This window comes from Oreochromis aureus, linkage group 7 (genome assembly GCF_013358895.1).
Source record: "Oreochromis aureus strain Israel breed Guangdong linkage group 7, ZZ_aureus, whole genome shotgun sequence".
Taxonomy (NCBI): Eukaryota; Metazoa; Chordata; class Actinopteri; order Cichliformes; family Cichlidae; genus Oreochromis; species Oreochromis aureus.
In genome coordinates, this window is record NC_052948.1 from 46,613,436 (window position 1) to 46,749,937 (window position 136,502).

The 136,502-nt window shown below is 41.3% G+C and overlaps 5 protein-coding genes and 2 long non-coding RNA genes across 14 annotated transcripts; 3 read left to right on the forward strand and 4 right to left on the reverse strand.

The window, feature by feature from the left end:
* Positions 1-6,468: 6,468 nt before the first annotated feature.
* Positions 6,469-18,024, reverse strand: fam78ab (family with sequence similarity 78 member Ab). Of its 2 annotated transcripts, XM_031754487.2 has the most exons (3): positions 17,486-18,024; positions 16,362-16,665; positions 6,469-10,903 (listed from the first exon to the last, which is right to left on the reverse strand). In XM_031754487.2, exons 2-3 carry the CDS (start codon positions 16,622-16,624, stop codon positions 10,378-10,380), a joined length of 789 nt encoding a protein of 262 aa, XP_031610347.1. In that variant the 5' UTR covers positions 16,625-16,665; positions 17,486-18,024; the 3' UTR covers positions 6,469-10,377. The 2 variants fall into 2 exon arrangements, with proteins under 2 accessions (XP_031610347.1, XP_031610346.1); XM_031754486.2 differs by lacking the exon at positions 17,486-18,024 and having other exon boundaries at positions 16,362-17,479.
* Positions 18,025-18,533: 509 nt separating this feature from the next.
* LOC116331716 (inactive phospholipid phosphatase 7) lies at positions 18,534-27,768 on the forward strand. Of its 2 annotated transcripts, XM_039615149.1 has the most exons (3): positions 18,534-18,889; positions 19,069-19,813; positions 25,905-27,768. In XM_039615149.1, exons 2-3 carry the CDS (start codon positions 19,339-19,341, stop codon positions 26,291-26,293), a joined length of 864 nt encoding a protein of 287 aa, XP_039471083.1. In that variant the 5' UTR covers positions 18,534-18,889; positions 19,069-19,338; the 3' UTR covers positions 26,294-27,768. The 2 variants fall into 2 exon arrangements, with proteins under 2 accessions (XP_039471083.1, XP_031610345.1); XM_031754485.2 differs by lacking the exon at positions 18,534-18,889 and having other exon boundaries at positions 18,902-19,813.
* On the reverse strand, positions 21,883-31,068 carry LOC120441172. The gene is made up of 3 exons (XR_005613846.1): positions 30,943-31,068; positions 28,502-28,643; positions 21,883-22,310 (listed from the first exon to the last, which is right to left on the reverse strand). It is a non-coding gene; the product is annotated as an uncharacterized LOC120441172 (long non-coding RNA).
* Positions 31,069-35,449: 4,381 nt separating this feature from the next.
* On the forward strand, positions 35,450-61,435 carry prrc2b (proline-rich coiled-coil 2B). 5 transcript variants are annotated; one of them, XM_031754447.2, is made up of 31 exons: positions 35,450-35,617; positions 40,065-40,242; positions 40,351-40,528; positions 40,880-40,982; positions 41,316-41,379; positions 41,548-41,691; positions 42,286-42,599; positions 42,739-42,863; positions 42,967-43,130; positions 44,149-44,236; positions 44,329-44,497; positions 45,182-45,521; positions 45,617-45,807; positions 46,504-46,687; positions 46,851-47,058; positions 47,359-49,401; positions 49,593-49,759; positions 52,488-52,603; positions 54,280-54,421; positions 54,996-55,072; positions 55,233-55,505; positions 55,643-55,744; positions 55,905-56,097; positions 56,187-56,284; positions 56,421-56,548; positions 56,706-56,946; positions 57,106-57,273; positions 57,425-57,504; positions 57,715-57,796; positions 58,526-58,735; positions 58,977-61,435. In XM_031754447.2, the coding sequence occupies exons 2-31, from the start codon at positions 40,128-40,130 to the stop codon at positions 59,142-59,144; spliced, it is 6,675 nt and encodes a 2,224-aa protein (XP_031610307.1). In that variant the 5' UTR covers positions 35,450-35,617; positions 40,065-40,127; the 3' UTR covers positions 59,145-61,435. The 5 variants fall into 5 exon arrangements, with proteins under 5 accessions (XP_031610307.1, XP_031610310.1, XP_031610309.1 ...); XM_031754450.2 differs by having other exon boundaries at positions 49,596-49,759; XM_031754449.2 differs by having other exon boundaries at positions 46,854-47,058.
* Positions 60,424-63,025, reverse strand: LOC120441235. The gene is made up of 2 exons (XR_005613904.1): positions 62,889-63,025; positions 60,424-62,452 (listed from the first exon to the last, which is right to left on the reverse strand). It is a non-coding gene; the product is annotated as an uncharacterized LOC120441235 (long non-coding RNA).
* A 3,213-nt stretch (positions 63,026-66,238) lies between these two features.
* On the forward strand, positions 66,239-69,527 carry edf1 (endothelial differentiation-related factor 1). Its single transcript, XM_031754561.2, has 5 exons — positions 66,239-66,463; positions 67,479-67,530; positions 67,673-67,833; positions 68,748-68,841; positions 68,939-69,527. The coding sequence occupies exons 1-5, from the start codon at positions 66,386-66,388 to the stop codon at positions 68,995-68,997; spliced, it is 444 nt and encodes a 147-aa protein (XP_031610421.1). The 5' UTR covers positions 66,239-66,385; the 3' UTR covers positions 68,998-69,527.
* Positions 69,528-74,779: 5,252 nt separating this feature from the next.
* LOC116331746 (inactive tyrosine-protein kinase PRAG1) lies at positions 74,780-96,254 on the reverse strand. Of its 2 annotated transcripts, none has more exons than XM_031754525.2 (6): positions 96,166-96,254; positions 90,196-90,534; positions 88,394-90,114; positions 81,330-81,475; positions 79,455-80,218; positions 74,780-77,276 (listed from the first exon to the last, which is right to left on the reverse strand). In XM_031754525.2, the coding sequence occupies exons 2-6, from the start codon at positions 90,457-90,459 to the stop codon at positions 76,131-76,133; spliced, it is 4,041 nt and encodes a 1,346-aa protein (XP_031610385.1). In that variant the 5' UTR covers positions 90,460-90,534; positions 96,166-96,254; the 3' UTR covers positions 74,780-76,130. The 2 variants fall into 2 exon arrangements, with proteins under 2 accessions (XP_031610385.1, XP_031610386.1); XM_031754526.2 differs by lacking the exon at positions 96,166-96,254 and adding an exon at positions 93,608-93,834.
* Between the last annotated feature and the right edge of the window lie 40,248 nt (positions 96,255-136,502).

The window sequence follows — 136,502 nt, forward strand, 5'->3', positions numbered from 1 at the left end:
AAAGCTCTTGTTCGGATGTCTTTTTGCTCTGTTTTCTGTCTCAAGGATCTCACACGGCCTCAGTAATGTTAGTGTCCGGGCTCTGGGGAGACCAATCAATGTCTAATAGTGCTCCACCGTGTGTTTTTCGATACAGCTATGCTGTTACTGCATTGACGGTGTGTTTAGGATCACTGCCATGTCTGACTGGCAATGGTGCTATGAAAATTATGCCGCTGTTTTCCACATGGTCCTGCATGGTCGATCAAAACCTGTACACTTTTCACATAATTTGTTCAGTTTTGACAATAGTCCACTAGCTAAAATTCAACCCCAAACAACACATGTTTCGCTGACAATTTAAACCAGAAGTTGCATATTTGGATTCATCGCTCCATATGATCTGCTGCCACTGATTTTCATTCCAGTTCTTGTGTGACTTGGGATTCCTCTGCCCTTTCATCCTGTTTCATTTCCCTAAGGACGGCTTCTTGGCAGCCCCCTTTACACTGCTGATGAGACTTCATTGTTGATGGCTCAACTGAAGAGCCAGATGCATTTCTCAAGTCCTGTGTCGGGTCTTTGCCTGTCCAAATGTGTTACATCTGGCATTTTTCAAATGAAGAATGGGACCAAATCATGTGTTTTTTTGCAACAGGCTGCTAGTAACAGAATGCCTAAAGATAAAATTTAAAATTGTGTCTTTGCTATCCAATGTGCAAAGAAAAACTTTGAAAGCCCTTTTCGCCTTTTGTATTTGTCACAATGTTAATGAGATTCACTTCTGTAAATACTATAATAAACTGTACAAGTGCTATATATTATTATATAAATTATTGTTTCTGTTATTAAATAATGCATTATTAATTTACTGGTTATAAATGAGCAATCCTATAATAAGACCTCTCCAGACTGAGAGCCATTCCTCTGAGCGGTTCAATCAGTTGACCATTTATCTTGTGGAGCATCGTCTATTTATTAACTGCAAATTTTAAATTAATTTAAAAATGAATGTTTCATCAGTTGAATTTTTCATTAGAACATTTTAATGCGATTATTACAAGGTAGAAGAAAACCCAGGCCACTCACAATGTGCTGTCGTTTATAGTTGTTTATGTCACCTGCCTACTGGCGGTTCCAGGCCTTCTGTGAGGTCAATGAAGTTGTGCTACCGTGAGGAGAAAAATTATGACATCAAAGCGGAGTGAGTCTCGTGTTTTATTGTGATCTTAAGGTTTTAATATTCACAGAAGTTAATGATGGACATGTCTGATGAGGTGTTTAGTAGTTGAAGGATCTGGATGCATTCCCTGCTTGAGTTTACTACAACATGTTGGAGGTGTGGGGTCTGTCACATGCTGTAATTACACAGTAGACAGTTAAAGCGTGCCCTGTACTTATGTATCCCTGCCCCAGTTTATTTTTTTGCGATGTTCAGCGCTCAAAGAGCATCATTAATCTAAATGGAAAATTCCACAATGGTGTATGCTAAGCAGTAATTGTCCTCATTCAAGGCTCAGCTGGACAGCCCAGATGTACATGTTTATAAATCAATCTCTTACATAATTGTAGGGGTTGCAGTGTGTTTGTCAGGGCTAAAGCTTAGCAGTGATTTATCTGCTTTGTTGCAGCATTTTGTTTTTAAATAGATGTTACGTAATATTTTCTGGATGGTTCATGCAGGCACTGAAAAGTCTTCAAAAGTACGAGATTAAGCTTCCTCCATAAGGGTCAGCTATATGCTTTAATGTTGCTAGTAGCAGCTAGCAGACCCCGCATCTTAAAGTGATAGATTAAAAATGAGCCAATATTAATTGATGCTCACAAACACGGCTTAGATTTCTTGGCATATCTAAGCCGTGTCTCAGCTCCTCGCCCTGGAGCTTTTTTAAATATTAGGTATATCTCCAACCGTTGCCCTTTGTTGTGTAAAGCCGTAGCTTTGTGAAAAAATTCCCAAGTAACATATAAAGCCTAATAATACTGGAATCAGGCATTTTTTAATTGTGAAAGATAACAGGTTGCTAAACCCACTGTCCCACAAATAACAGTCCCACAGTTAAAAATGCTGTGGGAAATCCTTCATGTCCCCAGTGTTTGAAAACCATTTCTATATCCCATTCACAGATTACGCTAGGTTGTAGCTCAGGCCATCCACTAACTGAAAGGTAGGTTGTTCAATTCCTGCTCCAGTGCCTTTTGGGCAAGAAACTGAACCCAAAGTTGCTCTTTGATGTTTTTATTTGTGTGTGAATGTTAAAAAGAAAGCACTTAGGTGTAGGAAAAAAATTGCTTTGTGTGAATGGGACATGTTTGAGTGTTCCAGTAGAGTAGAAAAGCATTTGGTGTGTCCAAACTATGAGAATCAAGATGGTACAGTTGATATAAATATGTACACCAAGCTAGGACTGGGTTTGAGCCTCTTTTGCCCTCAGAACTGCTATAATTCTCTGTGCCACAGATTCAACAAGGTGCTGGAAGCGTTTGTCAAAGATTTTGGTTCATTTTAAGACGACAACATCACACAGTCGCTGCATATCAATGATGTGAAGCTTTCATTTCACCTCATCCCAGAGGTGCTCTATTGGATGTGGCGATGATGCTCTTGTGCATACCTTGGTTTTAATAAAGCGTTATTTGAGTTATTGTTACCTTTCTATCTGCTCAAAGCAGTCTGGCCTTTCTGCTCTGACCTCTGGCATCAACAAGGCATTTTCATCAAGAGTACTTCCATGTGTTTGTGCAGGAATGTCTCACTAAATCAGCAGTTTCGCAAATACTCAGATCAGCCCAGCCCAGCTCATCAACCATACCACATTCAGAGTCATTTTAATCACCTTTCTTCTCCATTCTGATAGTCAGTTTGAAAATCGTCAGGTCGACTTGACAATGTCTCCATACTTAAACGCTGGCATCGTGGCACTATTAATAGAAATGTCTGGTTCCAAAGATAAAGTGATGCAGTGATTATTTGGTATTACAAATAGGGACAGGTGGATACTGCAGCACCCTCACAGAGACTCTGAGCCGTGTAAATATAGCTGTGAATGTGCAGTTCAGGAATGCGACTGGGATAGCATTGACAGTCGAGGCTCAAACTGACTCAAGTAACTGAACACACACAGAGGCTGCTGGACAAAACCCTTTTTTTACACATGGCCTTCCACAAATCACTCTGGCATCTCTTCAGTCTCAGACCGCATGTAAGATTTTGTTTTGTAAATGGACACATTTTGTTATTTTAAAGCTGGACAGTCAGTGTCCTCCATTGTAGAGATGGTTCTCTGAGATATGGGGTCACAAGCGATGAACAGAAAATTAAAAGAACCCAACAAAGGGCTGTGAGACGTCCTGTGAGACTCGTGGTGGAGGTGAGGAGGGGAAAAATCCATACTGTTCAGCATATGTGTCCTCTTGCATACAAATTACTTGACCAGACTGATACGTTTTGTCCTCATGAGATAGAAAAATAATTCCACAGCCAGAATTTAAGTTGATTATCTCTCTGTTAATTGTTTCATTCGCTTTAAAGACGTAATCCTTTTGGAAAAGAATTTGGGTTATGCATATATACCTCCAGTTTGGATGACAGAACACATAAATGGATAAGGGTGAAGATAATTTGTCTTATTGCCACAAAAAAAGAAAAGAAAGAAACCAGTGGTAACTTTTACCTGCATAGTTTACGCAGCTAAAAGCCCCACTTGTAAGAGCACTTGTGTGAACTCTGTTATTGCACTGCATAACACTCATTCTATCCTTGGGCATTATAGTTTATTCCAAGTCAATCTCTCATGCTGCAAAATCCTCACATGCACCAAATATGCATTAATAAGGAACTGAAAGTAGTCCCCAACCAGTGCACTTTTTTTCTCCTTTTTAAATAACATCTTTAAAAAAAATGGTTCCTAGCTGTTCAAGGAAATTATTGAGGACTTATACAAATGCGACTATTTGACAGTGACCCATTTTTAAAGATTTGAGTGACGCAGACAGGAGAAAAGTAAAAAAAAAAAGAATTAAGAGATGGGATTGACTGACAAAAAGAAAAACACAGAATATTCCCAGCTTAATATTTTATAACTGAAAATATTAAAAACATGAGTTTATTCATTCATTTTGTATCTCAGATTTCTAAATCCATGTACCGCTGTGGTCTCCAAATCCAAACAGTGTGCATCGGAGAGCTTTTGAGCTGCAATGGGAATATATACATAGACACACAATGGTGCAAATTTGCCCCTAAACACCATTCATCGGAAAATATTCCTATCTTTTTATGGAGTTTTGGAGTCTTTGCAAAATTCTACTTTTTAAGCTACAATTGTGTGCATACAAAAAGTAAGAAATCTGCACACAGATTTTTCTATATGATACATAGAGCAATTTGTAGAAAGAGCTCTCAACTCTGCAGGCTGAGAACAAAGTCCCCTGCTAGAGGTTAAAAAAGAAAAAGCATGGGCTTCATGCACTAAACAACAGTAAAATACAAAATGGCTTGAGAGAATTTAGTACACACTCAATTATTTACAATGCAGTTTGTGATTTGGAAAATTCAGCATATTAATATGGATGATTCTGTGTACACAAAGTATCCGTGAGGTAGTTAAGAACATTCTCGACCCACTTTTTTTCCCCCTCTAAAGATCAATATATGTGTGGAAAAAAGCGTACACGGGTTTTTGTGTGTATTTGTGTGTGTCTGTACATCTGGCCCAGGTGTTCAGTAGCTTCAGCTCTACTGACTGCAAAGAAACTACAGTGTTTGCTGCTTTCTTAAATCAAATTCAAGTGAAAATTATATACTACCTGAACACATGAGTCCATGCCATATTTTACTCCATTCTTGGCCTTTATCTTTTTAAATCCCTTCTTGTCCCTTTTTTAATGTCCCATATTTATTTTGCTTTACTGCCATCAGCAAAATGTGACATAATTGCATACATAGAGTAGTAATATCCATACCAGTGTTACAAGAATCTACTGTGCACGCTGCTGTGTATGCGAAGCCTGGGGGATTTTGTTCGTATGCATGCAGGCTTTCAAGATTTTTTCAGTTCAGCTCTTAAATTCTGCCTGTCTTTGTTCTGGTTCAGAGCATGCTTGGTCCTTTGATTTGTACACATTGAAAGAAAACACCATCCATCATAGAGAAAAACACCCCGAAGTGACACGTATATGGATGAATGTATGATAAAATGCTATGTGTAACTGCTGGGCAACAAAGAACCATCAGCTCTACTAATAAAATCAATACATTTATCAGCGGAAATAATCAGCTTCTTTCTTCTTTCATGGTAAAAAGTACAAGAAACTACACCCTCTTTGAAGTCTAAGGTTTTTACATTTGAGGACTTAATAAGAATAATCCCAGCAGGTCTTATGATGATGGAAATGCAACCTGAGATGAACTACAAAACTTATGTGTCATTACTTATTTAACAAAAAAATAAATCCTGCAGAAGCATTGGGTTACTACTTTCATAGTAGGGGGCAGGTGCTGCAAATCAAATGCACTTGATTAACTGAACCAGTGTATGCATCTCTATAAAAGCAGAAGTTTGGGAACTTTGGAGTATTCAGGAGTTTGTTAACACAATGCCAGGGAGGAAAAACATCAGCAATGATCTTGAAGAAATAGTTATTGGTGCCCATCAATCTTGGAAGGGTTATAAGACCATTTCCAACTAGTTCGACTTCCATCATTCTATAGTGAGGAAGATTATTCACAAGTGGAAAATATTCAAGACACCAAATTTCCTAAGAGATACAATTCAGGCGCTACAGGCCTCAGTTAGCATGTTAAATGTTAAAGTTCATGACAGGACTATTAGAAAAAGACTGAATATGTTTTGTTTTTTTTGTTTGGAAGGGTTACCAGGAAGATTATTCTTCCCCCCCCCCAAAAAAAAAAGCTTACAGCTTAGGTTTGCAAAGTTGCATCAAATAAGTTACAAGACTTCTGGAACATCGGCCTCATTTGTTCAGAGGACAATGTGGAAATGTCTTCTCATAATCCACAGCACCATGTTTGACGCAAAAACAAACCCAGCATTTCATCACAAAAAAGCACGGTGGTGGAGGGGTGATGATTTGGGCACCTTGCAGTCATTGAGTTGACCATAAACTCCATAAACCAAAGTATTCTAGACTCAAATGTGAGGCCATCTGTCTGACAGCTAAAGCTTGGCTAAATTACAGCAGAACAAGAATTCTGAACCACAAATAAAAAAAGAAGTCTCAACCTGATTGAAATCCTTAAGAACTTTGTATAAACTGACGATGTGTGATGTGTGTTGTTCATCTCAGGTTGTATTTACCTTATCGTAAGACCAGGTAGGGACCATATAATCCTTTATTAATTCCTGATATATCAAACCTTGTACTCGACAGAAAGTGGCCTTTCGTTTTACCATGACTGTATAGGATTCAACATCTGTGGGTAATGAATAGCACGTGCAAATTTAAAAAAAAAAGCCAGACTGTGCATAATATTTCTACATTTTATTAGGCATGAAAAAGATCTCTTTATATTATATATATATATTTTTTCTGAGGGTTTGTTTCCCCAGTGTTGTGCATTTTCACAGTTTTAAATATTTTACCAGAACTGACCCATTTTCAAGTATTGGTGTAAAAGTCAAAGCGGAACAGAAAAGAACCCCAAAAAACACATTCGGCTTGAACTATTTCAGTGCTGTATTTCCAGAAAACAAACCAAAAAGAAAGGAGGGACACACTTAGTTGCTCCTATTATCTTTTGGGCTACAAGTGGGGGTTACATTTAAAACAACGACTTATAATCGCTGACACGAGGAGAACAGCACGATGGAGCAGCACCTGTGGAATACTAACTTTCGTGGGGTAAAAGTAAAAGCTGGAAAATGAAGGCAGGTGGTCCTGAGTGTGAACTCAATTTGAATTTAGTTCACTAGATAACTAAATAAGGAAATGAAACAAAGCTAGCAGCCCTCACAGGAACTGTAAAGGGTGTGGGTTTAGGAGAGGAAACACTCACTTGGCACAGCCCTACTAGCATGGCTAGATTCGTAGTGTTTCTCTGGAAATACAAGCATGCATTCAATAAAAAACAACCAAAGAAACAGGTCTGTCACTAAGTGCCAAGAGGTTTTTGAGTTCACATGTCTCTAAAAACAATGCATAGTTTTGGCTTTGTCCAATTTTGGCACCTTTGTTTTTTCACCATTTGTACAGCAAAAGTACAACATTGTGTGGTTTTGTTTTTCTGTGGCTTAGTCAAGGAAGCACATACAGCATTTTTGACGTTTCCGCGCAAACACAAAACACACATTTTCATCTACACAAAGCTCAAAAGATTGAGACACACACAGAGAAGACAATTGGCGCCCTTTGCCTTCAGTATTACATAAATGCTGTTGATAGCTGGCAGGCACCCACTCGGTGAGCTCGGTACTTTAATTCTCTCTGATCTTAATACAATACAATTACAATACAATGTTTACATGCTGGGAAGCACTTCCTGTTTTCTAGTAAACAGGCGTGCTGCTGAATATGGCTTGTGCATGTGTTCAGACGGTCCACGTGCCGGGCTGATAAATGAGTTCTCACTGCCAATGTGACACTGCTGTGACAAACAGATACCAAGCCAGGCCGGTCCCTTCGCCTCGGGGTGATTTTGTGTGTTTGTGAGGGCGAGCTCATTTTATGACAAGGACACAACCTTCCCTGCCCTCTGCTTATATGTGTGTGAGTGAGATGGGTGAATAGAGAGAGAAAGACAGAGGGAGGGTCATGACTCAACAACAGCATAAGCACATGAGTGAAACTCCTCATCTTGCCTAAATCCTCCCAGCGGGATTTAAAGCGCACACACTGAAAGTCAGTGACTGCGTGTCAGCACTTAATTACATTACACGTAGTCCAACTTGAGTACGATCCACGGTGTCCATCGGTCATCGCGTGGCTTTCCGCGGAGCAGACGGGCCGCTTATTGCCCGAGAGAGGTCGCTGGGTTCGCAGCATGAGCGGCATCGCCTTCACTACAAGCCACAAGCTGAAGCAACTTGACATCCAAGTTCTCTGAAAATGCCAGCGTTATTTTTAAGCTGCTGCGAAGATCTAAGTTGGATCCGATTTGTTGTCACCTTCACATTCAGCATCCACCGCCCCCACTCCCCTCCACCCAGCCGCCTGCTCTTTGCTCGGGGTAAACGCAGATGTTACCCGTCACATTAATTAAACTCCGCTCCTATGTGGAACAGATCGTGATTATTTACATTTGTGTTTGCCTGCTTTCTCACGTGAAAGCGGCTGATGTGCCGGACCAAGTCTGGTGGTATACACCGTATGATGCTTGGACTCTGAAACAGCAGCAGCAGCCTAGTGACCTTTGTGAAATGCACGAGCAGATCAGACTTGAATGCAGATTATTTCTTTAGTTGGTGCTGAACACACAGAGACTGTGGAGGGGGCGGAAGGAAATTGCAAGATGCTTCGAAGAACTGGAAGTAAAAAACTGTCTACACAACCCATATTTTTTGGGGGGATACCCTTGATAAGGAAATGACCCCCGTCCCCCTCCTCCCTTATTGCCAAATTCAGCCTCTTTCTTCACGCTTTTGCAAGCAGTTTCAGTTCGCCACCAAAGCCCGTCTCAAAGATTAGCACTTAAATACGCATCGTTTCATCGACCGTCGATCTTTAGCTGACCAGAGCCACTTCCTTATATGTGTGGGGGGGGGGGGTTCGTGCGCCAGCGGTGAAATAAAAAAAAGACGGGCCCCACATTTCTGCAGCGAGAGGTAAGGAGAAGTGGGTCATCTATATGCCAACTGAGCATCAAACTCGCATGCCTCCTGCTCTGCTTTTGCAGCCTCGACAGCAGATTGGAAAAAAAAAAAAAAAAAAAAAAGAGGCAGAGAGGAAGTGAACAAGTGAGCGAGTGGGAGGAGGAGCACTGGTGTAGATAAAGATTAGAAGTGATTCAGGGAGAGCACGGGGGGAAAAAACAAACAGAAAAGTCTGTTAACATAGAAGACAAATGATTGGATTAAATTAGATGGAAGGCAAATTAATGGCAGCAGCAATAAAAACGCGATACCCATGAGATGACAAAAAGATTGCAGGAGAAAAAAATAAAAGACAGACTGCTGTTTTCATCGACCACTTATTAAAAGTTATTTCCCTTCTTATTTATAACAGATATTGATTGCTCAATGTGAGCAATGTGATAAGGAGGAGGCGAGACAGGATGGGTGGAAAAAAAAGATTTGAGAAGGGAAGGAAGTAAAAGGGGCCCTGAGATGGTGTAATATCGAGAAAAGAGAACTTGTTTTCTGCTACTGAGCTAAAATAGTAAAGGTCTGAGTAAAATAAGTGAAATGAGGTCAGCTGTGGAGTTTTTTATGCTCAAGTTGTTATTGCATGTTTATTTTGTGTTTATGTGTGTGTGCTGAGGGCTGCTGATGAGACTCGCCTCTCTGTATGTCCATCTGCACAGAGCATCTCCCCTGTTGCATAAAGCACTTGAAACACAGCTCAGCTAGTTAGCTCAGTTGTGTAACTGTCTGCGCATAATGCCAGTTGCATTTGTTAAGACAATAGATTCAGCAGGTAAATGAAACCCACAAGCCAAGATCTGAGACCCGAGTTTTTCCTCTGTGCTGTGGTTCCTGTCCTAAACCCACACGTGCCAGCGCCAACAGTCTGGAAGGAACGGGCATGAGTTTACCACATACTGCATTGCACTTTGTTTAAGGCTAAGAAGTTCGCAGTGGAAAGCAATGTCAATGTAAGGCAGCATGGATTGAATGTCTTGCATGGTTTTTTTTTTTTTTCTTTAAAAAGTACTAAAATCTAGCATGTCACCCAATGCAATTTGTCACGTAGAGAACACAGCAATAACATCAAATACAATTAAATACGCTTGTCTTCCAGCCCATAAATTAAAAAAAACAAACAAACACAACTGATGCTCGTTCATGACCTCTGTGCATATCCACTTGCACACGCACGGTCATGGAAATACTTGAATCCGCCCTGGACTCCCAAACCCTACGTCGGTTGGCTCAAACAATTATACAGTACTGTAAAAAAACCCAAAATGCTCTCTTTCGTTTTTGCAGTTTAGCACAGTGAGACCCGACCAAGTCTGAAGGTAGAATAGTTGCATTTTCTCCGGTTTCAAAAGTGCCTTTAGAAAGTTTTCAAGCCCGTACCTCAAAGCAACAGCTGGTCTTTTGTTTTGTTTTCTGAGAGCTGGTTTCATTTTCAAACATGAGAGAATATAGAGACAGAAAAAAAGAAGAGTTAAAGCAGTGAGAGCTGGTGAGGAGCAGGAGTAAAAGAAAGAAACCAAAGAAGATGATACTGTTAAGGTATCCAAGGCCAGTCAGTGAAAGTCAGAGGGAACACAGGTCAGTATTTAGGTGGGATGACCACCACAGGGTCACCAGTCTTTGGCCGCCACATCAGCACCTGGGCGTCGTTGGCATTGGGCTTGACCATGGCGTTAGGGGGGATGGGCTCATTCTTTCCCAGAATCTGTGGCTGTTCCTGGGCCACGGGCTCTTTCAGAACGGCCCTTTGACCCAGCGGCTTCTCCGGGTCCACTTTTATGTCAAGCCGCATCCTCCAGCGGATCGTCTGCAGGACCAGCGTCTCTGAGGTGGCCTGATTGATGGCCACGAGCCAAGTCGTGAAGCTCTGGTCGCGGAAGATGCTGCTGAGCTGAGGCACGTTGCTGTCGCTGACGGGCACTCCCCAGGTCACGCTGGGGTAAAAATTGTCATTCATACTGACAACGAATTTGCTGTCCTTCTTGGTGGGGCCTATGACGGTGCAGGTTTCAGTAGTGTTTCCGTACCACGGGTAGTTGACGCCGTCTGAGTCGCTGATGGCCTGGATCTTGCCGTCACGCAGATCAGGGAGTTCCCAACTTGACCTGGAAGTTAAAAGGAGGCACAGATGAGGATTCACAGACACTGATCCTTTATTTAAAATCATTTGTTTTTGAAGGGAAAACTGGATGTAAGCACATGTAAAATGTTATGTAATAATGCTTAACAGGGTATGAAAGACGCAGCACAGTAATCTGACCTTTTACCTTAGGTCATTTGACCCCTTTAAAACACTGATAAAAATGATGAAGAACAGTAAATACACAATAAATGGAACCACAAGTGTGGCCTCCTCCTCAGTTGGTAGATTTTTCTGTCTATCTACCAAACGCAGGACAGGAGCAACAAATTGGATCAAAGTCTCACAGCTAGATGCTTCCAGCAGTAACGTCCCGCTGAGCTGGAACCCAATACAGTGATGAAATATTTTGACATGCACAGCGGGCGACACCGAACGACTTAAGTGACCCTGCACCTCTGCTCTGTCCACCTATCGATTTTCCGCCCGCAGCAGGAAAAAGATTACCTTTCGTTCAAAGAAACCGAGGCTCAGCAGAACAGAGATAACAGTGCGATCACCAGCCCACATGACTTACTAGCCTGCTACGCCTGGCCTCACATTGTGATTTATGAATTCACCCAGGGGGGTTGGTGAGATTAGCATGTCAGGCATGCTAATAGCAGGCCCGTGTGTGTCTGTGTGCAAATGTGCATTTCTGTTCTGAAGGATCCCTTCATCCTCTAATTCGATGCCTCCCAAACATTTTGCAGCAACTCTCCATTTTGTCATGAACTCACACATTTCCTCAATTCAAATTATTTGAGACCTTCTGTTGAAAATTCTTCCAATTCATCATTTATGACTGCATGATTTACGGTAAACCTCAAGCTTGTGTTTCATTGAGTGTAAAAAAAGCACATGTATCAGAGGAGGATTAACCTAGAACTGCGGGCTCATCTACACGCTGAGGAACTTTGATCACGCCTGGGGAAAGCACTGCAGAGATAGGGCTCACTTCCTGTTTGCGCCTTCACTGCCTGCTTTGTCACAAGCAAATGGTCTCCCATAGGTCGAGTTTGTGACACAACCGCAGACACGCTAAAATGATTCACCCACTTCTTTTTTTCTTCGTTCTTTTTTACACCGTGACTTGTGAGCATGTCAGTTTCTGTATAATGTTACGTGTGCAAGATGATAGATACAAATATCTGAATTATGATCTATATTTGGAAAGCAGAAGAGTTTTAACACGTAACTCTGAGTTACCGTGAATAAAGACAGACTCTGTTTCCCAGACATAGATTGAGATGAGTGTTAGACTAAAAACTTAGTTTCAAAGGAGAAGCTCACTGGATTTAAACGTTCGGTCTAGCCTTAGGCCTAATCCATGTCTGAGAAAATGGCTAAAAAGGTGTAAATGGCTAAAAGTATTACAGAAATACTGAATGTGTGGTGGGTGATAGGCAATAAAAAAAATGTTTAAAGAAATGGATCAGTGGAAAATTGAGCAACTTGACCAAGATACTGAGTTTAACTGTATGACAAATTCTTTGCAAAAACCCCCACTTTGAGTATGCAGTAAATGACATCTGGTTTATTCACTTCTAATGAATGAATTGTGTGGTGTTGCAGAGGAGGTAGTTTAGCGCATGTGGCAAGGCTTGAAAAAAACAAAACTGTAAACCGCTGCTGTCATGAAGATAGTTGTAATTCCCTGTCACCTAGAATTCTTCCGGTCTTAAGCCTCGTACGCTGCATGTCAAAACCGAAAGCTGCCGACCAAAATGTGTTCTAAATAAGAATCTATTTAAAACTATTTACTATTTATATGAAAAGTTAAAGCTTTATGGCAAAAGAAAGGATTTTAAATAAGCTTTTTGAGGATTTGTCCGTGCACTGAAAAGGTCTCATCACAACTGCGAACAAAAGCAAGCAGTGAAATTGCTTATTTCCTGTTTTTGCACCTTTGCTCCCACACTCGTTTGCATGTTGCGGGCAAATAGTTTGGAAAGCAGTCTGTTTGATTTTTTAAAAAAGAAAGAAAGAAATTATAAAGACGCCCAGGAAATGCTTATTTTTTCCCCTCCCCCACGGAGACTGAAGACTAGGAACAAAAGTAAAGACAACAGGGTGTCAGAGCAATCAACGAGATAATTGCATCATCATTGAGCGTCACCGTTTTCTGTGAAAATAAATGTTCCTCCCATGACTGTTTTGTTCCATATGCAAAAGGGATACAATTTCTTTCAAGACATAGCTATAACAAATTGGATTTTTGTTGTTTTCTTTGTGCATGTCTGTTATGTTTTTTTCTAAATACACACAAACTGTTCAAACTCGATAAACTGCGCCTCGTTAAAAGCCCATGGGTGCACGGGGGAGAAGAAGTCATGGATGCAAACAGAATCCCGAGCACATCATCCAAAGCCGGCAGAGAAATCAGCAGCATTACCATCCTCGGCTGTTCTGTCCAATTACAGTACACTGAAGTTTTATTAGCATCAAAGGAGCTACTTAGTATGAGAGTCTCAGCAGCGGTAGCAGACTCATCTCTTACAACCTAAGTGTGCCTTTAAAAATGTACATAAGGAATAGGCAGCCTTTTCTTTCATTGTTTGTCTTTGCAGGAAAGAAATGCTTAGCGTTCCTAACACTGGACAGTGATTTAAAGTCGATGTTTGAACGCATGAGATTCAAGGATTTTCCCTCTGTAAACACTGCTGTACATCTGGGTGTGCACATTCTAACACCCCTATATACAGCACAGTGCTATATATACACATATACCATATCTGTTACAGTCATGTAGGGTAATTCAAGTCAAGAGTGCATTTACTATACACTCACTGGCCACTTCATCAGGTACACCAGTTCAACTGACCATTAACGCAAATATCTAATCAGTTAACCACACAGAAGCAACTCTGTGTTTTTAGTAGACATGGTCAACACAATCTGCTAAAGTTCAAAGTGAGCAACAGAAAGGGGAAGAAAAGTGATTTAAGCGACTTTGAAGACTTTGAACATGGCATGGTTGTTGGTGCCAGATAGGCTGGTCTGAGGATTTATTGATAATGGTGTGAGGGAAAAAAAGGAAAAAGCAGTGAGTGAACGTGTCTCTTTGATTCCAGAGTTTGGAAGAATAGCCAGACGGCTCTGAGCTGAGGAAGGCCATAGTAACTGAAATAACCACTTGACACAATCATGGTTTGCAGAAGAGCATCTCTTAATGCACAACAGGTTGAACATGGACAGCGACCACACCAGGTGCCGTTCCTGTTAGCTTCTAACTGAGGCTCACCAAAACTGGACAATAGAAGATTGGAGAAACATTGCGTGAACTGATGAGCCTCGATTTCTTTGCAACATTTGGGTGGGAGGGTCAGAATTGGAATCCAATCCAATCCTGAAGGCAAAATGTGTCCAAGCTGGTACTAGCATAGTAGAACTAATGAAATGATTGTGAGTGTACGCTTATGTGGTTTCTGAGAAGACTAAGAAATGTGGTAAGTGGAATATATATATATATATATATAGTCATGATATCAGACGTTCATTACCAGTAATGTCAAAAACAAAATTTACCAAAATGATATTATCTCAACAGCTATGGAAAATGTGAGAAAACCATAAGGCCATCAGCGTCATTTATTTTGTTTTCTGTCTGTTTCGGGCATGTGGAGTTGGGGACAGCGAGCTTGTTAGTGACTGTTTTTGTCTTTTCGTGGTGGGAGGTGACAAACGCAGGGGTACAATACCACCACTTATATGCTGCGTAACAAGATAGTTACAGGCGCTGGATTAAATGATCATAGATGTATTCGCATGTCATCTATGTTTCAAACTACCACAGCCATTCTCATTACTGGTATATTGCGAAAAACTTCTTTTTCAAGTTCAGCATTTTTAAATGCATGCATGTTTTTGAATGTGGGTTTTCTTCTCAGCATGTATTTTTATACCATTATCTAAAAAAAGAACTTGACAAAAGATGGAAAGTGTAAAATCTAGCCAGATAAAAGGGCCAATAAGACCCGGTGAGACTGAGTTTCAGAAAGTAATTGGGCTCTGTCCCTCTCTCTGTGTCACACAAGCACACACAGGCCCGTACTGGGGTGTGGGGTGTCCGGGAGGGGACTCTAATCTTAGTCGTGCAGCACCCAAACATCCTCTGCTGCAGTGTCTACAGATAAAGCACACAGATCGACTTGCGTTTGCCTATCACATGATACAAGACAAACCCTACGTATGTAAACACTCGTTCTGAGAAATAAAGGAAATTAAAGAGCGAGCGAGACCTTTTTATAGTCCCTGGGTGAGATGAGCACAGTTAAAAGCAGCATTTGTTCATGTTTGCTTTATTAATAACAACTGATGAAAAAATAACTCCACTCCACTCCAAGGAGGGGGCATCAGAAAGGTCACAGCAACTATTATTTCTCATCACAGTGTCCCACACTCATACATGTGTAAGCTCTTGAAGGCGTTTGCAGCCCATGTGTTGTGGGGACAGTCGAGCTATCGATTATTAAAACACACTCACAGCCACTCACAGTTATCTTTTAAGTTCTTTAAAACTGATGCTAATATGTGACGTTCTGCTTGCATGACGCACACTTGTGCCCTTGCTCAACTGGGAGAACCACATGCAACCATGGGCTAGTTTCACTACTGTGAAATATTACCTCTAAGGAGTAATTTTAACATTATTTGCAATATAAAACCGAAACTGAGATATTTTTACCATTTAAACCATAAATTACACAGGAATTAAGGTTCTGGCTCTGTTGGGTGGCTGGCACTGACTCTTTCTGCTACTCGTCTTTGCCCGTACTTAAAGAACTCAAGCTCATTTGCTTATGTTAAACTGGTTAAACCTTTTACCTAGACGTCCTTTCAGTAACTGTTCCTGGCAGATTTTTTGATCCAATTAAAGTCTTCCTACGTGGAATCTTCACATTTTCAAGATGTAAGCACTCCCAAAAAGTTGTGTTATAACAGTGTCAGCTTCCAGCCTCTTAATTTTTTAATTCTCTTTGTCACATCTGCAAGCTAAATAGTTTCAAGTTCTGAGCTTTTGCTCAGACAAAAATAAGACAACTGTGAAGCTGTGATTGTTTCCCCGTGTTGGGGTCATTTCGTACATTAGAAACCACATTTAGTTCCCTAACATTTGTGAGCATTAGATACTTTCTTTGTGGTTTGTTGTGGATTAAATTAATAGAATGGCAAAATAATCTGAATAGTTTTTTGGAAACCAAGCTCACAGTTGGCTAACTGGAATAAAATTAATTTAATTAAAAATAGAAGAGCCAATATTGACCAAAAGTGTCTACAGCAAAAATGTCTCAAACTCAAATGGCTTATTTATTCATCAGCTGGAACTCTAAAATGATGTCAGAGGTGATTTTTTTTTTTCATATTTGAATCTCATCCACGTGTTCAACGCGCTGTCATCCCTTACACCTGACCAAGCAACAACAAGATCCGAGGATACTCACATTCCTTTGTCCCCATACGTGTTAAAGAACTCCATGTGGTTGCAGGCTTGGATCCAGCCGATGGTCCACGTCTCCTTAGCTGCTACTGGTGGCACCAGTATTCGGGCGTTCGCTCGAAAGTGAGGCGTCCGGTAGCGCAAGACCACGCCGGATGTCTCGTCGATGCTGGTGGGATTGGAGTCGATGGTAGCGTTCAGCTCCAGGATGACGATGCTGTCTCGGAAACTCTTGGGCTTACATCTGATACTCTGGATGCAGCCCATTGCATTAAATAGCAACACAGTCCACAAGAACGTCCAGCAGTCTGGAGGAGAGGAAAGACGCATGGAAACAAGCAAGACAGTCACCACAGTTGGCTCCACATCATGTTTCCCCAACAGAGAGAAGAAAAAATAGTTTATCAGCACAAAGAAAGTATTTATATGAAGCAGTGTTTCTCACGAGAAGCCATGCATTCTTTTTCTTTTATCCAATACTACAAAAGAAGTCAGGCCTAGAAAATCTTCGCAACAGAGCGCATGCTTCCCGGTGCGTGAACGCAACTCCACCAAAATCGGCTCTGGCACCAGAAATGTTCTTATCCGAGCACAGATGTTTTCATGCTGCCAAAGTTACAAGACACTGCCACACAAAGTTCTGGCCTTTGGGCAAAGTGGGTCCATTTGGAAAGGTTCGTGTCATTTATGAGCTAAATAATTAACACACACGCAAAAAAAAAAAAAAAAAAAAACCCAAAAAACTACTTGTGTTACAGCTTGGCATCAGATTCTCCTTTGCGTGTGCACTCAAAAGATATAACCCTGTGACTGCGTCCAGCTGGTGACGAGAATCCTAATCACAAATATTGGAGGTGTTCGAGAGTGGACGCCCACAGTTTAAAATGCCTCTAGTGTAACGCGGAGCAGCCGAAAGTCCGTTTAACAAAAGCGTAAAATGTTCCACCAAACTTAAAATATCGGCTTCAGTTTCTCATAAGGAAAAGTGTACCATTGAACGCTACATCTGCGGAACAGAGGTTCTCGCAGTGCAATTACGAACTGAGGTCTGTTTCTTTCTTTCCCGTTTTTAAAGCCGACATAGCAACATGCAAAAAAAAAAGAAAAAAGAAGAAAAAAAAAGTCTACCTATAAAACAATTCACTGGAAAGTCTCCAGTGAATTGTTTGGGGCGAAATCCTGGAGAAATTCAGCGTAAACGGCGGCTCGCACAGTTCTCCGGTCACAGAGGTAATTCCGTTATCTCCTTCCACAGCCGATCCCGTTATTTATTTCTTCGCCCCCTTCTCTCCCTCTTTCCTTCCAACTGCAAACAATTTCAGCGTCCCGTTAACAGAGGTAGCATTTCTCCGAGCGCTGACAGTCTGGTCGAGTTTGAGACTGAGCACCGCAACATCCAAAAGGACGGCGCCGGGTCAACTTTTGCGACCATTCCACGGGATCAGGTGTCAAACTGAATAAAAAAAAATAAAATAATATATAGATACAAAATATGTATAATGCAGCTCTGATGGGAGAAATTCCAACTGTTACATAGTTCGACCGAGCGGACAGCTGCAGTGCTCCGAGAGATGGGATGCAGTTCAGCCTAAATTCCTGCACAAGCTGTCATTTCTCCGCGCTCGTCCCATCTCTGCCTCGGCAGGTTCACCCCGACACGCATTGGTCTATCTGAGCTGCCTGGGAAGCAGCTTTTAGTAGTCTTCTTGACGACACTTCCGCTCCGCGAGTGTTGCAAGCATGCTGGGAAATGGAGGCTAAAGGGTCCTCATTTTGAGAAGGTTATAATTATAACTGATAACTTATAATTAGTAAGTGATTTTTGAGAGCCTAACCGAGCCCCCAAAGGTAACTTAAAACGCGTGTCCGCTCTCTTTGGATGGTATTGAAAATTTGGACACAGACAAATGAAATCATCTTTGTGGGGGTTTTGGAGAAGTCTTTCCACTGACTAATCAATGGATCGCAGTCAGCTTTAGATAAATTATAAATGATTGATAAATTTTGATTTATTTATGTATTTTGCTGTTGTGTGGCAGTAGCAGCCAACAAATAGTCTGATCGGTTCGATAAATACTGTAAAAATGTAGGTTGTGTGTTCATCGCTTTGTCTTTTTGTTTTGTTTTGGTTTGGTTTTTTTTTATCATTTCTGAACATTTGAAATTGTTTCCGTGGTCCTCCATAAGCCCTGCCCCCTGTCTTTGTGTGTAATAAAGCCGAATGCGGGGTTTCTGTGCGTCCTGGCGCTGTCTGTTTAAGCACCTTGGAGAACTCCGCTGTCCGCACTGGAGCGCAGCGCCGAGGCTGAATCGGGAATCGTGCGTAAGCTACGTCAAATCCGCCAGGAACAAGCAAACGCTGCACTGCCTGCGCTGCGCTGCCTTGTCTTTTCCCTTTTCTTGTCGACGGTTTGGTGATTGTCAACTTTCCTCTGATTTTGCGCGAATCGCTATATACGTGAACGTCTCTGTATATCGGAGAGGATTTAGAGAGATGTGCGCGCCCCCGTGTTCCCCCTTCTTCTTCGCTCGGTAAGATGACAACGCCGTGTCTTTCGTAGTCTCTTTACACAGTATTTTTCTTTCTTTTTTTGTTTTAAATTTGCACTGAGCTTGTTTTCCACCAAAAGCACGCGCAGTGAGGCACCTGTTCGTGGTGTATCGGTGCGTAACGAAATGCTCATGTTGTAATTTTTATCTCCGTGCTTTAGATCGTGTTTCTCTGGATTGTACGGAGCAGATGCTATTCAATACACTCTTCCTCCCCGCATGGCATAAACACCACGGACAACGTGCATTCCAGCGTGTCTAAATATATCTATTAAGGCCACAGTAGGTGGGGGAGGAGTGGTGTAGGCAGGGGAGGGGAGGGGGGTTTATCCTGGGACATTTCACTGTCTCGCACCACTTGCATTATCTTCTGGAGATTGGCAATCGGTTATTATAGCCACAGAAGAAAACTTGGCCCCAACACCCCCAGTATGCCCTCCAGTGTGAGATCCAGGGCGCGGGAGAGAAACAGCGTCCTGAGCAGACCTGAGTTTATGTCCCTCAACCATCAGCCCCTCTGTAGCGGCGGGGGCCCCACTGAGAGCCGAGGCAGCTCAAGGCGACTGGGTCAAATCAAGCACCAAACAAGCCAGCAGAGTGAAGAACCTACCGACAGAGGCAGCAGGGACAGAAGAGAGTCCACCAAAATGCCAGAGGAAGACTGCATGCAGCTGAACCCTTCCTTCAAAGGAATAGCAATGAACTCCCTGCTTGCCATTGACATCTGCCTGTCCAAGCGCATGGGGGTGTGCGCCTACACGTCGTCCTCCTGGGGAGGCTGCCGCTCCATGGTTGCCCTGTTGGCTCTCACGGGGCATGGCATCACGTGGATCATTGGCACTATCGTGTGTCTCACACGGAGTAATACCCTGGCTGGACAGGAGGTCCTAGTCAACCTGCTGCTGGGTAAATGCCGCACCACACTCACCAACCTCTGTCGTTCAGTACCCAAAATGCACCACGCAGCCATACCTGGCACCCACAGTGACACAGTGTCTTTGCTGCTTCTGTCCTTCTCACACTTGAAACCAGCCAGCTGTGCCAAAAATGAGCTTGGCAAATGAGTTTCAGTGTATTCGGCCTCCCAGTGCAGGGGTTTATTGACAAACAAGTGTGGGTGACATTTTCTGAAGACACATTTCACAAGTGTTTATAGACCGTATCTCATGTGCTTAATATTACTTGAACTGCTGCTTTTATAGTAGAGCACTGACAATATCAACATTTGATACCTTGTCAATAAGCAACAGAGAGGAAAACCTGCAAATTCAGAAAGGAAAAGACAAAATATCACCTAGGCTCATTTTTTTTTAGTGAAGTCACAACTGCGTATTGAGGTTCCTATGCAGGCAATGTAACCTTTTCATCATTTTCTCATCTAGCAAATCTTCAGTTTTCCGGATTGGATTTAACTTAACAGTATATTCAAATCAAACTGGTAACACAGCACAGTCTAATACAGTCAAAGCAGTCAATCAGTCAAGCAAAAGTTGCCTTTTGCAGTACGTTTCTGTCAAATTGCATCACTGAGTGATTCTTCAGAATCTTCTGAACCGTCTTTATTAAAACATATGAATCTGAAATCTGTGGGCAAGATTCTTTCCACTGCACGTTTTCTGGTTTCTATTTGTAGTCTGTTTGTAGTTCGAGTAGACTAATCAACTGACCAACCACGTCTGAGGTGCCTCTGATTGCATATAGAGATAAACTGTGCATGGCAAGAGCAAAAGAGAGACCTCATCTGCTGAAACTCAACCTGGAAACTGCCTTTCTTTGATCTGTCTGCATTCGTTGGAACAGGAAGTAGACAGGAAGTTCTTATTGTACCAAAAGCCCGGACAAATTGACCCATGCCCCCAAAGGCAAAATCAGCAGACATACATAACAATAACAACTTTTTATGTATAGCACTTTTTAAAACAAACAGTGACAAAGTGCTTCACAATTCGGATAAAAACACTTAAAAAAGTCTAAATAGTTACACATGTAGACACAGAGTCAACCCCACAGGCTTTCATTCATTCCTACATACACACATGTTAGCAGAACAGAAGGTCACAGATAATGGGCAGAAGATTAAAGATCTGCAGTTAAGAAGGGCAGTAACTGCTGAACTTAGAGGCTTTGAGGGCTGTGATTTAAAGGGCAAAGGAATTAGATGATTAAGTCCGGAAGTAGAAATTTGATGAAAATGAGACGGTTTGCTTCTGTGCCTTTATAATTACAGGGATTGGTAAAAATGGCAGCATCAGTGAAATATGAGGTCGGTGAAATACTATGACTGGGTCTTTTTGTTTTAAAATGTGATCTTGGTTTATTAAAACGGATAATGGGCATTGAGTACGACTGAACATAAGGCATTCGAGGAGCTGGTGACAGCGCTATGAACACAGGAGGGCAATCCGGCGTACTCAGTTGGAGAGGCCTGAAAGGGGAGCTGCTAAATAAAACACAACTAATCATTACCAGACTAGCTGCTGTCGTGCCAAAAAGTGATTTCTGCTGTTTCTGTGTGTTTTTCATGTATAATATTGTTGTTTATAATGGCAAATAGGCTGTAGTAAACAAGATTAAGAAAGAGGTTATATAAAAAATTAAAAAACTGTCTGTTTTGAAAGCGTCTTTATGACTCTGACATGACATTATAATCTATCCAGTCCTTTTTGGCTAATTAGAAAATCTTTATGGAACTATTATCTTATATTTGTTGTCATTTCTGCTGCCGTCTTGGCTGGATCACTCTTGAAAGGGACATTTCTATCGCCAGTGACACTTTTAACCCGGATAAATGCAGGAGAGAAAAAAAGTCACTTTGCCAAAAACTGATTTCAGCTTCTGCCTTGTGACAGGAATTTGCTCTGTGGCCCAAAATAACTTCATATGTTAGACAGATTATATACCAACAAGTCATTTACAACAGTTTAAATACTTTTTTCTTTTTTTTCTCTTTTTTTTGCCAAATAGGGGAAATCAGTTTTTGGCACGACAGATTGAGGCTGTGTGTTCTTACGCAAGAGAAGTGCATAGTCCTTACTTTGTGCCCGGAGAGGAGAATGCTGTAACTGTAGCATCCTACGCCAGGATGAGGTCCGTTTATTTGGCTTCATGGTGGGGTGGCCGGCCGCTCTGGTGTCATCAGCCACCAGTGGTGGGAAAGCTGCAGTGTTTGCAGGCATTGTTTCTGGGTCCACACCCGCTTGGCCATCCACATGGAGTAAGTTGTCATCAGGCATTGCTGTGTAGCAGCTGGAGAGGTTCAGGCTGGGTGGAGAAACAGCACCACTCTGATCCCTCAGGCAACTATGGACCATCACTTCAGCCCGGGACGACTGATGGGTAGGTGTCGAGCAGGAGGAGGGCCGAGGACCGGTGACAGTGTCCCACAGCGCAGCGTCCTGGCCGGCTGCATTGAGTGAAACAGACTTTTTAGTTTGACCATGCGTCACATCTATGACGCTGGACAACAGTGAGTCTTTCATATTAAGTTCTTTCAATTCGAGACCCTTCAAATATCCTCTTTTGAAGTTTTTATTTGTGTTCATGAGCAGTTTATCAACGTTTCCAATCAGGGCCGCCATGGTACAGTGGAACAGTATGTACAAACAATGCAAAGGCCCAGATTCCTAAGAATGGGTTCACACGTTGCTATTACAAGTCCTGTTACTGACTCAGTACTGGGTTATTGTTTCCATTAGTAACTACATAAAGCAGTACTACAGCACATTTAATATTATCCTGCAGCAAAATTTTGATCTCACTACATCAGTTTAGAATTTTCTGAAAGTCTGGGGGACCTGTGTGTTTGCTTGTTCATGTGCAGGCACGCACACATAAACACAGTCCCAAACACAGATTAAAGACCAAACAGAAATACAAATCTTGTGTGGCTGTAGCTGCATTGAGCTCTGAGTGGGAGCTATTAAATCTCTGGATTTGGGACACTGTTGAATTGTGTTTGGGACTTTTTGTTTTTTGCCCTAAGTGCTTGCTCAATATTTGTTGGTTCCAGGATCATTTCTGGTCTATTGAAGTCTGTCGGGAGAAAATATCCCAACATGGTCAACAGTGGGCAGAGGAATTAATGTTAAATACTCGCTGAAAGTATGTTTTGTTTTTATCTATCGGGGAAACTAATCAGCCATGACTGGTCTGTCGGGATTAGTTTGATTCAGCCCACTGTTGCAAACACGTGGTGCTGCACAGTGTAGAAATGTTTCTCCTTTAGTTTTTTGAAAAGTTGTTTTACTGGCACGCAACCTGGGACCTTCTCAAAGACTATTACACATGTCAGAGACGCCAAAAAGCGTGTCTTAGCTGTGGAGGGGATTTTCCTATTTTCATCAGGTGTGGTTTATGTGTGTGTGTGTGTGTGTGTGGCTTTGTTTCTCCTTTTAAAGTACTCAAGTTTATTTCATGTTACATTATCATCTATATGGTTCTGTTAAGCATGCAGGTAAGATTGCAACATTATCTTCAACATCCATTTCACCGCTATTACAAGGATGAATGAGAGAGAGTCCGGTGTGCTCTGAATGACCATCTCTCTGTGCTGAGGCGGAGGCCTGTGTGCAGGGTGACAGTAACAAACAGACAGGATTAGGTCATGCTCACCCAGCTGCTGTCTCTAATTAATTTTTCATCATGCTTGATGGAACAGATAGCTCAGTATTTAGCTTTATGTTTCAAGGGGCTTACCTGTGTAGCCCTCCTTCCCTTCTTTTTGTCTTTTGAGAAGCAATAAATTAATGGTGTTTTTTAATGTTAATCACATATAGACAAAGCATTTGTGAAGTGTCTCAGTGTTGCGGCGCAGGGGATGTCTGTTTGAGATGAACATATGAGATATCGCTGGTTTTCACAACGGAAATTTCAACAATTTTTCCACTTTTAGCTGTTTAGGTGGATTCCCCAAGGTTCTCAGTTTGATTACCAGCTCGACCTTCACTATATGTCACCCTCCTGCTCTTTTGTTCTTGTATTTTGTGTCTTTCTCCCATTGTACTTTCCAATAAAGGCAAAAATGGCACAAAAAACGTTGTGCCTCCATGCCGCTCCCTCCAATACAAAAAAACCCGTATATAAATACATGTAACCTCCCTTGTTGAAAAGTAAATGTGAACAATAGCAAACATAGCCTTGAGAAAAATGGCTTGCTGTGGTCATTACTGTGTTTTACATCTATGTAGAGTATATACAGCAGGACTATAAGTGCATGTGAGCTGACTAACCACAGTGTGTATGTTAGAATACGCAGCAGACTGACTACTCCTTCTGTTTCTCAGCAGCGTGTAGCAGCCTGACCTACTGTCTGCTCACGCCTGCTACATTTCCTAGAATCGGAGTTTCCACCCTCAAACGGCAAATCTGAGTTCATCACCTCAAATCTTAGATGACGTACTTCTGAAAACTAACCACAATGCTGACCGCAGCTTTGCAGACAATCTTTCACGGCAGGAGCACGGAGAAAACCTTAGTTTGTCTGCAGTAACAGCAAACCTTAGAGAACCTCAGTCGCACCGAGACTTGTGCTTACTGCCGATACGATGCGTCACTGTTTGGCTGCAAGCACCGTCCCCGTCTGCTGAGATGGCACAATGGGGCCGTGCAGCAAAGACCCCGAATGTCCTTCCATTGCACCTCTACTCAATATCAGTTGGCATCTTATGCCTCTTTTTATTTGAACTATAACAAAATTTTACCTCCCAGTTGGTGATATTTCCAACTTGTAGGCCTTTGAGGTACTTTTTTTTCTCTATAACCAACACTAAGCGTCAGTATTGTGGGATATATTATTGCTTCACTAACAAAATGATGACACCAATTTGATGTCAGTCACATAGAATCAAGCATTGGTACCGTGGATGTTTTAGTGTGGCTGCTTATGAAAGGTCTTTTTATCTGCGTTTTGATTCCAGGCTCATCTTCGATCTGTCAAATGATTTTCTGTCATATTTTAACACTCATTGTTGGTTTTCTGTGTAAGAGCTGGGAATCATCACACTGATCAAACATCTTTAGAGTCTCATCAGTGGATGAGGCAGCAGACGAGGTCCTAGCAACTGGAATTCCCCCTTCTAAAGTTTAGAAAATTCAGTAAAAGGGACCTGTTATCTTACGCCAAAACAAATCTGTAACAAGCCCAAAAAGCAATGAAGCCACAAATTGCAAATAGACCGTGTGAGACCCTGTAGGGCTTGTAACTGGGAAAAAATTCACTGCATGAGTGTAAAATTTAAACAGACTAAATTCACTGTGCAAAACAATTCGGCTGATCCTGAGACAACTTTTTCAGATTTAGTTGATTTTACATGCATCGACACATTGTATCGCCTTTAAAGACCTGAGATTGATATTGAAAGAACGGTCCCTTTAGGATAGCAAGTATTAGAGCAGTATAGCTAATACCTCAGACACTTGACAGTTATTTAGCGCAGGCTTAGTTTAGTGAGTGTGAAGATGGCTTTAAATGGCTTTATAGATGGTCAGAGTAGAAATATTTTTGGGGAGTGCTGTGGAGTTATAAAAGGCGTCTCCGAATGTCTGGTATGTGGAGCAAATGTTACTCACTGGTTAATACTAGTCACCGAAATATCTACTTACACATTTACTGCAGTTTACAGCTGTTTTATGTGAAGACTACCAAATGGACCAGTAGTTTTATAAAAATGATTACTGAGTTGATTTCCATTTGATTTTACTTTTATTTGAAGATTTTTAAAGCTATATCCATCCTCATTAATCATCTCACACCTTAGAGATATCCAGTTAGGGGAGACAAAGTAAAACCACTCACAGTGGTTGTTTTTCCGCAAAATGATCACTTTTACCTTAAAATCAATGTACATATCACCAGTAACACCTTTATACTTCTTTAAATATGGTTTCAAATGAGGACTTTTACTTGTACCATAATGCAAGTCAGGTACTCCTTTAACCATTTCCTTTGACTTTCACTGCATATTCATACTAACTGTCTGCTTTCTTTATTTCATGATAGCCCTCATCCTTGACGTGATGACCGTGGCTGGAGTCCAGAGATTGGTGAAACGGAGAGGACCCTGGGAGATGACGCCGAGCTTCCTGGACTGCGTCGCCATGGACGTGTACTCTTTCCCCGCTGCCCACGCCAGCCGAGCCGCCATGGTCTCCAAGTTCTTGCTGTCCCACTTGGTGCTGGCTGTGCCGCTTCGCATCCTGTTGGTGCTGTGGGCCTTCCTAGTGGGCATGTCCCGGGTGCTCTTGGGCAAGCACCACCTAACAGATATGGTGTGCGGCTTTGCGCTTGGCATGCTCCATTTTAGCCTGATGGAGACGGTGTGGCTCTCGTCAAACACCTGTCAGACTCTTATTTCCATAAGCACGCTGAGCTGGAGCCCCTTTTTCTGAGCTTTTTACTAGCACACATGGCTTGTTTGGTACTTTAACCTTGCAATATCAAACACACAGACGGGTGACAAATTAAAGGAAACACCTGCTGCCAAAACAGCCTTAATGCACCTCGGCTTTGTTTCAACAAGCCTTGCATTCTTCTGTTCATGATGAAGGCTCAAGTCTTTGGGTTTTTCCTTTAAATTGTCACCTATGCGTTGGTTAAAGTTGCAAAGCAGGTTTTCGTTGCAGGCTGCGAGCAGGAACCCACTAATATTCGGATCCAGATGCTGACTTGCATGCAATTCCTAAACCAGGAAGCTCGCAAGACCTTCATAATGCTTTACAAGTTCTAGTATGACACTGCTTCATAGTTTTAACGAAACACTAACAGCCACAAGCAAAATAAAATATCTGCAGACTGGCTACAGGTTTTCTTAAAAGTGTACATGAAGGAAAAATGGTTTGGATTTTTTCAAAAGACTTTAATTCATATTCATTTATTATTTAACTTCTATCAAGGACACCAAACTCCATGCGATCTCATTTTTTCTCTCTTTTATTTTAGGAGTTAAACACAGAAACCACAGTTGAACACTGAAATTTAGAGTTAGACTGTATTGTTGGATGTAACATTCAAGTATATATGAAAGTAAGGCAGTTTGGATAGTCTACATTGTTTATAAGTGGCATGACTGTTAAATTTGTGTATTTCTTTTGCTGATATGTTTATCATATTTGAAGATTTTTTTTTTAATTACGCTGTTTATGTACAATTATCACCCAGAATTTTTTTTTTCATACCCTTTCAAGTATAATTTCTCTCAATGTGCCATTTGTCATTTAATGAGTTGAAATCATTTTTAAAGCTAATATTTCTCCACAGCGCTTTCATTAAAGGTCTTTAATGATTCATTAAAATCTCTACATCAGCTGATCATAAACTGTTTATGTCAGTGAAACTGATTCTATGCCTCACTAAAAACAAGTGCATGTGTGTGAGAACATATGCATACGAAGCAGAAGCAAACATTGGTTTGAAATATCAGCTGTGGACATGTTATGCCTTTTTTTATGGCTTAGAATGAACTCTGTTGTCATTTCATTGGTTTAGTATGATTAAACAGTTTAGTGTACGCGAGTATGTGCTGTACAGGGATCTGTATATGATGTTTTTACTGTTGTTCTATCTCAATAAAATGAAACGGACCGTTAGGAAAATGCAAATGTGTTTTATTTAGTTTTGGTAAGAGGATGCCACTAGCTGTCCGAATTTGTTGTTTTCATGTATATGTGCCTGTGGGTGTTTGGGATTGCTGCTCCATTCTGTCTGTGATTAAAGATTTGGGCAGATCTGTCACAAACAGAATGTGGGAAAATTACAATTAATAGGATAAATGCTGTTTTCTGTTTACCAGTAGCTTATTTGTCTGCTCTTAAGACAACCTTCCAGAAAAAGTAGTTTTAATTACTTCAGACTTCACAAGGATTGTAAAATGCCTCACAGCTCAAGAAAATTAAGTTATGGATTTCCATAGGGATGTCATACAGAGAGGGCTATTCATTTAGAAAGCCATTAAGGGCAAATATTTTGGTGGGATTTTATGGTGTCCTGCCTTATTTAACTGTGATCTTTACAACATTTCTTTCCAGATGGGGTGGAGAATTGGTGATATTTGTACGGCTTTCCACAGATGCTGACTGGTTGACAAACGGGCTAGCATAAAAAATAATAATAATAATAAAGTTAAATTTAGAAATACAGTATGAAACATATATATATATATAGTGGGTGCAGTGGACATGTTTCACTCTTTTTCAACCTCAGCTCTTTACATGTTATAACTTTACTCTTCTCTGTGAGTTGCTGATGGATCAACAACAGCAAAAGCATGAACAGCCCGCAAACCAGTTATACCAGTCAATTTTGCACACTGCCTCCATCCACAACAGATGAGATGGAGATTGTCAAGATGACCTGCTGACATTAAAACTGAGCATTAGAATTTAAGTGATTTTAAACATGACGTAGTTGTTGGTGCCAGTCAGGCTGGTTAGAGCATTTCAGTTAATCTACAAGGATTTTCCTACACAGCCACCTCTCTGGTTTACAGAGGATGGCTTGAAAAAGAGAAGATATCCAGTTAGTGCCAGTTCAGGGCAGAGGAGAATGGTCAGACTGCTTCGAGCTGATAGGAAGGCAAAATGACTCAAATGGCCACTCACCACAGAAGAGCATCTTGGAACGCACAACACGCCAAACCCTGAGGCAGCTGGGGTACACTTGCAGTAGACCACACCGGCTGCCACTCCGGTCAGCTTAGAAGAGAAAGTGGCACACAGGCTCACGAAACCAGACAGTAGGAGGCTGGAAAAACAAAACAAAAACAAAACAAACTTCCTTGATTGGTTGAGTCTTGAGTTCTGCTGATGACGCACCACGTCACAAAGCTCAAGCTTCTCAAACCGGTTTCTTGAACATGACAGTGAGTTCACTGTACTCCGATGGCCTCCACACTCGCCAATCCAATAGAGCACCTTTGTAATCTGGTGGGACAAGAGATTCACATCAAGGATGTGCAGCCAACAAATCTGGAGCAAGTGTGTGACACTGTCATGTCAATATGGAGTGTAACTCCGAGAACTGTTTTCCAGGGGGTGGCTGATGAGTGTGCATAACATGGGCACTGCAGCCTCCCATCAACCTAAAATTACTTGATGAAAAAGAGATTTCATTTTTAAATTAATTTTTCCTGTATTATTACAATTATAGATTAAAATGCTCTGGCTGTATGGCAGGCCACAGTCTGCCTTTAAATATTAATGAAGTATTTAACAGTATAATAAACTCAATCATGCAAAGCCATAAAATGATATTGCATGACTGAATATGCAACATAAATTAATATTCTAATTTACACAAATTAAATGGGACCAAAAATAGACAGGAATATCCAAGGTTACGCTTACTCGACAGAGTTTTTATCCAGAAAGCAAACTTTAATGTGCCAATTCAGACTACTGTTAATACTTCATACCCTTATAGCTCTCCTGTCACACTGTTCTTACCTCAGAGGATTTTTATAGGAAACAGCACCAATGCGATGGAGTGCGCTGTGAAACTAAAAGCAGGAACGGAAACTGATTTAAAAATCAATCAGATTCTCACCTTAATATTTTTGGAACTGAGGATCTATTGTGAAACTACATGTGCTATTTGAATATTTAACGGACAGTTTAAGACAGTAAGTGTTGTGCAGAAGACACAGAAATAGTCTCTTGGACATATATGTTGATCATAGGTAAAATGCTGTCATGCTTCAGTGTGTAACTGTGAATGTGATACACTGAAGGATCAGCATGGGAATTAAAAACAACTGCGGTGCGATAGGCCATAAAAATAATACTGCAAGGCAATATAAAGAAGCTATGGGGTCATTTGCAGCTTTATGCAGCTTTAATAAAAAGTAACAGGTTAGACAGGTGCTCCCTCTAGAGGAATCTTCTTGACTACACTCCAGGACACCATGTCCAAATACACAGTGGGCTGCGGTGGAATATAGTCCAACCTTTTCCTAATCACCTTTCTTTGACTGTGATGGGAAAGGTCAGGAGAAACGATTTAAAGGGCTTAGGAAAAGAGAACTGTGGTGCTCAGAGAATCTGACTTTGCTGAACACGACTGTGCAGACAGATGGACTACAAAAAGTGCATCTCAGATTTGATCCCAGGAGTTTTACCACATTGTGCCATGCAAGGACAACCTGGTGAAGGTGTACTTATTATCTTTGTGGCTTGTACCCCACACACCTATCCTGAACCCTAATGCTATGTTAGCTTTTTATGTATTCATAATATTAATTCACACACTCGGGCTTGCATTTTTATAGGTTTACTGCTCACTCATAGCTTTATCTAGCTCACATCTGCACATATTGCCACCTCTGAGCCATCAGTTAACCTAACATGCATGTCTCTGGACTGCAGGAGGAGAACAGAGCATGCAGAGGAAACCTGCCCCATAAAAAGGGCTCCTAACTGAAGGTTTGGAGGGAGATTTTCAGATACGAAAATGGGCCAAATACCAAAGTCTGCTTTATACCATATTTTAAATTTGAATTCAGTTTTATAGATTTATGTTTGATATGGATCTCATTCGAATTTCTGAGTTTCAGAAACTGCCTTCTGCTGGAAGAATCCAAGAACTCGTCAATGAATATCCGCGATCCATGATTATAAGAACCAGCTTCTTGGCAGCAGTTCAAATAGCAACTCCAAAAATTCAAATGATCCCAGAAAGAGTCAGAGATTTGTGCATCTCTCCATCCGCTCATATGGCATAACAAAGTTATGGTGTGATGACAGAGACCTAATATTGTGCATGTGGAATGAGTTCCCTCAACGGTTTGAATTAAAGTACTGCATTATCAAGCAGGACAGCCCAGTGATGATCATGCACTACTGATCCAGTGGCCTCAAAGGAATTTTTATTTCCTTTGGTGATTCAAAAGGATTTTTGTCTGTGCTCATCTCCCACAATACAGAGGCGCATATCCTTTAACACTCTTAAAGAATCTCTCTTAAGTTTTTTTTGTACATTAGGATTCCCATCTTCATCAGTGTGCACAGCATGATTCAACTGATTGCTCGATCCTCGCTGTTCTCACCTGTGTTCACCAAACCCAGCATATCTAAAACAGTCTTTAAGAACCGATCCTTTTAAGAGCGTTGCACGTTTGTTGAAAGCTCTTCATCATTTCCGAGGTTGGTGACTGGTGGATCAGATATATCACTGCGGTTGTGGCATCCAAACAAACCAACATCCTGCAAATATAAATTAGAGGGACACCATAAACTCATCACCCACATCATATACAGTTGCACTGATCAAACTTCAGTGATTTCATTCTGCAGTTTGAATTTACTTTTCTGGTCTAAGGGTGACTGGATCTGGGTCCGGTGTCTGTTACTACTCAAACAATGAGTTATTCCTGTCTAAGAAGAAGACAAAGATCCCATAATAAGCACCTGTGTGTGCACTCTGTTGCAGTATTTTTAAGCAAGTTGCCTCCATTTGATAAAATGGCGTGATCACCATGTGGGATATCTTAACACCATGCAGTTCAGCATCCCTCCAGCATCCTGCGTTTCTGAAGCACAATTTCTCAGCAAGGGGAAGTGGAACTTTAACAATGGAAAAGAGCTCAATCACCAGATTGTTTGTTTCAGGAAACAAGTGACTGCTTGACTGTTTGACAATTGTTTTTGACTTTTACTTATTAAATGACATTTGCTATTATGGATGTGCCTGAACCCGGAGTACTTATCACATTCAACAAAAGGAAATATTGTTATCTGGGATGGTGAAAGCACGGAGGTTCTGCATTATATATCCGAATCCATGATAAACTCCTGAGCATGGCAGGAAAAAAGGAGGAGGAGATACGGGTAATCTGCCCGCTGAAAATGTCAGAAAAATATCTCCATGCATGTCTGAGACGGGGTCAGCCCTGATACTATAAGTTAGTGTTGACAGAGCCATCGGATGGCTACATCTCTGGCCAGTCAGTGTGGCCGTGCAAAGGGATGGGGCATATATTGGGGCTTGTGTGTGAATGTCAGACTGTGGACAAACGTAGGTTGCTGTGTGGGCTTTTTTTGGAGGAGGCCAACGGGAGCACAATGATACCCAATTCCCACCCCAGGAAAATGCTGATGAAGAGGAAAAAGACCAAAAAAAAAGGCAAAGAGGAGGCAAAAGTCTCTCAAACTTTAGTTTCCAGCAGCACCCCAATCATCAATACCAGACTTTACAGAGGTCTTCGAGAGAATAAGTGAGAAATTACATATGAACACAATGCTAATATTGAAAGTCATCATGTTAAAATGTTGAATATGAGAATTTGTTATGTTCTGAGTTTGGGATTACGCTGTGCAAGGAACATACGTCAGACTATCACGACTTCCACGGCATTCCGGAGGACATAATAAGAACTCCAGGGTCTCCGTGGTTGGTTCTTCCCAGCGGCAAGCCAAAGAGGAAACGTAAACAGAGGAGGCAAAAGCGTGGCTGCAGGGCGGGCCCGCTAGCACGGCTAAAGAAACAACCATTTAAGCCACCGCTTCTGAGTATCTCCTCTCCGACGTAGTCAGCGAGTGTGTACGGGACAGCAGCATCCTACTACTCACAGACTTGACTGCAGCCATCAATTCCGGACTCGGCTATTGAGTTAGCAAGCCGCACGGTCCACCATCACGACAGGAACGGCCACTCCGGTAAGAACCAAGGAGGGGGTTTATACATCTACATCAATGACAGCTGGTGCAAAAACACAAAGGCTGTAGACAGCCACTTTCCCCGGATTTGGAATATTTTACTGTGAAATGCAGACCATTCTACATACTTCGCGAGTTTACTGTCGTCATGGTAACGGCCATGTATGTACCACCAGATGCTAACGCTAACTCGGCCATGGAGGAGCTGCACAAGGCAATAAGCAGTCAGCAGCAGAACTCCCATCCCGACGCAGTGCACATTATAGCTGGGGACTTCAACCATTCTGACTTTAGGTCAGTATTCCCCAGATTTGAACACCATGTTAAATGTGCAACAAGGGGGTAAAACACACTGGATAAAGCCTACGGCAACATCCAAAAAGGCTACAGAGCAACCCCTCTACCACATCTAGGTTTGTCAGACCACATGTCCATGCTGCTGGGAGTTCAGAACTAATCAACTACAAACCTGGCAATACCACATTGACTGAGGGCAACGTGGTGCTTGCGGAGGAGCTGAACCACTTCTTTGCACGCTTTGAGGTGAAGGGACTAGAGGCAGCAGCAGCGAAAACATCAGACGGCAGCAACAGCCCAAGCCTCATGGTGCAGGAATATGACATGAGGCGCACACTGAGGGCAGTGAACCCCAGGAAGGCCGTCGGTCCAGATGGGGTGACCGGAAGGTTTCCAAAAGAATGTGCAGACCAGCAGGCTGGGGTCTTCACTAAAACCTTCAAGGCTTCACTGTCCCAGTCCTGCATCCTGCCATGCCTAAAGTCGGCCACAATTGTCCCACAGCTAAAGCCTACCAACATTTGCAGCCTCAACAACTACTGTCCAGTTGCTCTAACACCCGTTATAATGAAGTGCTTCGAGAAACTGGTCCGACGTCACATCATGTCCTACCTGCCACCCACACTCCACCCGCTCCAGTTTGCATACAGAGCTAACAGATCAACTGAAGATGCCATTGCTACAACGCTCCACACCACCATCTCTCACCCAGAACAACCGGAGCGTTACGCCAGGCTGCTCTTTGTTGACTTTTGCTCTGCTTTTAATACAATACTCCTGGACAGACTAAAAGTAAAACTGCTGGATATCGGACTTCCTTCTACCACCTGCCGCTGGACCAGAGACTTCCTCTCAGACCGTGTACAGAGAGTTAGAGCGGGGCCTTCTCTTTCCTCAGCCCTCAGCCTTAACACCGGCTCTCCACAAGCCTGTGTACTAAGTCCCCTACTGTGCACTCTGTACACACATGACTGTGTTAGTTCCCACCCAGACAATGCAGTCATTAAGTCCGCAGATCTTCTCTGGGGGAGACGAGACGGCATACAGAGCTGAGGTTAAGAGGCTGTCAGATTTATGTGTAGACAACAACCTGGACCTCAGTATCACCAAGACTAAAGAGCTGGTAGTCGACTTCAGAAGAAGGAAGTCTGAGCTGCAGCCTGTCAGCATCATTGGGGAGTGTGTGGAAAGGGTGTCCATTTTCAAGTTCTTGGGTGTGCACATAGACATGGAGCTCAAACGCCTCAGCGGTTTTAAAGAAGGCCCAACAGTGTCTCCATTTTCTGAGAATCCTCAGAAAAATGTACCTGAAGAAGGAGCTGCTGATCGTCTTCTACTGCTGCTCCATTGAATTCTACCTCCCTGGACTTTTTTTTTCCGGGGGTAACAACAATAACAATAATAATATTGATAACATGGTGCAATAATAACAATGTGCAATAAACATACACTTATTCTTCTTTTTGTTACTTAAGCTAATTTACTGTGTTGTGTTGTGTTGTGTTGTACGTAGTGCCGACGTGGGACAGTTGTCAATTTCATTGTACTGTTGTACTATGTATGACTGTGCAATGACAATAAAGATCTTATCTCTCTTATGTTTTTGACAATGCACGCTTAATAACATGTTTGTCAAATATTTGGCCTTCCTTAGTAGGCTTTCAGGTCTGTGATTTATTTCACTTTGAAGTTAATCTGGCCTGTAATCAGCATTTTAAAGAAAGGTCTCTTAGTGTTTCCATCAAGGACTATTCATTTAAGCAGCCAAAATTGCTTTAATGCTGCTGGCTGTTTCATTTTTTAAAGAACTGTGAGAATAATAAAAAACAGAGCTTGTAACGAGCCAGACTGCAGAAGGCAGCTCAAGGATGAACTTCAAATGATGATTCAAGACAATGGAATTTTTTCAAAAGCCTCTGTATCCGAAAACATAAACTTTTCTCTGTTCATAAACGTGCACACAGTGTACTCTTTGACATCCCTGTGGTAAAACACGTTGGTATTTGTGTAACAAAAGTTCTGAAAGAAGTTGATTAATGTAAAGAGAGATTTCATATTTTGGTTAAAGGAATAGAAGAAGATCACATGGATGTAGTGAAACAGGACATGCTGAGGGTTGGTGTGACAGAAAAGAATGCTAGGGTGAAGTGGAGCAGTGATCCAGAAAAGAAGTTCTGTATTTCTTCAGTGCATAAAGAGGAGTACATGCGTTTTTGAAATCACCTAGAGGAACCATTTGCCTGCTGTTACACTCAATTTTTGATGAATCAATGCCTCCATCATAAAATTACAGGTGTGAGTCCAATTATAACATCTCCTATTTGTCTTGTTATTATTTTGTATTTTAAATATCAGTCAGTTTAACCGCTTTCACTGTAAAATATCTATGCAAAAATCAATTTCATACTTGAAAAAAACTGCTGTGCTTTGTTCTATCGTGTGTAGGGGTCAATCAAAAAGGGCTTTTGCGGGTTAAGGGCCTAGAAATATCAAGGGAAGGGTTTGTGTGATTTCTGAAATCAAACGACAGGGGGCGATGTCGTGCTGGTTACGTCGCTCTGTGACGTAGGACGTAGTGAGCCGAGCCGATCCAGCCTCCACTCTGCCCTGTTCATTCTCAGGCCGGGTAGGACCCCAGCAACAACATTGCAATCGGTTAAACCTAAAGAAGATTTGGCTGTACAATCGCAAGCCATCCTTTGAGTAGACAACATTTTGTGGAAATTTCTCACCGTCACTGATCAGAAGACACTCCAAGTTGTTGAATCGGTGAGTTATACGTGCAGATAGCTCCGTGGGAGCTCCCGGTTCGCTCGTCTTCTCCGCTGCCCAGTTTTATTGTTGCTTTGTTCCTGGCAGCAGCCATTTTTAATCGTCTTGTCCTACATTCCCATCGCTGTATTCAGGCCGTTCAAAAAGCCAAGCGGGATTGGGAAAAAAATAAGCACAGGTCAGAGTATTTTATAGAGAATTTCCACAGAAAAGCCTGTATATCCCCAGTAATAAAAGCACCACTGTAGAAGCACTGAAAAAACACCGGTTGTAATTTGTCATCCTCCACTGGAAGTTCTACGGGATTGCTGTTTCGCTAATTTTCCAACAAGCTGGCAGTGTCAAGGCTGTTAGCTGAGGCTAAGTTAGAGCAGTTGTTATGGAAAAAAGAAAACAGAAAAGCAGCAGTTCACATTTTTTGTGTGTGTCTTCGTCGTTTAACTGTGAAGTTAGATGACTCTACAGGACCCTCACTACGACCATTTGCTATATACATAACCATATTGGTTTAGCCAGCACTTAGCATATTTTGTCGCCGAGTAGTAGCCGCTACATCTTAGATCTTTGTTAACGTTTGTGTGACTTTCTTGCAATTTAACATACAGTAAATTGATAAGTGTGTTAAACAGACCAGATACGATCGATTTGTAGTCTAAACGATGGCATTAGGCTTTGACTTTCTTGTTTTTGTGCAGCATTCGCTGATGTCAGTTTTGTGCTGGAGAGCTTAGCATGTATGCTAGCATAAAAAAAGTGAGAACTGTAACTCGGGTGAAACTAAGATTTTAACTCCAAATTTTTGTTTTACGATTACATAATGCCCACTTTTATTGCTTGTGGTGTTTTCTTTGGGGTTTCTGGTGGATGTAGCCTTTTGAAATTCACAAAAGTCAAGGCGGAGCTAGCGTTAGCCGTCAAGGCGTTAGCTTACACATCTCAATGTATTTTTAAAATTGGTTGAGTTTGGAGAGGTTGGTAGATTTTATGTTTTTTTTTTGGTGCGAGCGACCATAACCGAGTGTATTGCATAACTAAATTTAGCTTGATAAACATATTTATGGCTACAAGTCTGTGTCAAACGCCTATGCGGAGCTTTTAACCGAGCGGCCTCCACTGTGCTATGGATTGACGGGTGTTAGCTTCAAATGATATTTACTATTATTTAGATTTGCAAATACGATAATCCACTAATGGTTGAAACCTTAATTTCATTCACACATGAAAATACTCCTAGTATATACTAGTGCTCGTGTCCTATTACAAATCTATCAAGATGTATTTTGTTTTGATACTGTGTTATTCAAGACACTGAAAAATCTGCTCATGTAGCCATCATGAAAAAAGACGCTTCAACAAGCACAACAACAATAATTTTAACACTGGAAAAAAATTACATGAAACTGTTTAAATGAAGACAAAGGAGACATTTGTAACTGTGTTACAAGGTTGTGTATTGCTTAATCACACTGAAAAAGTAAATCACCATAATACTATTTGTTTACGTGTGTGGTTGAGTAGCCATATCTAGTTTTGTTGATGCTATGGCTTCTGTCAGCTTAACTTGATGTTTCTCACTAAAGTATCCTGTAAATTCAAATAGTTTCTGCAAACCTCCATCATTTGTTCAGAATAGTTCAACACTGAATAAAGAATAGATGGAAATGGAGTTTGAACTAGCCAGGAAAGAGAAGGAATTCTTGGCATTGCAACATTGTGACATTTGCTTCCTGTCAATATGGACATGCTTGAGTTTGATTTGAATGTAACATGTCAGATTATTTTTCTCAGGTTGTGTTGCATAAAACATTTTTTCTGTTACCCAAAGAGATATTTAGCAATACCGGCAATTATAATTAGGTTTCAAGACAACTGCTACTGAGATATTGGGACACAGTGCCACATGTATTTTTATATATTGAAAAAATTTTAAAAGCCAAGATGTTGCATACCAAAAGCAAGGTTCCTGGCTGTAATAATCACACTGGCTTACTGTTTTCAGTGTAAACTATTTCCTATTAATCATCAAAGTCCATCCATTTTCCTAGCTGCTGGTCCATTTCAGGGTTGTGGGGATAGTGGTTGAGCCCATCCCAGCTGTCACTGAGTGAAAGACCTGATACACTCTGTACAGTTTGCCGGTTTAACATCAGGCTAACACATTAAAGACAGATAACCATTCTTCGTGCTTACATTTAAACCTGCAGCCATCATTCATGTCAGGACCTTAAAGTGGCAATGGTAGGCCTAAGTGCATAAAAGAAAAAAAAAACAACATAGGGATGTGCTTAGTAATTGGTGTCAGGTTGGATTTTTTTTTTTTTCCCCACTCAGTGTTTCTTGAAATTGTAGGAGAAAACTGGCCTTAACATAGGATGACATTGTTATTGATAATTTCTTGAAAGTTGGTGGCATTGTTTGGTTTTAGCACTAGATATTGACCTGGACATAATATCAGATATTCATTTAGTCTGCATTTCTTTCTTTCTTTTTCTTTTTCTTTTCTTTTTTTTTTTTTTTAAGCTCAAATATTGTGAGAGTAATTGATGTTTTTAAAGTTTGTAGTGTTTTGTATCACATGGTTAGTCCGGCCTTAATCTTTTGTTGGCTGATGTTTACCTGCAGAGGTTATTTGAAGACTGCATAAAGATGTTCTATGCATGCGTACTAAAACATAAGGTCTGTATGCCTTGATAGTGTTAATTTTTGTGTTTTTGGGGGGGTGGGGGGTTACATGTCTTTTAAACCATATCCTCAATACATTTTCCTGCTATAGACGAGAGAAATGGCAATTTAAAAAATGTGCAGAAATTCACCAGGAAAAGAATGTTTAAAATCATGTGAAACAACACGTTGAGTTACAAAGCAGATTTGGATTGCTTCAGAAGAAATTTAGTATATCACGGTAAAAACTACACACATGGATTTCTTGTATTACCTTGTTTCATGATTCATATAGAAGCTTCTTTCAGCAGTTCCCTTATTCACAAGGGGTCATCACAGCAGATGGATCCACATATGCAGCTACTACCCAGGGATTTGTCTTCTCCTGGTCTTTCAGAATAGATGGCTGTATTGTGGTTCAAGTTTATGTGATAAACCACTTGAATAATGTTGACTTGAGATAATATCTTAAGAAAATGATCCCAATAGGACAGTTGTGCAAGTATTTCCTGTCACCCAAAGACTTGGTCTTTGTAACACATGTGGTGTCTGAAGGGAGCATCTTTAAATTTGACAGTACAATATATTGGATTGAAATTTGCAGTGAACAACTTGTTTCCATGGATTTTAGAACCTATCTACTGCATCCCTTCTGAGGTGCAGTTAAATTTATTTGTACAACTATTTCAGTAAATAACTGTTGTTGTCCCTGCCTCAGAGACATTGCTGACAATGTTCAGAGGTCAGACAGAGGGGAAAAACAAAACTCATGTCGAAGTGAATGTCCACGATAGATGGTAATGTACAGGGGATATTTGCGTCAAAGAAAGAATAGCAGTAGTGGTTTCAAAATCATTTTATTTAGATAAAAATTTAAGCTACACAAAATGTATTTTTATGTGGTTAATTATACCTTTGGAGAAGTATTGCCATAAAGGCAAATACATAAACGTACTAATCTGTGTTGAGTCTAGCTGGAAAGTATAAAATTACTTCTAACACTTAAATAAATGAATTGCCATTTGTAGCCGTTTCATGTTGGTTAACACCGTTCACCATATGGGTATTATGGAATACTTTCATGGCCTCATTATTTATTGATATTGAAAACACAATTCACACCAAAATGTGTTGGTCTTTTGGTTCTTGGTAGGTTTTAGGTTATGAAACTGCTATATATGTGGTAAAGAGATGCATTAAAATAAAATCCTGACCCCTGGCACCCACACTGAGGGACTCTGGTGACCTTGTTTCATTATGATGTCGGAGGCATTTTTGCTGCAATGGTTTGGGTTTCTTCTTCCCTCAGTGTGAATGGTCAGTGTAATTCAGTGGAAGTGTTGATGAAACATTTCTGTAGGGAGCCGTGGACCCATCCAGAGAGGATGTGATATCACTAAAGTGTTTCGATCATATGCTGTCAGCTTAATGGCTGTTTTGGTTTCACACTTTGCTTACATGCCCTATTGACTTACTTGGAGTGTATTAACTGATATTAATATATAATATTTATATTATATTAACTTGTATATTGTTTACTCATGTGTATTATTCCTGTTAACATTTATCTTTTTTATTTACATGGGTATTTTGTAAACCAGTATTACATGTAGAATATCTCAGTTACAGTATGCTGTGTTTTATAGTTTTTGGTTTGGTCTGTATTGACAGATTAACACTGAATATTTACAAAGATGGTGAATTAACATTGTTTATTCTTGAGGTTTGGTTTTTCCTTGGGTGACTTCTGTACTAAGGTGGATATTTCATTTCCTCTTTTTAGAATCAGAAGGCACTGGGAAGAGGCGCAAAGAAAAATTTCCATACTAGATGACATTACATCGCAATGTCCGATCGTTTGGGGCAAATAACCAAGTCCAAGGATGGGAAAAGCAAGTATTCCTCACTCAGCCTATTTGATAAGTACAAGGGAAAATCAATAGAAACTCAGAAAAACACAGGTAAGGCTCATTTTGTTTCTCTTGTACTTTTTCCTTCATCTGTTACCTAGTTTAAGCCCCTTTACTAATGTTGGTCCTACTTCTTTATCTACATGTTTTGTCTCCCAGTAGTTCCGCGACATGGCTTGCAGAGTCTTGGTAAAGTGGCCACAGCCCGGCGTATGCCCCCACCAGCTCATCTGCCGAGCTTGAAGTCTGAAAACAAAGGAAACGATCCCAACGTGATTATAGTGCCCAAAGACGGTACAGGATGGGCGAACAAGCAGGAACAACCCGATCAAAAGAAGTAAGGCGTGTTTTATAGACCCGCTCTCTCTGATTTAAAAAAAAAAAATAAAAAAAAATATGTCAGTCAAGTAAATTAATTATGCTATAATATTTTTATATTTTCACGTAGTATCATTGCACTGGGAGTCAGACACCCTTTTTAGTTGATTACAGTGGCTGAAATGGAAATGTCCTTCCTGAAGTATCAACATTGACATTAAACTCCCATATTTTTCAGGGTTCAGTGTCAGGATAAAATAAGTTAAAGCTTTGATCTTGATAGAAGTCAGCTGTTCACCAGGAAGAAAGAGAAGCAGTTTAGAGGCTTTTGAGGGTTAATTTCTCACAGTTGTCTTTTTATTTTTCGTAGTTCTGTTGCATCAACACCACAGCTGCCGGAGTTGCAGCCGCCGCTGGCTTTGCAGAAATCTGTCTCCAATCTTCAGAAGTCCTCACCGGTAGCCAACCAGGAGGTGTGTATGAGTATACATATGCTTATAAATCTGCTTCAGTCATATATTTCTTGCAGATTTTCGTTAACACATTGATTGTGTTTAAATGTTTTGGGTTATTTGCTAATTGAGAGCTACTCATATACAAATGAGTGTCTAGTAGATATTCTAATGAAGACTAATAATGGCAGAAAAGCAAAGAATTATACCTTCTTTATGGAGGAAAGCTCACATTCCCAAGTTGAACAAGAGAGGTTGTTAATATTTAGGATAATTTCTCATTTGTGCCTCGAAGGTAGAGAAACTTCCATTAGGTCTGTGGGGATGGTGACTTTGGTTTCTTAATTTTCACAGAACACAAACACAAGTGGACCAAAGCAATGGGCCCAGCTAAATGGAAAGGCAGTAGAGCAAGATGGTGAGTCATTCATTAATTCAGAATAAAGTCTGTTTAAAATGAAATGTCACGCAGTTGGTGTTCAGTATGCTGTTCAGATTTCAAACCCCAGTTGAGAAAATGGCTTTCTGTTTGCTCAGCTCAGACAAGCATCTCTCTTAATGCCGTGTCTTTCAATATCTACATCAGGTTCAAGGGCCTCAAACCGACTTCAGCCCTTCTCTCACGAGGAATTTCCCACACTGAAGGCAGCTGGAGAACAGGACAGGGCTGGCAAGGAAAGAAGCGGCTTCGATCCGTCGTATGGGCCCGGACCAAGCCTCCGCCCCCAGAGTAAGTTCTGTTCTGTGCTTCACCTTCTTTAGTAATTGGTAGTCTCACAGATAAGATTTGCCTCCTGGAAGGCAAAGTATTAAACTGGGAGACATTACTTTATTTAAGAAATGAAGGAAAGAGGGCAGTTTTTTCAGAGTTCCTATAACCTGCATTACATGCTACTTGATGTAATTTACTTTCATAGTTTGCAAGCAAGCTGTCTTTCAGAGCAGAAATTTGACAACTTTCTTACTAACTACTACTGGCTCACACCACCCACCCTCACATTTGGCCATGATCTGTCCATGCAGGCTGGGAACTCGATAAAATATTTCTGATTTAAAAAAAAAAAAAAAAAAAAAAAAAAGTATTAACCAACTCTTTCACTTGTAATTAGTTCTTGAAATTACCACATTGAGTTGAGATGAAACAACATGGTCAGTGGATGTGTTTTTAAATTATAGTCATTGCTTGTTTTCAATTAAAGTTGTTACCTATTGCTATTTGACATTCAGTGCAGTTCCTAATTCCACGGGGATTTTGACATTTTATCAGTTTAGGTTGGTCCGGTCCTCTAATTTCCCCCCCCCCCTTTTCTTTTTTTACTTCTAGATGTGACAAGCTGGAGGGAAGGTGGTGGCAGGAACCTTCAGCCCTCATCCCTGACCCTTAGCCTGCCAGCAGATCCTGAGGGTAAGGCCACTGCCCTGGCTGAGACTGGCACCCCTCCAGCCTCGTCTCACCCCTCCTCCGCCACAGTCACCACCTCATCTAGTACGGTGACGGCTCCGTCACCAGGCCCTGACCCCAAGGAGCCTTCCCTGCGACCTGCCCAGCCTGTCCGCAGAACAGCCGTCCCTACTGCATTGCAGTACCAGCTTCATCACACTTCAACTGCTGTCTACCATGACATGTTGCCTGCCTTTGTAAGTACTGTATGACTCATAACATTACAGGTCATTGTGGAAGAAAACAACATGGCCTGCTTTTAGATACAATCTAAAACAGAGTGTTTGGCTTTTGCATGCCTGATATGATCGTCCTGTGTGGTGCTGCTGTTTTCAGATGTGCTCTAAAGAGACACGTGAAGCTACGGGTACAGACCATGTTCCCACCACCGTAGCAGCCCCCGCCCGTTTTGACAGCAAACCTACTTTTAGGCAGAGCTATGCCAAACCTGAGCTTGTAAAGTAAGTTCATTTTAAATATCCAAGTAGTTATCCATTTTTCAGCAGTTTGACATAGAGATCTGGGATACCTAGCAGTTGTTAATTTGCCACAATCTCATTGCAGTGGTGACGTAAGGAGAGAAAATCGCTTTGTCCGCGCTGCACCTCGACTTTCTTCGCAGCCTATCCGTAGACCTACTGACAGACCACTTCGCCCAGCCATTATTAATCCAGAGGATTTGAAGGATCTGGATGAGCTTGACAATGACTGTGAAGATGGATGGGCTGGTCAGTATATCTTAGACATGTTTAATGGTCCTTGACACTTTCTCACTGTGAGTTTCTTCTATAGCTTGTGAATATCTTTCACCATTATATTTTTATGTGTGGAATGCTGTATTTATCACTTTCTAGTATTCATTGTTGGGGCCTTTCGTGGTTGGCCATAGACTTATACATGATCAGTCTGTTAATTTGTCTTACAGAAGGTGATGAGTATTTCCCATCATTTTTGACCATTTTAACAAAAAAATAAATTTCACGGTAGATTTCACTGTGACTGCAAGCTTTAAATTGCAGTCACAGGGATCTTTTTCCTTTGGGAGAGGGTCACAATCTCATTAGTGGCCATTAAAATTTCTTATATGGAGGAAAAACCCTGGGGATGCATGATATGTCTGTGGCTTATAAGTAAGAAAAAAAATGTTAATGTTACTTTATTAAATGTGTAATGTGATCAAGAGATTCCAGTTAAAGGCTTGGAGTGGTGCTTTCTCTTTATCTTGTCATATCCTCAATGGTGCAGCATGTGTACTTTAGGGTAATGCTAATCTTCCTCACACAACACTGCGAACGGTCATGTGTATATTTCTCAAAGCAAAGCCACAGAGGACACAGTCAGATGGGCTTTGTATGTACTATGAAAACCAAATACCAGCCCGGTAGAATTTGGCAATTGCTGATGAGATCCAGTTCCAGCTGTGGATTTTTAATAACAGTTTTCTGGTTGACTGTTGTTAAATAAATGGGATGTCGGCCTACCTGTTTAGAGCAAATCAAGTGACTTATTCACCACAGTCTGACAGATAAATGGGGGAAAAAAGAGTTGCTTTAAACTGTGATTCAAAAGAACAGGGTGACTGTTCTTCACAATACAAATAGAAGAAGAAAGAAGAAGAAACTGTTTGTCTGCTCAACCTCACAGCTAGCGTTACTTCACTCTATAAATACAGCCAGGACAGTATAGTTTAGACCTCACCCTGATTCACCACTGTGACTGACTGTTTTGTTTTCCCCCTGCCCACAGGACTTCATGAGGAGGTTGATTATAGTGAGAAGCTCAAATTTAGTGATGATGAAGAAGAACACTCTTCCAGTGACAAAAACAAGATCTGGTGAGAGCACGTCCCTAAAGGCTGCTTATTACTCTAAACACTCCAATTTTGTCTTTATTTAAAAATGTGTCTGGCTTTATTTTTCTTTATAGGGCTGAATGGGAGAGGGAGAGAGAGAACCAGCGGGACTGCCATTCCTCCCTTAGCTCGGGGGAGGCATCTTACCCACAAGAGGGTCCAGAAGAGAGTTACTCTTACCAGCATCACCACCACGAGCCTCCCAGGAAGACCAACGGCAAATATCTCTCCACAGACACCCAGGTAGCTATGCACAGGGCAGTGTTTTTCCATTTCAGCCCTCCTCTTTTGAGATTACTTACCTAAGATCAAATTATTATGATGATCACTGTTAAAACACACCGTTTTCTTTAATTCCTTTGTGACTGTGGAACGTTATAGAGACACCACTATAGAGCATATGAATAGCTGTCTGCCTTTACATACCCTGAAGTGAGTCTGTCATTGTGAATTAGGAGATATGACCTTGCGGTAACCATAGTGATATGTCTAAGCACTTTTCACTTGCCAAGTCCTTTTGGTGTTTGTTAGTTGCAATTCATTGTAGAAAATCTGTCAAACCACCCATCTAAAATAAACTAAAGGTACCACAATATTAAAATATGTCTTACAATAAAAACAAAGCTTTTATTTGTTCCCAGGGTGACTGGTTATTTTAGCAAGAGCTACTATAGGATATGCAATTTAAGAAACAGGACAAGTGTCCTGTGACATATGGGTAACAGCGAGTTGCTAGTCCTTTTTTTTTCCCCCCAAAATAAATTTAGAGTGAAATAAAATCTAACGGACCTCCTTACTTTAACAAAAGAAAAAAGAAAAAAAAAGTTTAATATTAATTTATTATATTATATTATTATTTAATTTATTGGCCTGGACTAGTAAGGGATAATCTTCATCACTCAAGTTCCTCCCTTTTAACTCCTTTAGGTCCAACAGAGAAACCAAGGAGACCCACCTGCTGACCAGGATGATCACCAGCGGCAGTCTCAGGTACCAGCTAGGGCCAAGTATGTGTCGCCTGAGCTGTCTGAGGCTGTTGAGAGAGCCCGAAGGCGGCGGGAGGAGGAAGAGAGGCGTGCTCGTGAGGAACGTCTAGCAGCATGCGCTGAAAAGCTCAAAAAACTGGATGAAAAGTTTGGGAAGACTGAAAGGCAGACATCAAGGACAGATGACAGCCAGAAGGAGGTAGAGGGAAAAGAAGTTCCACTGTCCCCAAGTCGGGAACAGAGTCGAGGCCACCATGATAACTGGCACTACAGCACAAAAGGTAAAAAAGAGTGCTCAGTCCTTTTTATTTTATATAAAATAGTGTTAAAAATGCACAAATGTAACTATTCAAGTGTGTTTTATCACGATGTGCAGATGGAAGTGAGTGTCCCTCGGACAATTCCCCTGGCCATAGTTACCGTGAAGAGTCTGGCTTCTCTACCTACCGTGGCAGTGAAGAAGATGGCCCAGAGCCCTCCTCACCATCAGGAGACTACAGTGGGCGTCAGCCATCCAAACCAGTGCCACCCCGCTTTCAAAAGCAACCACAACACCACCAGCAGCAGGTGAGCACCAGCTGATGCCAATAGCTTCAACTCCAAATTAAGGAGAACTCTGGTTTCATTGCACTGTTCTTAATAATATGGCCCATGGTCATGTTAACATTGCACTGTCCACCTTGGTTGTAGAGATTTAGGAAATGAGGAGCTGCACTAAAACATCTATAAATAATGTAACAAATGTGCGACAGTAGCCTTTGGTGTATATTCGGGTGAAAACCATAAACTCCCTGCAGCTTTACAGAGGCACAGATTAGCCATCTGGAACTTCTAGTGTTACCGCATTCGGGATCTCTTAGAGACGGCTTGCTTGCTGACCTTATTATGCTGCATTAGGCCGCTAATACACCTGGTCAGCCCAGGCAAGTACATCTTGTGTGTTGGAACTGGTCACCTTCATAAAGAACAGCCACTTTGATATTGACCATGATGGGGTTGTGCTAGAGAAGTGAAACTAGGATAGTTAGAACGTTAGGTCTTAATTTCTTGAGAAGAGAACCTTCAGCATCTTGGTTCATTCTAAAATATATGAGAATAAATGTACTTTAATTTTTTTATTATGAATGCTAAATGGTGAACAATATCCTGCTGACTTTGTTAGCTTAGCCTGGAAATGTCTTCAATTAGTTTGTCTCATTTTACACAGAACAGACGGTGTCCATTTTGCCCATTTATTGAATGTCTATTGTGTGGATTTTAAAGGAACAAATGTTCAAGATGCAGCATTGGCAGCAGTCAAGTCACCCTAATCCATCAGGGTCAAGCCACACTCAGCGGGGCTACTACCCTCCACATGTCCTCGGTTTTGATCCGCGCTGGATGATGATGCCACCTTTCATGGATCCCCGCATGACCCAGGGACGGTCTCCTGTTGACTACTACCCTGGTAATTACTATATCTGTATATACTTAAATGTATTAAATTTAAACAAATAACAGGTGGTTTGGCCAGACACATTTGTTTCGGTATAGACAGACTATACAGTCGATAATGGAAGGACAGACACACCTGAAATCATGTTTAACATATGTGATTGATTGATTTTCAGCAGGAATGGTAAAACCTATGATGCACCAAGATCACTTGAACAGTCCCGGTTCTGATGAGGGATGCCATCCAAACTTGCCTCAGGAGAGACGAGCGCCTTCCACTGAGCCTTACCCAGTGTGGAATCAAGATGGCTATCCCTTGCGTAGCTTTACTCCACCTTACCAGAGACAGCGTGAAAGCTCGGAAAGCGGACATCCTGATGACAGGTAAGTTTATTGCGTTAGAATTCTGCAGTCCTTAAATTAAGGCATAAGGCCCTCTTGTGTTTTAATCTGTAAAACTGAGCACTTTAATAATTCCTTTAAGTCTTCTGAATTGCGTGATTACTGAATTAAAGGATATGCTGACATTATTTTTAAGTATATAGAGAGGATTTTCTTATCAACACTGTAAAGTGCATTTTTTTAAATGGGATCTATGTTGTTAAGGGCAAGAGGCTCTGTTAATGGGCCTCTGTCTGTTTTTGTCATTCCTAATCTTTTTTTTATGTCTCCTCGTATCCACAGAGGTGATATGGCCTCTTCCCAACAGGACTCCTATGAAGAGAGGGCCAGTGATTGTTTGTCCCACACTCAAGATGATCTTCCCCATCACAGTTATCAGAGCCGAGGTTCAGACAGAGAACAACATGACCAAGGCTTGCTCACCACGGCTCAGAACCTCTCTCAGAATTATTCAGATGGTGAATACCCAAAGCAAGAGTCGAGAGACAAGCATCTGAAAGATGGCCTTGAATCCCACGACGAGGCCTTAGATGGCTCCACAGACAACTGGAAAAGAGATGGTAGCCAGAAACAAGACGGAGGGGTTAACAGTGCCCAAAACCAGTGGTCTGAAGCCAGTTCCAGTTCAAGTAGTGTCAACCAGCCATCTGAGGCTAGTGGACGCACCTTGACACGCAGAACCGGGCCCATCAAGAAACCAGTTCTTAAGGCCCTCAAAGTGGAAGACAAGGAGAATGAAAAGCCTAAACCTGAGCCTGAGGAGAAGCCTGTCCCCTACCGCCTGGAGAAAGAAGTCCTTACTAACGTTTATGACTTGAAGAAAGACAACCAGCCTGCCAACAATAGGCGTTCTGCATCACCTGTGGTTGAAAAACAACCTGAAGAGAGGCAGCGCCAGTCTCCAGCTCCGTGTAAAATTGACAGACCTCTGAGCATCCACAGCGATGACTCTCCCAAGGAGAACACTTGGAGCAGTGCTAAGAGTCAGTCACTTAGAGATAGTCAGGAGAACCGAGAACCCCAGGCACCACGGCGCAATAACTGGATCTTCATTGATGAAGAACAGGCCTTTGGTACAGTGAGGGGCACGGGTAGAGGCCGCAGTCGAGGCTTCCGGGAATTTAACTCCAGAGGTGGAACCCGTGGTGGCCGCGGTGGAGATAATCTCAGAGGTGTTTATAACAACAATAACAACAGCAGTGGCAGCAGCACTCAGCGAGCAGGCAGAGGTCGAGCACCACCCAGGGATCTAATCAAGGTGGAGGAGTTTCAGAGGGGCAAACCCCGTAGGCGAAATGTCAGTGAAACATTGAGTGAAGCCTCAGAGTATGAGGAACTTCCCAAGAGGCGTCGCCAGAAAGGATCTGAAAATGGAGAAGGCTATACAGAGTCTGGGGATGTCCGTAAAGCTGATAGAGACTCTTGGAGATCCAACAAGGTGTACACAGATGATCAGACTGCCCCAGATTCCAGAGAAAAGACCAAGGTCACCAGAGGCTTTGGAAATCGGGTGCTGCCTCCACGACTGAACACCACTGGTAGTTACAGTCGAAGCTTTGGAGGATCTAGAGATATTTCTACATGGAGGGGCCGTGGGCCTCAATTTAGCGGCAGCAGTAGTGGCTCGATGCAAGAAAATGGTTATGGTCCTGGAGCAGAGACTGCTTACTCCCGCAGACCCCCAGTTGAGCGTGACGCTCTCAAGTACACTCCTAAATTTACTGGCTCCTTCATGGAAAATGGAACAGAGGAGCGTGAAGGAGAATACTACTTTGACAGTGAGAACCCTGACAGACAGATTTTAAGGAGAAGGCGTCCTCCACGTCAAGACAAGCCTCCGCGCTTCCGTCGTCTACGACAAGAGCGCGAACCTGGCTCAAATCAGTGGACAAGTGATGAGTACATAAACGGAGACTTTGCAAATCCCTGGCCAGGTCGCTCTAAAAGCACTGGCGATGATAACTGGCCCAGTGGCCACTACTCTGGACGCTCTAGCCAGCATGGCCAGACAGAGGAATGGGAGACGGGTTCAGACAACAGCGACTTTGGTGACTGGAGAGAGAAACGGAGTGGAAGTGGAGGCATTGCTACACAGGGCCATGGCGATATGCCCTCAGACTCTGGCCAGGAGCCAGGCTCCAGTGAGAAGAGGGAGCTTTCCAAGAGAAGCTTCTCTAGTCAGAGACCATTGGTGGAACGGCAGAACAGGAAAGGAGAACCATCACTGCTGGACGCAAGCAAGATGGTGCGTGCACCTGATAATCCCCCCACCTCCTCATCGAACAGGAGTGACAGCTGGCAGAACGGAGGCACTTCTTGTAAAAGGTGAGGTGAATAACTTACTGACCAGTCGGCTGTTATAGCTGCTTAGAAACCAACAACATTGTCCTTTGTTATTTGTATGATGATGACTATAATTTTGATTACAAGGACACCATTTTCAGTTACTCAATTTGGTTTATTTTGAAAACACACACACACACAATTTAAGCACTTTTTCTATGCCCTGTTTACAGCAGGAGTCCAGATGAGTCAGGCTCTGTATACAGCATAGAGCAGCTGCCAGAAGAGAGGGAGCCCATTGAGCCCACTGGGAAGAAATTAGACAAGGAGCTGAAGCCAGGACCTGTCAAAACAGACATCGCTGAACCGCTGTCCCCATATGAGCTCAGCAGCTACCCAAGTGAGTCCAACTTTCTTTCACATCTTTATGGAACCAATAGGAAATGCACTCCGATGGAAATTAAGTGTTGGCAATGGTGTATTTTTAGTGTTAAAAATACTGTAAAAATGTGTATTTGCTTTCATTCATTCCTCTAATCCCCTTGAATCTTGTTTGTGTTATGTGATTTTGTTTTTCTTAACATGTGTGGAATCAGACAAACTTGTTTAAAAATTAAGTTGCACAGCTGCAGAACAGCAACTCCTGTGTTCTGCAAGGTGAAGTTCATGTCTGTTAATATAGATTGAGAACTAAACACTCAGATAATGTGTTAGAGGTGTGAGGCCTACAAATAGTACTCTGTGCTCTTGTCCCGACAAGCTGAAAAGCCAGTAAATAACTTTTTATGGCAGTGTCCCTACAGCAGTAGGACAATCCTGTTAGCACGCAACCCAGCTAACGTGGCTAACATGATAATTAACTTTGATGTCATGCCCACAGGCCAAAGCTATGTGGAAAATTTAATGCTGAGGGATAACCATGGGTGGTGGAAACAGATTTGCAAGCAATAAAGAAGTTCTGGTGTGGGCTACTTTTTTTTTTGTCTCACTTCAGTGCAAGCTAAACCCAGCTGGCTTGCTGTTTGCAGTTGAAGTCTGTTCTTTTCTCTCTCACTCTGTGTGTTCACATATACTATATTTTATATACAAATTTCTACCCCTCAGCCGTAAAAGGCGCCATTACCATGCTGGTGTAGGCGGTGATGACACAAGTTTCTGAAAGCGATAACTTGAGAACAAGGAAACACAGGATTTTAAAATAGAGATTGACAGACCACGTGACTTTCGCGCATTGCTTTGTTGGTACCCGTGGCAACAAAATCAAAACACTGCATCAAGCGCTAGTATTTCCAGCACCGGTAATCATTAATTCTGCTGTTTTAATCCCTACTTGCATTTTATTTGCCCCAAAAACAGTTATGTACAAAACGACGGAGAACACGGCAGGTCCGTACAAAGACAGACTTGACGAAAAGGCAAAAAAAAAAAAAGGACGAGGAAAAAATCAAAGGAGTGAAAGGGTTAGACCCATACAAGCATACAGAGTGGAGTAAGGACATTAGCGTGCTGCCCAACTTTCATCAGGGACATATTTATTATTATATGGTCCTAAGTGTGAGTGCATACACTCACAAGATGTTTATTAACTTCAGATCCCTGCAACAAGCCCAGGTCCAGTTTACTTTGGTGATTTGGACTATTCCATTTCACAGCTCTTGTTACATTTTTTTCCTTTGCGTTGGCCTGTACAGGAGATAATCTACTTGTCGTTTCAGGTTGTAGTATTACACAACATTTTCAGATCTAATAGAAATAAAATGAGTGTTTCGTAATTCATTCAATTTATTGTCTTTATTTATAACTGGCATTATTGTTTCATTCTATTATAGAATCTTACAAGAAAGAGGCAAAATTGTATTCCATTATGCTTTATTAGCTGCTTCGGTAAGAAACAAATCAACGATGCAAAAAAAAAATAATAAAAAATTGCAAAACAGCATACTGGAAAACAGTTATTCATCACTTGATTGCTTCAATACAACCCTTGGGCACATATATGCGGGACGTTTCGTGGCTGTTTTGATATTGCTCTCTCTCAACCGATCAAATCTCGCTGTGGTAGCAGCTTTTAAACTCAGTATGACCCAGGTTGACAGAGGGTGCCCAGTCTGGATCGCATTCCAGCATTTTGTAAGCTGGTTTTCCTACAAAACACAACAAACATTAGCCCGCAAAGCCACAGTGAACAAAGCAGCATAGCGCAACGAATTCAATTCAAATCAATATAAGACTTATTTGTAACCTACATCAACAATTATGTTATGGTAAATTACGTAATAACTACAACAGAAGACTTACCTTTGTGGAAATGGTTGAAGCAGACTAACATGTGAGCTGGAGTGTTCTGAAACGTTATATTTGGTCTTCGAATGGCTGCAATCCAGGCCATCCGTCGGCTCTTTGTTACTTCGGAAACATGGCTTGAACAATTTCTCTTCCACGACGTGATCCGATAAAAACCGATCTCTTTACCCGTCGGCTTCCCGTGGCTGTCATGCGACTGGCTATTGCAGTTAATAATACAACAGCTTCTTGCCATTTTTTGTTTCTTTTTATCGCTGTGTGACTGTTTTCATGTGAAAGCCTGCGTGCGCTAGTACCGCTTGCCACTCGTTCCCAGAATCCTTTGCAGTTTTACCCCGGAATGACGTCACATTTTCAATCTCTATTGATACCATAGGTGTGTCTCATAAAACAAAAAAAGCTTGAGTGACCTTGAACTCAAGGTCAGAGGTCAGATCTTCTGAAAATCACCTAGGAATTTCAAATTTTATACCATAGATGTATCTGATAGGAGGCTGAAGTGTAGCTTTGTAAGGCCGCCAGTATTTTTCCTTTCGTGTTTTCAGACAACAGAATAACTATGATTTTTTTTTTTTTTTTTTCTAGGTGCAGTGAGAATACCATTAATTTATTTTGAAATAGTAAAATTAATTGAAAGGTCTCATATTTTAAGGTTTAAACTGTTGGGAGAAAGTCTTTAGCGGCTGTACATTTTACATTAGATAATTTAATTCAGGGTAAAATGTATTAATGGAGCATTTTACACAGGTACAGATACAATTCAGCACTGAAGCTTTTACTTGAGCACTCATGATTTTTCCTCTGACAAATACTTTGTTTTGTAGTTGAAGGAGACGCAGGGGGACCAGTTTCAAATCCAGATGGATACCAGGATGCCTTGTCAAAAAAGCAAAGACGTCCACAGGAAGATGACAGGAGGCGGAAAGAACAAGGGGCAGCTGTAAGTTTAACATACACCAAATTCTAAATACTCAAGAAATATTATTAGTTTGTTTTGTTTGTTTGTTTGTTTGTTTTTTAGTAAAAATGTCCCTCCTAAAATGTGTTTAATTCAGAAAGTCGTTGTTATGACACTGTTGGCCCAATATGTGAACTGCAGTCAACTGTCCTATTGCTCCCTTTATGAGTCCTGCAATGGTTGGTTGTTAATGCTCTTTAGTCCTCAGTCACCAATCAGTGAGCAGTTGGCAGATGTTTTCAGGAAAGTCACTGTCTACTATGCAAAGTACTGCTGACCATGGCAATCTCCTTGTGAATTCACAAGGAGGTTTTTGGGCAGGCTGATTTTTTTGCCACATATTTTACCTGGCAGCAGCCAGTTAAGCTACTTCACACCCCACTGAGAAATATACCTTTTTCCCCAGGTGACTGGTCGCCAAGGGTTAGCTGACCGATGTGATATTATCTACCTAGAATGGTATAATACAGTCTTGACGGGGTTTACATGAGCAAATCAGTTCAGCAATTCAACTAAACCCTTGCTTGTAAATTGGCACGCCTCCCGCTTTCAAACAACTTTGCCAAAAAATGCTACAAACTAATCGTCACATTCATGCATTGTTGGAGTTGGAGCAAGCTGGCAAGCTTACTTAATTGTTAAGTGATACAGCAATGACCTTTTGATAATACTGTTCGAGTCCAAGCTCCTTCTGCATTGGCAAAGCCTCTTGTCTTTCCAGCTTGCTGCAGCATGCTCGTTTGTTTCTCTACAAGATGTGAATCCTGAAAAGTGATTCAGTTGTCATTCTACACATATACAGCTTATTTTTTCCATTACTATTAGATTAGTAATGGAAGTATATTAGATATATGAGTTTAAAAACTGAGTGTGTGCACTCTGTCCTCTCTGAGAAAGGATGACTCGCAGATGGGCCAAGGAGAATTATGGGATAGCGATTAACCCCTCTATCATGACCTTATAGTAGTTGACTTAAATCACATAGCAACTTCGTGTTTAACGTTGTTGTGAACAGTTTTATTAAGATGCTCTGTTGGCTGCTATGCTGTCAGTTTTTGTTGCGTCTTTTCTTCCATATAATTGTCTCTGACTGACTGACTGCTGAACATGTGCTAAAATTTTAAAGTAATTCAACCCTTACTTTAACATGTCCAAACAAAACAAACAGGCACAAATACATGGCATTGCTACTCTTTTTGGATTACACAGTAGATACCTAGTTCAATAAGTGCTGGCTGTGATGCCTGGACTCTGATCTCTGGGAAGGTGGCTGCACTGATCCCTTAATTACACTTTAAAGAATTAACTCATTACATCAGACATTGGCATGTGAAGAAGCGAGGGAATGTGTAATTTTTTATTTATTTTTTTTTATCCCTCAAGTGTAAAAAAATGATGGCATAGGAATTTCACATATGTACCATTTACCAAAACTCTGGGACAAGTTAAAATCTCAGCAATGACTCAAGGAAGTGATCTAGGATTTTCACATTTATAACTCAGGTGCATGTACAAGGAAGCTGAGGGGGGTAGCACTGGAGGCCGGCAGTATTTTCTAGGATATATCACATTATATTTACACAAAAGTGTTCATTGCATTTAGTTGCTTGCCATTTTTACACAGCCAACCTTGAAGCTTTTTCTTTTAACCATCTTAGGTACCAGTGAAAAACAGGACAGTCACTTCCAAGATGCCACCACGCTTTGCCAAAAAGCAGGGAAGCATGAGCATTGAACAACCCGAGGAAGGAATTTCTTCTAACAATCTGGGAACTGAAATCTGGGAGACCAACAGCTCAGGTATTGTTATTTATTTAATTTTTGGTCAATGCTTCATTGAGATATGCATTTTGTTATATTAAACATAAACCTTTAGCCTCGACACACTGACAGCACATACAGTCAGCCCCATGAGTTTTTGGGCAATTACATTTTTTGAAAGGTTACCTTTGTTCACCATCACAGTGAACTTAAACAATGAAGGCATGCTTTAATAAGTGCAGACTTCTATATTTAATTTTAGGGCTTTAACAAACGTTTTGCACCAACTTAAAGTAATTTTACTCTCCCTTTTCCAGGGACTCAAAATTAACTGAAATTAACTGACGAGTCCTTTCATAGCTTGTGGTGAAGCCTGGGCACTCGTTACTCCATGAGAAATTAATCATTTAATCTAACCTACATATAGAACAAGAGCATTGTAGTATTATTCCCAGTATTTATGGCAATCTATGGCTTTCAGTAAAGTCCATAAAGAACAGATGTTGTAATATGAATATGCATAATATGAAAGCTTGAGTTTTTTGTGAACATTTTGGTTTTCAAATGATCGCATTCTTCATTAATAATGGTGAGGTTTGTGTATCTGTTTAAGCTCTTTCAGTGCAGTCTTCAGGGGGAGATTCATGGACCAAACAGGTGTCTTACACTGGGAGTGAGCCCAACTCTGAGGTAGTGTGATGCAGCTGCTACTAAACTGCATGTTTTGTGGGGGTTTTTTGTTTGTTTTTGTTTTAAATCTCATTTTAACTTTTTTTCACATTTTCAGTGTTGTTCTAGTATTACTTTGAAAAACATAGATAGACTTGTAACATTGCATGTTTTGGGACAGGACTCTGATGCCGGCCCAGAACAAAACAAAGAGCAGCACAAACCAGGGCCCATCGGAAATGAACGCTCCCTGAAGCACCGGAAGGGCTCAGAAGGTGTCGATAGGCTGGAAGGTGGCCCTATCACACCAGTCAATGGTGTGGACCTCCATGTGGACACTGTGCTGCCTGTCCCACCCATTGAGTTTGGTGTCAGTGCCAAAGATTCAGATTTCAGCCTGCCGCCGGGTTCTACCCCAGTACCCGTGTCCAATCCTGTGAACAAGCTTCAGGACGTAAGTGACTTACTGTACTTTATAGAAATTAATGAAACGAGCTGTAATACATCTGAAACCATTAATGGAATAGTGTCCTATTTGAAAATAAGAAAGTTGATTTGTAAGTATTTATAATCTTCTTTGTCCTCAAACAGACGGCTTTGAATCAGAGTATCCCCATTCTGCGCTCCAACCACCTGCAGCCTGGCATCAACCTCAACCCCATCTCCTTTCCCTCTGCTGATCTCACCCTCAAGGTATTTAAATCACAATCCAATGTCAGATAGTTTTTGTTTTTTTAGATGTATAACTTAGAAAGAATGGTACTCCTGTTGATTTGTGGTGCTTCTAGTAGGAAACATTAGAAAAACTCTGATTTGAAATGTGCAGCTCAGTTAAATGTTTGTGTCTCTGCAGATGGAGTCAGCACGCAAGGCGTGGGAGAACTCCCAGTCTCTTCCTGAGCAGGGCTCTCCTGGTGGCAGCGCTTCAGGTGCTCAGCCTCCCTGCAGTGCCGGCTCATCCACTGGTGTCAGTTACAGCTCGTTTGGAGGCGTTTCCATGCCACCAATGCCCGTTGCATCGGTAGCACCTTCCATGTCCATGCAAGGTAAAACTACATTTTGTTTCTTGAGTTTGATGAAGGATTTATCTTAGAGGAGGAAATGAAAGTTTGTTTGGGTTTTGCCCCTGATGCAGGTAGTCATATTCCCCCGCTGTATCTGGATGGTCACGTCTTTCCAAGCCAGCCACGCCTCGTACCACCCACCATGACCCAGCAGCAGACTTACCAACAGGTAAACACACACACACACACACACACACACACACACACACACACACACACACACACACACACACACACACACAAACAAACAGGCTTGCTTGTGTACCAGCAAATCGTCATGATGCTGCATGTGCTCACTCATTCAGGCGGCTGCAGCCCAGCAGATTCCCATTTCTTTACACACGTCTCTTCAGGCTCAGGCTCAGTTGGGGCTTCGGGGAGGTCTGCCTGTTTCTCAGTCCCAAGAGATGTTCAGCTCCATTCCCCCCTTCAGGTACTGCTTGCTTAAAGAATTTCCATATTGCTTCACTTCATTTATTTAGAAAGCAGATAAAATCTTTTTGAGAGGTTTTTAAAAAAAAAAAAAAAAAAAAAAACTTTTTCCTTTTGCTCATTGTGTCGCTCTTCTTTTCTTTTCCTTCCTTTTTCAGGTCCCAGGTTTACATGCACCCCAACTTGTCACAGCCCAGCCCCATGGTACTGTCAGGTGGAGCCCCTCTCAAGGGCCCATACTCAGCTTTCCCTGGCATGCAACCATCAGACATGGTTAAACCCCAGTCAGGCTCACACTACCAGCCTATGAATGGCAGCCAGCAGCTAGTCTATGATAGCCAGATGAACCAAGGGCCTGGCATGGGCTCTTCACAGTTAATGGACTCTCAGCTCATTCAGGTTTGTGGGCTGATGCTGCTCAGGACTAAAATATTCATTTTGACGTATAAGAGGATTTTAAAATTGTACATAGTGTTTGTTTTAGCCTAACAAATATAAGCCGTCATATAAATGGCATTATATATTAAATGCTTAAAATCAATTCTTCATTCTCACCAGGTCACTATGCCCCTGCCTGGCTCTCAGCTGCGTTATGGTTCAGCTCAACAACACCTCATCCTCCCGCAGTCCATCCAGTTGCAGCAGGGACAGAACTTGTCAGTGGGAGCCCCACGCCGAATGCTACCACCAGGGTCGCAGGCAGCTGTCATGACTGGCAGCAGAGAGGTGAGCCTTACTGGCTTCATGTTACTCAACTTTCCATCCATCAGATATCTCACCACTGGTGTGCCATTTTTACCTGTTACACCGCTGACCAATACTGAAATTCCACTACAGTTGTCTGACAGTGTACCTCTGTGTGTCTCTCCACTCTCAGGGCTCACAGATGGAAATGAAAGGTTTTCAGTTCTCTGAGAAGCCCAATCATTCCCCAGGCATATCTGGAGGTTCTTACAGGTCAGTGGAAATAATTTGAGGAAGGTAGTAGAAGTTAGTTATGTAGATCTTTTTATCACTCCAAATGTACTCCACTGTGAAACAGTGCACATTTGGCAAATTCATTTGTAATATTATTATTATTATTATTATTATTATTATTATTATTATTATTATTATTATTATTATTATTATTATTATTTATTTATTTATTTATTTTTTTTATATCAGACCTGGCTCTGCTAGCCCCAGCGGGAAGCCCTCTGGTCCTGGGGGACCTGTAGGCCCTCTGCCTACACATTTTGCTCAGCAGGTATGGATTTTTCACCTTAAAATACTACCATTTATTTTTTTTTAATATGACCACTGTTTTAAAAGTGGGACGCACTATACATGATTAGTTAAATGCACCATTATGCAATTAGAATATAGTATACTGTAAAAAAACCCTTTCCATTACCTTGGTTTCTGCTCATACAGAGTACTAAGTACTAGTAAGCTCTACACTTTACTTTAAAGAAGAGATGGGGAATCATTCTTGTATTTACATACGGTATCAATTTCAAAGTCATAGGAGTTTGAAATTCATACCGTATGTATATTTACTAGGAGGCTGAGGGGTAGCACTGGCAGCCCCCGGTATTTTATGTCTAAGCCAGCATCAGGCTTGGATTTGAACGTTATTCAAGAAAACTGTCACAGGTAAATACAAAAACAAGAATATGCACTTACTCACTTGGGGTTTATTATTTTAAATAAATAACAGCAGGACCAAGATTTTTTTTTTTTTTTTAAAAAGGTATTTGTTACTGGTCTCATTTCTGCTCAGTGTGAGTCTTTGATGCTGCCGTTGATACTGCTGCCAATATCATATCCTAATATAGGATCGCTACATCCCTTAACCTGAACATCAGTATTTGGAATCTAAAAGTCAAGTCTAAAAATGTGTTAAGGAATTCAGCACTTGCTAATTATTTGCATCTCATTTATTTCCCAACCCTTCACCTGCTTTTCCTCCTGTTGTTTCCTCTGTGACCAACAGGTCCCTCCTGCTCAGGGCAGCATGGTGATGCACATGCGGCCCCCCACCACAGGCCCCTTCCCCAACCCTATTCAGAGACCTGTTATGCAGGTCAATAAGCCCGTCATCATCCGTTCCCCCCCTTACCCCAATCCTGGCCGTGACCCTCCCCACCCCACCCCTCCTTCAGCTTCTGAGCCCCCGGTCAAAGGGCCAGAGGATGGCATGAAGGTGAGCCACCCACTGTAAATATAGGTAATTTAATTTAATCCATTTTATTTTTCTCTTATTTTGAAATGCTTTTCATGTTCACTGTTGTGTGATTTGACTTAAAAATGTAACATTTTTTTGTGTAATTCATTTTCAGTAATGTGAGACTTTTATGGTGCTACATAAAACACTTGTTGGTGCATATATGTAAGACTTACCAGGCACTACTGTTGCTTTAATAAGTCCTGTCTTTTTTGTACAGAATAAAACAATAAGAGATGTACGCAAGGCAGTGGGAGAGGGCAAAACACCGTCCGGGGGCATGACCAGCAAACTCCAGGAGCCCCTACCTTCCACAGGCCAAGCCAAACCAGCACGCACTGGAGCCATCAAACCCCAGGCTGTCAAAGTAGAAGAGGGCAAGGCGTAATAATGGACCTTAAAATCCTCATCACCACCAAGCCTGCCAACACAAAGCTCATTGACCAGTGTCAGCCTTTTTAAAACCCACCTTACCCCCAAGGCTCCAAGGCCCGGGGCCTGCAGGCAGACAACATAATGAATTGCCCCCTCTTGAACTTTCAGAACTGGACACTGTTATTTCACATCACGTATAGAGATATATAAATATATATAAATATATGCATAAACACAGTCTTTTAAACAGATCTCTTCAAGGTCCTCTTTAATTTATTATTAGTCACTTTTAAGGGGATATTGGTAAGGAGAAAAGACATTTTGTTTTTGTGTGTGCGTTTTCTCTGAAGTGGGGGAAGAGGAAAATGGCCAGCTCACATGGTTCATTTTCCATACCGTTTTGCCAAACTGTAATTACTCCCTGTTTATGGACTGCATCCCTTAAAGACCCGACAGAAACTTCATACAACTGAGAAACAAAGTCTGTTAACTTTTTTTTTTTTTTTTTTTTTTTTAAAGCAAATTTGAAATGCAGTGGGGCACTTTTTGTTTTTCTTTGGTATTTTTTCTGGTAAATAAAGTCACAACCCAGACATCCATACTAATGCTAAAAGACTTATTTCATTAACCCAGGAAAAAAATAAAACACAATTGTTGGACATCATGCATGTCAAACATAGCAGAAGTCAAGTGGATCACCTCAGAAATGCGTCTTTTTTGGGCTACTTAACCCAACACATGAACTGCGTAAAAACTGCTTAGATTCTTAGAAACTCTTTTTTTTTTTTTTCCTTTAAACTGTTCTTTGCTTTTAGATTCTGTTGATCACTCTGTATGTAAATTGAAAGGAGAAAAAAAAAGAGATGGACGTTTTACCAAAATTATGTTGCTTCCATGGGAACTTCACTGGCATCGACGGCGTGTGCATGTGATGTGTTGAATGTGTGTAAACTTGCAGGACATCTACCTAGAAGCTAGCAACATTTCACAAAGACTGTACCTTGACTCGGCATTTATTATGCTGACGTGTGCTCTGTGTGCGGGGGTGTGTGTGTGGATTTTGATTGACCACGCTGAAAACATTTGTGGGCTCATTGTGAAGTTTTGGAGGGCTGAGAGGTGGGCATTCAGTTGCTGTAAAAGGACCCTCAGACAGCCGATTGAAATGTTTGCTTTCTTATCGCTTTGCTTGGGCCGTAATGAAATCAAACTGTGTTAATGAACATGTGATGTAAGCGATTTTTCTTTTTTCCTTCTTTAACATCCATTAGTGTTTTTTTTTTTTTTTTTTCTTTTTCTTTAGGGCTCCTGAAAGACTTTCATATTGTTCAGATCCCATTTCAAAATTAGTGAGGGGAGTTATTGAAAAAAAAAAAAATCTCATCACTATTTGATAATTCAAAATCTGGTTTCTGAGGTGGCACTAGCAATAAATGCAGCCTAACTATAATCACAATCAGGGTCCAATTAATTTTTTTCCTCCGTTAGAAGCTTATTATCACGAACGAGGAGCGTTTGCTTGTTAAACTCAAATCCACCCAGTGTTTTTTTTTTTTTGTTTTTTTTTGTGCAAGCACAGCAGTTCCAGCAGACTACGAAGGACTTTAAAAAAACAAAAAACAAAAAAAGTGTGTTCTGTTTGAAAATGTGAAGCTGATGGAATCATTTATTTTTGTTCGTCTTCTGTTTTTGTAACGGGCGCTCACTTTGAAACTCACGACGCCCCTGCCATAACTGTTACTACTTACTATAATGCTCCATGACACTACAAATGTTTATCTTTACGACAGTGTTTCACTGCTATATGTGTATACGCATACTTAACTGTACAGTTGAGCCTTGTGAGCAAAGGGAGGCTTAAACTTACATTTCATTTTAGATATTGTGGCACTATAAAGGATTCGATGTTAAAAAAAAAAAAAAGAAAAAAAAAAGGTCACCGTGTTCTCAGAACGGACTGCTTTCACCTGTTAGGTTTATCGGGCTTGGAGTGTGGGGTTTTTTTTTTGTTTTGTTTTTGTTTTTTTTTGGCCTCTTACCCCTTTCTGGGAAGGATCTTGGCGCTTCTCATCATTGTACCTGCACCGCAATGTTGCCCATTTTGAGGTTTTTTTGGGTTTTTTTTTACTTTTAAGATGCATATTTCAGTTTTTTCACAGAGGACCAGTGCTTTCTACAGCTGATCCAGCATTCTATTTATCCTCTCTGACCTTTATCCTTTCAGGTATTTGGTCATTACTCTCCCTTGTTAAAGAAAAAGAGCTTATTGAGAGAAAATAAATAAAGCAGTTGTGATTTCTTAAATGCACTGTTGTTTCTGTACTCTCACTCTCGTACCTCAGATTCTTCTGATGACAGCAATTATCGGGATGAATAGTTTGCAGTTTGTTGAATCTGCGGTGTCCTTGAAGGTTAACTGTGTACTAAATATGTGAGCTTCAAAGGAAAGTTTCAAAAAAGGCTTTTTAAAAGTTATGTTATTTTTGTCAAACAGAAAGCTCTGGGGTCAAAATCGGCCTGCTTAAGACGATCTGGCCCACTGAAAAATGTGAAGGGGAACATGGATTTTGTGCTTCTCAGTGTATTTTCATAGGTTTTACAGCTTTTCCTCCATGCCATTCATGCTATCCTAAGGTAATGAAGTAATAGATGAACATTAAATTAAGAGAATATGAGAACTTTTTGGCTCAACAGTTTAAAAAAATAAAATAAACAAAAACCTTATTTTAGTATTGTAGGACAGCCTGGCCAATAAGCTACCATCATTTTTCAGTAGGAAATTTTATTTATTACATAAATATATTTATTACATATTTATTTCTTACAGTTTAAGCCCTGAGAGTCATTCTGACAGATTTCTATCTTTGTTACAGTAACATTTCTTTATCATGTAGAAAAAATGAGACGTACTGTTGGAATTATACTTGGGTTTTTTGGGGGTTTTTTTTAATACAATGATATCTTAAGGATTTAATGTGTGGTTAAACTTCTTTGTGCTGACAGAAAATAGAATTCAATTTGGTCTGGCCCACTTAAGATCAACTTTGACATACCCCATGAAATCCATGCAGGAAATACACTTATCAGACACCAGAAAAGCAAGGCTGGGTTGGACTCAGCCTTGCTTTCGCCCTCAGATTAAACTTTTTTTTTTTTTTTTTTTTTTTTTGTTGTTGTGCATGAATTCAACAAGTTGCTGGAAACATTCCCCAGAGATTTTGGTTCCATTTGTTGACTGCACATCAGGATGCGAAACTCCTGTTCCAGCACATCCCAAAGGTGCTCTGGTGGACTGAGATTGGCTGTGGATTCATTCCAAAACTGTGGACATAAAGGGATGGATATAGTACGCAACAATAGATAGGTAGGCTGTGGCATCTAAATAATGGTTATTGATTTACTTTGTATGATCAGCAAGCACTCAGATTAGAAATTCTAGTAAACTCCCCAAGGCCCACAAAATAAATGTAAGGGTCACGAAAACTGAGGAGGCACAAAAAGAAAGCTCCACGTATTTTTCTGCCTTTTTTTCCCCTTTACTCTCAAAAAAACCCTCTACTCTCTTCAGATTTGTTTACACCCACTCTATTATTCGGTCAGCAGTGGACACACAATGCAGGTTTTTGTGTCTTGGGGGCAACGCCTTCGCTGCTTTATTTCTTTTGTGCCGTACATTGTTTTACTGTCATCACAAAGTTATCTTTAGTTAACGTCCACATGTATTAATAACTTCCGTAGTAACACAGCAACAACGCACCTGTGTAGTTCAGGCACAGTGACGTCACTCGGGTCAGAGATTCCGGAGATTTTTGCGGCGTAAAAAAAACCAAAGGAGGCGAGCCTGGACGAAGAAAGTTTCTCCTTCCTGCGTGACTGCGGAGCGGGAGTTTGCATACCTCACCGCGCAACTTTCCACGAAGCTTTTCGAGTGTTTCTTAGTGAGCTAGCTAAGGTAACTTTTCTTTCTTCTTCTTCTTCTTCTTCACTGTCTGAGGACAGAAAGATGCACCATCTTCTTCTTCGACGTTTGTCTTCCTGTGCTGCACGCGTGACGATAACGATAAACAGCGAAAAAGTACCGCCTCGCTCTGAAATTGTCTGAAAACTTACATTTAAAAAAAATTATTTAATTAGTTAATTTTCTTTTTTCAGCATTTTCTACTACAAACAGAATCCAAGCAGGGGAACAATGGCTCTTGGCTAAAAGCTGGTTGTTTTTCATCAATACTGCCTGTTCACACAGACGATCCTCGTTAATAGGACTTTTTTAATATTTAATATTCGTGAGAACCCTTTAGCAGTTCACAGAAGGGTTGCTTAAAATGCAAAAAAAGAGAAGAAAAATCCATATCGCTCCTTAACAGAAAATACGGCAGCCATCTTTGCCGCATAAAGTTAACTCTTCAATAAAAAATAGAACATTTATGTTCGTATTATTATATTGTCATTTTTAATTAATAGATGACGGTCGACTGTTTTTGATTGCTAAGTTGATTTGCACTCACATATTTAGCTTGCATTTGAAGACAACGCAATGTTATTTATGCTGTTAATATTCAGATGGTCTAGTTGTTTGTTGTAGTGTGTCTTAACTGTGTCTTAACTAATTCAGAATAAACAAAAATAAGGAATAATTAACACATTTCTGTGCCTGTTAAAAACAAAGGAAAATCCTACATTGTTGTTCATTTTTAGCCTTCTACCATAAATAAAGAGCTGGCAAAAAAAAAAAAAAAAAAAAAAAAAAAAAAAAAAAAGCTGTTTGCTAGAGTTTTGTTAGTTAACACTGAAGATAGACAAGGTCAGTCTGAGGTGTTTGCTCCACACACCTGAGAACTGCCAGCTCTTGGTTCATCATTTTTTAATCTTTGCAAGGAGACGCAAGATCGGAAGTTTTGTTTTTTCTGTGTTCATAATTCTGTTAATTTCGACAAGCTTTCCAGTACTACTGGCTGAGATGGAGCTCCAAACCATGAAACAGCCTGCACTGTGTTTTAAAGGTGGCTTTAGACACTCACGGTCTTACATTTTTCCTGACCTCCTATATATTGATGATTATTTGGATTCATCACTCAGTCAGACTTTTTCCCACAGACTTTCAGTCCAGTTCTTGTTTAGTTTTAATTTACCCCTGTTTCCCTTCCTTAAAAATGTCTTCTTGACAGCCACTCTTCCACTGAGACCATTATGTGTGTTTATTTGAATTTAGATCAACAGGAAACTAGATGTGTTCCTTTGCATCACAGGAGGCCACTCTGCGTGGAATGAGAACTGTGTCGCCCACTGGTGGTTTGTTCATAAACATCAGTTTCTCAGATTTCAACCCCAGAAATACAGAAAATGTTAAAAACCTGCCCAGTAAACAAAACAAACAAAAACAGTGTATTCAAAAAGATTAAAACAAATATCAAAAACAAAATGTAAAAACCTCAATTAACATATGGAACAAATGACATTAGGTATAAAATGCTCTCGGTTGATGCCAATACATTCCTATAGGGTGGTACTATAAGCCGATACATCTTTGCATAACAGGTCTGTTTCTCTGATCCAGGATGACCACCAAAAGTGCTGTCAGGCCCGATGAAGGCCTGATGATGATGCAGGAGCTTGATGACCGCCTGAAAGAGCAGATTGACAAACTGGAGCATGTTCGTCTCGCTGCTGTTGAACTGAAGGATAACTTGTCTGGGGTACTTTCATTAAAATGTTTATCTATCATATAAACAATTGTTTAATAAAATTGTATTATAAAGAAACTTTTCTGTTTTTTTGTTTGTTTGTTTGTTTGTTTGTTTTAAATTCAGAGCAACAGTGATCTAAGCCAGTCTATCAGTGACCATTTGGAGTGGCTGAATCACCTGTCTGAGCGAGTTGAAACTCTTCACATGAACACAACTGTTTTTATTCAGGTGGGAACGGGATGGGTTGTCTGAGGGGATGTAATAAAATGTCTATCTTTTTGTTATAACTGTGATTTTCTGGCATTATCAGTCAAAAAACTCACTTCAGCAATGAAGGCAGGACTCCTTTTCACTTTTAAAAAAATGATGGCAGTAGGGTTCACTTGGGCACTTGTAGGAAGACCTGAAAGTAAACGACAAAAACTGTGACAACAAGATTTAGGAACAGTTGCAATGATTGTTAGGGGAGTTTACTCATGAATTGGAAAATAACCGTGAAAATTCTTTGTATGTTTTCCAGATGAATCCAAAACCTCGTGCATGGGCAGGAAAACAGAGTTCCAAATATGGGTACCGCTGGGGTCGTCTCCACCAAGCAGATGATGCTCTGTCAGAGTTTGGCTGGTCCCCCATTCGCACACGACGTGGCAGCGATGCGGCCTCTGAAATGTCCTGTAATTGGTGACCGTGTAACCAGCTCCATATGTCAGCTGAGGTTTCAAAATAACATGACTGTTTCACATTTTGTTATAGCTACAGTTTTCATGGATTTAATACTTTTCTGTGGTTTTGTTCTGCTGTGTACTATGTTACTGAACACCCTGTATTGTTATTAAAACCATGGCTTTTTAATTTTGGTTACCTTTGGGTAAGATTCTCTCTTCTCAGCTCTGTCTTTTAGCAACTTGAACATTTTTACATAGTTAAACTCTCTAAACATTTTTGATATATTGCAAAGTAGGAAATTTGTTACTTTATTAAGTTTATAAGTTATGTTTCAAAAACTGTAAATAGTGCGATGACTTCACTCTTGTTTCGGCTGCTCTCTTTAGGGATCATCTACTTCCATCTCAAACATCCTATGTCATTCCACAACTTACCATAACTTGTCTCCTTATTATTCACTCTTGTATTCTGTCTTCTACTGACTTTAATTCTTTATGGAAATCTTGTTCTCAATGATTCACATGTTTGATTCGGCAAAGATTTTATTTATCCGGGCTTTGAGACCGGCAATAGGGGTACACTGGCTTGTGTGGTGACTTCACACAAATCTCGTAACAACAATATAGGGGCACTTCGGTTTGTGTCCGTGTCTGATGCAAGGTGCTCTTTAACCGTGAAATCACCGCACGCTTTGGCCAGCAGAGGTCGCTGCTGACAGGCTACCATTATGTCATTGTTAACCACACTGTTGTGAATAAAGTTTTGGCAGAACGCGTGGTCGATAATTCTGGAAGGTGCGCCTGGTTAGTTAAAGTAGAAACACCTTTCCCTGAAGGAAACTCAGCCAAACTTATTTTTGTATATATATTCAACGTTACGGGTATTGCGTGAACAACCGACAAACATGGCAGAAAGCGACTGGGACACCGTAACTGTCTTGAGGAAGAAGGGGCCGACTGCTGCCCAGGCCAAATCCAAGCAGGTTAGTGCGAACGCTTTATTCCGTTTGTGCTTCCGTACTTTTGCTGGCTAACAACATTTTCGGATAGCTACCTTACTGAGTGAATTAATCGTGTGAATTAATGTGTTGGTAAAAGCTCTTTGTGCACGTGGTCGTTAGTTGAAGCGCTAAGAACCATCGCACATCCTTCTGGTTTACTTCAATAACAACAGATATGGACGCCCGTTTCCGTTAATGTTAGCTAGCAAGATGAACCGCCTCCAGATGAACGGTCGTGTGTGTTTTTTAACTAAGCAAGTGCTAGCTATCTTCGGAGGAGGCTAGCTAGCTAACCCTTCCTGCACTAACTTGAAGCACATTTTTCTTTATACCACAGTTAGTAGCATATGGTACCTTCAACAAAACAAACTTTACACGGATAATGGTCACACTAATCCTGGGGTAGCCTCTATAATATCAGTAGTGGATGGTCAGGACAAAGGCTACTCCTCACACTCACTTTGGTGTTTATTTATACGAATGGTGTGAATGCTCATCAGCAGGCACGTAGCGAACGTCTTTAAATGCCACAAGTATAGTTTAACTGTAACTTAAAGTAATACTTTAAAAAAATCATGACACCATTTTGACATTATGCTGCTGCTGCTGCTGCTGTTGTTGTTGTTGTTTTAAACGTGTATTGAAAGGAGGGTTCAAGATGTCATTTTGGGCTCATATGGGTTGGCTGTGGTGTTATAAATCCTTAGGACAACTTTCTTAAAAGAGTGGACTTCATTGTCACATCTCTGTGTGTGTGAACGCTTATTCCAGCTTGAGAAATCTGAAATATTGTTTGTATTCAGGTTCAGTTTGTGTGCTAAGGTGAACTGTCTTAAATTCAGTCAATATGCTTTGATAAACAGATTGCTTACTTATTAACCAAATGGCATAAGGCTAAAGAGTGTGTGTCAAGAGCTGGGTCATAATGCAATCTGCTGCAATGTTATGACTTGTACTTGTCCTATATTTTTTTTCTGTTTTGTTTTGTTTTTTCCAGGCAATCACATCTGCTCAGAGACGTGGGGAGGAAGTTCAAACATCCAAGAAATGTAAATTTGCAATAGTTGGTTTTACACTATAAGAACTAAGTCCACTTACTCACCTGTGTTATGATTACTACAGTCTTTGCATGCCCGGCATCTTTCGCATTGCCTAGTGAAGCTTTGATTTTATCCACGGCTTGTCATGCAGGGGCTGCAGGGCAGAACAAACAGCACCTTGTGACAAAAAATACAGCCAAACTGGACAGGGAGACAGAGGAGCTGCACCATGATAGGGTTCCACTGGAGGTGGGCAAGGTCATTCAACAAGGCAGACAGGAAAAAGGCCTGACCCAGAAAGATCTGGCCACTGTGAGTAAACAAATGTATTATGCTTGTATAAACAGTGCACAGACTGCTGGAAAATGTGCCATGTCTGGTTTTATAAAGCATCTCAGAAAGCAGTCTACACATATCGAAAATAAAAGTAGTAGTTGGTAAGATAAAGCAAAAACCAAGTCAGTGACGAATAGTTTGAACGTTGTTGTGATATCAATATGATCCATGTTTTTAACATGATCACAGTCATGGGCAAAGGTTTCAGCAGTTTCACACAGTTTTTACATGTTTCTGGGGTATAGTGAAGAACAATGATAAGCATTTCAGAAGTTTCACAGAGTTTTATTGTCAAATAATAAATAATATAATTTATGCAAAGAGGTGTGCTTCAAGGCCAAATCCTGACTGATAGCTCTCCGTTCCCATCTTATCAGGGCTCAAAGTCGAGTAAAGTTTGTAGGCTTCACTTGCTTTTTAAAGGATTGACCATGTTAAGAGTGTTATCAACTTCTTCATGCAATCCCAGAGCAATTTGGGGGTGATGTGTGTATGATCGTGCACTGTTCAACAAGGCAAACATGATAGCTTAGCCAAGTGGGGAATCTATGGTGAGTTTTTTTTCCTCACTGTAATCCTAGAAACTTAAAAAAGGAAAGTAAAGTTGTTGAAAAATATCAAAACTTTAGCCACGATTGTACTTTGGCTGTTGGTTACATTTAAGTATTTGCTAGCAAAGTGATTTTCCAGTGCAAACCTTACAGTCGGTGTTTATTATAACCCTGCAGTTATGTGAAATGTGCTACCCACACTTACTAAAAAAAAAAAAAAAAAAAAAAAAAAAAGAACAATACAGCTATTCAGTAGAGCTACAGGAGTACCTTCTTTCTGGCTTTTTGGCTGTATGGTTTCCCACAAGTTCTAAATTATGTATTGCACACTTTTCTCAGAAAATTAATGAGAAGCCTCAAGTCATTGCTGACTATGAGTGTGGGAGAGCCATTCCTAACAACCAGGTCATGGGGAAAATAGAGAGAGCAATCGGTAAGTGTGTTACTTTTAATTTTTCTGAAAACAAAATGTTGAAGTTTGTTATTATTATTAGTATGACCCACGTATTTTTACCTTCTACCATGAACAGGACTGAAGCTGCGTGGGAAGGATATTGGCCAACCCCTGGAGCCAAAAACCAAAAAATGAACACAAAGCCTCGAAATCAGCCCTCCCCAACCCCTCCTGTTATCTGTAACGGAATCCTGAATCCCCCTCCCACCTCTTAGAACCTTTAAAAACTTTCCTTTCCTTTCCCCCCCCATCCGATCCTCTTTCTGGGCTGATCCCACCGGTGTCCTGTCATAGGACCTGGTGCTTCACTGCAATGCAGGCTGCATACTAACAAATCATCTGAAACACTCTCCAACACCACAAAAAAATGAATGATTGAATGCTTTTTAAAGCATCACAAAAAATGTTCAGTGAAGTTCTTTCACCTACGTCTGCTTGGGCTTTGACACGATAAAAGTCAGATTTTTCTTTTCTTTTTTTTAAAAAGGTGAATTATTTTTCATCTTCAGACTAATGTTAATTCTGAGCATGATGTTAAACCAGAAGTGCTTGATTGCATCTTTTCACTCTCTTCAGACAGTGGGTGGATGTCATTACAATGTTGAAATGTTTTAATGCTGTGCGTTGTTTTGATCTATAAATAAAGTTTGGCAGTTCATGAATTATCCTTTGTGTGACTTTAAAGCTAGTGTGGCACAGAATGTCTTAACAAAACCAGTGAGATGTATATAGATACAGATAATATATAGTCTTTTAAAAACTACGTTTATCCCAGTAACACTTCAGTAACTACTTCAGGTGAATTTTGGCAGCTATCTTTGAAATGTCCCAGGGCACTTATTTGGAAAGTTTTGTACACATAATTTCCAAGTTAAACTTTAGGTTCAGTGGGCATGAAGACACAAAAAACATGTAAGGAATCACCAGCCAAATCTTTGAAAAATACAAAAGCTTTAAACAGGGTTCGTACGGGTGCTTGAAATCCTTGAAAATGCTTGAATTCTAATGTCGTCTTTTCAAGGTTTGAAAAGTGCTTGAATTTCAGATGTGGTGCTTAAAAGTGCTTGAAAATGTAACTGTATTTCATTCACAATAAATAGCTATCTGATTGAATTGTTTTCTTATCAGATAGAGAAATAAAATGAGTTGCAAAAAGCAAAAGCAAAATTTCCCCGCCTGGGCTGCCTTGCGTCTGTTTCAATATGTGACCCCGCCCCTCCCTCGGACAGTCGGGGATGAGTGCGCTAACATACCTGTAGGTTGCTGTTTTAATGAGTGTTTGATGGAAAACAACAATGGCGGAGTTTGCGTTCTCCAGTCGCATGATAGGTGAGTGCTAGTAAATAATTTTCCAGTACACATATGTTACACATGCTATTTTTTTAAATTTTGGTTATTATTTTGCTAGCTATCAAACTCGCTGGAGAAATGATTGAAATGCACTGAGTGTGATGCAGTATGGCAGCGCTATTACGGAATATGCTGTGAACTTAGCTAACATTACTTAGCAGTAATATGAGTTAATTTACTCAAGTGAAAGCTTTAAACATTAGCCCGATACATAACTAGCTAACTTAAGGCTTTCTGATTAACCCTCTGGGGTCGACAGACCCAGAGTCTCCATTTCAACTTGGGTCGAACGTGCAGACTTCAAGCTATATACCAGTTTTTAAATTGTGTTGATAGGTCACGTAAAACCCATGGTTTTTTTGGGGGGGGGGGGTTCTGAATAAAACAGTGGCGTTTACTCCGGGAAGAAACGGTAAAAACGGCGTTTTCTAAGGAGAGCGCTAGCAAACACGCTTTGCTTGTGAGTGAAAAATGAAAAAACACTCTTTCCCTATTGGTGGAAAAATGTACCATGTCGACCAATCAAAAAATGATACGGCAACATGTGGTATTTGGTTGTTGGGAAGAGAGGGAAGTGAGTGAGCGAAAAAGAGAGAGAGAGTTTTGATAGTGAGAGATTTGTGATGTTTATCATGTTTGGAGTCTCAAGTTAGTGCGTTGTCTTGTGTAGTTAGTGTGTAGTGTAGTCGTTTTGTTTTGTGTGTCAGTTCTACTAGTGAACGTCACAGTTGCTGCAACTGTGTGCTGGAAAAGCTTAAAAAGGGACCTTGAAAGTGCTTAAAAAGTGCTTGAATTTGACCCTGAAAAAAGCGTACGAACCCTGTTTAAAAGTCTGGCGCCTTTGTAATGGGTATCTGCCAAAGATTTCCATTCAGGATCCTTGGAGTGTTGTATTTTCGTCATGCTATACCTCTGTCACAAGGCACTCCATACTCCAAGAGTTGGTGTTTGCTCTAGAGCTAGTGTTTGTATTCTTCAAACATATCCTCCTGAGATGAAGCCTAAACTGTATTTCCTCTGTAGTAGACAAAAAAGTGAAACTGAAAGATACTTTAGTTTTACTCGGATCTCAGGTGGTTAAAATTATTTTCTTGGAAAATAGTATAGCATTGAATACAAATGTAATGAGAGAATTCAGCCACTAGATGTCAGAATACTGCAAAAAATTCATAGATTTTTGCACTTTGAAGTCTGTAAAAGCAAGTTACACAAGAAACTGAGTGTATGAAGGATGAATGGGGGGGCAGATGCCCGTATATTTCAGTGTTTACGGCTGCTGATAAAGTGCAGGTGCATAACTGTAAAATGTTTCAAACACTTTTTCAGAGAAATGTTTTTTGTTTTTGTTTTCTTTTAGTTTTAAAAAGTCATCCTAAAATTGAGATGGCACCTTCTAACTTCCAAAGACTGACCTTGATGAAGCAGCAATTTGCATTTCTTCATAGTGCTCCCCTTTTCACAATAGCTTACTGATTTAAGGAATATTCTTTATTGCCATAAAGGCTGCCTTATGTTCTTATTAATGATTCATATAATTGTTGCAGAGCAGCAAGGGCATAATGGAAGAGGAAGTGCAAGTGGGACAGAACACGTTCAAGGGTGAAGGACCGAGGAGCTCGTCAGTGTGAGAACTTAAAGTGGGGAAGGACGAATATTACTCCGGCTTCCTATTTAGCTCCAACAGCAGGCTGCAAGTCCTCCAACTGCTCCGCAGGAAACACCTGAAGGAAGCTGCAGCTGTGTGCATCACTCGTTTGGGATAGATGGGAATGCTGGGTGACACGAAGTGTTGCTGATATCATTGTGATTAATTAAAGACCAATGCCATGTCAGTGACTGTTACTATTTATTTCAGTTTTATTTATATAGCGCCAAACCACAACAGCAGTCACCTCAAGGTGCTGACTATTTCCGGTTAAAGACCCTAGAATAGTACAGAGATTAGAATTACTACTATATATTAGATACTGAATGGGCCTTTTTCATAGCAAGTATTTTCACTCGTAATGTTAATAATAACAATTCTGTTCAATTAAAGTTGTAAATGATACATGTTAATAATATATATACCTTTATTATTTTTCTTTCTTTGTGGTATGTCAGATGTGTCCTGTGAAAAAGCCCTGTGGGCCTGTTGACTTGAGGCTGATTCTTGGCTATAGGGAAATGGAACTAACTAAGGCCATGCTAGCTGTGCCCCACATTTCCACTGAGCTGCATGTAGCAATCCTCCTCAGTGTTAAAAGAGCATTTTTTTAATGGGCAGCTTCATACAGTGGGATATAACACTGTGAATGGGTTTTCTGTCTTTCTTAAGGTATAAAGACCAGAAAGAGCCAATAAAGTCTCCATAACCAGATTTTAGTTTGAACTTTTAGTCAAAGCCACAAGAAAACAATGATTCTAGAGTTAAATGAGCAATAACTGGTTAGCATTTTGGGGTTTTTTAAAAGTCAATTAAATACTCATATAAATCATTTCCCCCCTGACTATAGCTAGATCTTTACTTTAATCATATTGTAGCTGAGCTGAGCCGCTTTGTACTCTCTTATGTCTTTTGCTAAAGACAGTTTGCTGGCATTCCTTTTTTCTCTTAAATAAAGAATGCAACCTCTTGACCGGTGTTCATGGCACAAACAAAGAAGGGGCCTTGCTGTTGTTACCAGGGGGTTATTTAGATTCTTGCTCAACAGGCTGCTTCAGTGTGTGTGTGTGTGGACTGGTGAGCTAGTGAAAGGGAGAGGAAGACAGAGACTGACTGCTTTCCTGGAAATGCCATTCCATTGGTCAAAACACCATAGCAACATAGTTCCACCTATGACAAGGCAGCAGCCAGTGGTTTTGAAGGAGTGATGTGAAGCAGAAGGCTACACGGTGTGGGGGGAGCAGGTGGGAGGTATTGAGTTTGGGGGTGTTTGGGGAGGGAGGGGGGGTCTGGGGTCTGTTTTGGCCTGAGGCTCCAAACTGAAATTGAGATTCCACCACATGACCAACCTGTTGTCTTCCACAGCGGCAAATGTTTTTCTCTTTTGTCTGACAGGAGTTTTCGGCTCCTTTCATCCTGTACTTATTTTACTTTTTCAAAAAAAATCTAGTTTTAATTTCCTCACGACGCTTTAGTCCCTGCACAAAAAAATAGTTTACAAGACATAAAGAAATTATTCTGAATAGAATCAACAGAAGTTAATTCCCTATTATGTTTATGCACAGTCTCTCAGCCAAGCAACAGAAAGGCCAGGACCAATAGGAGCAGGTATCTGCAACATCATTTACTGCTGTGTATTTTTCTCAGTACGGAGTTAATTAGTTAATTTGCATGTGTTTCACACAGTCTTACATAGCATACTTTGGAGTAATAGGATCCACAAAATACACTGAGCAACATAAAAAAAAAGGCTGCTGTTTTCTCCCGTTTATCAAAAACACCCTCTACTTCCTGTGTGACATCCAATCAGGTCCCCTTTCTGAACAGCTCTACTATCAAGTCCATTAAAAACACACATAAAAATGAAGCAAATTGTGTAAATGTGGTTTATCATCACCTACTAAAAGACTGGACACCCTTTTGCCTTCAGAACTGCTTGCTTGATGCAAAACTCCCTTTCTACCACATCCCAAAGGTGCTCTCTGTTGGACTGAGGAGACCATTTCTTCAGTGCAGCGAGCTCACAGTCATGGTCCATGTTTGAGCTTTATACAGTTAAGCAGCCATTAGAAGATAGGTACACTGTGGTCATGAACAGAAACAATACTCAGGTAGACTGTGTTTAAACAACGCTCAGTTGGTACAAAGTAATCCAGTGCGCAGAGAAAAAATACCCCCACACCATTATACCATTACACCACCACCTGAACCACTGATACAAGGCAGGATGGATCTGTGCTTTCATGTTGTTTACAGCAAATTCTGACCCTGCCATCTGAATGTGGCAGCAGATAGACACACATCAGAGCAGGTATTTTCCCCCCCGATCTTCTAGCTTGTGTGATCTGTCACATCAGGTTCCTGTTCTCAGCTGGCAGCGTGGCACGCTGTGTGGTGCACCAGGTGTGGAACCTTGAAGCTGTGCCCCATCTGCTTCAAGGTTCGACACCGTTGCCGTCCTGTAAGCTTGAAACGTTCTGTTCTTTTCTGACCTCTGGCATCAACAACAAATTTCCGCCCAGAGAACTGCTGCTCACTGGATATTTTCTCTTTTTCTGACCATTTTCTCTAAACCCTAGAGATGATCTGCGGGAAAATCCCAGTAGACCAGCAGTTTCTGAAACACTCAGCCCAACACGTCTGGCACAACAACCATGTCCAAAGTCACTTCAATTCAAAATCACCCTCAATCTTTATTCTGATGTTCGGTTTGAATGATGTCTACATACCTAAATGCAAACAACTGCTGCCATATTTGCATTAACAAGCAGTTGTGGAACTAATAAAAAGGCCAGGGAATGTACCTATCAGTTGTCACAAACAGCTTGCACATATTCATTAGCAGCACCTGCTAATAGCTCAATCATTAAAATGGATAAGTACAACAAAACAAACAAAAAACTACCTCAAGACACCACATCCTGCAGTGAGAAAATATATGCAGTTTATTGATAGATGCAAATAAGAGGCACACACACAAAATAATTCCAATCAATAATGCATTAGTCGTGAGTTCAGGGCGCGTTTTACTTTTCTTCCACATTAAAAACAGTCGGTCATGGATAAAAACCTGCGTGCAGGCTGTTAATGTGTTGCCACACTTTTTGTTTGAATATAATTTATAACTTGAAGCTTTCATGACACATAAAAAAGCCCAGCTGCTGCTGAATAACATGGAAATAAACAGAAATTCCAGTGACTACTACAGGATAACAACTTAAATCATAAATATCTTTTTTTTTTTTAACTGCTGCTCATATTCATGGCTTTTTAAGACCTGCTTGGGCCCATTCACTTCTATTATCATCTACAAATCACTGTACAAAACCAAAAAAAAGAAAAGAAAAGAAAACATTGTTCCTGTGAAAGGCCAGTTTCACAAAGGACAAATGGTGGGGAGTATTTACATTAGGCTCGAGTCACTGTAACAAATACAAAAGAACAAAAGGCACTGTGACAAATGTCAACAAACATTTAAATATATAATAAAATTGAGCAAAGGAGGGAAAAAACTGTGTGTAGTAGAACAGTAGTAGTATTTTTTTCCGAAAGGCTGTGTTGATCATTTCCAAGTATACACAGAATAAAAAGAAAAAAAAAGGATAATCCTGCAGTAATTCTGCAATACAGCACTATGTGCCCATGACAAAAAACATGAGAGTAAAAGGTGCAACACGGTAAAGCCTGCAGGTGACCTCACATTTCCATTAGCAGAGAAATTAGCCGTACAGGTTACATGTAGACAAAGTTAGCTGCACATGTAGGTGCGACACAGCATTACCGACACAGAATTAGGTTATGAATTACTATCCTGGCGTCAGCGCGTATAAATGTCTCCACTGACATTTAATAAATACACAAAACACAGTGCCAAACATGAACTTTGGTAAGTGTATTATTATGAATACTGTCCATGTTCTTTTTTCCCCTGATGCATCCACCGGGATCCCGAGAGAAAATAAAAACAGATTCTAGTTCTCATGAGAATCTTTCTGACTATTACAAAATCAGTGGCGTGTTCACAGGTCTTTTTTTATACTAAGCTCACTGTCGCAGGATACTGTTGGTATAAATTAAAAAAAGTTCAGACTGGACGGCTATTTTGACGCATGGATCTCATGCATGAAGTAGATCGAATACACGGGTGCGGGTTTCCTCCAGAGGATCGTGCCTTCCTTATCCCATCCTTTGACATCATTGGTCTCTCTCACACGTACAGTCGCATATAACTATGCTTTCGCCCACATGGATTTTTAACCCTTAATGTGAGCTTTCACTTTAGTGAGTAGAGCAGTTCAGCTGTATGGCAGAGGGACAGAGGGTGAGCTGAGGAGAAGTACTGACAACACAGCCAGTCCTCCAGCTCTGCGTTCCTCTCTGGCTCCAGCGAGCGCTCGGCAAACTTCATCATCAGCAGCGCCCTTTTCACGTCGAGCCAATTAAGGAGACCCTCGTGTCGGGATCCATCGACAAAGTTTCCCCCCTGTCCTTGTCTCTCCCACTGCTGCTCCATGAGGTCCTTCCTCGGTCCCCAGAGCAAGCTCTGCAATATACGCTTGGCCTCCTGGATGTGGATGCGTTTGATGGGGTCAGGTTGGAGAAGGAGCTGGGCCAACCTCTGGAGGCCAGCTGAATAAAGGGAGACCGAGGGGATTGGAGGCAAGTCCTCACAGCGGTAGTCTTGTTCCTTCAGTGCTGGACTGACCTCGAACGGGTTTGGCTGGTGGAGGAGCTCATAGATCAGGATGCCCGTCTGGAACTCATCAAATTTGCGGTACTGGGCTGCTGAGAGGATCTCAGGTGCCAGCCTGGCGTGGTCCCGTTTGATGCGAGGGTCCACATTGGTTGACACGGCATCCTCCGAGGAGCGACGCTTGGCCTTTGCGAAGTTACTGATCAGGAGCCGGGGAAGGTGACGCTGAGCCTCTGCACCGCTTGAACCATTACTGGAGCTGTTTTCAGTCTGTGGAGCGAACAGAGCGGGCCTGCGCTGATGAGGTACCAACAACAAATTTTCTAGGCAGAGGTCACGGTGCGTGACCCCGTGCTCTTTCAAGTGCTCCAGGCCATTGCAGAGCTGTAGGAGAAGGAAGCATATGCGACGCTCGTAGACCTCTGGCTGAGCTTTGTGGAATGCCTCCCACTCCCGAACAAAGTCAGCTGCCGTCTGCTGAGGGATCTCAGGTGTGATGACCACCACTCGCTCTCTGTCTTCCGGCTGGCCCTGCACAGACTGAGGCAGTGGCGAAGCAGGTGTGGTTGGCTGGGAGACTTCATCAGAAGGCAACATGCTCTGGGGGACACAGGCGAGGAAGTGGCCACAGTCCTGCTGAAGGTTGAAGTGAGGAGGCATGCTCTGCTGCACCGACAGGCCGTAGAGATGGCCCTGTTTGGCTTCAATGCTTGAACTCTTGCAGATCTGCAGAGGTATGTACACAAAGGAAGGGAGAAAGGGGTGAAGCAGAAAAGAAGAAAGGGACAATGAGGGAGGGAGGGAAAATTCCAGAGAGACGGGAAGGGAGTGGAGCCAAGAAACATAAGAAAGGAATTCTTGTTAGTTAAGTTCCAAGGTCAGTGCTAATTCAGTTCCTGTTCCTATTCATGTGAAATCAGCACCCCTGATGGACATGTAAGCTCAAGCCTCAGCTGAAAAGCTTTCTCAAAAAGACTTTTTATACCACAGTTTGGCAAGTTGATAGCAGTACGAGATTCTGTTGGGATGAAAATAAACTACTACAGCCCTTCAGTGTCCATTCTCGTTCTAAAAATAGAACATTTCAAACTTGTCTGTGTGAAATATTACATCAAATTTTTTAAACAACACCTATTAAATTTCATTTATTTTAAGACTTTGATGGGACCGTTTTTTTCAAAAATAATGATCTTGTCTTAGTGAGAAGGTTTAGGTGGCAACACAGTAAACAGCATGACATGTAAAAAAGCATGCTGTACAACACTGACTTTGCTGGTTTAAATGTACAAAATTATCGTTAGCACAGGGATGAGTGTCTTGTATAAGTAAGTTTGTCTTGGCTTTGGACAACAGAAAGGGTTTGTCTGGGCTGTAAATCCTGCCTGGAATGTAAAAATTAATCAGCCCAGAGATATTAAGCAAGAGTCTGGGCACCCAGGCTGTGGCAAAACACACAATACAAACAGCTGCTACATTGTACAGAACTAATGACTTTCGGGCAAAGATCACATCACCCACACCCTCCTTCCTCGTTATTTGCATTACATGCCTTTAAGGTTTGCGCTGTAGTGGGGCCATCCCATCTGCAGCCTTAGAACAAATAAGACTGCTGCGCAGTTTTAATCTCCTCATCCTGTCCTCAAACTGTCAAGTACCTGCTTAAAAGTTCAACACCCACTAGGTCAACTGTACCTTAGACAACTGTAAGCTTTTACTTTTCTTAACTGCGACTAACAGTTACGATCAAGCAGAGTCCACACTCTGTTACTATACACTTATAACTTATCTTCTGCACAGTTTCAACAACAAATGTTTTCCTTAAATTTTTCCATTTCATTTAAATGTTAGCCTCGCAAATCCAAGTACATTATATGAAAACCAAGAATACAAGTACAATGGTCAAAGCTTAAAGTTTACACTTAGCTAAAAGTAATGGATAAGCAGTAAAAAATGGCAGCCAAAAAATGTGTAAGTGATTAAAATGAATGAGTAACCATCCAAGTGATAAAGATACAGCTTGCCAATGTTTGGCCAAGAGCTGAAACTACTAGTTAATATTTCAAAACAAACTGCTTTATGAATACATTTGCAAACTGTCGTTCTAAAACATGGCTAGCAGTGAATCGTTAGCTAGCAATATGGATTAGCAGCTGACTAGCTAGGGAAAGTTGAAAGTGTTAACAGGGCATGTACTGGATAAATGGGTAGAATGGGTGACACCATCCTTTGATATTAATATGTGTTAAATAGAGTGTTGCTATCACAACAACAGTCCCCTCAAGGTGCTTTATACTGTAAGATAAACTTTACTATTAGCCTATTGTAAACCCTCAACAATCAAACAACCACCTATGAGTAAGCACTTGGCAACAGCTAGAAGGAAAAACAGGAAGAAACCTCCAGGAGAACCAGTTTCAGAAACCATCTGCCTTGACCAGTTAGGGGTGGGGTGGGGGGGCATCCAAAAGTAGCCCAAACAAGTTTAAAATGAATTCTGCTGAATATATATATGAAGATAAAACGTGTTATATTAAAGGAGTTTCTCAGTATGTTAGGGGATCCAATGAAAAAGATTGCCAACCACTTGTTTAAACTATGTAGGATATTATTGATAATATGAATACTGTAAACTGTACTGTATTGATGATCCTACAATCCCATTTTAATTAGAATCCACAGGAAGCATAACAGGTTGCACACCTGCCACCTTTTACCTGCTTTGCAGAAAAAGTACTTGGCTGCTCACAACAACAAACAAAAAGCTAGTTATTTATTCGGTGGCCCGGTTAGTCTTTTTGGGTTAATTCTGATAAAGTGCTCACAGAGTGTGTTGCGTCCCTGGAAAGTAAAACATCACACACAACATCTCTCACTTGCAAATGAAGCTCAGTATTTATGGATTACCTTTACAGCGTAGGAGCTGCTGGGGTCTAAGGCACAGGCGGCAGAGTAGTACACAGCGTCTCCTGCATTGCAGCTCGGCTTGTTAGATGTGAGTCTGAACAGAGACCAGTTGCTCTCTTCAAACCTCAGCGGGTTCTTCTGTGAGCGAGTGAAGTGGTCTTCACATTTTAGAGCCAGGCGCCGCAGAGACTCAGCGTACAGCCCGCCCAGTTTGGAGTACACTCCTTCTCTACTGTCGATGTTGCTCAGAAGGGTCTGGAGCTGCAGGCTTGAGCCGAAATTTGGCGCTGAACCTGGTTCTGAAGCTGAGAATGGCACGCTGAGCTGAGGAGAAGATGAGCAAGTGATGCTGCTTCGGCAGTGCACGCCCAGCCGACCATGAGTCTTGACTGGCTCGTCCAGCGTCCTGGACCTCAAGGCTCGTCCCAGGGGGGCGTGACAACGTTCTAGCGACTCACTGGAGGAGAAAATGGGCCGTGGATCAACGGGGCTGGATGGCAAACTGGAACGGGAGCTGGCATCAGCGGTCCGGCACACGTTACTCTCTGAGCCAGTAAACGGGAGTCGCGGGTACGCTCGAACGAAAGGCTTTCCGTTTCCATCGGGAGCGGACACGGTGCGGCTGGCCATTTTTTTCTCTGGGAGTGGAGGCGGCTGCTTACTCGGGCTGGTAATGGAGGGAGGGTTAGGAGAACCTGGAGCTGAAGCCACTGGGCTTCTAGGAAACGGAGAAGAACAAGACATTCGTGTAGCATCCTGAGAACCTATGGAAAAAGAAAAAAAGACGTTAGCAGGTCTGCCAATTAAAACAAAACCAAACTCACAGACATAACCAATGAAACACAAACTGTGTCAACTTGGGAATTACAGGCTTCCACATGCACACAAACTAATACAGACACAAACAGAGAGAAATGTCTCTTGGCAGACTTTCGTTTTCCTGCCTTTGTGGATTCACACAGTGTATCCTTTGTGTCTGTGAGTCCTTCTAAGTTAATTTTCCTTAACAGGATTCCCTGACAGAACATTCAAAGGTGACAGCTGTGAATCTGATTTATCTACTACGCCCCTTATGTCACTGCGCACTGCTCGGCTATAACATAAAGACATACCTTGTTTCTACAGAAGAACTGGAAATTTTCCACAATCCAGGGTCCATGGTGACAGTCAAAACATCTTCCACCCAGTTATGAACCATTTGTCAATTAAAGACTTAAACTTGGAACTTGACATTACACCAGAGAAGACTGAAGATATTTAGATAATTGTGCGGTGCAGTCTTCAAGAACTGCTTTCGCGGGGGGGGTGGATAGTAAAGGTGGGTGGGGGGTGTCTCTAGGATGTAGCCAAGCCCTTTTTCCCCTCGTTATCAGAGTCCATAATTATCTCTTCAAACAACATTGCTCAGGAAGTTGCAGCAATTACAAGTGTCTGAGTGCCACCGAGGTTTAAGGCTGATACGTGAAGAATGACAACAATTTCCAAAGCGAGGACAGATGCCTCTCATTCTGAGCCACGTCTCAGGCTAGAAGACCGCGAAAAACGTGAACTAATGAACCCGTTACAACAAACTGCATGCGCACTGCATGCGAAAAAAGGAACCAGGGATAAGCTGACAGCCACCAACTGTAAATCCCTGCAGAGCTTCCTTTCCTTGTTTCGATGTTGCTGCTCAGGTTAACTCTGAACAAAGTGCACCTTTATGGTTCGCAGTCATAAAAGAGCAAAACAACTTCCATGGACACCCAAGTGTACATGTCAGAAAATTCACAGACATTGCCACGTAGACATGTCATGCTCGTTTCTGTTGGATTACACGAGTGTTTATTACTGCTATTATTATTTTTATTAACTGCTTCAGTATGAGCTGCTTACCAGTGTCAGCTGCAGTCAGGTTGTCAGTGGAGGCCATTGGGAGGCTGGAACTGCTCAGGCCCCGCAGAGACGAGGTAGGGCTCTCTACTGACCCATGTTGGCCACAGCGGTCCATCTCCATGTTGCTGCCACTCATCCTACCCACTCTGTCATGGAGAAAACAACAAAGCAGAGATAATGTTACACAAGTTGATTTTTCACTATTTACTTTTCTGCAACAGGGCCCGGTGCAGTGTCTCGAGGCAGTCAATCTGCTGATCTGCAGCAGAAATAGGCATTCTTCTTGCATGCCCGTTTGTAAATGTGGAACCATTCCTCTTCCTCTTGCTTGTTTTATGTCTGCACTATGCAATTAATAAACCTGCGGGAAAGACGACATAGTTTCATCTGAAATGATGAATAAGTCATGTCAAGTTTCACTTCTTCGTTAGGAGTGGTACGCTTCCTGATTCAGCGTTGCCTCATAATTGCAATAAACAAGCCTCAATGAAAAATGTACCCCCAATCACATCGGAATCTAAAAGCGAGACTGAGCAACTGCTGCTGAGCGTTAGCCCCTCTGTGTCCACAAGTGGCAATAAGAGCATAGATGCAAACTGGATTTCCCTACATTTAGTTGCATTTTCCTAATTTATGCTTGTGGCTAGGGACTCAGAGTTACATTAACGACTAAAATCTCTAAAAGAAGAATAAATGCGAGGACCTCTCTGGTTTTTTATAATCTTTTTAAAAACTGCACTATGGTTCCCAAATGTAGCTTCAACTAAAAGCTACAAATTTAAGCACAAAGTACAACCACAATTCCTCCTGTCCATTTGCCTGATTACCTGACCACCTAACCATCGTGCCTGCCTCTTATAATGCCGGTGAAAAGTGTTCATGAGCAGAATTTCTAATAAAGTTGACCAATTAGGGTGACTGACAGCTATTCGCTCTTCTCATTACAGCTGCTAATGGCTCAGGGAAGCATGGTCCCATCCCTCCCCTTCATCTGCCCCTCTCCGTCCTCTCCTCCATCACAAAATGACTCCTCTATCCGTTTATCTGCCGGCCCCTGACTTCAGTTCCACCATAAATCAGCAGAACAAACAGACGAGCAGAGGAGAGAAGCACAGGGGGGAGACAAAGGGTTAGGTATTCTCTGTTGGTAGTTAGCTAAAGGATTCGCTATCATTTTACAGACAAAAGAGGCCGTGATGAAAGGCAGTGGAAATGCTGAGGCGCAGGAGAAATGGTAATGGGCGCAGGGATTATGAGCGAATGTGCATGTCTGCGCCCGTGCATGTCTCGGTCTAGATCTCTCCGATTTGTATCCAAAACATGAGATTTTCCTATGTGAAAAAAAATGGCACTGATTTATGCTGGAGGATGAGCGTGGATGAGCAAGCTTCTTGAGGAGAGGCACGCAAGGAAGGAGATACAAGCGTTTAGGGTGGTACAATATTTGTCCTCATTATTGTTTGTTCCTATCATTAAATGGAAATAAATGTTTCAAGTGAAGGTTTTTATTGCCGTGAACACTTGGTATCTGCGGTTTGATAATTTAAAAGACCTCCCCACATACACACACTTTATACAGTGCTGTATAAAATACACATTATGCACCAAAAGACAACATTTTTTCCAAGATCACCGTAGGATGTCTGATTTCAGACTAAACATCTATTAATAACCTTGGTTTCTCATTTCCTCGGAGTAGATCTAATCAGCTTTCCAGCAAAAAACAAAGCTTACTTGAGATTCTCTTATTGCTCCAGTAAATCTCTCAGATGAGGTTTGTGCTTCGTTATCAACTCCGCTACTACAACATAACCCAGTTTCAGTATAAACAGTTGCATTATAGTAAGTAACCCACTCAATCTGGTTTGCTGACGTGTGAGTGTGTTTGTGCTACTAATAAAGCTGTGGGCGACAAGCTTTAAAAAGGCAGTGGACTGGCGTTGCAGCTAACTAGCTAGGGATAGCAGTGTAACAGTGTAAAATAGCAGTGTAACAGTGTAAAATGAGATATAAACCAAACTGCAGGAGTGTTGTAGTTCTCGGAGGTTAGGCTAATTGAACTGATTTCACTTCCTGACTCTTACTTAGGACGTTCTTTGTGGTAAACACATAAAATGATGCGGTGGGAGCGAAAGCATGCATGCACTTTGTATGTTTACGTGCAAAAGGTCAGATGCTCATATACAAACATACTTGGATTTTCAGGGCTATTTCATATAGAGATGTAATCTTTTAGTCACGGGCTAAGCTGGTTAAAGAGTATTAAGAATACACCCGATTAATTTATAATACACCGTCCATCCTTTATGTATGCTGCAGGAAGCAGAGGTGGTAGGAGACACACCATGCAATGCAATGAACACGATCCCTGCAAAGCTTGCAGTGTTAGTTTTTATGAGTCTCTGCCAGAGAGGAATGGATTGAACTCTATCTCTGTGATATTATGAACAATATAAATATCTCATGTCCTCCTTTAATATAAAGACTCACAGGGGGTAAAAAGCTGTATATTGCATTTCTGTAACACTGGGTTATATTTTCTCCCGCTTGTTGTGCAACCTCTACATGTTCCAACAGAGAATAAAGAGACACATTGTTTGCCTCCAAAGACTGTAGGACAGTTACCAAGGCTGTACAGTTTTATAAACCAAAGATCCATTAATGTTTGACACAAATCCTTGCTATCTCTTGCAGACAGCTCCAGGCCTACCTTGTCATCATTTGTCAGCTTTTTTTCCCTCTTTTCTTATTCACCGCCGCTCAGCTCACGTGTTAAAACCCCCCCCAAAACAATCTTTGAAATGCAACTCTGTCGCTCCTCCTGTCTAAGAATGTAAAATCTATTAGAACTATCAAGCTTTTCATCTTACCACTTCTTTCTACTGCACCAGGGAGACTTGTTAAAACAGAGAATTAGATCAAGAAAGTGGAAAAACATTACATGAGATTAGAAGAAGAGCAAATGGCAGTTTGTAAAAGAGGAAGGAAACAAATTTGACCACATGCAATGCTGCATCTAAATTTTGGCATCTGATGTGGGGGGGGGAAAAAAAAAAAAAAGAGAGAGAAAAGCAAATCTAGGAAGCAACCTGAAACGCAAACTCTTCACCAGCCTAATGACATAGCAGTCAGATTTTGTGTCTCACTGGTGATGCAGGATAATAATTTGTCGTCAGGTGCCTACCTCATGCTGAGGTCCTTGCTGGGCCGGTTGGTACAAAACGCCCCTGGATCATGCTAGCGGCTCCCTAGAGCCACGCCGTGTGTAGGTAACACAACTCTGGTGCCACACGAGTAATGTGTGTATTTAAAGTGTCTCACAAGAAAAGCAACAGCATCCATTAGATGCGAGGAGTTAAAGCGCCCACATTTCTAACTTCATTCACCTACGAGTTCACTTTAGAAAAGCCTTCAAGTCTGCCAGACTGCAACAAGATGCTATCTGTTGTGCAGCAGAAAGGGGATCAGGAAGGCTTTGTGCAGGGAGGGGCAGCAAATCTTGGAACAGCAGATCACAGAGCGAAGCCAATTCAAACCCAAGTCGAGTCCACAATGCTGATCTATAAAATCTACTTCTATCTGTGGCAACTGATCGCCAGGCTGGAACAGTTTGGGAGTTGCCCCGGGGGGCAGCAATCTGTTCACTAAAGCCCCTCCCTCTTTGGCAACATTTACACACCAGTTGACACGCCTTCCTTGTTAAGGAGTAGGCTACTTAATCATGCACACTCATCCATGACGTAGGCACATGCACAAAAGCGAACACCTCCTAGGTCCGACCCGACATATCATCCATTGTGGATGACCTGTTACACGGAATAAAAGAGCAAAATTTGGTGTTTTATGCTGTGATCAAAGGCTCTGGGAGCCAGATTTTTCTAAACCATCTGTGGCTTTTAAATGATTCAGAACTTTAAAATGCTCCTTCAAAGGGGACGTGTACTCATGTCTTTGAGTCGGGAATGTGGAACTACTCTCCAGTACCGTGTCTCCAGTAGTGACCAGGGTCGCTTGTTGCTTAAACAAATTAAACCCACTGATAAACTTGGAATGCCACAAAGCTAGAGCTGTCACTGGGTAAAGGCGTGTTCCCACATGTGTCCCAACAAGGTATTTTTATCAGCGCAGAATGTTGGCAACGTCATAACAGCAAAAACGGTTCCTTCCTAGAATTACCGCAAACATAAAGCCCCACTGAAACGTGATCAGCGGTCTGTGACGTCTTCTGAGCTTTGGCCGAATCTAGCTCAAGATGAGAAAACGCGTGCTTGCGTAGGGGAAGTCACATTGTGTGTGTGTGGCTTGCACCTCATTGCACTGTTATAGACAAAGCAAAGTTTATTTTAAGGGGGGAGGGGGTTCATTTGATGCTCTAATAACTTCAACACAGAGCCTCTTCTCTTTTTCTTGTTTGGAAAACTGACTCAGACAGCACAATGTATTCTTAGAATCACGCAGCTTCAGTTTAAGGCAACTGTGCATTTTTTTTTTAGAGCTTACATATGACTGCAAAGACCAAGGAGTGTGCGAACATGAGCATTCATCATTTTGCATATATAGCACATGATGTAATTAAACGTGATTACCAAGCCACACAAATGACCAGCATGTGTATTTCAGCAGAAATATCATACACACAAACAAACACAGTACTGTGAAAATGTCACCTCTGGTCTCATTTCTATATATTTTTCTTCAAAGAAGTCAGATTTTCTTGGAATGTTTAAGAGGTCTTGAGCAATAGTTCTCTGGGCTTTCTGAAGATTTTTCCAAGTTTTTCTTTGCATATTTGCTGCTTTAAAAAAATCATATTTAGTCTAGTCCTTGCATCTGCCTATTTTCTGAGTAATGCTTTTTTTTTGGTTTTGTTTATTGAACCTCTTAACACTGACCTCTGAATCACTGAAGGATGAAAAAGGCTCTTAACTCACAGGATGTGAACCAGTGTTGTTTTTACATATAAGAGAAAACTTACCAGAGGGCCCATTTTAAATTGTATCTTTGTTACTAGCAGTCTGTTGTAAGAAGACATAATTTGTTTCCATTTCTTTAGCTGATTGAATCTATGAAACTCCCAAAAATAACACATTTTGACAGACATACAATAGTATTTTTTGCACCAACAAGGTGATTCCCAGAGAGCTATCAGCTTGAATTTGGCACTTCTCAGCATGTGGTGCAGTTTGTCCTGAAAATATCTGAACAGCACCTGAAAGTCATGTCTTTAAAGAGTGGGAAAAATCTAATAAAGTCCTGAAAAAGGAGCTGAGAGATGTATTTGGGCCGTCAGTTGATCCAATGTACTGTTCACTAAGGCCTCATCAGAAATAATTTTAATGGAAGGGTGGCTGTCAAGAAGCCATTCATGCAGAAGGAAATAGGGAAAACGGTGGAGGTAGGTGGCTTTATATAAGAATTTGACAGAAAATCAGGTCTTGGAGCGACTAATCCAAATGTGAAAGTTCTGATTCAAACCACTGTCAATATGTACCAAGGACATCAGAAGAGATGTAGAACAGTGAGTGGCTCTAGCCATCTGTAAAAACATGGTGCAGGCTCTGTCACAGTTTGGGGATGTGTTTTAGCCAGAGGTGTTGTAGATCTTGTCAAAATTGATGGAATTATGAACACAGAAAAATGCCATCAGATTTGGACCCACTAGCATCTGACTGACAAAGATCCCAACCACAATACAGTCAAATGCCACCAACATCCAAAGAAGAGCTTTGACAGTTTTCCAGGAAGAACTATTCCTGAAGACTACTTTCATGCCTAAGAGGGTTCAGGCTGTGTTAATGAATAAATATTGGCTTTCATGCTTGTTAGAAATCTTTTATATAAGGCTCGTTTTTGCTGTGTACACTGTATTTTCGTGTATGTTTAAAGATGTTTCAATAAATCACTGCACTTACTGCCAATTTTCTATTAAAATATAAAGAAATGAAGGGCTACTCAAGAGTTTTCCACAGTACTACAAACGCTTTTTGCATTCATCGTCTACTGTGGTGCAGCCAAAACAAATTTACAGTAACTTGACATAGCAGCAGACTACTTAACAGACGTACTTTGTGCATTAATTACAATTGAAAAAGGTCACGCTGCTAGCATGAATAGAACAAGGCGTGCATTAAGGAATATTCTGCAAGAGTCTGAATGATCACAAGGCATTAGAATGGAGGCTGAATAATGATGCTATGAAAGGAGAAGGCACTGCGAGTTTCACACTGATGACTGCAGTCAGATACTGTATCTGCACATATGTACGGTCACAGACACTGAATAGTGACATGCATGAAATAAATGCATCAGAACTGCATTAAGTTTATTTTATTTATAAGCACTGCCTTTGTGGAGAGCATTACCTCAGGCCCAAGTGCATGTTATAAGTGCTAAATTAAATAATATAATCAAACCACAGTCCCAAAAATCCTAATGCAAGTCACTGAGACAAAACAACAGAACAAGTATTCGCTACAACAGGCAATTCACATGTGATAAACCTGCATTACAGTAAAACTGCATTACAGTATGTCAACAGCTTACCTCCATGTATCTATCACACTTTTTCACTGCTGCCTTTGAATAAACAATATTTCAGTTCCCCTGTCCTTAAGCCAAGTTGTGCATTTGATGGGTTTTATCACCATTTACCATTTCTTGAAGAGTATCTATGTGTGTTAGATTCTTATGCAAAAAGCAAGACAATGTCAGTGGTTACATGTTTGGATATTAGATGATCAGATAAAAGCATTTGTGCCTGTGACCATTTCCAGCTACTCTGAACAAAGTGATGTAGCACAGTTAATGAACACCTTCTGAGATATTTTGTGTTTGTTGGTCAACATGAGTGACGAAGCAGTGTCGTTGCCTCAATTAGGCTCAACCATCTAGATGCTATTCTGTCACTGCTTTTGACAACATGATTAACTGAAAAAGCACATTTAGTAATAAAAAAAAAAAAAGTCATAGATCTTTCTGAGATCTGCGGCATTGCTGCTCTGTCCTGTTCAAGGGTTAACCAAATGTGGGACTGTAAAACAAAAACAGTGCTTTGCTATTCTTACCTGTGCAGTTTCTTGGGTGGGGGAGGCGGTGGATTGGGGTCATTGCTGGTAGCTCCCTTCCCTGGTGCCAGCGGCTCTGATGAGCCACCATGCAACGGTTGCTTTGCAGGCATGCTCCCGTTATGCTTGCCCTCCGCCTCTGCGCCGTTGCCCTTAGTTTCCCCCTGATAGGCACCATTGTTAGTGGCAGCTGGGGGGGCCGTGCCTGGCTCTGTCAGTGGAGGGGGGCCACTGTGGGCCTTCGAGTCCCTGGCCTCCTTCCAGACAGCAGCACCACTGACTATGCCTGTCACCCGAGAGGTTGCCTCGGCACTGCCGGCTAACTTTTTCTTTTCCGTCTCTTTCCGGTCTCTTTCTTCCTCCTCCTCCTCTTCCTCAATGCGGCAGTTCCAGCCAGAGCTGTGGTGGTGGGGCTTGTGCCATCGCTCGGGCGCTGGGCTCTGGTTCTCCGCAGTGGCCTCTTTAGTAGAGACGAAGAAAAGCATGGGGAGTTCAGTGAGAGGGACAGGAGATGAAACAGACGGAGAGAGGCTGGAGGTCAGTAGTCTGGGAAGTTCAGGAAGTGGGACTGGAGACGACATGGACGATGAGAGGCTAGAGGTGCCCAGTTTTGGGGAGCGGGTGTTCCTCTTTGGAGGAATTGGTGGGCTGGACTGGGGCTTGGGGTGCAGAGTGGGGGCACAGCCTACTTCTGTGGCCAGAGAGCCTGTGCTGTGGCTGGGGCTGGGCCAATGGAAAGCAGGGCTGCTCTGGTCTTTACGAGCCGTGGGGCTGAAGTGGCACTGGGTGCTAACAGCCGAATCCGGGCTGCTCAAGTAGAAAGTCCTGTTGTTCCCCTCCATGTGAGCAGCCATTACAGTGATGGTGGCCCGCTGACTGTCTCCTGAGAGGTCATGCTCAGAGCTTAGGGACTCCTCAGTCTGGTTTGGCGACTCAGGTTGAGATTGCAGTCCATTTTCTTGCTGCTTGCGCTTTTTCTTAGTGCTCTCAGCATAAATGGGCTCTGAGCTTTTCTGTCCACTGAAAAAGGTGGGAGTTGACCGTGGGCTATCCATAGATGGTGGGCTTTGGGGGCTCCTCGAGCTGTCTTTTCTTCCTCCTGAGCCTTCCGGTCCAGGAAGTGAATCTGTGCTGCTACGATAAGAATAAGAGGAGTCTGATAGGTTGCTCTGTTTGGACAGGATAGGACGAAGAGATTTAGGGCTAGCGACGTCCACACAGGAAGTGGAAGAAGTGCTGGATGTCTTTGTGGTAACACCGGTCGCACTCCCACTGTTCGTACCATTGCTATGGACTGTGGCAGGGCTAGTAGGGACAATATCCAGTGAAAAGGGTATCTCCACAGCTGCCTGATGACATTCTTGATAATTCAACCTGGTAGTCACAACATTTCCATTAAAAGTGCTTTTGGTTCGGAGAGCAGCTGTACTATTCTGCTGCCTGCAGGAGTCTTCATTGGCATTTTTCTTTAAACTCTGAGAACCTCGACCCTCCTCCTGGGTAACATAGATATTGCTGATGATCTTAGAGTCAGTGGGCAGGATAGTGGGGGACAAGGGAGTCAAAGAGAAGCAGTTGTTGCAGTCTTTCTTGGCGTCGGGACTCTGGAGAACTGCGTCTCTGTGGGCCTTATTGCAGCCGCTGTTATCAATGTAAAGAGACGACAGGTCTAAGAGCTGCTTGAGGCGCAGCCTCTCAGTTGGGCTCTTTGTGTTTTCCTCCTACAAACAAACATGAGCACACATTACCAAACAGACATCCAGCTGACAAAAATAAAAAATGTAAACATTTGAGAGGCTCACCTGCTCAATGTTCATGTTGACATCTGCAGCATCGCCGGTGTCGAGGCTCATCATAGTAGGTTTCACAGCTATCGTCGGCTTGCTGTAGGGTGAAGGCGCAGTCACTAAAGCTTCCTCATCACCTCCCGGGCTGCTCTTCAAACATGCAGCTGGTGCGCCGCCATCCGGGAAGCCAACGGTCTTGTGTGCGCTGAACGGGTGGAAGCAGTTCTTACAAGAGCCGGGTTTCCACACGTGTTCTGCAAAGTCGTTGCACGCTGACATCTTGGGTTCACTAAATCCGGTTTGGTCAGAGGTGGCTCTGGGAGTATCTGGTAGATGCAGGATAACCTGTCATGGCTGATTTTGCGACACGGGGTGTCGGTCGTAGGGTAGCATGTAAAAGGCAGAGAGAAGAATGCAGTTTTTGAGTTAGACATATGGCCAAAAAGTGATTACATTAAGTCATAACAATAATCCCACGTCTTTGACACCCAAAAAAAAAAAAAAAAAAAAACTGATGTAAAAATCTCATCCAGCCCTTAAGTTCTTAACTTTTAAAACATCAAACTGTCTGACAGCTCATATCTCTTTTTAGATGCCCGGAGAAAAGATATCAGACTGTTTTTATTCATTTTGCCTTTAAACTACTAACATATGCATGATCTTCTGTCATAAATCCTAACAAACATTTAAAAAAAAATAGTGAAAAGTTCAAGCATCTATTTAAAAACTCAAAGACAAGGAGGCCCAGGCTGACAAGTGTCTCTGACTCCATAGAAGACTTGTTAAGACTTAAGTGTCATTCATGGATGTAACTTGAGAAGACCTGATGTCTGCGTGCACTGCATGTTCCCATGCCCTCTTAAATTAGAGGGTATGTGGTTTCTGTTCAACCAAAGGGTTTTGCCGGTGTGAGCCTGGCAACATAAAAGCCCTCCAGAGCCCTCTGCCGCCCCCAGCGTGCTACCAGAAGACGGAGGAGCCTCAAGCATCCCGGAGGTCGGAATGTCAGGAATGTCTAAAGGCGCAAGTCTCACCAGGGTGAATCTCACACCCACGATGACCCCCCACCCCACTTCTGTCTTCTACACATGAACACACAAACGACATGTGCGTCCTCCACCTCTCACAAACACAACTGAACCACGCACCTCCTTCCTCTCCCTCGCTGAGCCCCGTTTAACTGGTCTGACAGAGAGAAGATCAACACCTTTTCAGAGAGATCATTTGTTTCCTCGCAGCCGGGAGCGGGGTGGGGGTGTGTGTCTCTATTTATGCCCCTGACACAGCTTTAATTGCCTTTCAACAAGGTGATGCAGTGACATACGGCCACATTAGCTCGCTATTTAAGATGCACCGGCTGGAAAACAGTCGTAAGAGGCAGGAGGATCCACAATTCCTCTTACGACTGAGGAAAGTTCTCAGCTAACCTGTGATTCATCACAGAGAAACATTAGAGTGACATTAAGCATTAACGTAGCCACGGATTGAAAAATACTTAAGATTATAAAGGTTAGGCCTATTAAGACTCCAGTTAATTCTTGCTTTATGACCCAATAATGCCACAGGGTGTGACGAGTGGTCCCGCCGGCAAAGATAAGATGCATGTTTACATTTTTCTTTGTTCTGTCTGACTCAGTTCATGCAGGAAGGCATCCGCTAGCTCACTGTTTGTTTTACCGTTCCTGCGACAACAGAGGAAACTGCAGCTTGGCTAACATCTTACAGCCCCGTGCATGAGTCATGCGGAGAGATGACTGATCAGAGGCGCAAGGGATTATTGGGCCACTGGTTCTCGAGAGCACAGACCTGCTGCCAGTGAACTTTAGGCTCCGCTTTCTCGACAGAGAGTCGCCATCGACCACGCAGGATTTTCACCTGAGACCACTTCTGCCACTCTTGTCTGCATTTGCACAGCAACACTGGGACACAAATGAAGCTGCACACGGTTTTGGTTATTTTGGCTCTTGTTGACATGGTCAACGCTACTTGTTTTAACAGAGACAGACCCTGTGGTCTACATTCCCCACACCTTCTCAAGTTTACAGTTCAATTTCTCTCACTTCCTCTCGCTAAAAGTAAAAAAAGCTCTCACACGCAGCAACAAGAAGTTGAAGAAAAAGTGAAGCAGTACCTTCGATATAAGACACAGACTATGGAGAATATCTCATGAGCGTGTGAGAAGTTGGGGGCTAAAAAATGACTTGAGGATGGATGTGGAATTTACAGTTTTGAGCCACCACCTCATATAGACTGTGTAAACCTTAACAAGCCTCTGCCCTCATTTCTTTCGACCTTTGTACACACACACACACACACATACACACACACACACACTGATATTTCAAACACATCCAAAGGTAATCTCAAAGATTCTGAACATTATAACCAACTGCTGAACCTAAAATTGGATCTTTCCCCTTTGATGAGCAGGGTGTGAGCATGCACTTTGAATCCTGAATCTTTACGCAGCAGCGCATAACCAAGGAGTCAACCACCTACAGACACACATGACACCCCTCCAACCCCACCTCATACCCCGACAGACACACGCGCGCGCACATGTACGCGTAAGCAAACAAGCGCAGAGACAGTCGCTATGAAGTGTAGGTCATCTGATAGTTATTACTCTAGGGCTACTGTAATCCACCGACTTGTCCTACTGACTGCTTTTTAAGGAGCTGCTCTGTGCCGTGCGACCAAACGCACACTTAATTGGATGACAGGCCCACAAAGCGGGGAAAAACACACACAAAACAAAAACAAAACACATCCACTCGTACATAATCAAAATAATTGGACAACCTCTAGTTCACGTCACAGTCTGATAAGCAGGTCACTTCAGTGTGTAGTCCCTCACTTTGAATACAAATCCCTTTTCGGGCAACATTTGTCACGCCTGCTCACTCACACGGCCCCGTTCATTCATTCTGGGGGCGCAACCAGGTTTTTTCACAGTCACGAGGGGGGTATTTCCAACCCCACAACCCCGAAATAACTTGTGAACTTTCCTCTAAACCCCCATCTTAGATACATTATCGGTCTATTTTGCGAGCATCAGCTTTAACATCCGCTCGACTTGCGGTAAACACCCCACGTGTTTCGGTCTGAGATTCTGTTTTTAGATGAGGTGCGTGAAGATTTGGGTAAACGTTGCTGTCGCCGTGCCAAATTTGGTCGGCGATGGGTTGTTGTAGATTAAATGTAAAAGAAAAATGATGTCCTTAGAATAGTGCGTTATTTAGAAAAAAATCCATTACCTGAATGAATAATACAACGCGCACGCCTATAGAAAATTCAAGTGAAACAACTTTGTTCAGCAGATGAAGCAGGTGTCGCCTATGCGAAGGCAATAAAGGGAGGGAGGAAATAAATGGCACCTACAATGAAACCATGCTGAAGTAGCCAAGGTTATCCGCCGACTGCTTACCTGCACGGACTTCGTCCTGCCTGGTAACACAAAAGCGTTCAAAAAAAAAAAAAAAAAATAGACCTAAAATAATGAACACAAGTGCAAATGTTCTCGTGATTCCCACAGATGTCGATATCCGTCTGTCTTCGAGTATTCCACCACCGACAGGTTAAAGACGCAGGAGGCTGTGCGCTGCTGCGGGCTGTTTTCGGCTCCAGCCAGGCATGCTGCTGCTGCTGCTGTTGCACTGTGCAGAGGTGGAGTGCTGGAGCGCAGCCCTCTGCAGCAACGTGGGGGAGAGCACAAGGAGGTGGGAGGAGCTCCTAACCAACCAGCCTGCTTGCTGCCTGCCTGCCTGCCATGCAGTCGGCCCAGTGGCCACACTCCTGCTGGCTTACAGAGTACACGTGTATATACTTTTTATTTATTAAAAATACACAGCCCAACTTCCCCTAATCTTAAACTTTAACCTTCGGGCTGCAAATGATGGTCACTACTTCATGGCTCCAAGGTCCACTGGCTTGTGCAAGTTTATTCTGAAAGCCCTGAGACTGGATCAAGAGATCCTCTGAAGCAAAGAGAGTGTGGATCAACACAAGCTTCTCTGGGGTTCTGTTGCCCTCCACCCCTTTTTTCCCCTGCTACCCCCAGGACTGCGCCTGCTTCTGTTCATCACGGTGACAGAGTAATAGAAAAACACACTGCTGCTGCTACTGAGCCTGGCTGGACCCCTGCTGGTTTCCATTACTGGCAGCATAGCTCAGGGACTGACAAACACAGTCAGTGTGGATGAACTCAGTCATCCATAGAGATTAACCTTTTAACTGAGTGTGTCCTCTAACATCTTATCAAGAAATGACACTGAAACGAGCAATTAACACTTGTCTCCTGACTAATTTAAAAAGAAAGTACTGTTTAAAACAACACCAGAATTAGTTTTGAAGATTTAATGTTGATTTTCTGTAGCAGGACATAAATACAGCAAAGGAGACAGGCTCTGATGACTCCTTGAAAAATCTAAGATAAAAACCCAACAGTACTCAATCTGTCAAGCCTCAAATCCAAGGATCCCATTGATCTGATCTATTGCCTGTGAAGGACACATCCATGAATATGAATTGATTGGACACAGACCCTCGCAGTATCCTGAAACTCAAAGATTTATAGCAGAGCTAAGACAATCAACATAAGTGGCAGAGCGGAGACTGGATCCAGGAAAAGGGATATCTTTTACAAGACCACCTGTTGAATTTGGAAAGAGTTGCAATCCTCTCAAGAGGATTAAGAGTTTGTTGCATTTCATCTATTTTTGGCAGCACAGCACATGTAATAATTCTGCTAATGGGGTAATTCAGATTGGTGCGTGGCATAAGAGCGCTGGATGATGTGTGAGAAGCTTCTAGGCACATTCAGCTATTAGACATGGCCCAGGCAACAATGCATTGCACAAAAATGTATAGTTTTTTTGCTTTTGTTATATGAAATTCGTACAGGAGGTGGTACGTGTTGTTCCTGTACTGAAGTGTATCTGTGCTGAGAATCTTCATTAGCTTCATGTAGTGTCATTTTGCAAAGTCACAGGAGGAAAGGCTGTCATATAAAACTGAGATACTGTGGGAACATCCAAATGAGAGGAACACAGCAGACGGATAGGACCGCTCAGAAACACTGCATTACTACAAGAAGTTTTCCACACAAAATTTCTGAATAACAAGTGTGCGGGGAAATGTAATTTCACTAAATTCTTCCTAATTCATGTTATATCCAAGCAGAAACCTCTTAAAAGTCAAGCAGATGTACCAAAAAAGGATGAGGATAATTGGAGTCCCTCTAATGACCACATGAGGCAGGTCCCAAAAGCAAGTCATTCTCCCTGAGACTACTGTGTTAAAATGCCCAACTTTACAACAGGAATTAACATGTTTACAGCCTGGTACAAAAAAGTGATGGTTTCTGCAGCCAATTTATCCCCTTTGTTACTAGGGGTTCATTTACTTATAACTCACTAACTTAAATTTATTAAGTCTTAATGCTAAGCATTACTGAGGGGTGTGGCTCCTTGAGTAGCAGGGTGCCCACTGAAAAACAGTACATCTCATGACTCAGTAGCTTGAGGCAGCTTGAAGCAATTGTTTTCTGTGTGACTTTATCAGTCTCTCACATCGCTGTGGAGGAATTTTGGCCCGCTATTTCCAAAATTGCTTCAGTTTATTGAGGTTTGAGGGCTTTTATTCGAGGCCTGGCCACAGCATTTCAACCAGTTTGGAGTCGGGACTTTGACTGGGCCATTGCAACACCTTGATTCTTTTCTGCTGTAAACCTGCCGATGTGCTGGGATCATTGTCCTGCTGTGTGACCCAGTTTCAGCCAAGTTTGTTCAGATGCAGCTTTGTAAACCTACGATGTGCTGCAATGCTCTTTTTAGAGAAACTTTCTCCTTACAATTCTTCCAAACTTGTCAAACTTGTTCAGTCTTTTTTCTAATTGTGCTGTTGTGAACTTCAATATTTAACATGATAACTAATACCTGAGATGTTTTTTTTCCCCCTGTTTCTCTGATAATTGCATTCTCTTACCTTGAGGTAAATTTACTGGGACATCCACTTCTAGGGATATTGTAGCATTGTGTTTACACACTCCTGAAACCTGCAGACTAACCTGCCAAAACCTCTGCTCTTACAGAGGTGCCCACACCAGCTGATAATCAGTTAATTAAGTGTATTTAGTAGCAGCACCTGGCTGTGATTTAGTTCTTAATTCCTATAGAAACAGGATATGAGTGACCTTCGTCTGCATAAAGCATTTTTTTGCATGACTGTATAGAGTCTTCTGTTATTTCCACTAAAGTACACTATGTCTACTATACTATACTGTCTAGTATACTAATGAAATGTACAATAAATTATGTATTCCTTATTACTGATAACCTAAATGTGCTATGAGTTTGTTTTTGGGAGTGAGTACAGTATGCCCCATAAAGCATTTTTAGCTGCTTAACTTTTACAATGATGCCATAAATTAGGAAGAAAGCCAAAGCCAGTGAATGGTAATTTGGCTCGTATGAAGGACCTCTGCCATACTATCAACACTGTTGAATTAGCAGTTTGTTGGCATGCTGCAGGCTGCACTGAGCTTGTGTATGCAGCTCAGGAGACTCAGATGGAGGTAACGTCCCTGTACGCTGCGACATGAGGATGCTGTTGGAAAAGAGCCAGTCACACATTGCCCAGGTCCCAGCCACAGATACAACACGAGGATAGTGAAATACGAGCATGGCATTGACACCTCTGTATGATGCATGTTGTTTTCCCTCCTGATGTCCCTTTACTTCTACACCATCATCACTTCCACACAGGTACAGAATAAATTAATTAAAATGACTCTGTAACGCTAATGTTAGTGCATTTTTATATGCAGGGAAAGACAGATTTAGGCTTTAAACACCCACATCTATGTGTCCAATCCGCTGCTGGAAATAACACCACTCTACCTGCTCTCACTTCCCTGTGAATTATTAAAGGGGCAATCCTTTAAAATTAAATTCACAGAGGAGATAAGTGGATTTTAATGCAAAGTAGCAAGAAATAGAAGGAAATAGAAGAAATAGTCCTCTGATAATTAAAGACATTACTGAGGTCAGACAGAAACAGCACAGTGGTGGGCTACTGTCAGTCCTGATAAGTAGAGTGATAATAAAGTAGGCTATACAGCTAAGAAGCTCGCAGTTTTACATTAATGCGCTGCAGAGTGAATTACTGGGCTTTAAAATGAAAGAGATAACATGAAAGCTGTTCCTATTATTAGCTAGAAAGCTAGTCCAAATTGAATATTCCATAAAATGCATGTCTTCCTATTAGGTTTTCTTCTTTTAATACATAGACACACATATGTATGGTGCCAAGGAAAATGGGAAATAGGTGTAGTCATTTTTTGGAAACTAAGGAGCTTGAAAGTCAATATTTAGTCTGAACAACTTTATTCTGAGCCAAGCTTTCTTCCCATTTCTTTAAGTAGTCTTCAGGAATAATCTCCAGGCTTCTTGAAGAGCATTCAAAGCTCTTCTGTGGATGTTGGCTGCTCCACATGATCCCACACTGCTTCAATAACGTTGAGGTCTAACCTCTGGGGAGGCCAGTCTGTGTGTTTTCCATCCCGACATGCTTAATTTATTTTTATTTTTTTACTGCACTGGCTCTGTGGTTTGGAATATTTTCATGCTGAAAAATGAAGAAGTTGCCAATCAGATGCTTTCCAATAAAGCACATTTTAATTTTTACAACATCCCGAACAGCACTGGCTGTAATGTAGCCTCAAACCATAACAGAGTCTCTAGAATGTTTTACAGATAGCTGCAGAAACTCACTGTTGTACCTCTGTTCTGACTGACGCACCGATGAAGATTTGCACCAGAAATCTGAAATTTGGACTCATCACTATGTAAGAACTGTTGGAGCTTCTTCTTGTATAATTTTGTATGTCTCAGTCTTTTCTCCCTGTTTCCCTTCCTTAAGAATGGTTTCTTTACAGTTATCAATGAACAGTAGATGGCTCAGTTGAAGGCTTGAATAGCTCTCTAAGGTCCTATGTTAGGTCTGCGCATGATTTTGCCTATTTCTTATAGATATGATTTTCAGGTGCTGTTTATCTGCTGTTTTTTCAGGCCTCCTCATTTTTAAGGACACACTGCACAGTATACTGAGATATGTACCAAGTTGTCTGCTAATAGCCCATTAGGCAATCACCTTTGTTGGTCCAAAAATACTTTTTATGTCTGTCAAACTGTGTTATTGCTGTAATTTTTCACAACTTCAACTAAGGGAAGAAATTTGTTAGGTGTTAGGTGTCCTTTTTATACTTGGGTGCTTCAGAGGTCGGTGTTTAGTGGTTTAAGAATCAAACAAAAAAAAAAATCACTCTGGAAATGATCCGGTACAAGGCTGGGAATGGAAATGAGTGGAAAGGCAGCTAATGTCCAAAGAAAAACTTTGAAAGTCATTCAGAAAGCCTCGAGAACTATTGCTTCAGAGCACTTTTAGCACTTTTAACCACATATAAAAAATGAAGAGGGTAACTCAAGACTTGCACAGCTCTGTGCATTTCCTTATCATAATTGTCTTACGTAATGCAAAAATTTTTTACATATCAAAACCACATTTCCTGCTCCTCAAAAAAAGTGAGAAAAACAAAAACAAAAAATACCAAAAACACATCAACACTTCTTTTAAAGTCCATCTTCAGACCAGTTGTTAAAATGTTGGCTTACAGCATCCCTTTAAGCATGTAGTGCAGTGAGTAACTCTGTGTAGAATAAGGAGCACTGTTTGTATAGACACATTGGATGCATGAGTATGTTTTCAGTAATAAACAGTTTTGGGGGGTATTTCAGTGTGGGGTTGGTTGTTTGATGTAAATATGTAAGGCACATGCAGGCATTTAAGTTGGGAAAATAAATGATCCAAGAGTAAATGTGGTTCTCCAGACTGTCAGACCCATACGTGGTAAAGTGTTGGTATTATGTTCTCGTTATCCTTTTCATTGTAGAATTGTATGACCTGCAATGTAATCATTCAGCCGTACATTCAACTGGTACATGTTCTAAAAGTTAATGTGTTTGTATCCCGTTTTTATTGGTACAAGAAGTGCTCTCCAATGCCCCACTTTTTCGATTATTGATGGTCCTGCTTGTAAAATGGCACTTACTGCTGTGCTTATTGATGCTTGTTATGGTGTGACAACACATCTGCTTGATCAATCATCATAAGTTCCCTGAAGATGCATTCAGTGCTGCCTCTCCAGAGCTCTGCTGACATTTAGCCCCAAAGCGGAATAGTTAAAACAAAAGCACCACATATCAAATGACATGCTTACAAGAACTTAATGAGATGCTGTTTTGGTCATTTCCCATGCCATTCAGTACATGTGAGCAGGCACTGTTTTTTGCTAATTGTGAAGCCTCTTCACATTACACGAATACCCAAGCCAAAAGGAGAGGTTCAGAACTTTTGCCCTCTCACTCAGTTTGTTTGGAGTAATTCACAAACCAGGTACTGTGCTGCTCAGGTTTCTGTCTGTTCCTGAGTGTCACTTCCCATTACCACAGGAGGCCCCATAAAAAGATATCCTGTCACAACGCCAAAAGGTCTTTGTTTGCATTTGGCCTGCATGTGAAGATTACTCTTTAAGCCAGTCACTGGAGACATTCCACTTTTCATTTGAAACTCAATACTTCCCTCAGCTGAAAATAAAATTACATTTAAAAAAAAAACAAAGTGAAATTGGAACATTTTCAACAGGTGCTTGAAAGAAATGATGAAAGAATGGAGAAACCTCTGTTTGCAGTCAGTCTGTTTACTGCTTGTCGGAAACACTACACAGAGCGAGGGGGGGACCCGGTCCCTCAGGACTCGCTTTATTCTCTACAGGTTGTCCCTCTTAAAACCTGAGCATTCAAAGGTATCCCCCTTGTGTAACCGTATGCCTCTGAGACCCAGGCAGCAGGAATTAATGGCGTGTTCAAAGGAGAGGTGGGTGTCTGATTTATAGTGCCTTGTGAGTTGCCATAGCATTCGTGCATTTGAGTTGGTGTAGTTTGGAATGCAAAGGTAACGCAAGGCAGAGCCACACCTCACACACAGACACACACAGACACACACATACGTAACGCACAGATGAAAACAATACGCACAAACCCACTCTGTAAACTCTTCTATCAGCTACGCAGTCATATTTCTCGGCTGCGTCCTCTGAAGCATTCCTATACCTGTCCTTACAGGCTGACTATCTGATTATGAAACAAATTAAACACTGAGACATTTCAGAACACATCATTTGTTGATGTTGGGGGGAATTTCTTACATAATCTCAATGCAATTTACCCTGGTTACTCATCATAACACAAGTCAGAGGATATACTGTAGCCTATAGTGTGGCCAAGCCTTTACAATGGCACTTATGTAATCCAGGACAATCTGTGACCTTAGATTCAAAAGACTGCTGATGAGACAGATTAAAACTCATGATTTTCTACACAAAGCACAGCTCAGACAATTAGGCTGAAAGGCTGTGTTCAAAAACATCTTTTCATTCCATAGTGTGCTTCCACTTCCCCTGCAGACAGGAAGTTAAAAGAAAAAAAAAAAGAAGCAGTGGAGCATACGCTTGTTGCAAAAGGTTAAACATTATCAGATAACTGTCACAGAGGAAGCTAGCTGGCCTGTAATGTAGTGGTTTACACACTTGCCTGACAAGTGAAAGATCCCTGTTTTGCAAAGCCCTACTGGTTGCATCAGGAAGGTATTCTGTGTTCTCAGTTGTTCGATTTTTGGTTACTGTTTGTTTCCTATGAGATTTTGTTCCTCTTCCTGTGTCGAGTTCTCCATATTCAGTGTTTTCAGTTATCCCCTTCCTGATTTATTGTAATGGTAATTTGTCTCTTGTACCCTGCAATTACTTTTACTTCCTTGCCTTGTTCAATTCATTTTAGTTGTGTCTTATCACCCTCCTTTGTCCACTTCCCTTGATTTACCTCTCGTGTATGCTTAAAGCCTCAGTTTGTCTTTGTATTTTTGCTGAGTCATACTGTTTTATCTATTTCTTCTTCTGTATGTGATCTCAGTGCAGTTTTTTTCTTCCATGGAGTTTATAATGTATAATTATTTCCTTCACCTCAATATAGGTTACGTTTTGTTTAAGAAGTCTGCATACCTGCATACAATCACCCTAGACTTGAGAACTTGAAAACAAGGCAACTGGAGCTCTTTAGGACTCTGAAATAATGAATAAAAAATATAACCTGGTCCTTAGCAGGTCCTAAATTTGATAAATGCAACCACAGATGTACTACAATACATGGCACATGACACATTACCTGGTAAGGACCAGATTGATTTAAAGCCCTGATATGAAAATAGGGTGTATTTTCTTATAAGCATGACTGTAATTGTCTTCAACTAGTGAGCTGGTTAACATGAATGTGCCAAGAGCCATATAAACTTGATGGAACAACTAAAAATATATAGGTGCACTGCAAAATTTAGAAGAAAACAGTTACTATAAATACTGATATGGTTTCCTGCTAAGTTTTGCTTTTGCATCTGCTGTGATTGGTAGATATTTGTGGTATTTGTGGTATTTAAAGGCATTAGACTGACCAAAATTTGAGTCAGTGTTTTTCATAGCATGACATTTTAATAAAACCTTGTGGTAATATGGTAATTTAAATCAAAGTATTACAAGTCTTGCTGCTTTGCTCTGGGTCTATGTTTGAGGCGTCCCAGTTTGATTAAAATCAATTTTGCATTTGCTGGCTAATCAGAAATCATCCTATAATATTGCATAATTTACAAGATAAATCTACATGGAATACTAACAAGAAGCATTTAAAATGTTGTATGGTTATTCAGAGAATGTGTCTACGCACTTTCAGTCTCACTGAAAGCTGATAGATTTCTGCAGTCAGGCATATCAGGAGTTTAGCTTTTGATTTGACTCACAGACACACCACTATTGACCTGTTTGTCCTGGGGCGCTGTTCTGCTTGAATACCGAACACAAATAAACACAAACATGAATGTTAATATAGTTTTCACAGATGTGTACAAACACACACATGCACACACACACACAAACCATCTGCCAGAGGCATTAGTGGTCTACAGATGCTCAGGTCAGAGCAGGATCAACTAGCGTAGCGGCATGTGTGAGTTCATGGGTTCACAGGGGGGCTTTGATCATGTAGGAACACTTTGAATTTTTTTATTTAATCGTATTAACATTTATGCAGCTGGATTTTTAGAGGTTTAACACCCACTCTGAGCTTTGTGTCAAAATCAGAGACTGAATCTATTACTTGAAGAGACACACACGGTGAAAAAAATTCAAGAAAGTGGACAAAATCCTGTCGATCTGATGCAATGTTGTACATAAAAAATAATGGATTATGGTCTTTAATGTTAAAAATAACTATCAAATGTAATGAATGGGAAAATATACCATATACCATATATATCTGTTTATAAAAACAATGTGGGCTTCAGTAACAGCTCAGCACTGGCTGATGTCCATACCACGCTGCAATGAAGCAGGAATTCCTGTTAAAGTTGCCCCAACTAAGAACTGAGTCTGTAAAATACTTTTTTAGAAGTTCTCTATTATATGTCATTTTTTAGATGTGCTGACTAATGGACTTTGCTTGCTCTGCTTCACTGACTGTATCTGTTTCTTTTTCATGCTACGAGTTTCTAAAACATCTGCTTCAAAACTGACTCAGATTTCATGGTTAGACTTGTTCTACGTCTTTTCTGTCTCCCTCAACAAATGTGAAGTCATCAGCCCCGTAATTAGTAAAAAAGAGCCAGTGAAATGCTTTATACATCTAGTTTGGTTTACTTGTATGGTTTCATTACAGAATCTTGTCTGAAATGACTGTACGAGTGTGCACTGACAGGACCAACGAGTAATAACCAGCAGTCAGAAACCAACTGAGGTAAGAGACTGAGAAAAAGCACAGGAGAAAACAAAAGAGAGAGAGAAACCACAGATCACAAGGTAATTGGATATCCCTCTAGGGCTGCTGAGAGCGAGTCATGTAGGCTACTAGAGGTGATGTGACATACCATTAAAATGGGCAATAGCAAGATAGATACACTTCATTAAACCACTATGAGTTAAATCCAATCTGCAGGTTTATTTATTCCACATTACTGCGATTCAAGAGAGTGAACACATAATTACCAAAGAAAATGATTAGTCTCAGTGGGAACTGCCCTAATTCCATGCAGTAAACAACTGTGATAGGCCTGTTTCAAAGTGTAAATACAATGTTTATTTTTTAAAACAGGGATGCTTTCACATATTTTCCAGCTGAGACTTTCATAGCTGTTTTTAAATTTGAAATTACCACAAATATTGCTAAATCGTCCGATAATTTAGATGATTTCATCTAAAGGCTCCTCCTTCTGTCTGCCTCTGGTTTTCCAGAAGATTGATCACCATCTAAGAGTGAAACTCTGACAGTCTCACAGTCTGTCTGTCAGAGTGACTGGATTTGCACTCTCTCTTTGTCAGGCTTACCATGATATTGCTTCTTATCATTCCCATAGATAAAGCAGTGGGTAAACAAGTAGGCAGGGGTGGCCTGTCTTTTTAGCTCTCCTTTAAACATTGCACTAAATCCATGAATTAGCCTGTTATTTAAGAACAGGCATTCGTTTTAGTGACTGTTATGTTAATGAGGAGTAAAACTTGCACTTTGCAACTGAAAATGCGCCAGTCTTTCGACCACAGTCCTGTGAACATTGCAGGTTTCACAGCTTGTAGCTGATGTTATACCCACAAAAGCAGGGGTTCCAAAACCTCTAAAAACTGGTCACTGAAGTCAGTTTTATGTGTATAAATACTCCAATATGTTACAATGGGACAAAGACTGTTGGCCTCCATGATTTCTTTTGTCTGTTTGATGTATTTGCCTTTTTTCCAGCTTAAATAAAGTATTTTTGATGAATGAGCCCTTAGCGTATCGCATTTTTGCCCTTTCAGCCTTGACACAATGGTTTTAGAGCATTTTTTTTTAGTTGTTTTGGGCTTTGGTGCAAATTGCATTTCTGTCAGGTCAGGTGTCTATGTAATTCTGCGCATAAAAGCAATTTTGATGACTTTTCTGCCAATTATACAAATAATTGCAGAGCTTCTCCAAAAGTTGATTCTGTTCATCTGGACGTAGCGGTTGCAGTGGGAGATGTAGCGTTTTCTCCCACTGAAAACGTTACGTCTCCCACTGAAAACGCTACGTCCAGATGAACAGAATCAACTTTTGGAGATTTACTCACCTGGATAAATGAGTATGCATCAAGACGAAATTGAAGAGCTTATATAATGCACCTGTTTGATTAGCTGTTTTAATATGATTAGTATATATTGTAACAATAATCTGTTACTTGACACTAGTGATGATGGGTAAAGATGAAGTAAACATTTTTTTTATCAGCTTAGGAATCAAATAAGTCATATCAAAGAAGGGACATGCAAACTCACCTTCCAGTAACTGCCCAGGGATGAGAGCAGAGGGTTACAGAGGTAACCGTGGTTCCGTGAATGAAGGTCAACCTTTCAATGGGCGTGGTCACTCAGAATGCTAGCATGCTCCTCTTGTAATTTATTTTTATTTATGTATTTTCAGATTAATTTAACACTGGCTGTTGAAAAACAGGCTTGCCTGAAATAAATTTAGAAGCGTCAGACAGGCAATTTACATGAAGCTGTCTGTCATTTTTAGGTGGCCAACAGAAGTCGAGGACAGGTGTATTATATAACATCCCTCTTCAAATTGTTACACTTCTCCACCTAGAGGCACGTGTGGTGAAACATCAGAGGTCAACACTTTTCCCCTTCACCCATGCCCATGCTTAAGTTTTTCAAGCTATTATCTGAAGGAGGTGCATGTGAGCATGTGAATGTCAGACTCTCATTGTCAGCCATCTAATGCAACATCATTAGATGGTGTGATTTGTGCTGATCGGTAATAGTCTCATATTGCGTGTGGCTCTCTTGTGTCATGCCTCCTACAACCTGTACACAGGGAGCACACTCAGGTTAAAAAACAAAACAAAATGACTTTTGTTCATTATTAAGAATGTAGCTTTGTCTTGTGCTCAATTCCTGTTGAAGCAGATAATATCTCTGACTTGCTCCTCCAGGGTGTTTGGAGTCAGTAAAACAAAGAAAATGAATAAATGATGAACCCTTGATCAGTCAGGTGGAAACAAATGAAGCGTACATTTGTTTCACGGGAGGTCTTTTTTTTTGTAACTCTCTCACAAATACTCAGAGGACTCCAAACAAAGACCCCCTCTTAGTGAAGTGCCTCAGGCTCTTTATGGAACAGAGTTGTATGGGGATGAGTAGCGTGTGAATCACACTTGGTTCCCAGACGCATGCTTGCTCCAGACTTCACCTCCCCCCTCCTCTGCGGCTCATCTCTCTCCTAGAGGTCAACATGTCTTTATATCATGTCAAACACCAAAGCTGCACAACAGTTGTAACCAGCCTTCGCCTGTCTGATATATGCAGTGCATTCTGTCAGTGCTGACCGGTTCTTTTATTTTCTTTTTTTATGTATTTATATCAATTTCCCAAATTCCTATTCTGTTACACTTTACTGTTGTGCTTGGATGGATATTTTCCTCAGAGCTGGACTTGCCTAAAAATATCCTCTTCCATTCCCCAATATGAAACTAGTGCCTGGAAAACACTTGTAAGTTAAGAAAGTACGTGTTTTTTGCTTGAAGTCACTGAGATTTTTCTTTTCATAATTGAGACACCCTAACCAATGCTGTGGCAATCTAAGCATGACCACTGAAAACAAGTTATGAATAAACACGTTGCATATATTTTCAGTCAAAAGATATTGTGACTTGCTGAAAAGGTTCTTAAATGTTTCTTTAAATTTTGATTAAAAAGACATTGTTACATCATTATTTTGGTATCATATTTAATTACTGATCTAAGATCAATGCTGATGTCTTTCCTACTTTGCATTGTGTTAACACACACCTGAAAACTCCTGCTCAGCAACCTGCCAAAACAGCTTCTACAGGGATACTCACACTTGGAGAAGACCAGCTGATCATATGCGGCACCAGGCTGCCATTTACCATCCTATTAAGAGGGTAAACAACATGCTGCTTCTGCATTTCAGACTATTTTTTTCAAGAATATTTCAATAGTCATGACAAGTAATGGTATTAATGGAAATAACATCCTCAGAGTAAGAAGCTGTTTAAAAAAGGGTGTTTCAATTCATCCAAGTGTTAGAGATATTTTAAAACTATGAGTCACAAGTTGAACATCATCCTCATACATCTATCAATATATTCCACAAATTCAAGTTTTCATACATGAAAGCCTCATTTTGAAAAAGGTGCCATACTAAAAAAAAGTTAAAATTCATCTTTCAGCACAAAGATTACAAATATTAACACAACAATCATGTTAAAATGAATCTGCCACCAATGTGCGTTTGCATATATTTAACTGGATCGAGTTGTGAGAAAAAGGTTGTGCCTGCTTCAAACATTTTCATCGAGAGCCTGGAGTTGTTTTGCCAGTGGGCCCGACATCGCGCCGCTGCTGCGTTGCCAGACCGATCCTTTCAAGTGAGATGTGCTGCTTTCTTTCACCCCGAGATACTGTGGCTCTGAACATGGATTACCTGCAATAAATATTTCCAAATACAAAAACATTTACAGATAAAAAAGTATTGACCAAAGAATGTTATAGAGCAGACCATTTATCTTATGCTAGAAGGTTTCAAAGGAAAACAGATCTATGTATTAACTGGTTTATATGCATACAGGGAGTGCAGAATTATTAGGCAAGTTGTATTTTTGAGGAATAATTTTATTATTGAACAACAACCATGTTCTCAATGAACCCAAAAACTCATTAATATCAAAGCTGAATGTTTTTGGAAGTAGTTTTAGTTTGTTTTAGTTTGAGCTATTTTAGGGGATATCTGTGTGTGCAGGTGACTATTACTGTGCATAATTATTAGGCAACTTAACAAAAACAAATATATACCCATTTCAATTATTTATTTTTACCAGTGAAACCAATATAACATCTCCACATTCACAAATATACATTTCTGACATTCAAAAACAAATCAGCGACCAATATAGCCACCTTTCTTTGCAAGGACACTCAAAAGCCTGCCATCCATGGATTCTGTCAGTGTTTTGATCTGTTCACCATCAACATTGCGTGCAGCAGCAACCACAGCCTCCCAGACACTGTTCAGAGAGGTGTACTGTTTTCCCTCCTTGTAAATCTCACATTTGATGATGGACCACAGGTTCTCAATGGGGTTCAGATCAGGTGAACAAGGAGGCCATGTCATTAGTTTTTCTTCTTTTATGCCCTTTCTTGCCAGCCACGCTGTGGAGTACTTGACGCGCGTGTGATGGAGCATTGTCCTGCATGAAAATCATGTTTTTCTTGAAGGATGCAGACTTCTTCCTGTACCACTGCTTGAAGAAGGTGTCTTCCAGAAACTGGCAGTAGGACTGGGAGTTGAGCTTGACTCCATCCTCAACCCGAAAAAGGCCCCACAAGCTCATCTTTGATGATACCAGCCCAAACCAGTACTCCACCTCCACCTTGCTGGCGTCTGAGTCGGACTGGAGCTCTCTGCCCTTTACCAATCCAGCCACGGGCCCATCCATCTGGCCCATCAAGACTCACTCTCATTTCATCAGTCCATAAAACCTTAGAAAAATCAGTCTTGAGATATTTCTTGGCCCAGTCTTGGCGTTTCAGCTTGTGTGTCTTGTTCAGTGGTGGTGCGTCTTTCAGCCTTTCTTACCTTGGCCATGTCTCTGAGTATTGCACACCTTGTGCTTTTGGGCACTCCAGTGATGTTGCAGCTCTGAAATATGGCCAAACTGGTGGCAAGTGGCATCTTGGCAGCTGCACGCTTGACTTTTCTCAGTTCATGGGCAGTTATTTTGCACCTTGGTTTTTCCACACGCTTCTTGTGACCCTGTTGACTATTTTGAATGAAACGCTTGATTGTTTGATGATCACGCTTCAGAAGTTTTGCAATTTTAAGACTGCTGCATCCCTCTGCAAGATATCTCACTATTTTTGACTTTTCTGAGCCTGTCAAGTCCTTCTTTTGACCCATTTTGCCAAAGGAAAGGAAGTTGCCTAATAATTATGCACACCTGATATAGGGTGTTGATGTCATTAGACCACACCCCTTCTCATTACAGATGCACATCACCTAATATGCTTAATTGGTAGTAGGCTTTCGAGCCTATACAGCTTGGAGTAAGACAACATGCATGAAGAGGATGATGTGGACAAAATACTCATTTGCCTAATAATTCTGCACTCCCTGTAAAAGGAGAATTGTATTAGAAGACACAATTCTGTCTATTTCTCAGTGAGCTCTAACAAGCTAATTTCTCCATGTATATGCAAACAGTTTGTTTGCTACAGTACTGAGACATGTCAAGATTTCGTTTGACCCCTTACCACATGAATTTGAGAGCTTGAAAACAAATATGGGAATGTGAAAATAGCAAATCATGCTTATCACAAAGAGCAAGAATACAAGGGGGCAATTCAGTCAGAGTAGATGCAGACTGCTATAAAATTACAGGAGCAGATGAGGAAAACACATTTCTTAAAGAGTCAGACGCTGGGTGTGATTCACTTGAGTCTTCATTTTCGCTTGTTAAATTTGTGGTTTTAAGCACAGACTGAGTGGGATAAAGAGAAGACAGGCGGGTGAAGTGGGTCAGAGAAACGACAAACACGAAGGTGACATTTCCAGCATGTAAAAATAGCTGGTACTGTCCTCAGAAATAGTTTTTGTCCGTCTTGGTAACAAAGATGAAACCAGCATATCTTTACTTCTCATTTTATTTGGAGGCTGTGGTTTATTGGAACTTTGTAACTAAGCTAGTATGAAGTGAGTGTGGCAGAGGTTATTCTAAGTTTAGATGAGGTTTTTCACCCTGAAGCCTGTTTTTTCTGCACCTCCAGTAAACTTGCTTGCACATTTGCGTAGATGTGGTCAACTGTGCAACACAAAAGGAAACCATGTTTCAGCAACTATTCGCGATGAGCACTTAGTCATAAGCATCTATGCGAACATTCAACACCCTATATGATGTAGTCACTTCTTAGCGATTAAAAATATTTTGGGTTGGTCCATAATAAACTGTAGCTGTAGCCCAGTAGACCGCTCTATACTCTGCTTCTAAGAAAATTATTTTAAAACAATGTACATCATTTCAAATTCTGTCAGTGTCTCAAATGCAACTTGATCACAAAACCTTGAAAGGTTAGCAAAAGTCAGATGAAGTTGCAGAAAGCCTTTGAGTCCACTGATTCTGACATTTTTGCACTGAATCATAACCAGAAACAACACGCTTTGGGTTTAGTGGAGTCTGTCACGGGCTGTGCGCGGCAGGCAGGAATGGAGCACCCAAAATGCAGATTCCAGGAGGCAAAAGGTAAACTCAAAAAACAGCTTTATTGCTGAACACCTGGAAGACTAATGCTAACTAAACTGGGAACACAAATAAACTAAACAAACAGGCAGGCTGGCAGACAGAAGACACAGTGAGGTATGAGGGAGAATGTGACGATGAGCAGAGGAAGACGCAGAAACTAAATACAAGAGGGGAACAGGGCAAAGAGGAAACACCTGGGAAAGACAGACGAGACGGGGGAGAGCAAAACAGAACATGACGCACACAGACGGGAGACTATCAAAGTAAAACAGGAAGTACGCCGAGACGCAGACTGACTAGGGGAACAGACAGATGCACATGAAGACAAGACTAACCTAACAGAGGAGGATGCACAGAGGCGAGACCAAGACTAGAAATCCAGAATAAACCCATGAGTACAAGCATACTGGATTAGGAAATATAAAATACACAGAGGAACTAATAAATAAACCTAGGTACCCTAACAGAGACTGCATAAGGCACCATGATAATTTGTTTACATGTTGCTTGACATTAGTGTTGAAACTGGGAAACTAGGTGCAGTTTCACAGGAAACAATTTGCAGATTCTCAAGAGTCGCTTCTGCTAAATATAGAATGCGATTAAAATGTGTGCCCTTGCTGAGTATGTTGGAACACCAGCATCACTGTCCATAGTTAAGAAAACTTTACATCACCATGGGGTGAGAGGGTGCTCACCCAGAAAGAAGACGGTCTCAAAATCAACACCTTCAAGCTTTACTGAAATTTTCATCTGCCCACATGTCAGAGCCAAACGCTTTCTGGAGAAAAGTTTTATTGTCAGACGAGACAAAGATTGAGCTACCAGTGGTATGACTGGACACCGTATATACTGTAAAGCATGGTGGTGGTAACGTCATGCTCTGGTTCTGTTTTTGCTGTAGCGGTTTTAGATACGGGCGACACGGGCGGTTGCCCGGGGCGGCATAGTGGTGGGGGGCGGCATCACGGGCATCGGCAAAAAAAAAATAAAAAATTTATAGAAAACCGATCGGTTTTCTATCGCCCATTTGCTGGGAGTAGCCGCCATCCGTTTGCGAGGTGCGCCTGCTGCTTGCGGCACAGGGAGGAGAGGGGCGGGGCAGCGGGGGATTCTCTGGCTGGCTGGCGCAGCATCTAATAACCAACCCGCAAAATAAAACAAAATAAAAACAAACCAACAAACACGAAAACACCAGACATCATGATACAGACTTATAATTTGCACCGATGGTTTTTCGAAATTCTATACGTGAAAAGTGAGCGCGAGAGCCCTCGGTGCGCCTGCTTGTTGCGGAAGTCAAAGTAAACTTTATTGTCATCTCCGCTACATACAGTCCAGTATAGAGAGACAAGACGACAAGGCTCCAGTTACAACAGTGCAAGTAAACAAACAATAAATATAAGAAGAGTAAGAAAATAAATATACACTTTAGGACTAGGGGTAAAGGGATCAATAACAATTTAAAATTTATAATTTACCAGAGGGAGTGTTCGCCCAGGGCACCAAACAGGCTAGGACCGCCACTGCCTGTGATGCTGGTACATTGCACAAAGTGGATGGAATAACTCGAGTCAAATTCAACTTCCCACCATTTTACAGTTAGATGGTTAACTTAGAAACAGTTGGGTGCTCCAACAGGACAATGATCCCAAACACACCTCAAAACTGGTTTTGGAATGGATATAGCAGGCTATCATTAAGCCTCTAAAATGGCCTTTTCAAAGCTATTGAAAATTTGTGGCTTAAGCTTAAAAGCCAGATCAGTGCTAGGAAATTAACCAATTCTGCCAAAAAAGGGTGGTCAAATATCCAGCCAGCTTGTTAATGACTACTAAAAGCAAAAGAGAAACACACCAGCTGAATTCAGAGCAAGTTGTGTGAGGGTTATTAGAGTACAGCAGCGTGTCAGAAGAAATATTTTTGAGCAGTGACAAAACAAAACAAACATTTCCGCAGTGTAACGCAGAATATGGTGTCAGATGAAAGAAATGCGCAGTGTATTTCCTCCTGGTAAGCCCCTGAAGATAAACCTGTTTTACATTTCCAAGTTTCACACAGAGAGAGGCATCTATAAACATTCCTTCTCCCTCGGTAGGATGCCTCATCTGCATTCGCAACAGTCAGTGCCTCTCCTTGCATTGTGCATGTCAGCAGCTGTGATACACTGAATCATGAATGCAATGGTAACCATACCACCTTAAGAGAAACTGTCAACACTAAATATAACGCTTTTATTTGAAATTAACTAGATCTCTGGAATGTATATACTGCACTCTGCAAAAAACACTAATTTCCTTTAAATATTGCCCGTCCTCTACCCTTCATAAACAGTGAGTCAGATATCAAATCAGTGTTTAAGCACTGTAGTAAGCTGTGGCGGTCATGGGAAGCTTTTAGCCACACAACAATTTACCCCAATCACCATACTGACTGACAACACCCAGGTAGTAATCATACTTCTGGCACATGTTTATATTTCCCAAGGGTTTGCTTAAATGTCCTGCAGCAACCATGTAGGTCCTTTGTCCATGAAGCATTTTACCTGTGACGGGAGGACAGGTGTAGTTTGGCCCAAAAGGCACAAAACACATTATACAGAAGTAGAGAGAGGTCAAATTACTGTAGCAAATGCAAGATATTTGTCATCGTTTGTTATTCATGTTATGATGAACTTTTCCAGGTCCTCCTTATGCAGATATGGTGGCTCTATCATAGGTGCATTAAAAAGCTGGCAGACAGCACAGGAACTGCTGCAGCAAGAAAAAAATGGAGGAAGAAATGAGCCTCCTGACACAAGAAAACAGGAGACTTCAGGTCCATCCTTCAGCTCATCAGTTTGCCCACTCATGCAGTCAAACACTACAGTCGCTGTCCTGATTGTAATCTTACTTTCTCAGGCAGTTCTGTTCTGTTCATTGAACTTGACCTTCTTGATCGCCCCGCTAACTGCCCCACTTCTAATTCTGTGCCGTCATTGGTCATTAGCCTTCATCCAAACAGCCTCAAATTTGGCACCGCAGCAGTACACCTGCCAAGTTTGAAGCTGATTGGATGAATGGTCACACAGAAAGAGAAAGAACAGATGGACACAGACACATACAGATTTTGCAATTTACTGGGGAGGCGACTCGGTGGATTAACAGCTTGTTCTTGTGTCACAGACGGGCTAATTAATCAGCGCATGTTTGCTCTTTGTTTGTTTTTGTTTCTTTTTGGGTGGGGGGGGGGGGAATCAGGTTTTTGCCCAACTTTACAACAAGGAAAAGGCAAGAATGAAAAAGGCAAGGAACAAAAGGCAAAAGGGAAAGCTGAAAAGAAGACGGGATGAAGAGAGGAAGAGGAATATTCTCTCTTCTATACTCCTTTTCCAACACTTTTCTCTCAACATTTTATCCTCTTTACCACTTTTTTCCCCTCACACGTCTTTCACTACATATATATATATACACACTGTTAAAAAAAAAAAATCGTAGAAAAACAGTAATATTCCAGCAGCCGGGGGACCAAAATAATACCATAAAATAACAGAAAATAACTTTCTCATAAAAATACAGTTATTTTCAGTAATGACAACACAGTTTGTTGCCCTAATATTACATGGGATTTTGCCTTTTTCAAGTGCTTTTAAACATTAAATTAGGAACATGTTAATGTGATTAAACAATGAAATTACCTATAAACAAGGTCAATGAATGTGGCAATATGAATCATAATACGTAAATGTACAGAAATATACAGTTAACAGTTGGTTTAAATAATAATGGATTGCATGCCCTGGGACAGACTGACAGAGGCGACTGGCCATCACCAGTAGGTAGGTGAAGTGTCTTGACCAAGGACACAACGACCGAGAGTGTCCGAGCTGGGGCTCAAACCGGCAACCTTCTGATTACAAGGCAAACTGCCAACTCTTGAGCCACGATCGCCCTAAATAGCAACAATAATAATAATTATTTGATGTAAAAAAAGTTTATAAGAATCATTTTATATATTTTTCCATAGCATTACATTTGAATTTAACAGTTCAATCGTTCAAATAACAGACAGATATTTGTGAAATCATGATACATTTGTGAATGTATTTTAACAATCTAAATATGCATATGTACAGACAGATACATTAAAAAACAAGAAAATTATGTTTTATTACATTACAGTGATTTTACGTTAATTTACATTTGAAATGTGAAGTCACAGTCTATTTATGTAAATTTAATGATATTCTAGAAGAACAGAACAAAACTGTAAAATACACAGTAAAATACTTTTATATTAGGATTTTTTTTTACAGTGCATATAACCTTCCAAACTTCTAACCCTACCTTTACACGTCCTTTCCAGTCCTTCATTACCTTCTCACCTTTTATCTAATATTCTCTCTGATTCTCTTATTTTTCTTCTGCTGCATCCAATGACTTCCTTTAAAACCTGCTAATCACCTTCACCACCTTTTACTTCAGACCTGTTTTGTGATAATAATAAAATTGTAATAAACGACAGAAAAAAAACATTAGAACTACTCCTTTATCATCATGTTGACATAAAACAGTTAACAAATGCTTATAAGAATGTGCAGATCTACTGATAAAGAAGGATGCCTGTATGAAAGTGCAGATACACCATTTTTTCACATTTTGAATGGTTCTGGCTGAAACTGCAACTTGTCTTCTGCACTTTTAAGTAAATGTTGGGGGGCTGAATACAGCCCAGCTCTCTGAACGCATACACCCCCAGTCACCCTGTAATCAAACATAACTATCGGCTATAATAAACTGCTTGTACTAATGACTAATAGGGTCTCTTTATATGACACAACAGTCTTGATTAAATCCCCCTTCTTCTAAGCAGGAAGAAAAATGGAAGCTATGCGAAGCAAAATGTGGACGTTAGCATTATTTTGATGAGCCAGTGTGATCTCAGAATAAAGGAATGGAGTAATTACTGCACCCAAACACCTGCCCACCAATTACGAGCTGAAAGAGAAGAAAAAGAAGGAAGAATGAATAGTCTTAGGAGTTTAAGACACACTCAGACAAAGCTGCAACATATATAGACAACATGTGTTCATTTTGTGTTTATTTATTTATTTTGAGAATGTTCTGATCTGTTTTATGTATGCCTTACTCCCTTCAGCACTTGTTTTCAGACACAGTGTGCAGTCTTATTATAAAATATGGGGAGTGCATTACAGATCCAGGTCCTGCCACAGACCTGTGAAAATGTCAGACTTTCATCTTTACCAGTTTTTCAGGTATGCATCTGATTTCAATGTGCAAAAAAAATCCTCTGAACCAGCATTTGATATATGAAGCTAAATTATCACAGCACTCCTTATATATGTTCAAACTTTGTACCATAAAGTTTTTACACAAATTGGAGATGATCCAGCAGAAAGTATTCTAGAAATCGTTTGATTTGATATGGAGTGATCCATTTGTAACTTACCCTTGAATAAGCCTCTACAAATGTTCTCTACAAGAAGTGAGAGGAGACCAGAAGTTATGTCAGCTCTGTTAGTTGGGGAAAATATGATTTAAAAATAGAAACCACTAACTGAGAGCCATGCCACCGCAAAGATCTGTTGAAGCTCTTATTAAATTAAATATGGGTTTCCCCAGGAGTTGCCAAAATCTACACTGAAAGTACAAAACATCAATAAATACTTGGTAATACTTTAAAAAAACCAAACAAAATTAGGTGCTAAATGATTTTAGAGTTGGGCGTAGAGGGACAATGTGCAGCAGACAATCATGTTTTCTGACACTGCTGTCATCTATAATGTATCAGGCCACATCTGGCACTCAGGGCTATATGGCTGATGGTTGACCACACGGATGACTTTGCACACTTGGGGACTAACTGACAAGACACTTCCCTGTCACGTACGTCTCAGCCTCGAGAAACAGAGCAGGTCTTTTACACTGTGGTTTTACGTAGCACGTTAGAAATGCAAAACATCAGGAAGACGAATTCTGCAAACAATACCTAGGAAAACAAAACGCAAGACAGGTGATCTAAGGTGACAAATACAAAAAAAATCCCCTGATGATAAATCATTCAGACTTATGTCCATTTTAATAATTCAGCTGAGCGTAACTTTTGCCCTGTGGGATTTGAAGAGATGACAGTGGGAAACCGCTCGCTTACAACCTGTCTCTCCAAGAGATCGCATTACTGCATTAAGACGATGAGAGCACCTGCTCCCCTTCATAGCTATTATCAGACACTGAGTGGAGGTCAGTGTTTATGATGCTAAATTAAAATGTGATGATTAATAATTACGTGTGCTGATGGAGGAAGAGAGTGAGATGAAGCTTTGACAGCAGATTGGAGGATATAAATCATTACAGTCTTAGATTTTCTAATGACTGCAGCTCCCAAAACAGCATCAATTTTCTCCCCTTGTAATGATGTTTAAAAGTGAACCCTCCATGGTGTGAGTATATGTTTGGTATGAGTGCTTTTACATTCCTGCTGAGAGCTAGGAGGGATATTATTCTCATGTGTGTTAAACAGTGTTGGGTAAGTTACTTTAAATTAGTAACTTAGTTACATTACTAGTTACTTCTATCAAAAGTAACTCAGTTACTTCAAGTTACTCATTACTTTCAGAGTAACTAGTTACTAGGGAAAGTAACTGGTTTTACTCAGAATTCTCTTGTTAATGTGTTGCTTCCATAACTGGATACCCAGCAAGATTGCCAGTCTTCTAGCTTGCTTACTTGTCACAAGTGCACTGTGCCACCTACCAATAGAAAGGAAAAAATAATGTGCACATTTCCACGAGAGAAATCCCACGCCTGGACCATCGCTGACCGCTGCATGATTCTAGCCTGCTTTTTACATCCAACACAAAAACTGCAGTCGTGGTGCTTTCGATTGTACTCAGAACTCGGAAATTCTGCCTTCTGAATAGGAAGATGTAGGTAACACCAGACTGCAGATGAGCTGCATACAGAGCTGGACTGGGACAAAACAATCGTCCCGGGCATTTTGACTAGAGACCGGCCCACCATTATAGGAAAAATCATAAAGCCTTTTAATGAAATTAAACACTGTTGTGACAGTGATGTACACTGTTCTGATGGTATATATGTATCAATCTATCAATCGTTTGTTGTAAGACTCAGATAATTATTTTTTTAAAAGCTAGATATTTTAAATGAGAATAAGTAAGAAAAGTATTTCCTTGTGCCCCCCTTTCCCTGTTAATGCCCTACCTGGGCCCATGGCAACACTTTGCTAGACCTGCCCCTGCACAGTTACCAGCTGTCAGCTACGTAGAAAAGGATCCTGGTGTTATTTGTCTCTCAGAAACAGTTCATAACTTCCCTTCAACTCATTCATGTGACCTAAAAGGTAAACCTGTTTCTCCATCACCTGTTCAACTCTGATGATTCAGTAAGGACATCTCCTGGTTTCATCTGCATGTTTCCCTCTCACCAGATAACCAAATCGATATCAGGACGAGCAGCTTTCACAGCTGTGGCTCCAGCAAACATCAGCTGATACTAGAAATTAATATTAAATAAATTCTAACAACAGCTGATCAAGCTTAAACGTGCTGCTATTGTTTAGCGCGACATCCGCTGGTTTCCTCTTTCTGGCGCAAAGTGGGCGATAAACAAACAAGAGAGAAAAGCCGATCAGCTGATCATTGATCAGTCTCATGATTAAAGTAGCAACAGGAGAGGGAGGGGGAGAGAATGAGAGGAGAAGAGGCAGCTGTGCAGCATAAACACAGAATAACTCCAGCTTTGTGTCTTTTTCATTGTAGCTGAAGTCCGGGACAAACTGCGGTCCTTTTCAGCTCAATACCAAACGCATAATGTTTTCTCTGAATTCAAGACAATGCTGTTTTTTACAGGACGGTTGGCAACTCTAATAATTAACCGTATGAACAAAATAAAGTTCAACATCAGTAACATAGCACCCACCCAGCTGTATAGAAACTCCGTCATGCTAGCTAGTAGGCAGTACGAAAAAGTCAGCATAACGAAAATAAACTCCACCTAAACTTGGTTTATATCTGACCCAGATAGACTGCAGGTCATAACTTCTTACCTGAAGTTCAGTTCACCTGACACTCGGACAGGCGGCCGCTTCGGGTCTCTCCTCTTGCCTCCCTTTTCCTTCATCCACCTGCTGGCCTCCACCACTTGCTAATGTTATTGAATCTGTGGAAGCTCCGCGATAGCCACCACACGAAGTAACGAATAACGAGCCTATCTAAATCCCAGTAACGAGTAACGCGTTCCTGGTTTTGGCATAATAACTAGTTACCGTGCTCGTCGTTACCACAATAATAACGTAGTTACTGTAACGCGTTACTTAATAATTAGTCCCAACACTGGTGTTAAATATGATGCTACAGAATATTTAGTATTCGCCAGTCTGGGCAGACAAACATAACTGCATGCTGTAACATTTGGTAATGTTCATAGTGCTTAAAGGATGAATTATATGAACTAACAAATTTTGTTATGGAACTACCATTTGGAACAAATGTATACTTGTAGCTGCTGCACTTTGTTTCTGGCATCTTGGTGAGGATAGAAACTAAGATACCAACACTGCAAGGATTATACACACCATTCATTTGCATGTTAACATTACAATTGTACAAGAAATGCTACAATTCCTGTTCATGAACTATTTTCTTTTTACTTTTTAAGGTCGATCTGTTGTTTGGTCTTTGTGATTTGGGTTCTTGAGCTTTTTCTAGGTTTATTATGGAGTTTCTTTCTAGTTCCTTGTGCTTCCTATTTCATTCATTTGTATTTCTAGCTCTTAGTTACTTGTTCATTTAGTCTGTTCCCTTTCGTATCCTTGTATTCTTGGGCTTGTCTGTGTTTTTCATTGCTTTGTGTCTCTGTGTTGTGTTTCCTGTTTTATTTTGGTAGTCTGTGTCTCACGTGCATTGTGTTCAGTTTTGCTTCGCTAGTCTCGTTATGCCTGATTTGTTCCTCCTGTTGCCCATCCTCTTGTTATCCTGTGTGAGTAAGTCCTCAGTCTCCCTCTGCGTGTTGTACCTGTTTCCTGTGTTTTCATGTTTCCCTCGTCTCCCTCGTTAAGTCCTAGTGGTAAATTCCTGTTTATTTTAAGTTTTTTGCTCCTAGTTTCTTGTTACTGAGTTTTTTTGTTTTTTTTAGTGCTCTTATGTTTAAGTAGTCACAGAAATAACACTTTTTCTTTCAGTTTATCCCTTTCTGTCTGAGTCCTGCGTTCGGGTCCTGCCTTGCCTGTCATACAGTAATACTTGACACTGTAAACTTTACTCACTTCCTTAATCGGGTTCATGGCTTTCACACTAGTTGTCTGATTCCATACACATGCACTGACCCATGCCAAAGAAGGAATTAATGAGTTACAGTAACCATCCAACCAAGCTTAATGAGGTCTTTAAAGTCACACAAACTTTCCTCTGAAGGAGAGTCATAAAGTAGTGCCCGCCCACAAGTAATGCAACAGACACATGAAAAATGCAAAAAGTGGTCTACAGTTTGGGCAGCTGTCACGTCCGATCCATCACTGCACCAATGCCTGCTGCTCATATAAAGAAAGGAAAAAAAACCTAAACAGCTTGACCACAAAGTTCCCATCAACCCACACAGGAAATGCTGTCCCAGCTCCCACACAATCTAGCCCATCCTTGATTCATAAAGAACATACCATTCTCCATCAATACTCACCACAAGAAACCCTGGAGCGCTTTGGCATCACATATCAAACAACTTCCAGATTAAGAGAAGGGGTTAGGAAAGCCACAACAAGAGCGAGAATATTAAAAGCAGAGCTCGCTTCAGAGTGCCGCACTCAGCAGAACTGACGATCGTCCAGAGTTACTATCACTGAGAATGGGAGACGCCCGCTCATGAAAAACAAAACAGTGACAAAACAGAGATTTTATAACGCCTTATAAATAAGGAGAGAGAGGGCACAGAGTAACAAAACAAATCTCTAATCTGTTTTCAATAGCTTTATTAATTATATGGATTTCCTGTGTGTCTGGGAATTCCAAAACAGGTTCCCAGGAAACTGACAAAGCCCAGGTTTTATCTGCGTTAATCTAGTAAATAGAAAATCGTTGCTTATTTATCCTAAACAGAGCTCTGAAGGGTTTACAGAACAAACAGCTGACAAACTGTGGAGGGGAATTTGGCACCTTGTCCCACTTTTAGTTACTCGGAAGAACGAAAAACAAGGCATCTGTCCTGAGGGTGGTGGGTGGTCTGGATAAAATCTTCATCTCACTCTCTGTGTTGCATTTTCTCTCACATTCAGGCTCTTGACCTCAGTTAAGTAGGCCACGAAAAGGAGAAGAAAGAAGAGCTTTGCTGTCTTGCTAAGCACCTGTCTTAGAGAGACCAGAAATTCCTGTCTGGTTTTTGTGTGTCTGGTAAGCCCCATCACAACAGGGATCACTGATTACTTGTCATTTGTTGATGTAACAGCCACAGGTGCAGGTTTTTCCTGCTCTATCACTCTTTTCAGAGGGGGCTCAGTTGAGGATTTGGGCCTTGAGTCTAACCAGTGGCTGCAGTCAAGTCATCTCTTTCTGTCTTCAGTCTTCAGCTCATTTCCTCTCACTCATTTGTGGGATGATTCAGGAATTTAATATATGGACAAATGGCAACTTTGGGTTTGGCAGTGTCATGTTGAAGAAACACAGCACTCTTTCTGTGGGGATTTTGTGAGGCATCCCAGATGCACTGTTGGTTTTCTTTTATGTTACACAGGACTGGGTCATAATTGGGCTGATATTCTGCACAACGAACCCACCACTGGTGGTTACTGGTTTGGAATTATGCTCACTCATCACTGGATGATTAGCATTTTCATCTTCAAACGGTAGAAAATTAAAAACAGAGAGTAAACTTACATTTATATGTTTGAATGCTTTTATTCTCCCTCTTACAAGCTCAAAGTCCATTTCCCCAATTGAGAAAGTAGTTTTAATCAAACGATGCGAATGTGGTGTGTTAGAAGTTAATCGAAATGCTACAGCGGTTCATCAGCTAGCCCACAGAGCCATTACAAATGGGCCTTTATGCAAAACCTTCCAATCAATCTGCTTTGGCTTTGGAATTAAAATAAATAAATGGGTAAATAGGCTCGGCTGCATTTTTTTTAAAGTAAAGAAAACATGATATAAGATGCAAATATGATGGAATACATTTCAAATTCCATTTTAATAAATGCAAAAAATCCGGTTGAGGGTGATTGATGGGATCTTTATTATTTTAAATAAGAGATGACCCTGAGTGATGAGACAAGAGACAAAATCTTCCTATTGTGCAAACCTCAGCAGCGGATGAGGAGGAGGAAGATGACCCCCGTGGGCTGCAGACAGCATGATTAGGCAAGATGGAGAAAAACTTGTCCCTGATGCAGCCTTGGAGCATAACCGCCCATCGTTCCATGTTTCACTTCACATCATCTGAAATAAGACGAAGTGAGCGCAGCAATAAACTGGATCGCCGTGGGACAGTTCCAATTGCTGTTCTAACACCGGGGAAACGCTGAATCAGAAAATGGGCTCTGTGCAATTACGCTGGCCTCCAGCAGTAATAGATGATATGAAGACTCCGAGACTGACTCTGCCACCGGGAAGAGAGGCGTAAAAAATATCTCCTTCGTTGATTTTCCACGTCATGGATAAGGAAATACGCTGATGTTTTCACTATTTATGGTAAACGGCCTGTATTTGTATAGCGCTGTCCTAGTCCCTAAGGACCCCAAAGTGCTTTTACACAACCAGTCATCCACCCATTCACACACTGGTGATGGCAAGCTACATTGTAGCCACAGCCACCCTGGGGCGCACTGACAGAGGCGAGGCTGCCGGACACTGGCGCCACCGGTCCCTCTGACCACCACCAGTAGGCAACTGGACACAACGACTGAGACTGTCCAAGCCGGGGCTCAAACCGGCAACCTTCCGATTACAAGGCGAACTCCCAACTCTTGAGCCACGATCGCCCTTTTATTTATTTCTAAACAAGGCTATACTTTATTTAGTAGCTGCATGTGCATGAGCCTGTAAATGGCTGAACAGATGTGATCCTTGTCCTTTGTTTATTTATAATTAATTATATTAATTAAATGCGTTAAATTTCAGCGCTTAAGTCTGAGGTTCTGCTGAAAAGTGTGATCTTGATGCCAGCGCTGAGCAGTCACCCTGCATTCTTGCATGCTGCATCTGTGTCAGTGTTTATTATTATTTCATTCAGCACTTCTGGGGTTGTTCTGTTTGGTCTGCAGTCCTCTTTTATACTTGACAATCTCATCCTCACACTTTAGAGCAGCAACTTAATGGGCTGTTTAAAAAGAACCTTGCAGTACAGCCAAATGTTTCCTCTAATGCACACGAGGCCAAGAGTGTTTTAATTGCTTAAATATTCAGTCTCAGAGAAGTGTGGACTTTGTATCATAAACATTTTGATGCATTACAAAGTAATAAACTTGATTAACACCAAGTTCAGAATCCTTGGCAGTGAAAGGCTCGACATATGCACAGTGCACCTCAGATTAAACACTCAGATGGACGAGTAAGCTAACGCTAGCATTCGTGAGTTTGGCAAAAACATAACTTAAAGCTGCTTTTTAATATTTGTGACGCAGCATGGAAAAAGCAATCCACAGAAACAGACAAAGAATCCTGGCAGCTCAGTAAAGCACCCAAGCAATCATGCAGTCGGATGCAGTATTGTTATCTGAGCTTTATTGTCTGCAATATCACTCAAAACTGTTGCCAAAAATGTAGTTTACTGATCATTTTCTGATTTGCGAACAGCAGATAAAAACACACTACTTTGCTCTGGATCCTCTTCCAGCAAACCTCGGGGCTTATAAGGGAAAAACTCCCGCTCACTTTTTGTGACCCATCCAAGTAGTGCACAACAAAGAAGTATAACAGGAATGACTACTCGGCCATGGTGTCTCCAGCTGTCCGTGTCCATAACAGAGTGTACTCGAGGCTTAGTGATGTTGGCGGCTTTTCTGTCTTTGGCATGTGGATTGTGATTGCTTGTTGGTTTCTTGTCAGCTTAATGGAGTTTTTAATTAGAAAATTATATCTTTATCTATTTACATGGTTACTACACCAAATTAAATTAAGAAACATGGTGGCTGTAGCTCAGGTGGTAGAGCAGGTCGACTACCAATTAGAGAGCCAACAGTTTGAGCCCCTGCTACTTTAGTTTGCATGCTGAATTATCCCTGGTTTCCCCTGATCAAAGTTAAAGCTAGAGACAAGGTGCTTAGGTATATTAAAACAAATAATCAAACAACCCCCCCCCCCCCCATACATGTGGGTGATTGGGTTAATGGGACTTTGTAGTAAAAAGAATTTTAAGTGATCAGTTAGAGTAGAAATTCACATTGGCAAATGTTCTGGTGTTTACAATGGACACAGTTTGATATCTTAAGGTAGGAAATAAACAGACACATCGAATATGTGTTTTTGCATATTAATCTATAAGTTTTGAAGTTTTAGGAAGCATAAAAATGGAAATAAATAAATAAATAAATAAAATTTGGACTCTAGCAAGCTTTCTGAGGAAGCCTGCCACTCACACAAGCTGTATGGTCTCACTCACAAAATCCATCATTAGCGTCACAATCGCCTGCCTCGACATGTTTTCAGTTCCGATTTTTCACATGCTTGGCTCTGACCCTTAGGCGTCACAGTGTATCCCTTAAAAAAATGTGGTATTTTTGTGTTGTCACTGTTGTGGGACACATTACTATGGTAACCGAGGAAATGGAAGAGAAGCTTTGTTGCAGATGGGAAACGTTAGCTTTGTAACTCAAAGGATGTAGTTTCTAAACTTAACAAGAAGTCACATCACACATTTCACACCCTGACTCTTATTCTTTTCCATCAAATTCCCAAGTTTTACTTAGAAATCACTCACATACTGGAAAAATATGCTGAAGAGATAAAGTTGTAATGTGACAAGAAGGAGTTCAGAGCTGTTGACTGCCATTTTTTTTCTTTTATGGACAGATTTTCAGGATAAATACTTAATGGGATGTGTGCACAGAACCTGTTGTGCAGTCCTTTCTGGTAGTATTAATTTACATTCTGATCACCCAGTCCTCACTGGTATAAAGACTAGGCTCCTTTGTGCAATTAAAGGCCATTCAGAATGATGCAGTGCAAGCTATTATTGTGATTACATAAAGACAGGTCCAGTGATTGCATAGCTTATTTCAAATGCTGAAATCTGGCATTCATCTAATCACCGGCAGATCAGTGTTTGCTCAGTTGCCGGAGGCTATATTACATGGAGAGCACCTGTCAAACATCGTCGTCACTGTTTACTGGCTCATCAGGTATTGAATTCTGGCAAGTGGAGTTATCCTACGCATGCAAAAACACCTTGTAAGACACCATAAAACAACTCTTTTTTTTTGCAGATAGCTCTGTGTAGCAAGCTATCTGTCAGATGGTGGGGCAGCAAACTCTCCCTTTCTGTGTGTCTACATGGAAAGTGTAATGACTACTTTGTCGTGGACCATTTCCTTCAGTGGTAACGATGAGCCCCACATTCCTTATGGACGTCGTCACCATCAAAGAGGAGAGACACATCAATCCAGCAGTCCTTAAGGGTTGTAACCTTTGTTCCTTGATCCTGCTCTGAACAGGGAGGAAACAGATGGATCACCCCCTCCTGTCCATCTCACATGAAAAACAAGAATCAGGACATCTCCGGTTTTTGAGCTTTACATGCGATCCACATAACATGATCATGTGATCGCTTGAACAATCGCACGCTTCAGCATTTTCCAGATGTTTTCATTCACTTTGCAGAGTCACATGAGAGAGAAGATGACCACAAGAGGCAAAATATGGTTAGCTTAGCATATCACAAATTCTGGCTTGCTATGCCAAGATTTTTGTTTCCCTTTTTGACAGATAGTTGTATTAGCTTTGGTGATATCCAGAAAAATTAACATCTTTATTGCTTGAAAGACGAACAACCTTCTGAACCATTTCACAGCTCTCATATAGTCATGCAGTTCAGACTTTTAAATCTCACAGGTTTGACCCTGAATGCTTTTGGAGGGCAACACCGGTGAGTGTACTAGTTGTGTGTGTTTGTGTGTGTGTGTGTGTGTGAAGATGAATTATTCAGTTCTATAAGGCCTTGTATAGATCATTTTGGAGCAGTGGGTGTAATGGAATCAAAACAAGTGTCTTCATTTGTATGCTTGTCAGTGTCTCTGTTTGCATGCATGCTGTCTTCTATGTATGGATTTTGTGAGCTGGCAGGTGTTCACCGAGTGGCTCTTAGGGCTCCGCACACTGCATCTGTTTTCAGCTTGACTCTGCATTTGCAGCATTTTGTCTAAGTGCCATCTGCGTTGTCAGATTGGTGAAGGTGTGCTCTTTATTCGGTGGTGCTTTGTTTTTGCTGAGGCACACTGACATCTCAGGGCCAACATAACTTAGAAATCAAACATAAAAAAGGGAAAGGAAAAAGGAAAAGGGTGAATAAATTATATAATAAATGTGAAATGTCCTATAATGCAATAAATGTACATTTGCTACAATTTTGGCAGCTGCTATACTCAGAAGATAATTCCTGTGCCATACTTTACATACAAGAACTCCCACAAGATATGAATTTATAAAGCCACGTACTTCACGCTTGTCTTTTTTGTGTTTCCTTAACAACAGTGCAAAATATGGCAAATTATTATCAGTGTAGACACTGTATCATTCAACTATTGTCTGTCTAAATGAACCAAGACGTGCCCACTTCTCTGTCCCGGCTCTCTTTTCTTACTGTTTTCCTTTTCTTTGTCTCATTTCGTAATGATTCTTTTTCTGCCTGAACAATGATTTTTTTTCTCTTCTTTTTTGCTGAAGGGTCAGTCTTTGTCCCACCACTTTCCCCCCACGCCACTCAATCTCCTGCATTTTTTCTCTCTTTTTCTCTTTCACGGTCGGCACTCTCCCCACTACAGTGTATTTTCCTGCATTTCTGTCCACGGTTTTCAATGTTTCCGTTTTTCCATTTGTTTCATATTATAAAAATGTCAGATTTGTCTAAAGCATTGCTCGAATACACATGAAAACCTTCAGGATGTATGATGCAAGTCTTTTTACAAGCTCCAGTTCTCCAAACAGATTTTAATGTGATGTATTGTGAAGATATAGAAAAGTGCAATGTGTGTGAATCACACTTGTTGATGATGCTTGCTGGCCGCATCGTAAAGCATGCATGGTTAATCTTTTCCCATACATTCAACCAGTGTGTGTCACTTTGAGGCAGCTATACAAAAGCCTTTTGTGTGCTTCCAGTAACCCCAAGCTTTGCTGGTCATCTTACTTAATTGGCTATGCTCTGTTTGTGGTATTGAGGGAAATGTGTCTGTGTGTGTCTGTGTGTTTGAATGGGGGTAAAGGATGTGCATTGGATTAGAGATTAGACATGTAAACAATGCAGTATGCTGGTCAGGAATATTTTAACTCCCAAGATGCCCTTTATTCCGGAGCAGACAACTTTTTGCACACAAATTTCTTCATTAGTTAAACATTAATGTGGATTTTACCATCAAAATTTGGGGTAATGGATGACACAGTGGTGTGGTGGCTGGCACCACTGCCTCGCAGCAAGAAGGTCCTGGATTCGTATCCAGTCCTATCTTTCTTTGTTTGCATGTTCTCCATGTGTTCGCATGGGTACTCTGGCTAGCATCTGCTAGCAACCTAACAACTCACAACAAGGTTTTTAGGAGCACCATCTGGTGAGACCCAGGAACCTCCAGCAACTATTCACTAAAGCATTTCTCCCTCGTGAGTGGATGTTACCAGCGGGTCACTGACCAATCTCTAGGCCTGTGTGATTGAGGCCTAATGTGCTGAACGATGTTGCAGTGAAAGAGTCAACATCCTCATTTTACACTCTGTGTAAACAACATGCAAATAGAAAAGCAGCTGAGGTTAGCTCTATGCATAATCATGATTAGGAAAAGTGATGAAGAAGAGTTTTGCAAACTAGGCTGGCTGAGGTTTCTCCGTCTTAATGCTTCAAACAAATACAGAACTGGTGACGTTACACACTATTCTATCTCTAATTGTAAGACTACACAGTGGATGTGCTAGTCATGAAAACTGACTTTTTTGTGTGTTAAACAGGACACAAAAAACAACAACATGTAACCCAGGATATATAATCATATGCTCTTAGGGCATTGAGGATGTAAAAATAGATAGTTTAATGTATTTCTTACCATTTAAAAACCGACTGCTACTATACCCCTAACATCTTCGTGTGTCTAAGTCCCAACACAGTAAATGTTGAAATGTGAATTTGTTTATCTCTACACGCAAACTTGAGCATGACAGATCTGTTACTTCAAGTTTGCTGCTGTAGTGAGTGTATAATTACTGTGTAGAAAAAAAAGGGTTATGCTAATCATCAGTTACTTTTAACCTCATTCAGAGTGGCATCTAGAACATCTCTCACACTCTCTCTCTCACACACACACACCCACACACACACAAATCCTCATCTCCGGATGACAAAAATACCACTGTGTGACAGCCTTTCCATCTCTTTTCCTTAAGGAAGCATCACTACCAGCAGGACATCCTTAACTGAGATTCTGCAGGTCCCTTCACTGATGAACTCACAGAACCCAAACACGCAGAGTTTCTCATTGCTTGGACAGCAGCCAGCCTGCCGCATGTGATTAATTCTTTCTCTAATTCACACAGACACACAGTGTAGCACTTTTCCTGGTGCTGATTAATCTTTGAATTATCTGAATGCGTGCCTGTGTGCATTATTATTTCCAAACTGCAACGCTGCACTTGCTGATTCCATTTGCGAGCTCAGAGCGCAGTCCTTTGTTTCCATCAGGCCTTTTTCTTTTTTTTGATGAGAAAACTTTTTGTGGGAAATGTGATGAATTTTGGTCATAGCGGGGCGAAACTGACAAGTCTTTTTCTGCAGATAGTGAAACAATAAGCTCATTTAGAATGGCGCACAAGAAGGGAAACAACGCAAGCACTTCTTTGGTCATGAATCATGTTTCGCAATCATCCACTCACCCTCGGGCCAGTCAACTGATGTGTATAGGCCTGTGACCATGCACTAAATTTGTGGTATTGTATTTTACAGTTGGACCTTGTCTGTGGTCACTCTTGCTTATCGGTCTGACTTCCTGCTTTTGAGTTGGCAATGGGAAGTGAAGCAAAATCAGTCAGTGACCAACTTCCTGTCCATGTGACTCCGGCAGGTGGCATCTACTTCTCTCTCAGGTCGAGCCACATCACGATCTGAAGTCACACACTTCCTTCACTGTTTAAGAGTTTGCCAGTTATGTGGTGCCAGTGATCGATGCTTTACAGGAATGCGGAAGTGATAAGAAGGCAAATGACTGACACAGCAGACTCACCGGCAAGACATAAAGCCATAAGAGTCTATTGTGTATGAGCTGATTCACATGAAAACAGACTATTTTCTTCAGTTACTCATGACTTATACTGTATATGAGTAATCACATTTACAGCAAATTACTCTGAAAAATATTCCCAGGTACATTAATCTCAGAACACCCTAAAATCAACAAAAGTCACTTCAGTATGTTAATTGTCAATTTATGCAATCAAATGAATGCAGATAGAAAAGAATCTGTAAAGCTACCGATTAAAAGGAGATTGTTGCAAGACTCAGAGTCAGCAGAAAGATGCACAGACAATGATTAAGAGGTCAGTTGAAAAAAATGATGCATTTTGGCTAATGCAATGTCAGCAAAAGTCCATCCATCCTCTTCCGCTTATTCAGTTCAGGGTCACATGGGAGCTGGAGCCTATCCCAGCTGTCTTTGGGCGAGAGGCGCAGTACACCCTGAACAGGTCGCCAGTCTGTTGCAGGGCTAACACATGGAGACAGACAACCATTTGCACTGACATCACAGCTATGGGCAATTTGGAATCATCAGTTAACCGAACCTCACTAACTGCATGTCTTTGGACTATGGGAGGACGCCAGAGTACCGGGAGAGAACCCATGCAAACACGGGAAGAACACGCAAACTCCAGACAGAAAGAACCCAGCCTGATGGTATAATTGAAGTCAGATCAGCTAAAGTCAAATGAACAAATATTCATTTTTGCAATACAGCATGTTTGCCTCACAGATCTCAGAGGTGACCATCTACAGTATATCTCCTTATTCTGTCACTACAATGTTCATGATTTAGTCAATTTATTCCTGATTACTTTGGTTATTTTTTTGTTTTATTGGTTATATAAAAATATATCCATCCATCCATCCATCCATCCATCCATCCATCCATCCATCCATCCATCCATCCATCCATCCATCCATCCATCCATCCACCTTTTTCCGCTTATCCAGGGCTGGGTTGCATGGCCAGCAGCCCAAGCAGAGAAGCCCAGACCTCCCACTCCCCAGCCACCTCCTCCAGCTTATTCGGGGCTGGTGTTCCCAGGCCAGCCAAGAGATATAATCTCTCCAGCGTGTCCTAGATCTTCCCTGGAGCCTCCTCTCGGTGGGACATGCCCGGAACACCTCACTCAGGAGGCGCTCAGGAGGCATCCTCGTCAGATGCCCGAACCAGCTCAACTGGCTCCTTTCGATGTGGAGGAGCAGCGGCTCTACCCTGAGCCCCTCCTGGATGGCCGAACTTCTCACCCTATCTCTAAGGGAGAGGCCAGCTACCGTTCGGAGGAAGCCCATTTCTGCAGCTTGTATCTGCGATCTCGTTGTTTACCCACAGCTCGTGACCATAGGTGAGGGTAGGGACGTAGATCGACCAGTAAAGTGAGAGCTTCGCTTTCACACTCAGCTCTCTCCACCACAACAGACCGGTACAGCATCCTGCAGCCACAGCACCAATCCATCTGTCGATCTCCCACTCCCTTCTCCTATCACTCGTGAACAAGACCCCGAGATACTTAAACTCCTCCACTTGGGGCAAGAACTCATCCCTGACCCAGAGTGGGCACTCCACCCTTTTCCGGCTGAGGACCATGGCCTCAGATTTGGAGGTGCTGATTCTCATTCCCACCGCTTCACACTCGGCTGCAAACCGTTCCAAAGCGAGCTGGAGGCCATGACTTGATGAAGCCAACAGAGCCACATCATCCGCGAATAGCAGAGATGAGATTCTGAGACCACCAAGTGGTTGGTATAAAAATATGTTGGGGTCTACCACTTAATAGTGCTTCATTCTACCCATCAGTTGTAACAGACGCACATCTAAGTTCACATTAGTAGCTGTAATTAGCACTGGATTTTCTCCAATGTATAAAAATGGTGACCTTTTATTTATTTTGATTGAGTGGATACACTCTCTTGAAGTTATGTTGCGCACATAAGAAAAAGAAGAAGAAGACCAAGCAAGATAAGAAGAACTACAAGCATGCTCATGGTTGTAGTTCTTCCCCGTGTTCCCATCAGCATTCATAGTGGCCATATGATTGGTTTCAATATGTATGAATGATTTCAAATTGCGGTAAATTTGCATGGTAAATGGTAAAAGAATAACGTGGATTGCACTTGATAGCTTAATGAGGTGGCTTTCAGCACTTTGTTTGGCTGGTATTCTTTGAATGTTGAATATATAGCAGTGAGCTTATCTACCGCTCTTCTCATTGTAACTTTGTGAACCACTATACAATAACTAAAAGATATTTTTACTTTATTTAATCTAGGTGTTGGCTAGGCTTTGACAGGAGAAGAATGCACACGTGAGGAAAATCACTTTTGTCTTTATTCATACCAGCGACTTTAAGGCACAGCATGAGATTTACTGCTAACACTCTCCTGGATGAAGGCATGACTTGACACGTATACTTGTGCAGTAAACCACCACTGAAACCCGAGTGAAAAAAAACCTATACACGCACTCATGAAAGCAATGGTTTCCCCTGAGACAAGCGCACATCTACATAAACATGCGCAGAAAAATGCAGCGCCCACTGAGCTGTCCTCAGCAAAGCCCAGGAGGCAACACCTGGTAAAAGTTTACGTCAAACCAGTATGACAGCCACAGCTGTCTTAGACACACACACATCCTGCCATCTGTCTCCTCATATCAGTGGTTTGATTAATAACCTCTGTGGTTTTGTTAGCTGCCTCTTTCTGTCCTGTGGCACAAAGTGTTTACATACGTCTGTGCATGCTGTCTGTGTTGTCAACAAAGAAACAGGAAGTCCCACTGCATGTTGTTGTGTTGCTTTAAGGTGCTGCTAGATAAGAAAACATCTTTTAGATAGCATAGAGCTGAAAGCAGATGAAGATGTGCCTGGTGTTACAGAGTGCTTTGATACTACTGAAATTCAACATCAGAATATGGAATAACATACTCATGTTACCAATTTCATCAAGTAAAAATGATTTAGCTATTTTTTTTTTACATTTGTCGATTGCTTTTTATTCCCTACGTTTTTTGTTGCTTCACTTTTGCATCAGACACCCAAGAGAAATTGATCCTGAAATACAAAATGAACACATTTCACGCCTAGACTAAATTATTTATTACATCTGAAATAACAATACAGCCCGCCCCTCTCTCATGTCTTTCACCTTGCAAAGCCAGCAAATTTTGAAGGAGAGAGGTTTACCTGTTGTTTCCATTCAAGCACAGACAGAGGCAGAGAAGTGAGAGAGGCACGTTCAAGGAGATGCAGAGAAAGAGCAGACAGAATAGGAGATCGAGAGGAAAGTATGCAGAAAAAGGCAGAGTGGGGAATAAAAAAAGGCAGAGTGCTGATTGTGTGGAATGTGCTGTGGAGAAACAGACAGTCTAAATAATTGTGTTTTTGATAAATGGATAATGAAAACATCGCCAACAGGGGCAGAAGCAGTCAGTGTACTTTTCTGCACTGACTTCATATGCTCTGTGCACCAACTTTAACAGTGGATTGGTCTATTGATATGTTTTGGGAACTGCAACTGTGCACAAAACCTGACCTCTCTATTTCTATAATACCTCTGTGAATGGAGAAATAGTCAACAAAGATCATACCAGAGTCCTATTAGGGAAAACAACAGTTGGAGACTGCCACATGACTAAAATTATTGCCGATGTGGGCAATGAACTTGCAATCTCATTGGCTTTGGTTGCTTTGAGGATAATCCAGAACCTCAGAGATTTGAAACAGTTCACAAATTTCTCTATAAAGAGTGACATAGTTGCTGCAGGATGGTGATTTGATTCTAGAATGACATAGGCGCTCTGCAATCGACTTTTCTATTTTTTGTGACTGCAAAATAAATAAATAAAAATTCACTGCGATCACCAAATTTTCTAGCCACAAGAAGGTTGCCTTTCTATTTTTACTCTACTAGTATAAGTTAGCCACTGGCTAGCAAGCATAACCCCTCCAGCTAGTTACATTTTGGATTTTAATCACAATAAAGAGTTGTTTATGGAGCTGCAGTAAGATTAAAGAATTTTAATGTTGTTGTCCCTTTTTTAATTTTTCCAAAGTCAAAAATACAGTGGTAAATGTGCAATGAATGGATTATATAAACACTAACACTTGCCAAGCAGAGGCTATGCTTACCCTAAAAGCCTTTTAAAAAAATACAGTTATGAAGTTAAAATCAACTGTGAAAAACCAAAAACCGAAAATGTATGTACAACCGAATGAAGAACATGCTGAGGAGCCACGCGGGAACCTATTTTAAATTTGCTCACTACCACCTTGAAGGCTGTTACCTTGAGCACCTCTGGACTCCTTCCAGCACTCCAACTTGAAAGATTTTCTCCAATAAACTGACTCAGATTAGAAATGCCAGAGCCGAATAGTTAATTGGTTCGGCGATGCTCAGATACACTCGGATTATCTGGGGTGACCTCTCCGAAGGGCAGGACACACTTTACTGTCACAAACAGATAAAACAGATAAACAGATAGAAGTCCCGCTGTGATTACACTTAATCAGTGTTGCTAAGCAACAGCACCCAGACTTGGGCAAACTCAGGAAATTTTTCATGGTTCGCACAGCTAGCAAGCAAGGTCATATTGGGTCTTTTCAGTGAACCTCGCTTCCTGGTATTCATCCACTTCCTTCCTGACGGCCAATTAGAAGCGTACATCTAAGTTTCTGGCCGGTCTGGTCAGCTCAGCTGCTTTTTAAGTGACACGGTTGACAGCCTTGACCTACTCTATGCTTCTCTCTATTGTTTAGATGCACTGAGTTGGCTGAATTTGGGAAGTAGTGTGAGGAAGAGAGAATCGAAGACAAATAGTATTGTTTTGACAGATGTGGAAAGACTTTTATTTAAGTCTATTTGACTTCATGTATATCCTCTTTGGGCAGATAGAAAAAAACGCCACATGGTGACACAGCTAAAAACAACACCCGAGCCCCTACCTTTACATTTCTAATTAAATTAGCTTTGTTTTTAAATTTCAGATTCATTGTTGGACTTGTGTGCAGTTATGTGGAGCCTCTGTACCATCCTAGTAATGCGATCCCTGTCACTAAGTGCTGCACAGTCCTATGAATATTGCCGTTATATAAAGAGTGCAGCCATGAGAACATAACTGCTCCCTGGGGAAACTCTGGAATAGATCTTTCTGGTAAGAGCTGATTCAGCACACTGCAAATGACCTGACCACCCTCAATACCCCGCTACCCACTCCACCACCGTTCTTTCTTATCATCCCATCCTTTTCCCCGCTATCTCTTCTAATAGTATTCCCTTTATCGAGCCTATCAGTCTGGGAACATGAAACAAGAGTAGGGCTCGGTGGTGGTGTGGCGTGAGATGGGGGGGTTACGCAGGAACAGAGATTGATAGAGACCAGAAGGGAATTACAAAAAGAAAAAAGAAAAAACCCCAAACACAAGAAAATAATGAAATCAATAAAATCTTTCCTGTATATTTAGAGAAGTGCAAAAAATGCCACGTCGCTTACTGTGTTATCTGAATTTGATCATAATCTGCCTTCCAAGAAAAGTTTGTGTGCATCTAGCCACACATGCATATCAGCAGACCCACAGCATGCAATCTGTGCATCCTGTGAACCTCACAGACATGCTGGCAAAACGCTTTCTGTTTTAGTTTATTCTGGCTGCATCCTATTGCTGCAGTTTTGGATAATAAAAGGAATGTATGCAGTGTAAACTATTTATGCAAGTTAACTTTCCAGACGTCCCTGCAACCCCCTCCTACATCCACCTGTAGGCTCCAGGGGAATCTTTACTCATCACTGCAAATTTCAGTATGTATAGAGGTTGCAAGCGCTAAACCCAAACCCGTGTGGTGTTGCTGTAACAAATCGATTATTTCAAATGTGAGCTGCCTGACTGAAATGCTTTTGTGGCACTTTAAAACACTTCCTGGCATTTTCACATCAATAACAGGCCAGAGCCGACGGCAGGCTCACGCGCCAATATTTTCTGTCTGTGAACACATTAGTCCATTACTGAATGTTGGAAAGTGGGTCATAAAAATATAAAAGGGACACGTCACCCAGAGCAATAGTGTGACTCGCTGATGTGTGAAAGTTTTACTGATGATTGCAACATTTTTGGAACTGAAATGAGCAACTAATGCACAGGAGATTGTGCTTTTTTCAAATTGAGTATTTCAAGGGGTTTGAGTTTTTCATTAAACACTTGATGGTTGGGTATACTCTTGGGATGTAATAGTCTGTACATGCATCTATTCTGCATCTCTTATTAGAATGGCATATTTTTGGCACATTTTTCTTATATTTAGACATCTCTGGGATTAAATGTGTAGTTAATTAAATTAGATGTGCTTTCACTGACAGAAAGGGCAGCTTCACCAGTCCAGTCCACTTAAGATCAAAATGGGTTGTATATGGCTCAGACACCCCAGACCTAGATGATTATCAAAGCTCTGTTTTCTTGGTTGTCTCATCCCTACAGAGGAGTCGTTGTGGCCACACGTCTTAACATATTGTGTTAAGAAGCCTATTTTAAATTTAAAAAAAAAAACAATTTCAGGTTTTACCTTGAAATTATGGTACTGTGCTTGAATAGGCAGATGCCTCTGCACTCTAAAAATAAGTGTCTGCAGTTGTCATTTATAGACTTCAAAGTCAATTGTTACTGTTACTACAAACATAAACTTTGTGGCTGTGGACTGTATATTTATATCTTTTTATGAGAAAATATAATAAAGCCCTTTATTTTGATATACGGCCATAGATGTCTACTGCTGTGTGGCCTCTAACAAAATTTATCACGTGCTCTGTGAAGAGTCACCGGGCACATTCTAAATCTAAATGCTGTTACGGCACAGAAAGAGGCTCTTTAACAGTGCAGAATTAATTGGCTGGGCTCAAAGTGTGAGGCATTCATCTCAGTGTTTTTCACTCCACAGCCTAAACTCAATGCTAAACACACCGAAGAAGTTTGCGCTAACATTACACGTGCATGGACTTGCATGCATGCATGCACGTGAATATGCCAGACACCTGCAGGGTATAAATCAGTTTCCCAGGGCACAGAGCTGCCCCTCTCTGGCAGCTGGTGCTGAGAAAGAAAGGGAGGGGATGGGTCCTTCTTCTCCTGCTCTGCTTCTTTGGCACTCCAATGTCTGGGGTGTCTGGTTTCAGCCCCCCCACCCCTCAGAAAAAACACTTCTGATATAAGCTGACAGTGGGAGCATTGGAGATGCTGCAGAGGGCCGAACGGTGCCTGTGCATGTGTGTGTGTGTTACGCATCAACACACAGAGCAAACCGTTGTCTTCTGTCACTACTCGTCTGGCAACAGGAGCCACATTGATAACATCTATTTTGCAGCCACACAGTTCAGGGCAGCGCTCCACGCTTGTGATTTTGGTTTAAATGGCGTCTCTAATGATAGCCAGATTATCCAGCCCCCTTTTTTAACGCATGTTGCTGCCCTCTTTGTAAATCTGGCACCACTCTTTTAGCCTTTGTATCGTGTTGAGTTTAGACACAACAATAAAAATACAGTGGTAACAGTGCACCATTAAATCCTCTCATCCAAATATCCTTTCTCTCACACACTCACTCACACAAAACCCATTTCCTTTCTAAACAACCCAATCTGTGAGAGAGTGTGTGAGTATGTGTGTCCGTCCCGGCATGGTCTTTAATAACATGTCTGGACATATCTCAGAGGAATGTGCGTTATGTCTCTCAGCAGATAGAAAAGATATTTTCAGCAGTTTGACAACACATAGTCCAAAAGGTCTAAGGCCCTAAGCCCATCAACCTCCAGTCTTAACAGCTACCAGCACTACCCACAGCGTGGGAAAACCCCTCTGGAATGTCTTTAAGAGGCAAAAATGGCTCAAATAAACAAACTTCCTCTGCTTGCAGGTATGTACTGTGGGAGATAATGGGTGAAACTTGGCGTATCTGCATGCACGCCTCTTGGCTCGCAAACACGCTTTGTGTAATATGCACATATTTGTGTTTAAGCCATTCCTTTTCGGTGAGCAGTGAGCACACACAGTAAGAGGTGGTAATCAGTACCAATTATCCTCAAACACGAACAGAGTCAAGAGGAGCTTTCCCCCTCAGCACGACGACCGCTCAAGTCAGGCTTGATTAATCTAAGTGTCTGTCTGAAGCAGCACGGGGAATTAGAGTGTATGGAAAAAAGGAAATTAAGTTACTCTTAAAAGATGTAACTTGAAATGAAGCTGATTACACAGCGATGTTTTAATTACTGTTGAGAAATATTGGAGCATGTTTTTTTCTTTTTTTAAAGCAGGATTGCAATCAAGGGCTTATCATAAACATGTTTGTGTCAATCAAGACTGAGCTGAGGAAGTGCAGAAATGAATTCAGAGTGCCCTTGACTGCCAGCTTTTGAGTGCTTCTGTCGGGACTTGGCTGTGATTTTAACACCGAGGGCCATATCTTTTCACTAAGTGTAAAAGA

What these genes read in the sequence shown, in the direction of transcription:
- fam78ab (XM_031754486.2), bottom strand. Translation starts at nt 16,687, where the DNA reads ATGCGTCTTTCCTCTCCTCCAGACTGCTGGACGTTCTTGTGGACTGTG. An exon ending in ACGTATGGGGACAAAGGAAT is followed by an intron (nt 10,904 to 16,361) that starts GTGAGTATCCTC and finishes TTTAACTTCCAG; the next exon opens with GTCAAGTTGGGAACTCCCTG.
- LOC116331716 (XM_039615149.1), top strand. Translation starts at nt 19,339, where the DNA reads ATGCCCTCCAGTGTGAGATCCAGGGCGCGGGAGAGAAACAGCGTCCTG. An exon ending in CCTAGTCAACCTGCTGCTGG is followed by an intron (nt 19,814 to 25,904) that starts GTAAATGCCGCA and finishes ATTTCATGATAG; the next exon opens with CCCTCATCCTTGACGTGATG.
- prrc2b (XM_031754447.2), top strand. Translation starts at nt 40,128, where the DNA reads ATGTCCGATCGTTTGGGGCAAATAACCAAGTCCAAGGATGGGAAAAGC. An exon ending in TCCTGTTGACTACTACCCTG is followed by an intron (nt 46,688 to 46,850) that starts GTAATTACTATA and finishes ATTGATTTTCAG; the next exon opens with CAGGAATGGTAAAACCTATG. An exon ending in GGAAAGAACAAGGGGCAGCT is followed by an intron (nt 52,604 to 54,279) that starts GTAAGTTTAACA and finishes TAACCATCTTAG; the next exon opens with GTACCAGTGAAAAACAGGAC.
- edf1 (XM_031754561.2), top strand. Translation starts at nt 66,386, where the DNA reads ATGGCAGAAAGCGACTGGGACACCGTAACTGTCTTGAGGAAGAAGGGG. An exon ending in CCCAGGCCAAATCCAAGCAG is followed by an intron (nt 66,464 to 67,478) that starts GTTAGTGCGAAC and finishes TGTTTTTTCCAG; the next exon opens with GCAATCACATCTGCTCAGAG. An exon ending in CCCAGAAAGATCTGGCCACT is followed by an intron (nt 67,834 to 68,747) that starts GTGAGTAAACAA and finishes CACTTTTCTCAG; the next exon opens with AAAATTAATGAGAAGCCTCA.
- LOC116331746 (XM_031754525.2), bottom strand. Translation starts at nt 90,459, where the DNA reads ATGTCAGCGTGCAACGACTTTGCAGAACACGTGTGGAAACCCGGCTCT. An exon ending in TCAACATGAACATTGAGCAG is followed by an intron (nt 90,115 to 90,195) that starts GTGAGCCTCTCA and finishes GTTTGTTTGTAG; the next exon opens with GAGGAAAACACAAAGAGCCC. An exon ending in CCACCCAAGAAACTGCACAG is followed by an intron (nt 81,476 to 88,393) that starts GTAAGAATAGCA and finishes TCTCCATGACAG; the next exon opens with AGTGGGTAGGATGAGTGGCA.